At 40.3% G+C, this 144,179-nt stretch overlaps 3 protein-coding genes and 1 non-coding gene across 6 annotated transcripts; 2 read left to right on the forward strand and 2 right to left on the reverse strand.

Annotated features, from left to right (window-relative positions):
- The first annotated feature begins 620 nt into the window (after positions 1-620).
- Positions 621-36,272, forward strand: SGCE (sarcoglycan epsilon). Of its 2 annotated transcripts, XM_054191711.1 has the most exons (12): positions 621-786; positions 10,314-10,418; positions 14,864-14,986; positions 17,456-17,613; positions 20,820-20,892; positions 21,738-21,936; positions 23,259-23,421; positions 29,801-30,012; positions 30,771-30,797; positions 31,514-31,702; positions 33,291-33,334; positions 35,964-36,272. In XM_054191711.1, the coding sequence occupies exons 1-12, from the start codon at positions 672-674 to the stop codon at positions 35,978-35,980; spliced, it is 1,425 nt and encodes a 474-aa protein (XP_054047686.1). In that variant the 5' UTR covers positions 621-671; the 3' UTR covers positions 35,981-36,272. The 2 variants fall into 2 exon arrangements, with proteins under 2 accessions (XP_054047686.1, XP_054047685.1); XM_054191710.1 differs by lacking the exon at positions 14,864-14,986.
- Positions 36,273-39,546: 3,274 nt separating this feature from the next.
- Positions 39,547-73,488, reverse strand: CASD1 (CAS1 domain containing 1). Of its 2 annotated transcripts, XM_054191708.1 has the most exons (18): positions 73,167-73,488; positions 64,781-64,877; positions 63,954-64,074; positions 62,355-62,399; positions 60,326-60,388; positions 58,907-58,951; positions 55,599-55,722; positions 53,656-53,870; positions 52,182-52,607; positions 51,699-51,788; positions 51,004-51,123; positions 48,783-48,939; positions 47,235-47,314; positions 46,317-46,418; positions 44,650-44,790; positions 44,028-44,105; positions 42,956-43,048; positions 39,547-41,902 (listed from the first exon to the last, which is right to left on the reverse strand). In XM_054191708.1, exons 1-18 carry the CDS (start codon positions 73,297-73,299, stop codon positions 41,636-41,638), a joined length of 2,397 nt encoding a protein of 798 aa, XP_054047683.1. In that variant the 5' UTR covers positions 73,300-73,488; the 3' UTR covers positions 39,547-41,635. The 2 variants fall into 2 exon arrangements, with proteins under 2 accessions (XP_054047683.1, XP_054047684.1); XM_054191709.1 differs by lacking the exons at positions 53,656-53,870; positions 55,599-55,722; positions 58,907-58,951; ... (3 more) ...; positions 64,781-64,877; positions 73,167-73,488 and adding an exon at positions 53,336-53,412.
- Positions 73,489-81,640: 8,152 nt separating this feature from the next.
- Positions 81,641-81,714, forward strand: TRNAN-GUU (transfer RNA asparagine (anticodon GUU)). Its single transcript has one exon. It is a non-coding gene; the product is annotated as a tRNA-Asn (tRNA).
- An 11,665-nt stretch (positions 81,715-93,379) lies between these two features.
- On the reverse strand, positions 93,380-135,105 carry COL1A2 (collagen type I alpha 2 chain). Its single transcript, XM_054192794.1, has 52 exons — positions 134,881-135,105; positions 132,649-132,659; positions 132,013-132,030; positions 131,292-131,327; positions 129,543-129,626; positions 128,127-128,183; positions 125,806-125,850; positions 125,652-125,705; positions 125,288-125,341; positions 124,857-124,910; positions 124,299-124,352; positions 123,953-124,006; positions 122,281-122,325; positions 121,981-122,034; positions 121,825-121,869; positions 119,269-119,322; positions 117,670-117,768; positions 117,544-117,588; positions 117,339-117,437; positions 116,859-116,912; positions 116,649-116,756; positions 115,725-115,778; positions 115,518-115,616; positions 114,602-114,655; positions 114,127-114,225; positions 113,327-113,380; positions 112,612-112,665; positions 112,446-112,499; positions 112,293-112,346; positions 111,408-111,452; positions 109,134-109,232; positions 108,299-108,406; positions 106,883-106,936; positions 105,329-105,382; positions 104,689-104,742; positions 104,529-104,582; positions 104,319-104,426; positions 103,275-103,328; positions 103,129-103,182; positions 102,074-102,235; positions 100,599-100,706; positions 100,066-100,173; positions 98,907-98,960; positions 98,694-98,801; positions 98,450-98,503; positions 97,989-98,096; positions 97,252-97,305; positions 97,011-97,118; positions 96,332-96,578; positions 95,732-95,922; positions 94,373-94,615; positions 93,380-93,800 (listed from the first exon to the last, which is right to left on the reverse strand). The coding sequence occupies exons 1-52, from the start codon at positions 134,948-134,950 to the stop codon at positions 93,654-93,656; spliced, it is 4,092 nt and encodes a 1,363-aa protein (XP_054048769.1). The 5' UTR covers positions 134,951-135,105; the 3' UTR covers positions 93,380-93,653.
- Positions 135,106-144,179: the final 9,074 nt, after the last annotated feature.

Raw genomic sequence — 144,179 nt, forward strand, 5'->3', positions numbered from 1 at the left:
CAGCTTGTGCCCATTACCCTTCGTCCTGTTACTGGGAACCACTGAAGAGAGTCCGGCTCCATCCTCCTTAAACCCACCCTTTAGATACTTGTAAACATTAATAAGATCTCCTCTCAGCGTTCTCCAGGCTAAAGAGTCCCAGCTCTCTCAGCCTTTCCTCATTAAGAGATGCTCCAATCTCTCAATCATCTTTGTTGCCCTACACTGGACTCTCTCCAGTAGTTCCCTGTCTCTCTTGAACTGGGGATCCCAGAGCTCCCCAGTCACCTCACTTCACTGCGACTTCGTTCCCGCCACATCTGCCTCAGGGGAGTGTGGCCGGGCCCCGCCGCAGGCTGCGCCCGCCTCTCCACTGAGGCAACGCCGAGCCCCGGTAGGGCAGGGCAGGGCGGACACCCGGCTCGGCCAGGGACCCACAAGCCGTGTTCAGGGGAAACGAAGCCTCTGCACTCCGCTCCCCAAGAATCCCGCACCAGGCAGCTCGACCTCTCCAACCCCCCCCGCCCCCCCCCAACATGGCTGCCGCGGCCGGGGTGCGGCGAGTGGCTCCTCCCGGCATGCCCCGCGAGGCAGCCGCGCTGCCTGGAGACCGCTGCCGGGGCGGGGCGGGGAGGGGAGGATGCTGCGGCCGCCGCGGGGCGAGGCGGCGGCGGCTGGGCAGGGCGGGGAGGATGCGGCGGCGGTGGTGGAGGCAGCAGCCGGCGGAGGAGCGGGCAGCGATGCGGTGCTGCGCGGCGGGGCCCTGGCCGCACGGCGGGGGAGCCCTCACCACCCTCCTGCTGACAGGTCGGTCACGGCGGCGTTTCACTGCGGCAAGCGAGCGCGGGCCTCGCCTGTCGCCGCGGTGCCCCCCTCTCCCGCGGGATGCGTGTCCCCTCCCCGCGCCACCCCTCGTTGTGCCCTCCTTCTACGCGGCCCCCCTCTGTGCGGGGTCCGAGCTGCCCCGGCATCCCCCCCTGCTTCCCGGCGCGGCGGAGGACACTCCGATGGCGGTCCGTCCGCCCCTTGCCTCGCCCCCTGCGGAGAGGACCGCCGCAGCCCGCCCCCCCCCGGCGCGGCGACTCGGGGAGAGTGCCCCGGCTCTGGCCGGGACCCGAGATGAGGGAGCCCGGCTGTGGCGCGGCCGGGCCGGGGCGGGGGACGAGGCCTTGCTGTGTGGGAGAGAGTTTGCCGGCAGGGCTGGGGAGGTGAGGCCTGGCTGAGAGCCGCTGGATGGTGGGGGCGGCTCCGCTCCCGGGGACAGGGCCGGGCGGCAGCGCCCGCTGCTCCCCTCCCCTCCCTCGACCTGACAGGGCTGGTGCTTGTCCCTGAGGGGCCGGGCAGTTTTGAGTACAGGGGTGTCTTTCGTTCCCCGCCCCCCCCCCCCCCCCAATTATTTCTAGTTTGACCACTTAATCCAACCGTGTCAGAATTAAGACTGCAGAAAAAGTGTTAATCCTGTTCCCTAATGCATGTAAACAATAGCTGTCATGCAGTTGGCAGGTTTCACACCCGCAAGGTTCTTCATGGCGAAATACTTCAAATGGGTAACACTTTAAAAGCAGCCCAGCCACAGGATTGCCGTTGTGAGGCCGTTGCTGCGCCAAGAGCAAGTTAACAGCAAGAAATCTATTTCTTTAGGTTGTTTTGTGGTCTGAGAGGTCGGTGGTGTGTCACCTGAAAGCTGACAGTCTGCTCAATATCTTCTTGACTAATACCTAGTTACACTTCTTAAAGTATATGGCCATACTTGTCATGGGGTACCGACAGCAGAAGTGACATGAGGCATTGGATGTTTTAAAGATCCAGTTAGCACGTAAGTGTTAAGTTGTTCAGCGTGAGGATAAAACTTTGCATTTGTTAGATGCAAGATACTGCTTTCTCCATATGTGGAAATTCTTCGTGCCTCTTCTGCCTCTGCCTCCCGTGACCAGCTGCAGGATAGCAACGAACAAAGAACTAGGACAGTCTTTGGTTAAGCTTTCAGTATCAACTAAGATATTAAGTTTAAAAAAGTTCAACTGAAATGAGCTTCTAGAAGTTGAGTTGTGAGTTTAATCCACAAGTCTCTTCCACCCTTCATGGTAAGGGAAGAGGTCTTAAGGTTTTTTAGTGTTAACTTTTCCACTTCAAATTTGACCTTTTTAAGCTTGGTTCAGTTGGATTTCATTAGTTAAAACAGCAGAATACATGGTTTGAGACCAATGTAAAAAAGGAAGCATAAACTTGAGTTCAGTTAAGTTCTTTTAAGAGATATCTATATAAAATTTCTTCTTCATCAAGGTGGAGTTTCGTAGTATGTTCCTGGTCTGAATTCAGGTACAATTCAAGACAGCTTGTAGAAGTTGAATAATGCAAACTGTCCCAGGAGCTCACCTGAGCTCCCCCCTTCCCTCTTAAGCAAAAAAAAACCCCAAACCACCCCAAAACAAACCTTATTGTTTTCATGGTGGCATCTTCCCGCTTTCCCAGAGCTTGACATCTCAACTATGACCATGTGAAAGAACTTCCAACCTTGTCTGCTGGCTCTGAGATGAGCCACAGCCTTGCATGAAAGTCCTTTCTTTTGAATCCTGTTCTCAAGTAGACTACAGTACTGAAGCATTACTTAACCAGGCAAGAGACATCTTACAGACAAAATGGAAAAAGAGAAGTAGCACAAGATTTGTAAATAAATTTCTTTGAGTTCTTCTCTACTATTAGAGATTAGTTTTTCCCATTTCTGTTGTTGAACTTGACCTACAGGAGAAACTTGACTTACGCTTTTTGTACTTCTTAAAGATATATGAGACATATAGTTAGAGGCTTTTTGGAGGAGGCTGACTGGTGTCAAAAGCCCAGGTTGTCCCCCTCCCACTTCTCCCTACCCTCCCTGTGGCAAAACATGAACTCAAAATCCAGGGATTTCAAGAGATTTAAGAGTTTAAAGGGAGTAAGAGTGACTTTAGAAGCCCAACATTTGCTCCTAGGGGGCTAATATACTATTCAAATTGAAGGTACTGGCTCTCAACAATGAGCTGATGATAATTTTTTCCACTGCTAGAAAAAAATGGGACATTGCTGTGAGAAGTGACATTTAGGGTTAAGCATTTCTACTGCAAACTAGGTAGTTGTTCTTTGACTCTAGCTTCACAGTAACAGACTCGATAGAAGTTTACTAGATTAAACTAGTAAAGATGTTTGCCATATTAGTTTGGCAGAGCAATGAATTGCCCCATATTCTGCTCCTACAGAGAAAGCGGTCGTCAAAATGTTGTCTGAATGACTTTGGCCGTTTTATGGCCGTTGCCCTATATTTGTACATTTAAATGTAAAGAATTAGTTGTCAGTGCCCATGTTTTCCCTGCAGCCCCTGTTTTATCCCAGGAATAGGGAGTCATAGAGCAACGGAGTCACATTCCCCCTTCGCTACAAAGGGTCAAAATGGAGGAGGACCTCATTAGTTCTCACTTTGGAAGCCATGATTATGTGGTCACATTAATTTGTCATAAAACTGCATTGCTGCCAGAAAACATTCTCCTGCCCTTCCACAGCTAGGCATTTTTCACTGCTTCCCTTTTGCGTGCCAAGTAACTTGTACAGTGGTGCTGTGTATTGGGTCATCTTGCTGAAAACTACTCTGCCCACAAACAAAAATTGTTTGCTGAAATCAGTTTACTGACCAGGACTGGCACAGGATTATTTATGCTGGTGTGTGCTAGGTGGCCAAGAATGTTCTGGGAATCTTGCCTTTCAGCAGGGCTGCAAATATATCCTAGTTTAAAGCAACTGTGAAATAAATCACAGGCTAGGGTGGGTATTCGGGAGACTGAACTAGATCCCTGTGCTCGTCCCGCTGTTCACAGCAGAAGTGCCATTGGCAACACTCAGCTTCTCAGCCTCACCATGCAGAGAGAGGCAGAACGTTTCATGGATGATCTGCTCTTTCAGTGTCTTCAAATTAATTCTATAGCGTACTTACCATTTTTCCTTTTGTGGGTGCAACCATTAGGGTAAAGAAATAGTTTTTCTTCATACAGCGTGCTCAGTCTCTGCCTGTGAAGATGGTGCCTGTCAGGTTTTTGTACTAATCTCACTCAGATCAATAAATAAAATCTATTGTCAGTAAGTACTTGCTTGAATAAGTAATTGTCAAAGGGAAAAGCTAACCATTCCATTAGTATGCTTTTCATTACACAAGGACATTATTTATAAGTAGTATTTAACATGGAGACATTTTAGAGATCCTAAAGTCAGACAATAAGAAGTCAGCTTTACAGCAGGAATTTGCCTTCTAGATGTAACTTACAGTATGTAAAAAGAGGCTTATTTTTGCTCCTTAATTTTTTTTTTAGATTTGGTTAGAAGTTCCTTAAAGTACTTCAGGAGTTAAGGTTGCCAAAGTAAACCCCTTTCCTCTTAGTCTGATTGTAAACAATCTTTCTTCTAAAGAAAGAATTTCAAACCTAGACAAGAATATCTGTTTTGGTGCAGCTTTTGGGCTCTTCTTGAATAGATATTAATAAATTTACAGCAGACACAATCAGTGTACAGTGCCGCCTTTTGGCAGAGCTCTAGAGAAAAGGAGGGCGTTGCCAGTTTTGATTACTTCCTTAGGAATTTGAAAGAAAAAGAAGAGCCAAGAAACCAGAGGACACATATTAGTTTCCCTCCTAATCAGTTGAACTGCTTTTCAAGCAAGTAATAGCAAGTAGTAGTAGAAACAAGGGGTTCTCTGACCTGGGAAGAGTTTTTACATGACTGTCTTGCTGAAGTGTTCTCAATGCGAAACAGGGTGCTACAGATTGAGAGCTGAAGGTACGGATTTCAGTATTCGCTGATCAGTATTGCTGTGCTGGAATTAGCCATGAACATGTTACATAGGTCAAAACCACACATTGTTTTCATAACTGCATAGTTATGGTGCTCATTATGTAATACTAAAAAAAAAAAATGTTCACATAAACATAGACTGTGTCTAAATGTTGTTACAATTGCAACACAAACCCCCAAAATGCCTTTTAAATGTAGATTATTATTAGTGGCAGTCCAAGCCATGAAGATGAGAAGTTAGAAAGAGCAATCTACTGATCAGACAGAAATCTCAGCATTTTGAAATCTATGCCTTTTCTGAATTCCTTTAGTCTTTTAAACCAATTGCCACCTCAGAAATTTGGAATGTAATTGCAGGGATGGTTCATAGCAGTGTAGAGGGCATTCTAGAATAGCAGGTTTACAGGGTGACCTGGCCATACCTCTTGGTTACACCATGGGCTCGGGGCTGGACTGCAGGAGCAAGCAATGTTTTCCTCGCCTTTATGGAAAAACTTATCTAATTTGGTTCTCTTGTCAGGCCTGCAGTAGGAGGGTGAATGGTGGTGGGTAAATGTTACTATTAATAAAGCATGAAGTTTTTGTTCTCCTGGTACTTAATTTGCAGCATTCCCAATAAGGCAAATGACAAAGTTTCACAGTGAGACTGACAAAATGCCTTATTCGGTTACTTTTCCCAAATCATCTTGGAGAAATACTCGGATCTTAAAGTAATCAATGGGTGGCACAGAAACAGGTAGAAAACCATACAAAGATGAATAAGTGTATAGCTTAGAAACATTTCTGAGTTTGATTTGAACTTTTACACTGTTATCATAAATGGAGCACAGGGGGACCTGAGCAATCCACAATGGAGAACTAGTACAAATTAATTCTTATTTCTTATGTAGTAGCTGTGGTTGAAAAGGATCTTGTGTGTTAGAAAATATCTAATCTCGATGTGAATTTCTACTGAGAGAATCCACTTTAATTCATAGTAAATTTCTACAGCGATGGTGGCTTATGTGCTGCATATTAGGTAGGAGGAAGGGGTGTTGAGGTTGGAAGAGGAGGGAGAATAGGTGGTGGTGCAACTTCTGCCTCTGCTAGTGGACGATGTGACCCGTAGGGCAAATATCTCTGTGCAGATGTTAGTGGGTCCTCAGTGACTGACTGGGTACAAGCTCTGATTTGAGCTGTGGGCTAAGCACCTTGATGCAGATGGTTGCTTTGTTGTAACTCAGTGGTGTCAGTTCCTGCTTTGCTTGTTGTGCTCCGTGGTTCTCAGCGACCAGTTGGAAATCTGTGCCGTGCATGGACCTATTGGAACAGGTCCAGCGGAGGGCCACAAAGATGATCAGAGGGCTGCAGCGCCTATGCTATGGGGACAGGCTGAGAGAGTTGAGGTTGTTCAGCCTGGAGAAGAGAAGGCTCTGAGGAGACCTTATAGCAGCCTTCCAGTACCTACAGGGGGCTTACGAGGAGGGTGGGGAGGGACTTTTTATCAGTAAGTGTAGGGATAGGACGAGGGGTAACGGTTTCAAACTGAAAGAGGGAAGATTTAGATTAGATATTAGGAAGAAATGCTTTACTGTGAGGGTGGTGAGACAGTGGAACAGGTTGCCTAGAGAAGTTATGGATGCCCCATCCCTGGAAGTGTTCAAGGCCAGGCTGGACGGGGCTTTGAGCAGCCTGGTCTAGTGGGAGGTGTCCCTGCCCATGGCAGGGGGTTGGAACTAGATAATCATTAAGGTCCCTTCCAACCCGAACCATTCTATGATTCTGTGATTCTATGATTTTATGATCTCTGCTTCCAGCCCGGGATGCGGGAAGGGCTCTGAGCCAGGTGGGATATGCAGTGGAGGAGCATGAGGGTAGCTTTTTGGAGCCGGGTTGTGTAGTAAGAGAGTAAAGGGTAGTGAAAGCATGTCCCAAGGCCCTGGTCCGTGGCATGAAGGTAATGAGCACGTGCTTAGGTTGGGGTCCCAGGTGGAGGTGTGGGAAAGAGGGGGAAATGCTGGATTTTGAGAGAGGAAGCTGTGTGCTGCATTAGTAGTGGGAGAAATGGGCTTGTGCTCCTACTTCAAGAAGCAATAAGGAGGGTAGATAAGGGTGCAGGATGGCGTGTGGATGTTAGACTGCAGTAAAGGAATGGGGGAGGTGAAGTTGGTCCATGATGCTTAGGTCCTTTTTTGACTGGGAGGTGGGCAGAAATTGTTGTAGCTATCTTCTCTGTTAATTATCTTTGCTGTTAAAAGTTAGTACTTAAATATTATAAATACTTAATACTTAAAACCTTTATATAAAGCCTATGCAAATACAATTAAAGAAAGGGAAAAATAATATAAAAATAATAGAAATATAATCTATAAGATAATACAAATATAATTAAAAATAGTAAAGAAAAAAATACTAATTTGAGGAAAATAAAATTAAAATATTAATTAAAGAAAATATAATTAAAGAAAAGTAAAAAGAAAGCACTGTAGATGCTCGTTACCTGCCCACGTTCAAGTCCCAGGCACAGAGGTGGGAGTTGCTCCTGGTGTTACAAGCACTGGTGGGTGCTCCAGCAACTGTGGCAACGTGTGTAACAAACTGAAGAGCCTGACACTATTAAGGTTTTTTTCAGCGTCAGTACAAGGCTGATCAAATTAATTCTAAATTGTCTCTTTGATAAAATGCATAGTTTGAATCCCTGCATTCTGTAGTATAAGACTTCTTTTGTCATCCTTTAATCATATTCACAGATCTTCCCTGAGCTTTTTTCATGTTGTCACTATGCTTCTTGAAGGCTCTATGTAAGTACTAGGCACAGCATTTGAACAGTGATCATATCTGTGTCAAGTAACAAAACAAAATCTCCCTGCTCCTCCTTGATGTTGCTGTTTACATATCAGCCATAACCAGTCTTCTGCTGAAAGCTTCTGTTCAAACAGTTATTACCTGACATGTGTCCCTAGTTTTATATCGAAGTTCAGCATCCCTGAAGTGTGTGCTCTGTAGTGTGTGTATGGCATGCTGCCTTTGTTCCTGGGTATGCATTTACGTTTTATTCTATTGAAGTGCACATCACTGATCACCTTTTTACCAAACAACGCAGACTGTTTTGTGTTAGTAGCATGTCATCTCCATTATTTGTTAATCTGCTAGCCTTTGTTTTTACCTGCAAATTTTATCAGTATACAATAAAATTTATATGTTTATATAAATTTTATATATATATATAAAATTGAAACATATATATATAAAAGTCAAATTGCATAAGGCCAATACCAGAATCTTGTGAGGCCCACTAGAAAGCTCATATAACAAATTAACTGTCCAGTAGCCCTATTCCCTTGCTTGTGGTGAAAGCTGTTGAATGGGCAGTGTGCTCTTGAATCGTTTCATTTCACTCCTGTCGTTTGAAATCAAATAGATGGTAATATATGTTTGTATTAAAACATCACACTGTAAATTCTAGGATCTGAAAACAGGCACAGTGGTTGGTTTTCCAGTTCCCCTATGAAATGCACCGTAGGGTGGAGAGGTGGACAGGAAACCTCTTTAATCCCCACAGCTAAACCTAGCAAACTTGTGAACCCAAATCAAAGACACTTACTGATCATTTATATTAAAAAATACATCTCAGAACCTTTCTTTTTTTTTTTTTATTCCATTTAAATATGCTAGAATGATTTTGTATTTAGTTTCATTAGTCAAAGAACTAGGTGATATGCTTTATATCTATGGGTAACGTCATTATTTTTGTCTTTACCAGAAAAAACTTGTGGGCTCATCAAAAGTGTCTGAAAAGATGCATTAAATCCTTGTTGACTGGGATAAATATAATACTCTTCTCCATTTAATAATTCAGTAATCAAATCTTGTATTAATTGTTTTGCTTGGTGCTGGTTTGTAGCTGACAAGCCTCTGATTGCTCAGCTTATCCTGTTGAAATATTGGAACAACTTTATTTTACCTTTTCTTGAATGTTCCAAGAATTATAGAAAATTTACAGTAAAGGTCATATGTAGTACCGAGTTGGATAATCCCTAGGATGGTATTATAATAAGACTTTTAATATAAAAAGACTGTCTCAGCAGGGAGAAAGTTGTCCGTCTTGCAAGACAGATGTAATACAGTGGATGTGAATAATACCTTTTTGTTAAATGAGATCATTTGTTCATATTGAAAAATCTGAAGAAACCTAACAGAAATTCATAATTTAGAAATGTTATTGTGTTGGTATGGTAATTTGAACGCGTAATTTTTTTATTACACTTCATCCTTAATTCAATTTTAGGTGTTTTGTGTAAATTATCATTAATAGATGGCTCACTCACATGCATAGATTGAGTATTTGTGTGTCTTGACTACTGCATAAAACAGATCTGTTGGGCCTCCTAAATTGTGTCTGGAGAATGTGATACCAGTAATGGGATAGCTGACTGGTGTAACTATGTCAGCAGAAGCTTCCACAGATGTTTAAGCATCTAGTGTAAATAGTATTTGCATACTTTGAGTGTTTGCCAGTAAGTGTTTGTTTCTTCCTGCGAACTGGTGTATCTGAACACAAGTACTGCTACTTGTTTGTTTCTGATACTGCTATTTTTACAAGGCAGATAAGGTGCTAATCCAATAGCATCTTTTAACTGGGGTTTGACACGAGTTTTCACTTGCAAACTGTTTCAAAAGAAAGACTATTTGTTACGGCCACTTTCCCTTTCCTACCATCTGACTACAGTTCTTTCCCTCTACGCTTTCAGTTGGCAAGTAACTATACAAACAGCTGATATATCTATTATTCACCACAGAATAAAAGGAAGAAAAGAACAAAAAGTGGGAGGTGGGGAGGGAGCTTTCCCAGGCAGTTCTGCTACTGGTGAAATGGAGTCTTTCAGTCAGTTCCACAGCTGCTTTCTGTCTCCTGTAATCATTTGCTCCTCACCACCTTTAAATCTTTTTTTACCTTCAGCTGCACTGATCCAGCGGTTTTCAAGCTGTGTTCTGTCTGTGTGGGATGAAGACAACCGTTTTTACTGGTTCTTTTTCCAAAATTTGATTCTTGTTTATGCCCACAAGGCAAGGTGATCAGCCCCGTGTGTCATTATATAAAGCATCTTTATATAAGCAAAGCTGTGCTCTTGGTTATGTTACTTTCCCTACTTTGGCCAAAATATACTATGCCAGCGAATGTAACTTTAGATTTGTCTTTCCCTGTATATGGTGTTTTGCCAGTGCAAATATATTTACCAGAGAATGCTCTTCATTTTTATTATCAGTATAATTATGTCTGTAGAAATGTCTGTAGAGGTTTAAGCATTTAGTGTAAACTTAGCTTATTTGGGAAAATGAGTGTCAAAAAGGTGAATGTCAGAAAGATTATTATATGTTTACATATCCAAATCAAACACCACCATTTTTTTAACCTGAGGTTCCTAAACTCTGTCTAAAACCAAAACCTGATTTAGAAGGCATCTGATCCCTTCTGATACTTGGTTTATGGGAGTCTGTTGATATGACTAATTTTTTTTTTGCATTTGTTTTATTCTGAAAAGCTTTTTTGTTAAGCTCTGCTGATGGCAATAATGGAACAGTTAACTGGACGACTAAGCAAGCCCACAGTTATATTATCAGCAGAATAAAGGCTGTTGAGAAGAATGGTGAGTTTAGGTTGCAAATTTAAATCCCATGTTGGTTCAGTCAAATCTGCTTTTAATATTACTCTTGCTTTTTCAATCATGTACTTGTTTTAGGAAGTAGGTGCTATTTCAAGGTAAGTAATTTGGAAAATTTTACATTTCTTCAGTCTTTTAAATACTCACAGACTTGCGTGTCTTTGTGAGTCTTCCCCAGCTTTTCCTGTTCCTGTAGCTTTGCTTGAAATAATGGCTGTGTGTATACCTAATGTTGCACATTTTCTTATCACGGCTGGTTGCTTGGAGATACCTCTGCAATTTGCTTAATACAATAACTTGTCTGTAACATTTTAAAAAAATATTTTCATATACGTATGGAAAAAGACTATTTTACTGTCATTTATGCAAGTACCCATAGAGTATTTTAGCTAGCGTACACTAGCTGAGAAAAGGCTTTGCACTGATTGCCCATCCAAGCAGGCAATCTGGATTGGCCCCCAAATTAAGTTATTTCTGGGATTGTGCTTCATCTGCTAAAAATCCATGGGGAGAGAACCCATTGAAAGTCCCAGAAAAAATTTCCAGGTGGATTTTTTTCTGAAGATCATCAACGTACAGGCTTCAACCAACATGGTAAATCTTCTGAAATTTCTGGAGACAGGGTCATCTGTATCTGATAACAGGCTCTGGGCTGGAGGCTGATGCAGTCCTAGCAGGATTCCTGGCTTTGCCCGTGTTCAAGACCCCCGAGAAGAATCACTGCGACAGTTTCTGTACATGTTTCAAAAAGTGATGCGTGTTTTCCAACCTCCAGTTCCCAGTTAATCTACTTCTTTCCCAACCTCCAGAACTTCTAACCTTTGTGCACAGATGTATCTTGGGACCTACAGAAAGTCCTCCAAGGGATCTGGAAACAAAAAAGAAGAAAACAGTGCTGTTGAGGTAGCTGATAACTGTCTTTTTTTTCTAGTAGGTATCTGTTGAGATCCTGTGTAGTGAAGATTTTTAATTTCCCATGGTTAGTTTTACTGAAGTCTTTCACAGTCCCTGAGATTTTTATCTGCCTCAGGGAATTTGCCCAGGCAATTCACATCTGTCAGTCTGCTTTATTAGATTAGTATCTAGAAGTTGGTAAGTATATTCAGTTTCATCCCTAGATCACCTAAGATGATGTCACATTCATCTCCAGTCTCAGGCATCTTATGAAAGTAATTTTGGGTTTTAAAAGCTTTTGAAAAAAATAGCATTTCACTGGTTTCATTATTGAAAAGCAGTGATTGCTATAGTGAGCTGAAGGCTCATCATTTTCCTTCTTATTTTGAAGGATCTTCGTAGAGGAAAAAGAAAAGAGCTTCTCTGATAAGGAGGGCGATTACTTTCAGATTCTTAATCCCTATACTTGTGTCATTACTGTGTGTTTGTTGTTATAAAGATAAAAGGTAAGAGATAAAATAGATCTGTGGGTTTTTTACCTTCTGAGAGGCATTTTTAGACTTCCACCAAGATCACTGTTTTGTGTCTGCATGAAGTCCTTATTGCTATGCTTACTTCAGCAACAGAGAACATCTCATTACTAGGAATGGGCAGGCATTTAGTGGTAGCAATATGTCTCCTCTAACAGACAAAAAAAATATGTCATATGGGGTTTTTTTCAGTAACTGCTGATTCTATTCTCCTTCTTCCTTTCTAAAACTATTGCTTATGGAGAAAATATACATTACTTTTTCACTGTTCTTCCTGTTTGAAATGGACTCTTCATTGTAGAGTGCATCAGAAATGGAAAAATGGATTTTTTTTCTGGACAGTTCACACACATTTTCAGCCAGACACCATATTTTTGTCATCTTTTCTGCTCTGTTAATGTTGTAAATTACTTTTTCTACTTTTCTTGAAAATATGTTAAAGGAAATTAATTAGTTTCCTTGCTCTATTTATAACTCATTTACAGAAGTGAGTGCAAAAGTTTTTTGGGTCATCAATTTACAAATTTTAATTATACAAATCAAATAGCTATGTTACTGTACTTAAGTCTACGTAATTAAAATTATAGTAACTGTTTTATTAACCACACGAAATTGTAATGAACTATTTAAATTTCAGGATCCATTTTAATTTTGTCTTTAAGGTTAAATTATTAGGAAGATACTCTGTTCAGTACAGTTAAAAGCGGTTTAAAAAAAAAGGGGAAAAGCAACTGCTGTGGAACTTGATCAGTAGTGTATCCAGTGCTTGAGACTATTAATTCTGCAATATCAGGTTTGAAGGGCGGGAAACGTGTAACTAAATGCAGAGGTCTGTGTCTCCTCTCAGCTGCCTCTGCACTCAGTGGAGATCGAGTCAGTGCAGTCAGGAGTCTAGGACATGATTCATCTCATTTTACAGGAGAAATCAAATTAATCAACCCCTAGAAGAGTCTGTTTCTTCTCCACTGACTATAAAAGGAGCCTGACTAACTCAGTGGTGGATGTTGTTTCTGTAGGCATCTAAAATTAGGTGAGATAGATTCCACACTGAGTACGTGGTGGGAGGGATGGAATATCTGTGATTATTGCCTAATTAGCAGTGGCTTTTTAAGCGGATCTCAAGTAAGAAAGCTGGTATAGTGATAAAGCTGAAGAAATTATACCGGGATTAGAAAAGTACATGGTCTTGATCCACATTTGAAATGTATCTTTATTATTAATCCAAGTGCTGAAATGAGCCCTTTTATCTTCTAGGAGGTGTGAGTTTGTCCTTATGGGTTTTTTGCGATGACTCTGAAGTCTCTTTCGGAGTTGCGCTTTCCTATGGCAGCACCCCCATGCTGTAAAGTCTATAATCTTTCTTCTTATAAAGTTTCGTTCAGTTTAGCAAGCAAGGCAGGTAGCTGTGTGCCTCTGTATTTGTGACTTATCTTTATTTACCACTTGTGTAATCCTCATCTCAGTGACAAAAATTCTCAGCAGTGATTGATTCTTTCAGCGCATTGACTTAAATTGAATAGTAATATGGAATAGTAATATGACCTACAGTGTGTCCTGTTAAGGCACCATGATAAACACCTGTTAGATATGGACGTGCTGAAACGTGTCCAGAGAAGGGCCACAAGGATGACCAGAGGGCTGGAGCACCTCTTCTATGAGGACAGACTGAGAGAGTTGGGGTTGTTCAGTCTGGAGAAAAGAAGGCTCCGAGGAGACCTTATAGTGACCTACCAGTATCTTAAGGGGGCCTACAGGAAAGCTGGTGAGGGACTTTTTAGGATGTTGGGTAATAGTAGGACTAGAGGGAACGGATTAAAACTAGAGATGTGACAATTCAGATTGGACGTTAGGAAGAAGTTCTTCACCATGAGGGTGGTGAGACACTGGAACAGGATGCCCAGAGAGGTGGTGGAAGCCCCATCCCTGGAAGTTTTTAAGATCAGCAACCTGGTCTAGTGGGAGATGTCCCTGCCCAACTAGATGATCTTTAAGGTCCCTTCCAACCCTAACAATTCTACGATTCTATTAGATCAGTATTCTCCATTTATATCTAAATTTTTAAACTTGTTGATAAAGTGGTTTCTTACCCACTTAATGTATCATAATGATTTTTGTATACTTCTAATTCCTTACAGTGTATATAGTATTGTGTCAAATATGTTAGTCATAAATAAGATTTGCTTTTATTATCTAAATTTGTAATTACATAAAAAAATAGCATATTGCTTTTACATATGCTAGTTGTTCTGAATTAAGTTTCCTTTAGGTTTTTAATTCTGAGTCCTGTAAAATACGGCTTCATTTTTTTGTTGAAATCAGTAACACCTGACTGGGCTGTAGTTGCCCATGTCCTTCTGTTTTGTCTTTCAATACAAGCACAACATCTTCAATAATGATCTCTCTAACCAGATTTTTAGATGTGCATTATCTGAACTTGCTGGTGTAAGAAAGTCTAGCTTTAAGAATTCATAGACATCCTCAGCTGAAGTGAATTGCTTTGTCCTTTTCTGCACAAGAACTGAAAAATCTGCCACTTCCATTCAGTGAGGAATCAGTATCGTTGATTGGTAAGGTCCCTCCATAGTTCTCATGTTCCTTATTTTTATGTAAAATATCAAGAAAACACGATTATATCATTCATTTAATGTATTTTTATTCATGTAATATTACAAATAAACCAATTGTAAAATTACAATAGCCTCCCTCGTTTGCTTTTTTTTTTTTTATTGCAACAAAAATAAAGAGCTCGCGCAACTTCTGAAATCCTAACGTAGCCAGTTTTTATTGCAGTGTTGGAAGGGATCCTGTTGGGCAAAGAGAGGGTTTGCTCTGTGTTCTCTTCCTAAATCAATGCAACCTTTTAAAAAACTTATTAACATTTTCTAATATTCATTGCTTTCCTTCCCCTGGATTTCCCACGTTGCTGTTGAAATGCATGCTGTATTATCTAGAGCATGTCTCATTTTTGCTTTTTTTCTGTCTCTTTTCTTTCCTTCTGCTTTTCAGTGTACACGATTCTGTCTAAGGTGCACTCTGATCGGAATGTATACCCTTCTGCTGGAGTTCTTTTTGTTCATGTTTTGGAGAGAGAGTACTTTAAGGGGGAATTTCCTCCTTATCCAAAGCCTGGTATGGGATGCTAAGATCTTCCATTTTATATAAAAATATAGGGGAAAAAATGTTTAAAAAAATTCACATTTGTTTAGCATACTTTACAGTTCAGGATATAACATACAAAGGACAGGTTTTTTTTATTTCAATTGAAATATCTTGAAACGTTCTGGCTTGTGATCATCATTTGTGAAAAGATGCATATAATTGTGTAGTGTGAAAAATGCACTTAATAATTTGGGAAGGTGTAATAACACATATCTGATATTAGGAAGTATACCTTTACTTTACTTTCACATTAAATACAAAATTGTGGAAGTTTAATGATTATGTCTGTTAAAAGTGCTGTTTATCTGATCGCTGTTTCAGATGCAGTATCTATTAGGCTATATGAAGGAGTGCTTGGAAAGCATATAGTAAACTTGAAACAAAACAGAAGATTAAATCAAATATGAGACTACATAATGATGTTTTCTTTCATTTAAAACAAATACTCCTTTGGATTCAGCCTTCTTCCTATATTTAGTAAGAGTTTAATGTTAGTAAGCAGTTTGTTTAAAAACTTTCTCTATAAAGAGAAAGAGCTGTGATTTCCTAAGTGTGGTGTTTTGATGTACACCTAATGCAAACCTAAAGCGTTGATCACTGGCAGGTTAGAATATGTATAAGCAATCTAGGGAGGGAAGAGAAAGAGAACATTCTGCCCCACATGCTTATCAACAATGAAAAGGAATAATAAATATATAAATATATCCTATTTATATAACTATCCTATTTTCCTATAAAAATAGGAAAAACCTATAATAAATTTACAGTGCACACATAATCAAAACCTGTTTCCATTAATAAGCTTTTGAATTTATTTGAGAGTACAGTTTTCAAAACTCATTTTAAAGAAAAAATAAGCTTCTGTTAGCATTGGTTAAATTTTGTCATGAATAAAACCAAACGTTTTAAAAATTTCCTCTCCTTTAAAAATGCATGTTTTTCCTGACATGTATACCTGAGTCTTCTTTTCACGTAACAGTGACTGACAGAGTGAAGTTTGCCTCTGTCCCCGTTTTGGCACACAGATGGAAAGAACCTGGAAATGTTAATAAAGGTGGATTTTCTTTTGAATCCTTACACTTCCAGCCTGTCTGGTCATTCACATGAATCAAAGGCAGTATGAATCTGATTTCAAATACTGATGAAACTTGTACCCACACATGATTGTGATCATATCAGAAATTTACTGTAAGGCCAGCTGTTACCACGGTCCTTTTATTTTTGTTTGCTGTGCATTGCCTACCATGATGAAGGACAGATGAGAACGTATCACAGGTGACTTTGAGATTTTTTTTCCCTAAATCGTTTGTGATGCTGGGAATTTTATTATGAATGTAATAGATTAATGGCGTGTCCCGAGAGAATTGCGAGGAAAGTTGTGTTATACCCTGGTGCTGGTTTGGTGTGGTTTTGGTCCCTTTTACCCGCAGCCAGCTGTGTAAATGTGTACCTGAAAACTTGCTACCCTTTGGCAACAGGTCTCAATCTCTTTGTTCCTCTCTGGAGGAGTTGACAGCCGGTCTGTCTTCACTGGGCTCAGTTTCTGCCTTCTGTCATCTTCTCTTGTTTGTCCTACAATTGCTGCTGTTGCCAGTTCAAAGCCGAGTTGGAGGAGCGCAGTGCAGAGGTGTCTGTGCAGGCTTACTGTGGATTTGCCCAAGTTCTGTGCCTCACGCCTTAATGGTGAGGATCTGGTAGTGCTTACAAAAGCTAAAATAAACATAAGTCAAACCCAGCCATTTGTAAGAGGATCAAGAAGAACCACGAGAACTGTTGTACTCGTTTAACTTTAGGGTCTTTTAGAGATTGCATCTGGACTATTGTATTTAGTAGCCATCAGTGGATCCATTTTGCAGGAATGTCTGGTCCTTTTTTTGAATTAATTTGTTTTCTTAAAAAAAACAACTTACTGCCAGGCTGTTGGTGCTGAAGACCTGTGTGTTTATCCTGATGCTAACAGAAGCTTTCAGACACTGATGATTACACAGACACTCTTTACAGTAACCTGCCTAGGTACACTGGGTTTCCAGAGGTGTTATTAAAAACATAAATAAAAGGAGGGGTTTTTTGGGACTGAGACCTTTGGGCCTTCATCAGTAAGAAGGTTAAATGCTTCATTCAATCCTAGGTAGAACTGAGCTCTAAAAATCAGACCTACTAGTTAATGAGTGCAAGCACACAGAATTAGCCAGGACTCTAAGAAGAATAAGCACAATAACCTCTGCTGTTGGTTACACTTTTCAGATAATAATTTCTTAACACTTACAAGTGCTGAGTGGGAGTTCATATATTTCTGATATGGTGAAGGTTAGCAATGTTTTGCTGCTGTTTTTGGAAATTTTTAGAAGAGATAACTAATAAGATTTTCTAACGGAAACATCAAAATCAAAGTCTATAGTATTTTCTTGCAAATACTCTAATATGATTTTTCTTATCTAGGTGAAATAAGTAATGATCCTATCACATTTAATACCAACTTAATGGGTTACCCTGACAGACCTGGATGGCTACGCTATATACAAAGGACACCATACAGTGATGGAGTGCTATATGGCTCACCAACTGTAGAAAACGTGGGCAAACCAACCATCATTGAGGTATTTTCTTTTAAAGGTTCAAAAAGATTTGTTTTAGAGTATAAGATTCAGAATTGTCAACAAGCATTGCCTCTTTTTTTGAAGAGTTAATATTTCTTTTTTTAAATTGTAATTATAAGGCAGGGACAAGGACTTGTGACATTAACGTTTTCTCTTAGGTACCATTGTATCCTCTTTTGAGAGAAAGCCAAGTTGTGTGAGATTTCATATTTTACTTTTAAGGTATAACTAGTAAATAGCAATAATCATTTAAGCTTAATATTCCTAGTTGAAATACCTTTAGATTCTTGCCCTTCATCTTTCTGAGAGGCATTTCATTTCAGTAAATTATGAATATATTAAAGTTGTATTCAAAATATAGGGGGAAAAAAGCCCTTTATAAACAACTGTACTTGAAGAATATCTGAATTCTGAACTTTGTAACATTCTATCCTGAATATGAGCCAGACTTTTTTCCCTACTGGAAAATACAGCGTTCAGTCAACAAACAGGCTTTGGGTTTGTTTTTTTTTTTTAAATTAAATTCTTTTTCTTCAAATATTATCTGGTTCATTTTTCATGTTTATTGATAGATTTAATTTTAATTAGCACTTACATGTATTTAATTCTAGTCTTACAACAATGACAAAACCCACTAATTTATTTTTGACAATTAGCTATCCAAATGTTTAAAAGTGCCAATCACTGCTTGAGCAGCAATCGAAAGAGAAAACAAACTATGCTTTCTGCCGTGCTTATCATAGACAGCAGACTGAATCAGACACTGTGTGGTTCACAGTGTTAAGGAAAATCTCCTCATTAACTTGCTTCAGCCATTTTGCTGCTTCAGCAGTGTACTTAAACCCTTGACGAGTTTCTTTTTTATAAATAGTATTTGATATAGTTGTTCTTCCTCTAATGTCTCTAAATGTTAAGTTTACTGGGGATAATTTCATCCATGCATAATTCTATGTACATAGAATCATTGGATGGTTTAGGCTGGAAGGGACCTTAAAGATCATCTAGCTCCAACCCCCTGCCATGGGCAGAGACACCTCCCACTAGACCAGGCTGCTCAAAGCCCCATCCAGCCTGGCCTTGAACACTTCCAGGGATGGGGCATCCACAGCTTCTCTGGGCAACCTGTTCCAGTGTCTCGCCACCCTCATAGGGAAAAAATTACTTCCTGATATCTAATCTAAATCTACCCTCTTCCAGTTTGATTACTCCTCATCCTATCACTATGTGCCCTTGTAAAAAGTCCCTCTCCAGCTTTCCTGTAGGCCCCCTTCAGATACTGAAAGGCCACTATAAGGTCTCCCTGGGGCCTTCTCTTCTCCAGGCTGAACTACCCCAACTCTCTCAGCCTGTCATCACTGGAGAGGTGCTCCAGCCCTCTGATCATCTTCATGGCCCTCCTGTGGACCTGCTCCAATAGGTCCATGTCCTTCTTGTGCTGAGGACTCCAAAGCTGAACACAATACTCCAGGTGGGGTCTCACATGATTCAGTTTTGATTTCAACAGGACTAATCACATCTGTAAAATTAATCGTGTGCAGAAGTACTTGCGCTTAGCTTTCTGTAGAGGAAACTGTTATTTAAAATTGCCCTTTCATTAAATGGCGTGTGCTTTTAAGATTCTAGGTTCTATATCAAGACCTCCATTAGAAGCATGACCCCAAGCCTATATTTGAACTATATCTTGCCTAGCATACAAATTAATTCATTGCATTCCCTTCTCAAATGTGGCTTTTAAATTAATTCTGTAGTACGTGAGGAGGGCAGATTGCATCTGATCCACTTCGTAGTTCCATCTGAGGAGTGGTTGCACATTCCTGCCCTGAATAGAACTTTAATCAAGTCATAATTCCTGAGGTGATGTCATAGGTAGGTCAGTTAATGGGGGGAGACCTCATGATTAGATGAGCCTAACATTATACATAGCACTGCAATAGAGTGGGTAACATTCTTGAGCTTAAGCTCCTTTGAAAACTGTGCAAAGGCGATTTGTGTTTGGTTGATTATTCAGTACAAAGGCCGTCCCCGCCACTGTCACAAGGGGCATGGTCCACCCTGGCAGCTCTCACGGCTGGAGTGCAGGCTCAAAGTGGCTACTGTTGTGTTCCTGTATAGAGCTTGTACAACCAGAGACTTAGGTTTTCTAAGTATTAATGTTTAAAATGCTGTTGAAACAACCCTTTGGAAAATTAACAGAATTGAGGATTTGTAAAATCTCAGGAATTTATTTTCTATTAATTTTATGATGAAATTGTTACATTACATAAGACATAATTGTGTCAGGTAAGCTTTTGCCTCTACGCTTAAATGAACCTGCAGAAGATATTCCGGAGCCTTTTTCCTTCATTTAAATCCCTTAAAAGAAGTGCAACATCTATTACTTTTGTTTGTTTAATAATCAATGGCACAGTGCTTTGTAGCTCTGTTTGCTGGGAAGCAACATAGATCTGTCACTGTTGCCACTCGTTTGCCTCTCCGTTGTCGCTGAAATGAATGAACTGTGATTCAACCACTTCCCTGGGCAGCCTGTTCCAGTGCTTGACAACCCTGGCATAAGCTTCCAAAAATAAGAGTCATGAAAGTTGCATCTACCTACTAGTTTTCAGTTCCCCTACAGTTACAGGTTCCATGATTTTTTTAAAAAAAACTACTTGTGTTGGAGCAATTCTTGTGGATCCATTCATAGGGTATGACTTCAGTGGAGCTAGAGCTAAAACTAAATCACAGTCCCAAATATTAGAATTGCTGGGATCCCAACACCCTTTCCTTTAAGTATCTCCATCTAGTTTAGTTCACTTGGAGCTATCAATGAATGTAGATCTTAAGGTATTGGTGGAGGGCAGAAGGAGAAATGGAGAAACCAGTCTTTGCTTCTGGTTGGTTTTAAATCAAAGATAGCAGAAAGGAAAGAATACACATATATGGCAGAACACTTTTATCTGGACCAAAATATATTATGTTCACATACATCCTTTGGATAATTGTATTTGGCTATCAACTGGTTGAGAAAATTCCGGTGTCCTGACTTGAAGATAGTACTGTGTGAAATAAATTGATCTTACCTTTCAAATTTTAGGAGGCAAAGCATTTAAAAGGGTGATAAGTATTTCTAAGTTATCTATTTAATTTTCACTGATGTTTCATTTACCCGATTTTCATATGTACACTGTTCTTTTGCAGTCACATCTTTCTTTTTTTTTTAACCCTAGATCACCGCATATAACAGACGTACCTTTGAGACAGCAAGACATAATTTAATCATTAATATAATGTCAGCAGAAGGTATGTACAGAAAATAGCTTGTTGTGTTTTGAACCAAATAAGCAAAAACATCTTATGTGCTCCTATTCTTTTAAGATTAAAAAATTGATGTAAAATAGTTGGTGTTCAAGTTAAATGTGGTGACACAAATGGAAAGTAAGGGAGTTTTCTCTCTTTTGATTCAATTTGTTATTTTTATCCAAGTTATTTCTGTCAGGTAAGACTATTATTCCCCATTTATTAAAAAAAAAAAAAAGCATATTTGCTTTTTTATAATTAATTTCAAGGTTTTTTTCCCCTGTCTTTTCAAATGGACCTTACATGAAGGATTTTATTCTCTTTTTGCATGTTGTTTAGTTTGCTTAGTTCTGCATGCTCTTTATGCAGAGAACAACCGTATAGGCAGATCCAGAAAAAAACAAATCATGGTATATATGAACACTTCAATTAAAAAAAATTGAGTAGTTTGTGTCCTTAAAATTAGTTCTCTTCATCATATTTATATATTTATTGTCTGGAGTATTGCAGGTTGGAATCCATTGTCACTGCAGATCAGGTTTGATCCCAAAATTTGCATAAAAGTAATGTTATCTGTTTAATGAATATTTACTGAGACTCTTTTCCTCTAGTCTACTCCGTCATCTCCCAGCTCCCTTATAAATAGCCAGTGGTTTTCAGCTTAAGTAACAGTTAATAGTACTAACTATTTAATTAAACATAATCACATTAGGATGAAAAATGAGCTAGTTCAAATACAAGATTTTTGGAAAGGTGTATCAAAGTGGTATTATGTTAATAATTACTTGAAATTCTTTGTAATGGAGCCTTTGTTTAAGGCAAAACTCTTCCTTTTTCATCACAACTAGATTTTCCTTTACCATATCAAGCGGAGTTCTTCATAAGGAATATGAATGTAGAAGAAATGTTAGCAAGTGAAGTTCTTGGTGACTTTCTCGGAGCAGTGAAAAATGTGTGGCAGCCAGAACGCTTGAATGCTATAAACATTACTTCAGCCCTCGACAGGGGAGGGAGAGTTCCACTTCCTATTAATGACATGAAAGAGGGGTAAGCACATCTGTCAGTCTGATGCTTTTGCTTTACTCTTTTTTTTTTTTTTTCTTACTTAAAAGTTTAATATTTTTTCAGGTTTTCTAGAAACTTTGCAATTGCTGTTTTATATTTTGGAAATCCAGATTGGTATTAGATCTGAAAAGTTTACTGATGGTCCGAGCCCCTGTTATACCATGGTTAGATACCATTTCAACAGGTGACAGTTCCTATATTGATTTTACAATCCAAGGAATACTAATGAATTCCATTAATTATAAACCAGTTGGTAGTAAGTATGCTTATTTTGTAATTCCAGTCTTACTTCTGAGCAGTTGTTTGGCATACTTTTAGAGTATTCGGTAGTTCCCAATTCACAAGACTCAAAATTTTGAAACAAGCTGTGACAGAGCATAGCTTACAAAGGCACTTATATTTCCAAGAGCATTTAGCATGTAACAGTGTCGTTTGTAGCTGTACTCTTACTTAGTGAAATTTAGTTATGTGTTTCAGGAGCACTCTGGACTTTCATCTGAAAGTGATAAGCTGAGGTATCTGGGGAATTTCGGTTACTAAGTGTAAACTGCAGGAATGTACTATTTCCAGTTGTGATTTGTAACCATAAGTTCTGTTCTGAAATAGGATACTTCAATTAGAAAGGAATAAGGATTCAGCCTTTTCAAAATATGGTTGTGGTAGTGCTTTTCCCTGGCAAAAATAAAGGTGCCTAGTTACTTTTAGATATTTTGTGTCAAATAATATCTAAGACAGGTCTGAGGGTTCAAAATCCAAGATGTGTGCAGAAAGGATTGTTGTTTCAGAGCCCTTCTGTGCACCTGGAGTTTCTGAGCACATCTAAAGAAGGAAAGCGACTTCTGTACTAGCCAGAGTAATAGCAGAACCCCTTAAAACAAGCAGCTACATTTCAAACATTTAGTCAGATAATGCCTTGTATACCAAACAGCAACCATGACCTAATTTATGTTTCGGGATCCATTGATATATTATTACCTGTTGCAGCAGACTGTATATTCCATCAGTGTTCTACATATTTAAATATGAAAATGAATAATACAATTAGCACTGTAGCTCTTATCTTGTGTACTGTAATGCTAAATGAAGTATTAAGTTTACATTCAGCTTTCAGTATTCTGCAAATTTTGTTGGCAGTGCATAGCTACAGTATCAAGAAAAAGAATTAAAAAAAAAAAGTAGTTTTGGTCTTTAAAGCACAGCTGAATGCTACTGTGAACAATAATAATGTTTGGAAGAGTATGTCATTGTCCTTTGGGGGTTTGTGAGAGGTGTCCTGACAGTCCGTCACTTATCTCTTTCTGTAGTGTGTATGTTATGGTTGGGGCAGATGTTCCCTTCTCTTCGTGCTTACGAGAAGTGGAAAACCCACAAAATCAGCTGAGATGCAGTCAAGAAATGGAACCTGTAATAACCTGCGATAAAAAATTTCGTACTCAATTCCATATTGACTGGTGTAAAATCTCTCTGGTGAGTTATTTTATTTTTGCGTTAAAATGATGTTTGTAGAAGTACAATATTTTATGCCAGACATGATTTAGGTAAGAGTTTTGCCAGCCTGGCCAGACAGCTCTGCCAAATTCCTCTTTGTCATGACTGATGGACATTGTTTTCCATCTAGTAGACACTCTTAAGATTGTGAAAGGATTTTGCTTTGTGGGCTGAATTCTGTTAAAGAGTTAAGCGCCAGTGAAACCACCATGTTCGTTTTCAGTAGTGGTGATTTATATAAATGTCCAGAGAACTCTAGGGCTCACAGAATTAAAAGTAGGAGAGAATTATTTAGGTAGGTGTAGTTCATTAATTCAGCATGCTAATACTGCTAGTTAGACTTGCTTTCCTAAAATATGCATGTGTGTGTATATATGTTTTCCCAAATGTTGAGTCTACAGCACTGACCGGTTAAATAGTATTTCTATGCTGTTAAAAAAATCTTTCTGAAAATTGTCCAAAACATATTTCATGTTAAAAATGAAATAGAAAAAGAAAAGAAAATAGTGTTGACTAATGAAATCAAAATAAATGGGAACATTCTTCTCAGTCAAATACAAGAAAAGTGATGACCAAACACTAGATTATTTGCCGTGGAAGGAGTATAATTCCTAAAGAGGCTTTTTAAGGTTATTTTTGTTTAGTTCTGGTAAGGAGATTCAAGAAACGATACAGTATTGGAAGAGAACGTCACAGATAAGTTTGAACAAAGGTGGTTGAAGGTACATTAACTGAGATGATTGTTGAGCTACTTCAGACATTACCCAAGAGGAAACAAAAAGGGAGATATGAAAGGCTTTTGTACAATGTAAAAAATGTATTGAGTATGATAAAAGGTATTCATACACAAAATTGATCAGGTAACTTCTAACCCTTTCTTTCTATAAACTATAAATTAGGAAGGCTGTTAGAAAGCTGGAGAACCCTTGTTTTCAAAAGAATATCCAGTTTATTTACTGTTTATTGGCTTTCCTTTGAGAAATTGCAAAAGATACACGTGTACACAGCAATACTTACCCGCACCTGAAAAATAGTACAAGGCAGTCAGCCCTCATCAAGAACAAACTATTTCAAGTCTTCTAAAAGAAAGAGGTAAAATCGACGTATAGCAGCAGATGTCATTTCTTTTTGGTAAGGTTTTTTGATACTGTCTCATATGGAAGCTCAGGAACGTGGCCTAGATGAAGCTATGACCTGGTGAGGAGGATATGGCTGGCTAGCCATAATCATAGCGGAATTATTAATAATGCCTTGCTATTCTTCATTAGTAAGCTAGGTGATGGATGTGCTCAGCCTGTTGCTCTGAGATGTGCTGACTACACTGCAGCACACTTGAAGTCTTATGGAGATGAGCCAGGGGCTCCTGAGATAATAGGAGCCAACAGGGGAACACCAGTGAAATGCCTCAAAGGAATTAAGGGGTGATCTTCTAAGAAGGTGACATGGCCAGCAGCCCAGCTGAAGTGCCTCTACACCAATGCACACAGCACGGGCAACAAATAGGAAGAGCTGGAAGCCACCGTTCCGCTAGAAAGCTACAACCTAGTTGCCATTATTGAAACTTGGGATGAATCCTGTGACTGGAGTGCAGCTCTGAATGGCCAGAGGCTGTTCAGAAGGCACAGGTAAGGAAGGAGGGGTGGAGGCCTTGCCCCCTACATCAGGAAGTGGATTGAGTGTGAAGAGCCGTTTCTAAAGAATAGCCACAAGCAGGTTGAAAGCTTATGGGTAAGAATTAAGAGACTGAGGAGCAAAGGGAACCTTGTGGTTGGTAGCCACTACAGGCCGCCTGATCAAGGGAAGCCTATTGACAAAGCCTTCTTACTCCAGCTACAGGAGGCATCATGCTCACAGGCTCTCTTCCTGATGGGGGACTTCAGCCACCCTGACATCTACTGGAAAGGTAGCACAGTGAGATATAGGCAATCCAGGAGACTCCTGGAGTGCATTGAGGATAGATTCTTAAGCCAGGTAATAGACAGCCTTACCAGAAGAGATGCGATACTGGACCTGTTGGTCACCAGTGCAAGCTAATTGGTGGTGTCAAGACTGGAGGGAGCCTCAGCTGCAGTGATCATGCACTGATGGTCCAACACTTCACAGGCCTCAGGGTCAGGCAAGGAGTAAAGTCAGGACCCTGAATTTTAGGAAAGCAAACTTCAGCTGTTCAACGAGTTAGTCAGCAGAACCCACTAGGAAACTGCCCTCCCAGACAAGGGAGCAGAACAGAGCTGGCAGACTTTTAAGGATGCTTCCCATAGAGTGTAAGAGCTCTTGATCCCCAGGTGTAAAAAATCACAAAAGGAAGGCAAGAGACCGGCATGGCTGAGTCAATACCTGCTGGTCAAACTAAAGGGCAAGAAAAGGCACAGGCAGTGGAAGCAGGGACAGGTATCCTGGGAAGAGTATGAGGATGCTGCCTGGTTGTGTAGGGATGGGGTCAGGAAGGCCAAGGTGTGGATGGAGCTGAACTTGGTAAGGGATGCAAAGAATAATAAGAGCTTCTACAGGCATGTCAGCCAGAAAAGGAAGGTGAAAGAAAGTGTAATCCACCTGATAAGCAAGACTGTCAAACTGGTAGCACAGACGACAAGAAGGCTGAGGTACTCAACAACTTTTTCCCTCATTCTTCACTGGCAAGCTCTTTTCCCATGTCTGTCGAGTGGACGGACCACAAGGCAGGGACTGCGGGAGCAAAGTTCCTCCTACTGTAAGAGAAGATCAGGTTCATGACTACCTGAGGAGATGCATCCCAGAGTCCTGAGAGAATTGGCTGATGTAGTTGCCAAGCCACTCTCCATGATATTTGAAAAGTCACAGCAGTCAGGTGAAGTCCCCGGTGACTGGGAAAAGGGAAACATTGCACCCATTTTTAAAAAGGGTAGACAGGAGGAGCCTGGGAACTACCGACCTGTCAGCCTCACCTCTGTGCCTGGGCAGATCATGGAACAGATTCTCCTAGAAGCTGTGCTAAGGCATGTGGACCACAGGGAGGTGATTCGACATAGCCACCATGGCTTCACCAAAGGCGAGTCCTGCCTGGCCAACCCAGTGGCCTTCTATGATGGAGTGACTACATCAGTGGAGAAGGGAAGAGCTACGGATGTCGTTTATCTGGACTTCTGTAGGGCCTTTGACATGATCCCCCACAACATCCTTCTCTCTAAATTGAAGAGATAGGGATTTGATGGGTGGACTGTTTGGTGGTTGAGGAATTGGTTGGATGGTCGCATCCAGAGGGTAGTGGTCAATGGTTCGATATCCAGATGGAGATCAGTGACGAGTGGTGTCCCTCAGGGGTCTGTGTTGGAAGCAGTACTGTTTAATATATTCAATGACAGTGGGATCGAGTGCACCCTCAGCAAGTTTGTGGATGACACCAAGCTGAGTGGTGCAGTTGACATGCCTGAGGGACGGGATGCCATCCAGAGGGACCTGGGCAGGCTCAAGAAGTGGGCCCATGTGAACCTCAGGAGGTTCAATAAGGCCAAGCGGAGGGTCCTGCACCTGGGTTGGAGCAACCCCTGGTATCAGTACAGGCTGGGGGATGAAGGGATTGAGAGCAGCGCTGATGAGAAGGACTTGGGGGTACCGGTGGATGAAAAGCAGGACGTGAGCTGACAGTGTGCGCTCGCAGCCGAGGCGGCCAGCTGTATCCTGGGCTGCATGAAAAGCCGCGTGGCCAGCAGGTCGAGGGAGCTGATTCTGCTCTACTCTGCTCTGGTGAGACTTCACCTGGAGTACTGCATCCAGCTCTGGAGCCCTTAGCAAAGGACAGTCATGGACCTGTTGGAGCGGCTCCAGAGGAGGGCCACAAAAATGATCAGAGGATGGAACACCTCTCCTATGAAGACAGGCTGAGAGAGTTGGGGTTGTTCAGCCTGGAGAAGAGAAGGCTTCTTCTCTTCAGGGAGACCTTATTGTGGCCTTTCAGTACTTAAAGGGGGCTTATAAGAAAGATGGGGACAAACTTTTTAGCAGGGCCTGTTGTGATAGGACAAGGGGTAGTGGTTTTATGCTAAAAGAGGATACATTTAGGCTCTATATAAGGCATAAATTTTTTTACTGTGAGGGTGGTGAAACACTGGCCCAGGTTGCCCAGAGAGGTAGTAGATGCCTCATCCCTGGAAACATTCAAGGGGTGGTTGGACGAGGCTCTGAGCAACCTGATCTAGTTGTAGATGTTCCTGCTTATTGCTGGGGGGTTTGGACTAGATGACCCTTAAAGGTCCCTTCCAACCCAAACTGTTCTATGATTCTCTTAAATTAAATGTGCAGGCCCCATGAAACTGAAAGGATCTGCAGGTGCGTTGAAGGACAGGATAGAATTTAGAAAGCTCTTGAGAAATTGGAGAAACAGCCTTAGGAAACAGGGTGAATTTCAAAAGGAGCATCAAAGGAATAGCACGCTAATGCAAGAATAATCAACAGTAGTACCCATGCAGAATGAGGAGCAGCGGGTTAGGAATGCTTCTCCAGAAAAAAATGGCCAATAGTAACAGTGGCTCATGAACTAATCATGAAGCACAGTTGTCGTGCTGTTTAGAGAAAAGCAGAGATTGTGTAAAAGGAACAGGCTGTCAAAGAGAAGCATAATTTTCTACAGCAGCCTATAACCCAGCCTTCTTGAACTTGGCACTTGTTTTGGCAGCATGCCATGATAACTGAATTTAAACAGTCTTTGAGGGGGGGTTGCTGTTGCCAGCAACATTGCTACTGCATGCTGTAACCTGGTGGATCAAAGGGAGAACTGAGCCATGCTTCCCTCCATCTACTCACAGCCTGCTTTTCACAAGGCAAGCAGGGGGGCAGGAGATCCCTCCAGATCCACGGGCTGGGAGGGAGTTGAGCTCCATTTCCCATAACCGCAGCAGAGGCCAGTGAGTGAAAATACCACCACCACGTCCTCTTCTGCCCACTTTTTATGAGGTGAGGTTGGCGGTTAGCACCTAAATCAAAGAGTAGATTTAAGCTTGTGGGTCCCAAATACTGAAAAGACGGGTGACTTAATACAAGCTTCCTCTTAATGCTGCTTTCTGATAAAGTTTGTTCTCCCACTGTGCATGGGCTTCTCGGTCACATCAGTAGCTGCATACATCTTTTTTTTTGTGCGTTTGCTTAGGGCTTGAGATTCAACTAAGCAGCCAGGTAGAATTCATAACATAAAATATACCGCAGAATTTAATGAGTGAAGAATACATAAATTAATTTTTGCAAAACTGTACTTAAAAATATATATATACCTCTGTATGCATTTGAAGCTCAACATAATATTATTTCTGGAATTCCATGAAAAACCTGTTCATCCATTGCATAAGTTTTAATACAGCATTTTATGACTTAAAGTGTAAAGTATAAAGAAATGACCATCAATTGCAAGATTTCTCAATGAACAGCCAGGTCAAGCATGACCTGACTCTCAATGAACAGGTCAAGCATGGAGCAAACATAATTTATTTTCATCAATGATCTGGAGAGGGTTTTAAAACTGACACTGATAAAATTTAACAGTAATATCTAACTGAAGATAACGAGAAAGTGGAGGCAGAAAATTCAAAAGTTGTGCGGGAAAGGCAGTCAGTTAAATACAGTAGGGAATTCACTAGCAAAAAAAGGTTGTCTTTCTAGAAACATTAGATACAGACATAAAAAAATAAATAAAAAATTACTTGTGACCGGGAAAGTAGCCTTTTGGATGTTAGTTGAATTAGGAGGTAGAAAAGCCTTGGAACTCTGGCTCAGGTCAACTAACTGTCGTGGTGCTTCTTGCGTCGGGTGGGTGCGGGAGGCCATGGAGCTGCTCAGTTCTCAGCAGCTCGGTTCATGCTTCTTGCTTCTTTGGGCCCTGGATGCGAAGCTCAATAGGAAGGAGGAGGAAGAAAATGCAGAGGTACTCCACTCTTCATCTCTACCACCCTCATACAAGAGAGGGCAGTATTGTTATTTAGGAAGACTAATAGGAAATGGATTCATCCATCCAAAAGAAATCAGTATCGAATGATCAGTTTGCATAGAAATGTTTACAGCATTTTTACTCAAATACTATTTGTGTGAGATATACCTAAAATTAATCTGTAAAAAACGTAGTATTTCTGGTGGGCACAAAATAAAGAGATAATGTGATAAAGTAATGAAGTCGTATTAGTTACCACATTGATGAGAAGCTTTCAATGAAATGTAAAGTTTTATTGGTTAAAATAAAGTGATTGGATGAAATTGCACAGAATTTGTCAAATGTGTCATATGGATTCATTTATATGTTATGGCTGGATAAATACTGCCTGTTCTACACTCTGTTACTTTGTTATATAATTCTCTTTTTTTTTTTTTCCTTTTTTTTTTTTTTTCTGGACATCAGGTTGACAATACAAAACAAGTTTCCACCTTTCAGGAAGTGATTCGTGGAGAGGGGATATTACCTGATGGTGGAGAGTACAAGCCACCTTCCGATACGCTGAAAAGCAGAGACTATTACTCGGATTTCCTAATTACACTGGCCGTGCCCTCGGCAATAGCACTGGTGCTTTTTCTAATACTTGCCTATATCATGTGCTGCCGACGGGAAGGAGTGTGAGTACTTTAACACGCTAATAAGTAATTGTAAATTTTTCTAAGATTATAATGCACAGAAGACTATTTGTTAGAAGAATTCCATTCAGTTCATTAAAAACATTTAAAACAGGCCAAAAGATATCTGCTTGAAATACTGAACTATATCTCATCTAAGCACACACAGTAATTACCAAGAGAATTGATATAGGACCTGTAATTGCTCTAGTTGAAGGGGTTAAAAGTCTCCATGTACGCACAAAGCTTCACAAAATCTCCACATACGCACAACTCTCCAAAATGCCCCAAACAAATAAAATACTAATAAAGGATCATTGATTCAGGAAAATATTAAGTAATTTCTAAAATGCTAACTTAAAAATAAATCCAGTTGAGGATATGAACTGAATTTAGACATATTATAAAAGAGAAACACATAAAAGGAAAGCAGCAAGTAACGTAATTTCTGCCATTTCTTACACAAACTACAATTTCATTTTGTCACAGAATTTATTTTAGCCAGAAGCTTGTTCTCTAACTTGCCTTTTCATTTCTCTGTGTGTGTGTGTCTGTGTGTGCGTGTCCGTCATCAGTATCACATCTCTATACGTGCGTTCATCAAGGCCTCATCATAAACCCAGTTGCAAATGCTGCCAAGTTGCGTTTAGCAATAACCTTGTCAGCATTTCTCCATCATGTACTATTTTCATCATCAGATAGATTTAATGTTCCAACTATCAATGCTATTATTTAATTCATAAATTTTGTTTTGTTTTTAGGGAAAAGAGAAACATGCAAACACCAGAGTAAGTGTCTTCTTTCCTGTTATTTTTCTTTTACCATTTAATTTTCATTCTCAGTAGCTTGTCATGCTTCATACATGTGTGTCATAATCTTCTTTCATTCTCTCTAATCCATGGTTTAATTCATAAATGTGAAAGCTGCTTTTAAATCAGAGTCTTGGCAAGGATAGAAGACCAGAATAAAAAGGGTTTGAAATTAACCACTGTCAATTCAAAATAAAATAGTGCTGTTAGAGTAAATATGTTAATATGTAATTTATACTCCTGCTTATTGGACTTCCCAGCCTATATCTTAAAGGCAGTAGACAGGAGACCAAATTATCCCGGAAGGTATCCAGTGCCTGGACTATGGAGTGTTTTAAAATTAATCTATAAGTTTCTATGAATCTGCCGCAAGAATCAGGAGTTAACCAAAACTTTTATTTTAACTGCAGCAAATAAATGGAACATTAGTAGCAAATCGCACAGTCTTGGATCCTATGAAACATACTTATCCAGACAGCAAAATCTAATGGAATAATTACTGCCTTAAAAATTAAATAAATCCAATATTAATTAAATTAACTATCTAAAGGTTTACTGTAATTGCTGCACTGTAGAGTCTGTAGCATGCATCAAGGTCCTTTTATTTTTAAGAAAAATAATAATTGTAAAAGTCTATCAGTTTTGATAGAGCATTTAAAAATATGTATTTACTATTTTATTTCCTTTTGACATAGCATCCAGTTGGTTCACCACAGTGCTATACAGAAATCAACCAAAGAGCTCCGTGACATGTCTAAAAATAGAGAAATCGCATGGCCTCTTTCAACGCTTCCAGTGTTTCACCCGGTTACCGGTGAGATTGTACCGGCCCTTCACCCAGACAGCTACGATAATACCAGTATGCCGCTGATGCAAACACAGCAGTAAGTATTTAGATTTTTGTTTTATTTGTTAATAGTCATTATGTTGCACGATTCAACGACGGATTCCGGGGCTTGCCGTCTGAAATGTATTTATGATGGACGTATCAGTAATGACTCTGTAGTTGAAGATAGCTCCGACGCTGGCATTTCAAGCAGAAAGAAAGGCCTTCTGTTATAAAATTAAATGGCTGGGTTTCAGCGTGCAGACTTGGCAAGAAGCTTTGCGTGGAACAGTTACATTTCTGCATATTTTGGAGGAAAAACTGCTTTGGACGGAGGAATCGATTTGAGCTGTTCTATTTTAGACACCCTGCCTCTTAACCCATGTCTTTGGAGTTCTCATATAAAACTACCAGCAGCTTGGTAGTTTCATACCAGAAATTCCAGACTTTGTAAGCATTTCGCCATGTACCTGAAATGTTAACGTTGAACAGAAGAGCATAACCCTTTACGCAGACAATAAACACAGACTTGCCAATGAAGACATTCAGAGGTCTCAGCTGCTTCCATTGTTGCCAGCCTCCCTCCGAGACAGAAACCAGAAAATTCTTCATCTCTGTTCCTTAAAGTTCATTTATCAGTAACTTAATGAAACTATTGAGACGGACCCATCTCGTGCTTGCTTTGCACGTGTTCTAATTCGGACAAGTCGGTTGTGCTGTAGAAAAAAGGCATTTCTAGAAAGGTTTGGTTGAGGTGTCTGGGGTTGAGCAGGTCCGAGGCGCAGGGGTCTCCGAAGTGGCTGGCATCATTTTTCAGTGCCGTGCTATAACACAAGCTCCTCAGCTGGCAGCCTGCGTGGCCCCAGTGATACCGGTCCAGTGCCGGGACTAACTTGGCCCTAACTTACACGTGCTTGCCCTGAATTCCCTTCATAATGTAGATACATGCTAGAAGAGTGTTTTCTTCTTCCTGTCCCAAAGCTACGTTCTCCAGAAAGTACAGCTGTGTAAATTATCCCTTCTACAACAGCTGCAAAGTGCTCTGCCCTGGATTTTACAGTTTCTTCTCTATTTAGAATAGCAACTTTTTATGACTGGGGTGCCAAAGCTGGTACCAAAGGCTTTCTTACATTGTACGTAGGGTTTTTATCTGCTTCACCTGCATTCCATCCCCTAATTCCTTTCTATAAAAACAACCGTAATATCTGGTAGCTGTTAAAACAGACACTTAAGCAGGACACGAAAATGGAACTTTGCCTTGGTAAGTGAAGCGGTCTGATGTGTAAAACTAGCTGACCATTCCTTCATTCCACAGTCAATAATGAAGTTGCAAAGACTCACCTTCTCTCTGTCTATCACTTATGGAAACCAAACCTTGTATAACATCAGAAACCTGTGGCGAGTCTTGTTACCTCTGGCGTTTCACCAAGTCTGAGCCTTTGAACCTAATTGACAAGTGAAATAATAGCAACTACCCTGTAACGCTAATTTTCTTTCTTTCATTGACTTGGCTAAGATTTTGATAATAGTGAAAATGGATTATTGCTTCATAAGCAAAACAATGAAGTTCAAATGCTGAACTTTCATGCATAATATACTTCAGACTTTGCATGGAAGCATTAAAGATACTAAATTGTTTTTTGTAGGAACCTGCCACATCAGACTCGGATTCCACAGCAGCAGAGTGCAGGTCAGTACTGAGAAAATACTGTAGCTATTAAGTGACCGGTGCAGAGGAATCGTTAGTCAAACCGCATACAGTCTATGGACAGTGGAAACCATTTTCAAATAGAGCAAAGTATTACAGCGTTGTCATTCTAGATTGTTTTGATACATCAGTGAAAATTTTGGTACGGGATTGATTAAACAAGTAGGAGAAATGCTGCATTAGGACTCGGCATGAGACACTGGGAGCTGGTACAGCTGAGTTGGAAACCTCCTCGTATAAATAATTTTGTATTACAACATGAAGCTACAGCTAGATTCCCAAATCCGGTTACACTGTTCAAATTCCCTAGAACTTGATAGGAAACGAAAATTTCCAATTCCCACCAAATACTAGTTAAGCTCTGAAGAAAGAGCTCTTTATTGCTGTTACTAAACATAAAGAGTTGATATTGGGGCATCTGTGGTGAGGCATATACCCACGCTGCAGGTTTCCCCTGTCTTAGTCATCGCTTTTCCATCATTTCCACAAATCCTAATGTACCGACTGAGGTCGTGAATGATCCCATCAGAGCATCTACTAAGGCTGATTCTCCTCTCTAAGTTAGCATATCCGGTCTGAGAAAAAGCGACAGCCATAGCCATGTGAAAGGGGATAGGCATCATACAAGGAAAACGTAGAGGCCAACGTGTAATTTTTGAATATTCAAAGACGTTTTTAGGCAAAACTCTCTCTATACATACATATTGAACATAATACGGGAACTACAGCTCCAAGAGGAAGACTTGTTTTAACTTAGGAGTTACGTAAGCAACTCTTTTCATTCAAAATCCTTCTTCTTCATTACTGCTTTCGGGGATTAAAGGAGAATTTCGTATGACAACATTTCAAAGATTTGAGGCAAGTATATAATAGATGCTTCTGCCCATGTGTGTGGTTTTTTTTTTTGTTATTGGGAAATTAAAAACACATTTATAAAACAAACAAGCAAACAAACAAAAAAAAACAACCAAAAATCTGACTGCAGTTCTGCTGGCTTTGCTATTTGTGTGCTTTATTATACATATACGGGGAATGGCAGATGACCCTGGCGGTATCCCTCCAGAGCCACCAGCACTGGTTTGGGTTGACATTTAGCAGAGCTCTTCACGCTCGCCACTGCAGGCGCTTAGAAGGCGGAATAAAAATGTCACACAGTTCTGCTCTCCTGTTATGACTGTCTTGTTACAAGAATTCCAGTCTGTCTCGCAGTAAAAAAGATGCAAAATCACCTGGCAGTCCTGCATGTTGACAGCAGTGAGACATTTAAAAAAGGTATGAAATACAAGCTAGCGTGGGTTTGTCGCCTGCAAGCCGCACCAAAGAACTGCCATAAAAATAGATTTCAAAATCCTCCAGTGTCTGTATTTTCTGTGGTACGTTATTTTGGTAGAGTACACCTGTTCTTTCCTATTCATCACAGACGCTGCCTGTGACAAGCTCTCAGAAATCAGGGGTGAAGAAAATGTATTTGGGACAGACAGTGTTTCCTCCCCTTCTCTTAGTTTTCAATGGCACCTGCCTTTGTAACTCAGATGTGCAGGGGACACTGCAAGCACGTCCATGACGTGATGGCATGTGCCTCTCGCGGTTTATCTTCTAAAGGATATCCATGACTCCTGTTGTCAGAAGGTTAGATTTTTAGAATGTTACGAATTTTAGAATGTTATGAAAACAGAATTCAGGCACTCCTAAGATTTTTAGTAGCATCAGTAGAAACTTAGCAATCAATGTATTGATCTGTTGAACTAAGAAATTTACAGAACTAAAACACTGAAGGCCAAAAAACCTACAGAACTAGACATTCATTGTTGAATTTTCTTCCTTTCCTACAGAAAATTCCCAATAATATACTCAGGGTTATTAACATACTATCAGTCACCACCATGAAAGAAGGTTTTTCTATTTTAAAGCTTCAGTAGACCATCATTAGTAATTTGAAGAGCAGACCATGTCTAATAACCACTGTCCTCTTCAGGAACTACCTGAATCCCCAGTAAGAAGCAAATTTGTTTTTAACCTTATATAAAAATGCAGATTTAATAGCTGACAGTAATGCTCGACTCTTCCACGAAGTTGAAACATAACTGGGAAAGAATTGTATGAAAGGTGACAACTCGCATCGAAGGTTTATATTATACTGCTGAAACTTGCTAGTGGTCTCCAATATGAAAAGGCATGTTAAGTTTTATAATTGTCTCTCTGTTGATTGGCAAAATTTGTGAGGACTATTTTAAGGTGCTTAGATTGAAAAGTTTATAGGATATTCCTAGAATGCAAGAGACTAAATAGTATATGGACACCATATACTGCATTTTTCCGTTTTGAGCGTCACAGTCTCCCCATGAAGCCTGTTAGATCCCAAACAGAAAGATAAATTCCCAGTTAAATGACCTTTTCCTCGATCTCTCCCTTCCCAGAAGCAAGCGAGCAAAGCTTTTCCATGTAAAATGTCGTCTTTTGGTCCAGGTTGTACTTGTCGTGTTTCTCCGGTGTGGTTGTTGATAAAAGCCTCATAAATACTATTTATGTGCTGTGTTACCCATTGACAGTTCAATATCGTTGAAGCATCACCTGCCACTGCTGGATTACATACACTCTCATCTACTTGCAGGTAAATGGTATTCCTGAGGAAAGAAAACTAACAGAAGCAATGAATTTGTAATCGGAGAAGGCAGAAAATTGTCTCGTTTCCTTCTTTGTTCTGATTGATGCATGAGTTTTTCTGGTGTATATTGTGCATGCCCGTAGTATTAAGATGATCTCAGTGCCAGAGCCTACGATCACTCCCATATAACTAACGTACTGTATCCTTTTGTACTTCGGACATTTTTGACAATTTGTAAACACTGATAACTTTTTATATTTGTTACATTCAGAAAATAATCTTTCAAATATATGTATTAATAAATATCAAACTTTATTCTGTCTTGTGATCTCTCCTGAAAGTTGTCACAGGGAAGTCAAAACTACAAAATGAGCACCAGGTTGAAGGGATTTCAGACTGTGCTCAGCGGGATGACGGAATTGCCTTACGTTTGCACACGACAAGCAGTACTCTATAAGCATGACAACTTGTGCAATACGATGAGGCTCAGAAATAGTATTCTGGATTTAGTAGGCATTAATTTTGTAGAGATTATTAAAATGTCATGAGCAAAGTTATTTTTGGAAAAAAAACCACAACAAAACCACCGAACAAAAGCCTAAAACTATTCCTGTTGAAAATTGGATTTCTGTTTCTTTATTTGACAGCTTGTGAGCAATAAAACATTTAAAATCTGTCCATTCATTCATCTGGTTATTTTAGAAGAAACTGTTACAAACTACTGTAGGCGGAAATTAATGTCTGCAAATAAGCAAGAGTAAATTTTGTTACAGTATACATGGACTAACTTTTAACTCTTCAAAAATACTCTTAAACTTTTCTTGGTGATATTCCTCATGCCCCCACGTGTTTTATTTTTTATATCCTCCACATTCTTTGTTCTTTTTGGAGCAAAAAAAGTTGTGGAAGAACTAGCTAACCAATAATCCAAGGGTGATTCTTGGAATCTTGGAAAGGAGTTGATTAAATAGGTGCTTTCCTGGGAGGTGGCTGCTTGGAGAGAGGCATTTGTGCAGCGGAAAGTTTAATAATACAAACTTTGTTAAAAGGATCTGAACTGAGGTTTCCTAATTTTTTCAATAGATGGTGGTAATTTATCTCCCGACACTGTTTGTGTATTTCAACTGAATTTTTTCTGATGCTTCTTTAAATCCTCCAATACAGCGTAACACAGGATTTAGGGGCTCTGGCTGTAAGAGCTCACACCAACACTTCTTGGGGTTTTACCTGAAAGCATCGTATTGCTTTAAGCTGACTTATGCTTTGTCTTTTTTCTGTAATATTTTCTCTTTCAGAAGCTGTATGTTCATCAGGACATTGCACTGTAAGCAGAAAGCCGCGTCTGCTTTAAAATTGCTAAACGGTGCCCGCATTGCCTTAGCTGAGGTTTCTGAGGTCTCCACTAAGACAAACTGAGTAATGCAGGAATTTAAGACTGAGGCTAAAAAGAAACTGTAAAATAAGGTTATTAGGTTTGTAGAAGGACCAAAGTAGTCACTGGCTTTTTTTTTTTTTTTTGCTTGTTTTTCTTTTTCTTTTTACAGTTACAGCCCTGTTCCTTTAAAACACAAAACCTTATTTTCTTTGCTTAAAAATGAACATAATGTGTTCATAGGCTTGGACCTGAATGCCGCACCTCGGCAGATGGATAGTTAAAAGAAGCCCTGAGCTGCTTTTCAGGCAGTGAGGTAACTATTGCAGCAAAGCGTATCATCAGCACTCAGTACCTTGTACACGCTTGGATACTGTCAAGCGTTAAACATCAGAGTGTGCAGGGCTGCCCTAAATGCTGAGCACAACCCCCAGAATACGTTAAGAAATGCATCTCGCCATGGGAATAGTGCCGGTGGGTGTCACACTAGGAGAGAGGTAGCTCAGGCTACAGGCGTGTAAGTTGAAAAACTAAGCTGGTTTCTGAAACAGCTGGAAGAGCCAGCCATTCCTACTTTTACTTTCTAAGTGGGGCACGTTGCCCCTGCCTCACCCAAAAGGTACCGGGGAGACATTTCGGCAGTCAGCCTCCTGCGAGAGCCCTCCTCTTTTCCAGCAGCTTGGACGGTTAGCCGTGAAAAGTGAATTAGAAAACTGCCCACTGAGGTTTATAGTAAATTAACAATTTATGTCTTTTATCCAAGCTGTGAAAAATTTGAGTACAATCAGCGTTTGGTTTCTACGACCATTTTCAAATGTATGAGCTGCCAGTGCTTTGGAACAGAAATGAATGGAATGGATTTTAAATAATGATTTTTTTTTAATGCAACGTAAGACTAAACTTTGTAAATAGTATTGGTTTTGGATCATAACGATTTCTGATAACTTGAGGATGACATGACAATCAATTAGCTACCGGTTGAGCTGCTCCCACCTTATTTGTATTAATACGTAACAGTGCAAATATATTTAAGGGAATTTCTCAGCCTGTTATGTACGCGCATAAAGCATCAGTTTGTACCAGCAGGTGCTCCACCTGTTCTGAAAAGAATCTAATGATGTTGGTGTCTTGGGTGTCAAGGACACCTGAACTATTTTATGATTGAAAGCTTCGTTTATTTGAGGTAAGTTTAATAACAAATTATTTATTTTGATTTATTAAAACAATACCAATGGAAGCATAGATTTATAAAGCTGGCTAAAGACACTTAATGGTTAAAGAACTAGTTAAAAGTGCTGATAGTTAAAACAGGAAATTCACAGCCTCTTTTAACGATAACGATGTATGATGACAGTATGAACCGATATTGTATTGATTAAGTGACACTTGGAGCCAAATTAAATAGCACTACTGCTGTCTTTGTAAATATATGAAATGTAAAATCTAATAAATAGGAAGACATTAAGTAGCGATGCTGTTGCCTGGTTATTTTACATAATGCCTGAACAACTTTGTGTTACAGTTGTTAACGTTACGGACGGTGATAGTGGATGGTGTCTAAGAACTGAAGTGGAGCCGACTGTGCAGGGTTTCAGTTAAACTGGGGGAGATGCCTGAATATGTGCAGTAACAGGAAAGGACGGCGGGTATTTGCACCACTTAATTCAGGCACCCACACTAGGTATTACCTCCCCATTTATACAAGGAGCTTTGAGGATAGGGACTACCCCTGAATCCTTCGATGAAGGAGCCCCTTCTTCTCTTCAGTGTGGGACTTAAGTACCTAAATTAAAAGCTAAATTTCTTAACCCAAACAAATACGGTTTTCTTGATGTTGCTGGACTGCAGAAAAGCCAAGTCAGTTCTAAGCTCTGCCGCAGAGTTTCTAGCTTGTAACTCAGTGGGGAAAAAGTATTCGCCCCCTCCGCTGTGGAGTTCTGCTGAAGCCCACTGGGCTCCTGGGGGGCATTGGTTGCAATTGCATCAGCCCTGGGACAGTGCGATTTACTGCAGAAGCACCTTTCTTCCTGCCTCGCGTCCGAAATCGTTGGTGATACAAGTGAGTATCTGCCCTTAATTTGAAGTAACAGTATCCAGACTATCACTTTGGAGAAGCTCCACAATACTAATCTGTGATTTAAGGTAGGCATAATAGTGAACTGTAGCCCAGCTAGAGTCAAGCAATAAGAAGTTTTTACTTAATTGATGCTGCTCCCGTTACAAAAATAAGCATCCACAGCACATTTATTTAACGTTTAAATTACGTCATATTTTTACATAACCTGAAAAGAAAATATATTTATCCCACATACAGTGATAGTAAACAAGTGCATTATTTCAAACATTAAAAATAAATCTTTTAACCAAGTCTGTACAACAGATAAATAAAATTATATCTACAATACTTAAGTTGCGAAGAACAAAACAAAAATTAGCCCTCAAACTCACAGTTCCCCATTGCTCCTAATACTGGCATAGATGAAGGTTATGCAGCCTGTCGCCCACCACCGTGTTCACCTGTACCATTTCTTTCAGCCGTTCAAAATGTCCTGACCAAGAAGGTTAACTTTCCAAAACACTGGAAATAATGCACAAAAAAAGAACAAATAGCTGAGTATCTTTCCAAGAGCTTCAAAATAGCTGGCAGACTTAGTAAAACTGCTGAATCTGGGGGGAGCGAGTGATTTTCTTTTCTTTTTTATGATGAACAACTGGTCATTCTTTAAAAGAAACTGTTCTCCACCAAAAAAAAAAATAATTGAAGCCATTCTTTTAATAATTTTTTTTTGCACTCATTGGTGGCTGCAAGTTTGAATTCAGTTTTTTAACTGGGATAAGATGAAACACATGTGCGTGACAGTACATATGGTACGAATTAGGATTCCTATTATTTATAATCACACATAATTGCACATATGCATGGAAAACAATATTGTGCTCATGTTTTTGACTGCTAACAAGTAATCAGTAGAAGAATGAAATGAAAAAACAACTAGAGGTTAAACTATCACTTAAACCAAAACCACAAACCGAGAGATGACCGTAACTTCAAATAAAAGGAACGTAAATTATAGCTTGTCACTGTCACACTGAAGGGCTATGTCTTTCAATTTTACTTTCTTATGGTAAAGGAAAAAATTATTAAGAAAGATGGGCACTGCTAAAAAGGATAGGGAAAAGAGGTACCCCCAAAGAGCTCCAATCTCATTTCATTTGCAATTCTGAGACTCCACCATCTGCATGAAACAAGACTGACCGCTCAATCCCTCCTCCTCGTCATGCAAGATTGACGCGCATCCTTTTACGTGAAAATATTATTACAGGATAGAATATGGCACCAGTTCCCTAATGACACCTAGGTTCGAGATCACCTACAAACTCAGGAGGAGGTTCAAAGATCACCGTTCCCCCGTTCTCCCATTTCCGTAAGATCTGATGGAGTGGGTATGACAGGACTTCATCTGACTGGAAAAGGTTGGAGGCCTTCCAAAAATTCTCCATCTTGAACTGAGCCTCTGAAAATTATTCATCGTTGTTCACTGGGATTTTACAGAGATTTGTACATAGTTAAATGAATTAGTGAAAATTTATGAAAAAGCAAACAATTGTAGGGAAAAAAAAACTTTATAAAAAAAATTTCACCTCAGAATTCATCGTATTTGCTGAAAACATCTTAAATTTCTAAAAAAACCCCATAAAATGTTATGTAAATTTATATATAATCTTAAATCACTGAATTGGTGATGATTTTTTATTACCATGTATAAAGGGCTTCATGTAACATATACTATGCCCATCCAAAATACTAATTTCTAAACAAAAAAATTACCCTTTTGTTCAGAAAAATGCCCTGGTTTACCAGTAATTTCATGATTCACATCAGCTAAAGGTGACCATTAATGGAGGATCACAAGTTTGCTCTCTTTTGTTCCTTGATGAGAATGATCACAGCCCGTGTTCTGTAGAGGCACTACTCAAGTAACATCCACTCGTCATTCGGCTGACCCACGGTAAAGTGACTTCCGTGATATGCACATGGTATCGCTAAACCATTTAACTTCACTTCTTCGTGTCACGCTTCAACAGATATGTAAACAGAAACATATATCCAGTAGAAAAGACTCATTTTTTCACATGCGATTCTGTACAGTGCATTCTTGTTTCTCAGATTATTTGAGAAGGCTATTTGCACTATATACATTTTCCACACACTTAATTTAAATGTCTTCTTGTACCTCCAGTTGAGAATTTTTGTTCAGGCAGACCCAAAGTAAACCTGAAGAAAGTTTCCGAGCATCTTTTCAAGTTAATGCCTCGACTGATCTTGCATTGCTGAGAAGAAGAGTAGTCCAGAAAAAAATCCAGCTATGCATAGCAACCTTTTCAGCAGAGTTGAGTTATCCTTAGGAACCACAATCTGTGCCAGATCATTCGTGATCTGAGAAATTTCATGTGCCACACACACGAATATAAAAGTGCTGACAAGGACATTGAACATCGGATATCCAGGAATGAGCACCAAGATGCCCTTTGTGTCTGCTGCCAGCCAAATATGGTATTGGCAAATGAAAAGCTGAAAGAAAAAAAGAGTGTGTTTAATAATACATATCTATAAATATTTTTTACTTATACAAAAACATATAACTATTACTATTGCATCAACTGACACACTGTACTTCTGCTGAAGTCAGACATTTATGACTAAATAACATACTTTGAGAAGCCGTTTTCCATGTGTCTTTGCTGTAAGACAAAACGATGAGTCTGTTAGAGTTAACCATAAAACGGATTTGCTCAGCCCTTAACCAAATACGGCACAGGGGAGCATCGTTTACGTCGTGTCAGAAGAGATGAGGAATACACCTCCGCTCAGTTACTGTATCTCTGGTGAGGGACCGAACTAACGTGCCTGCAAATAAAAGATAGCGCTTCAACTGCTGATGAATGCAAAGGTCCCAGGAGTAGATCAGCACCTTAAAGGTCACCGGGAATCAGAACAGTGAAAATGAGATCCTTTAAAAAAAATTCAAAATCATGCATTACGTATACATTGTATTACAGTGAGTTTCTCCTGTAAGTTCCTTTCCCTTTTTAAAATCTATTTTAGTAATACAATAAAATTAAACATTTAATATTACTAAACAGCGAATAAAATGGAACGCAAGATAATTCCTACTGTTTCAAAATATACGCTCAATGGAACAAGGTAACATTTGCACTAAGAAGGGTTTTGTTTGTAAAGTTACATTTGTTTATTAATGCAGGAAAGCTTGCTAGGGGAAAGACATTTATAAGCGTACTTATACCAGTCAGGATAATTCATGCTGGTTCTTCAACTGGCTTGAATTTTTATCTTCCAACTGCATTCACACCACAGCTCACCCTCACGACCCTAAGCTCCCCCCCAAAAACCAGCATAAGAGAGAAGTTCAGTCCTGAAACTACTATTTCAGCTATGATTTTTAAGTGTAGACAGAAGCTACGATGCTGAAAGAGGTCAAACAGCATAGTATTAAATAAGCCAATAAATGTTTTCACTATTTATGTGTTATACTACAATTTAGATAATAAAGCCACCTTACATTTCAAAGTTTTAATTCACTGTACTTCTGATCATTCTACTTACCTCTAGAGAAATTTTGCCAAACCAGGCAAAGAACGAGCTATACACAGATCGGACATATCCAGGAATGTTCCTGATGAGGATGAAAGCTAAAATCTTTTTTAAAAAAAAGTAAAAAAACAAAACAGTGACTGTGGATGACAAGCAGGTTACACACACACACAGACACAAGAGGTTTATTCATTTTCACTGTCTAAACTGTCGTGCATTAGATTTTCTTTAAAATCCAATAAATATATAAACCAAACAAAAATCCATGCGGTTTATACTTAAAGTAGGTCTTGAAATTGCAAATCTCTTACACACATTTTTACAGCACAGCAAGTCACATTTACATCTTCAGTAGAATCGTGGCCTTGATGTTGATAGATACAACTATACGCTTCCTAGGCATGGTCACAAAACATGTTATACCACGCCAGCCTAAAATGAAGGTGGCCACAAATCGGAGTTAACCCTAAATTTTTAAAGAGAGCATGTCAAGATGGACAAATTAGTATTAAAAAATTAAGACACACGTGCTACCCCTCAAGAGAGCAGGACAAACTTTTTTTAAAAAAAAAAAAAAAAAAAAGAAACAGAGGGGGAACAGAATTAGACAGGTGGCGGTATACTGGGGCAGAGGACACTAAAAGGAAAATCCAAATTTAAAAAAACACGTGCATGTCCCTGTGGGCCACTTCTCTGCTTAAAAGTGACTACAAGGTCCCATAGGTTGCTTCCTACACTAACACCTCCCAAACACTCATGCATCTCTACAGCTCTCTGTTTTTCCCCTGCTGTGCTATTAGTCAAAAGTTGGGTTTGGACTTAAACAGTGCAGATGAAACCTACGCTAAGGACATCAAGGTTAATCAAAAGTATAATCACAGCATGCCATTTCAGTGCTTAAAGGCAACGAAAAACAGCGAGCAACATAGTTAAACCCTTTTTCACTTTCAGACATGAGAATGAAGCTCAGTATCTGACATTCCACACTAAAACAAAAATATCTTTAAAAAGAATTTTTTAAAAAGTCCAAATAAGAACAGACTAGATTCTATCATGTAAGGAAAAGGACTATAATTATAATTACCTGTACCACAGAAACAGAAGGATGTAGTTCATTGCACTCTGTCTTGTTTTTACAGCTACTAGCCCAAATAGAGTAGGTCTAAAAGATATAAAGATCAGTCTGTGTAGCAATTATATGTAACATTTAAAAATGAAACAAGAGTTAAGCTAGTCTGAAGCGCTTCAGCAGAATTTGGTTCACTAAGATGTGGGGCAGTAAAAGAAAAAACTACATTGTGCTTAGTTTTGTGTTTCTCCCAAACTGTTCTTCGCAGCTAATGAACACCGTGCTTATTCATACCCTAGGATACGGCCATACCACTGACAATTTTTTCATCACAAATAGACAAGCAATCAAGAGGGGAGATAAGAGCTGCGTTATCTACCATATTATTTTTATCATCCAATTTTCTTGCAACCTTTGCAAGGAACTGAAAGAGTGATGATGTTTTCACCTACAGTTGACTGAAAGGAAAAACATTTTAGTGAGTAGATAGGTAGGGCTGCGACAAAAACGCAGCTGAAATATCTCCATATCAAGACTTCCTTTTTTAAAATCAATATATTTTCTAAAAAAGAACTTCATAAAACTTATTCTTTAGAGATTTACAAACCTGATTATACTAGTTATACTAGGTACGTACCAAAAAGGATACAATTGAAATAAATAATAAAACATTTGAAACTCTGTTGGAGAAAAGAGGATCTCCTTTTCCTTCTGATATCATCTGACGTTTCTGCAATGCCAGATAAATAAAAGCAAACAGCATCCCATGAAAAACCACCTGTAAAAGACCAACAGAATGCAATGAATATTTCATGCCTTTTACAAGTACTTCAGGTGCAAACTGTTAACAGAATTGCTGCAGGATAAACTATTTCTAATACCAAAGCTTAGGTGTCAAAAGGTCCTTTCCCAGGTTTACCAAAGCAAATCAACCCAGGCTTTCTACACTAGGTTGTCATAAGCTGCATTTGTAACTCAACTCAGAAACTACAAATAAAGTACTCTTACTAATGCTTCATGGAGTACGAAAGACACGACAACGAAATTTCAAGAAGCTTTCAAGTACCTACTATCCCCTCTGCAATCTACGCCAGCACTGAAAAGGGCTTTCTCTGGGGAAAAACCATGACTCTCTGGCCTTCTCCCAAGTTGGCAGGTGAAAGCATTCAAGAAGCACTACAAGTGCTTCCCTCTCTCACAGACACAATTCTTCAACAGAGAGTGTTTTACCATCTTATGCCAAGTTCTCACAAGCTAGCAAGATGATGCTGTCTCGGGCCTGTGTGGTGCTTGTCTTCTGTATTTATTTTGGGAGTTCCTCTTTAGCGACACCACAGAACACACGCTGTTCACAAGCGACAAAGCTCCAAGTCTGAAATGTCGCAGCGCAGCATGCACTGCTGATGGGAGCAGCCCAGGACGGGACAACCGTGTGCTCCGCAAATCTCAGTCACCAAAGACTGCCAGAGGGAGAAGTGTGCAAGTGATCCCGTTAAGGATAAGGTTAACAAATAAATGCTCCCATCTTAGAAACTTCACTTATCTTACCAAGAAGGCAAAAAAAAAACAACCCAACCCAGTGTCTCCCTGTTTTATTACCACACACTGTAGGGTCAGTAACTGGAAAGAAAGCGCTTTCCCACTGGAAAACCATTTGAAAATATGTGCAAGAATAATCTGGTTTTGGCATCAAGACCCTGATTTTAACAGTGCTTTAAAGGTTACCTTAAAATAAATATATTTTTAATTGATAAGACTTCCCTGGAAGCGTTCAAGGACATGCTGGATGGAGCTTTGAGCAACGTATTCTAGTGGGAGGTGTCCCTGCCCACGGCAGGAGGTTGGAACAAGATGATCTGTAAGGTCCCTTCCAACCCAAACCATTCGACGATTCTATGACTTTCAAAAACACCACTAAGAAAGGCACTACAATAATTCGCCTTGTATTTCAATAGCCTGAAGTGCTTACAGGTGTTAAATTTTCACAGTAAATTTTTTTAGAAGAGACAAATCTAGGTCACTTTATGACTTTATTTTTTTAAAAGCAAACTAAGAAGGATCCAGCAGCAAATAAATCAACCCCCGTCTTTTAATCAAGGCTTTGACAGACATTTGCAGAAGTAAGGGGGATGCAGCTTAGTCTTCTATTAAACAATCCACCAGGACAAACTCCTGCTTTCTTTGGATTTCCTCCAAAAGAAATTTGGAAAACAGCCCTCCCTCCCCCCAGATTGAAAAATACACTTAAAAGCGTATTTAAATTTATTAAATAATTATATAAAAATTTATGAAAATGTTACATACATAGCGATCCAGCTTCCACCTAAACCACCACTCATAGACATTCCCATTCAGTTCAAAACACTTCGACAGCGGCCAAAAAGAAAATATTTTCTCAAATGCGCCCTGTAAAAAATAAACATGGCAAAAGCATTAACACTGATGTTAACCTTATTTACTAAGTTTAAATCAATATGCTGTCTTTTAATCTTCTCACATCCCTATTTCATGAACTACGTGGCATTACCAAAACAAGAGGCTTCCTTAGAAGGCACTCCCCCTCCAAAATAAAAAAAAATTAAAAAAAAATACTTTTTCAGATGAAAGAGTGTTTCAGTTTTGCTTCCCATAAAGGGATCTGCTGACGTGTTGGGATAACGAATGCATACTCTACAAAGGCTACAGCTCAACAGGCTTAAAACCAACGAGGGATTAAAACCACACAACCCCTCCCTGTAAAATCCTAGAGTGACAAACTCTGTCCTTATTTCTGTCAGCTATCCTTACAGCATGCAGTAAGTCCCTAATTTAGCATTAGAACCAGTCTTTTTATAAGGTATCAAAGCCGAGACCAGGTCTCTTAAGAGACACAGATCTTCATATCATCATATGTATCGCCATATGCTGGCAAAACCCAGTAACTTTAAGTACATCAAAAAACCTCCACCCCGAAACCATGCATAGACCTTTATATTTATTACATTTGTAGTAGTATACTGAGAACATGTCAAGCATTTACAAACAAATGAGTAAGATACAGAACTGTGCTTTTTCCAGCATCCACACCAATTCAAACATGAAAAGAAACAGAAAGGTTCCATTCTTTTTTCTTTTGTATTTATGATGCAGGAGCAAATATACAAGTTATGCGCACATTAAAAAGTAGAGATGGGTAATATACTCTCAGGTAGTTAAGGATAAAAATAGTCAAAATTTACAAACCTGAGAATATGACAGAAAATATATACATGTCAGTAAGCAAATCAGTTTCAGCAGCAAACCAAAGTGCCATAAGCAGTTCCCTGAGGAAGAAATAAATTCATCAGCATACAGTCATCAATTTTTCATTAGCAAAACCCAGGACACATTAAATAATAATTGCCAATTATTTAGTGTGGCTATGCTTAGTAATAGATATATTCACAAATAAATGTTCAAATATTACTAGCAATATTTTATCACTATCTACGTTTACATATTAAATTTTACTTTAAGCAATTAAAATAAGCACTCACAGTAATGAACAACCTATTAATCCTAAATTAAGCCTCTGCCTAAAACAGAAACACTGTTTGAAAGCCTCTGTTTTCCCAGTCACTGCACAAGCAGTCCTTATTGTAGGTGACTGTAAATAAATGAAACAAAATGCCCAACAGCGTGAAATAAGTACAGCACACATTATTAAACTTTGAGGTACCATTTGTACTCCAAAGCTCAACTGCAGGTCATTACGGACAAGTATCTCGTGAAGACAAGCCCGAGAAACCGCTCCTCAAAGCTGTTGACTGATATTAAGCTCTACCCAAGCCTCAACATTGCAAGAGAGATCATCTCCCTCTCTCACCATATAAATTAGCAGCTGTAAACAGCGACATAAACAAGTGAAAGTTCTCATTGAAAGATTTTCTAGTTTCACAGTACACTATTGCTCCGAAATACACAATAGTCATTTCTCTGTATCTGGAACAGATGTGCCTTAGTAGAAAAAAACCTAAAAATAAAAAAAAACAGTGGAGCTATTTGCCTTCAAGATATCTTGTAAACTACTCTCTAATTATATTTTTGCAGCATCTATTCCTAGCAGGCATTTGATATATTTCACTGTCATATCTGCAGACTATAAAATTTGGATATTACTCCATCGATAGGGAAGGAGGATTTAAGACTCTTAAGGTTTTAGTTCTAATTTAGGTGAATTAAATAATACACATTTACCACATGATGACAGCTCTTCAATGAACTGCAATACATAAAATAACTGCAATTTCACTTTAATTTCTCTTTAAAATATCTGTATCACAAGACACACTTCTAATAGCTCACTTAATACAAGATACTAAGATAACAAACGCCAAGTTCTTATTTGGCAGGATATGGCAGAATTAGTGCTCAAGATGGATGAGACACATTGGATGAGATGGATGAACGTTCACTGCTCATGCCGTACCCATAGATAGCGCAACCTGTATTTTCAGTTTGCATTCAGTAATATTACAACTCTTGATAAAACACATTTCTGATGGTCAAAACCTATTAAAAAGTATTGTAATATTACTGTAACCAGAGATAAACCTTAGTTAACAGCCGTTACATTTTTCAACTGACATCTAATTTGTCTATGATAAACCTTAGTTCTGTGAACAGCCGTTTAACATATTTTGACTATGTTAAAGAGACTGAGATGTACTAACAATACTGTTTTCTGTATGATTATTATTTGTAGTAACATGCAAATTTTTTATAGCAGAAGGGGGGAAAAAAAAATCTTACCATTTGCTTTCTTCTGGACTATCTGAGGCCATATAGCTAAGGTGGCATAAATGATCATAAACCAGACAGTGACTAATGGCACAAAGTAGTAGAACTGGTACGGTCGGTCCATCACTATGCACAGTACCACGACCAAGAAATTGAGGCGAAATAAAACCTGGAAGGAGTCAGAGAAGAGAAGGCAGAGGATATATAAAACGGGAGGCAAAGCTAAGAGAGATGGGGGGCATGTTTCTTTCTATATTTTACACCTCAAATGCTGATTATATTTCAGTTGAAACATGGCAAAAGTATCTCGGGGAACATCAATAATGCAATACAAGACTGCAGGAGGATTATGTAGTACTGGATCTGTCCTACGCTGGACTATTTGGGTAGAGATAGCAATGAAAACAGGGTAAAACAGAACTGATTCCACGCTGGGGACTGAGTATTCCAGTTGCTGGATGCTGTTAGTGCCTCCCTGCTTTCACTCCCACAGCACCTGGCCTCGCTCAGTTAAAGCCAGGGTAATGTCATCACCAGTGCGGCACCTCGGCTGCAGTCATACATTTAATAAGCACAATGACCCGAGTTACATGAGAATATAACAATAGCACCGCGAAACCTGGCAGGGGAAGCCACAAAAATATGTATGTTCTCCAGTACTGCCATGGTGGGAAAATTTATTTTCTTTATTAACTAACGTAGGCTCCAATACACTGTCTTTGGAAAAGAAAACAACCCATAGAATCCATATAGCTGACTGAAAAGTAATTGCTTCCTTGCTATTTTGCATTTTGAGTGGAAAACTCAAACCCATAACTGAAAGAGCTTTTTGACCAAGAAAAATACCAGTTTTTAAATGACAAAAAAAAACCCACCAAGAAAACCCCTGCATATTTGTTTTTCAAAGGAAGCAGATACATCTGATACATTTGTGAAATTTCATCTGTTTCTAAAGAAAGGGGTGTGGTATTTCTGACCGTATTCTATATATCAAAGGGTTAGCCATAGTTACACAGAACTAACTGTCCCAACAAAAAACCCCAACCCAACAAATTCTCAGTTGAGAATGAAAGAAAAAGTAACGTACAACATTTGGCAAATACTACAGTGATGCCTCTTGTTCATGTATTAGTAATCTACTTTAATGCATAACAGCTGGATACTTAATAAAATAGCAATATGAAGAGTTTCTTTAATGGATCCAAAAGATCACTCATCTGAAGGAAAGAAAGATACGACAAGTGCTTTGGGACACTATTAATGGCCCCAAGTAACCAGTCAAAACGTTTTTTATTTCACCAACAAGTGAGGAAAAAATCCAAAGTGCATACAAAAATTAAAAGTGGAAATTACTTCCATTTAAATTGGATACAAGACAACATTTGTTCCACCTACATAAAGACTTGCCATGCTGGGAGCAAGCAAACCAATCTGCTGAATAACTTGCTGAGTAATTACCTTTATTCACAGAAGAAGACAAAACCAGAAATTCTGTACACACCTGTCTCTTGGATTCACCAAACATTTATCTACTTGTATAAAGAAAACTCTAATAGAAACATACTAATAATTAAAAAAAACCCAAACACAGAGGAAAATATCAACATGGAGCAGACTGATATTTTAAGAACAAAGTAAGAGAAGCAAAATGAAGTATTTCCAATGACTAATTTAAGAAAACCATCATTTTTTTTGCCAACGGGGAAGAGCAGATGAGAACATTCACACCACCTATCTAATCTCAACAGTAACTGGAGAAAGGCTGTTCCAGAGGGCGATGCAGAACAGCACAGCTATTCATATAAACCTCTTACTCACCAGTGACTATAGAATAAATCTAAGAAGATTTCATAAATAAATTTGTTGTCAATGATATCCCTCTTCACTGCCAGCGAGCCTGCCTGGATCATTACTTATATATTGCTATATATTGCAAATTGCTACTGCAATGAAGACTCCATGGCTATGTACTGAAAAATGTTTGTCTTGATATTTTAAAGTCTACATACTTACATTTTTACATTGCAAGTATCATTTATATGCTATATGTTTGTATTGGACAAACACTACCAATTAAACAGGTCAGATTACATAGAAACAACAGTCATTTTTAACGTGCAAAACTTGGTTAAGTAATCTCATATCACATTATTTAGGGAGTATGGATATATTATGGATATTTTGTTACCCGAACAAATTTCTTTATAAAAAAACAGTAAGTAGACAGTCTTACCTGACACACTCTGTATACACCAAAGTCCCCTTTTATCCAAAAATATGAAAAGTGTCCATAACCTGTTTGGAACAGATATGCAGCAACCAGAACTCGAATGTGCATGTACACAGGCAAAAACTGTGGAGAAAAATAAAGCACCTTTTATAAATATCCACGTCAATGCTTTTGATTTTCCTTTCTTCCGCCCCATTTTATGCTTTTTCTGCATTGCAGTAAATCAGATTTAACTAAGAAAAGAAACATTATGCTGCATTTCCCTGTTTCTTACTAAGCTCTTTTGTTGCCCTAACCTCCCTGATGTTAAAAGGAGTTTCTGCTATTTATTGCTCTACACTTTCCGTATTCTGTAACCAGTTAACAGAGTTTAAAAAGGATCTTTGAAAGCTTACCTTCAGCAGTTTCAAGTTCTGAATATAAAAATGAAACTAGCAGTTAAAAATATACTAATGTAATGTTCTAGAAGTATATTTTTTCATTGGCTAATTAACACATAAAATGCTCTTATCAAAGAAATCTACACTTCAATAGAGAGAAAAACTAATTCCACTAATACCGTTTTTAAAACTACAGGCACAACAGGATGAGTTATTAATTCTGTTCAGATATAATATGCATTTGTACTATCTTCTTTTTGAAGTAACATAGACAAATTGTGCTCCCACTTCAAAAAAAATGAAATTAAAATCACTTACAGTGCTTGCTCCAGAGATATGATAAATCAAAATAACAAGTTGCATCCAGCCCTTCCATTCATCAGTCTGTTCTCTATTTAACACTTTAGTCTAATGCAAAACAAAACAAGAGTGTTGCTATTCCAAAAAGTACAACGAACATCTACAAAATGAGGAGAAAAAGTTCAAAACAATAAACCACTTTATGGGTAAATAGGTCTCAATTGTAAAACACTTCTGTCTAGCGGACACCAGATCTTAACGTGCCCTACACTCTCTTGTATCTGAGCTAAGCCTGAGTGACAATGGTTAAAAGCGCTCATACCCATATGCTTTCAAAAAGTTTTTGCATCTAATTCCACACAAACATTATATTGATTCTGAGTGCATTTTTTTGCAGATGAGTTATAAATTTGAAAATTTGAATTTCAATATTTAGCAATTAGTTATTTACACTTAAACTGGGAAACAACATTACAAATAGGATGTCAACATGATCATTACCTCTTTGGTATTTTCGGTATAAAATACCCCCAAAACCAAGATATAGACGATTGGTATGAAGAAAGACGAATGTGTGTAAAATTTATTTTCCTTCATGAAAAGATTTGCTCTGTCACATAGATAAAAATAGGTCATGATCAGACCAAGTTTGCAGAAGGAGTGTAAGAGCATCTCTAAAGTAGAAACATTAGGAGTGCTGATGGCAGGTTTCTTCTCCTCTCCACTTTCCAAATCGGTGCATGATTTGTTCTTCCGAAAATTATTCCGATGAATTAAATTGATAATTAAATATCCAATAATAGACAAAGTAAAGAAACAGAAAGCTAACTTCTGTATCAGAGTGAGAGGAGGCTCAGGCTGGCAGCAGGAGCCATCAATGGGCTTCATTATCTTATTGCAGTAGACATTCATAAGAATCATCGCATTCTGTCAAAGAAATAGGCAGTCAATTAATCTCTAATAAAAAAGCTAACATTTTCATAAGAAATCAATTAATCTCTAATAAAAAAGTTAACATTTTCATCACAAGACATTTTCTTCTAGATCATCCACTGACATAAAACATGTGCAATTCTCCCTTATCATTACAGCGATAAAATTTCACAGTACCCCCATATACCTAGTTGCATTCAACAATACAGCCAAAACATCTCTTCCAAACAGGAAATCCTCAAGCTTCTTGAGGTAAGCAAAAAGAGCTAATCCTTACAACACAAGGCTTCTTTCTACTGGCTATAAAAGGAGCTATAAAGAGCTAAATGGACTATAAATGAAAAACAGCTCACAAACTCAGGTCCTAAAGGGGAACGGTAATGAAAGTCTCCAAAACACGACAATTAGACTGAAACCTGTGGTGAGACGATATTTAGTTCATCCAGGACTTGAAAGCAACTGAAACCTGCAAAGGAGCGGAACTAAAGGTGACACGGCGGGAGAGCTAAGTGACAAGAAGGGCAGACTGACAAAGCTCAGAGGGGCTCACTGCATGCATATATATAGAGAGAGGTAGGTAGGTAGGTTAAAGATAAAATCAGAAATACAGTCAGTGGCAGTCCATGCAACCACTAAGGTGTATATTGTGCGTTTTCTTACCCTTTTCATACCCCTTACTAAACAAAATTATATGGGCACATAGGGGAAAATTTAAGACTTACTTCTTAGCACTGCTTTACAAATCATTATCACTCTAACTCATTCATGCAGATGAAGGCACGAAGTTTGCACTCAGGGTCTAAAAGATGTAGCAGATTAACAGCTATTTTAAAATAGCTCACGCTAACGTGTTCGCTATTATGTTCTTTAACATTCTATATAACTGACCGCCCTCCCACCTATTAAGATCTGAACAAAACTTCCTAAAGAACGTGCAGGTCCTCATTACAGTCATATTGTCTGCCATTTCAGAATATTCACTTAAAAATCTTGTTTTACTATTATTACTTTTTAATGTTGACCAGCAATAAAAAACACTTACTGTATCTCTGCTTGATTCAGGGAGATGCAGGCCATCTGCAGACTTCATGATGGTTTCTTGTGCTATCAATTTTGATACACTGAACACTTTAACTTTAGCTTTGGAATTTCGGGAGCTGCTGTTCAGAATACGAACAGCCGCTTCATTATACGCATCTATTTTCTCATTAGTGATCATTTTCCGACTATCACTCAGCATATCTTCATAAACAGGGTCTGAATTTGAAAGGACAAAGAATGGGCACGTTAATCTTCTATTTGACAAATACTTAGCTCAAGTTGCACAAGTTACTTTAATTTAGGCAGTCACTATTGTTTAATGGTACAGAAAAAAATGTACAGTGAGAAATGAGTGACTGTTACAGTAACTAGCATAGTAACGAGAGTTGTTTACGATGAAATGTTCTTACTGCCATTCCCTAGTCATGCATATGTACTTATAGATTAGAAAGCTTTAGCCAGACATGAATGCCTGTTCAGTTTCCCCAAACGCATGAAGAGAGCACAATGCCGGAGTGCAGAGCTGCTTATGCCTTCTCTCAGTAATGGAATTCCCCACGGAAAGACTCCAAAGCCAAGAGGACAGAAGACAGGCAGCAGAATAGGCACGTGGAAAAAAAATAATCTCCCAAACCCTCTAGTTACTGCAGAAGAAACCAGCTTCTCTTTTCTCTAAGTCATAGTCCACAAGCATATTCCACTTGCTCCTGTTGATTCCAGTTTAACTGATGGCAGAATTTCAGTTTTTCAGAAGAATGGAACACCACTTAATTGCCTGCAAGCTTCAGAAATTATGCAGAGCTTAACACAAAGCTATACGGGCTTCTAGATCACAAGGTCAGCTGGAGATCAGTAAGCTGCTATGAAAAGCTACTGATGTTCATAACTCTGGTGATACACCTCTACAAGCTGTAAGCTGATTTACTTTAGCTACCTCAATGTATGCTTTTGAACAATCAATGTCTAGACAACTCTATGCATACAGACTGCTTCTCCTCTCTTCCATTAAAGAGCTCAGAGATGACTTAAATGGACTGGATCTTTATCAACAAAACATTGGGACACGTCTGGCAGCTAACTGCTTCTATTATAGATAAACATGGTTTTGAAAGGAACGTGAGATTAATCTGTTGATTCAGGTTAACGTCTAGAGCCATCTGTGATAGGAACTTGGATGTGACTGGAAGGGTACAGCTGGGTGTATTCCTATCTGGGCGCAAAATCTGCCTATGTTTCTAACCAAGGTGATGATAATCTAAAATGCTATATTTTATGGCAGATAAACCAGGAGCACGTTCTGTCTATGAGCTCATTGTTCAGTGTCAGAGACATACCTTACATTTACTGAAGAAAAGCAAATGCATGCAAGCTTGGTACCATAATAAAAATATCACAGACTCATTTTGAACCATAATTTCTGGCTCCAAATCTTAGCTCATCAGTGCCTACGTACAGAGGCAGGTTTCATTGTAGAGACTTAAATTCTCTGTATTCTCTAGAGTATGTCTATTCATTCTAGACACACAAAGAGGATGCACTTGTTGAACCTCTCCTATTATTTATGCAATCTTAAAATTTAATTGAACACAAACACAGGAATGCAGCTGTTTTATGCACTTGTGTTCTTGACTCCCAGGAGGCACGTATGGAGGGACAGGCACAGGGAAAACAGACCTGGCATACTGAGTCTGACAGTAAGCTAACAAAGAATTACGACTTCAGAAGGCAAAAGATTTTCTTGGGAAAGCTTTAAAATCTCCATCACTAGTAAGAGCTAGTTAGGTACTAGCTAGTTAAGGCTCCACAAAAGGCCAGACTGGAAGTCAACCAACACCCTTTTTACTCTGTAAGAAAGCAGAATGGACTAAGTTTTCCATATTGTACAAGAGAATGATTCAACAGGCAGTGGCAGTACAAGTTGTTACCTACTGTTCATTACTTTACCTTGTAAGACCCAGTAAACATCACTACTTTTTGCTAATTTTTCCAGAAGAGGTGCAATTGAAGTGATATTGATTTTATATTGTGTGAGGGCTTCGTTGCTGCCATTGTGAATCTTGATAGACCACTGGAGAAATAAAAGAAAGAGATTCAGAACCTTTATGCCTGATGACCCTTAATTAACTGATTCCATGGCTGTTAGTAGCTATTTTTCATTATTTCTATAAAGCTAGATTATTTCTTTAGTCTTTGCTTTTGAAGTGCTAAAAAATTTATTTTGGATCAAGCAGCTGTCTAGACATGTAATTACATTCAAACAGACCATTTAAATGTGGAGTATATAATATTCGCCTCAACATACATTTGATTTTTCATAAATTAAACGATGCAAGGTGTTTTAATTAAAAGCCCCTTGACTTTGAACAATGGTGAAGCAGCAAAGCCAGTCACATTCTACAAAAATCATGGCCAGTTCTGCCGATTTTACTCTAGGAAAACTGACCACAGAAAGCGATGCATGCAAGCAAAACTTGACGGTGGTATAAAGTCGAATATTTCCACCTGTTTTGCAGCTATCCACAAAGAAAAAAAAAAGGAAAAGAAAAAGAGCCATTTTAATTTCTGATTTAATCTTCTATGTGGTATGATTGGGGGAATGTAATAGCCACCCAAGAATTTCTACTAACTTCTGAAAAGAATCTCCCACACTACAAGAAAAACAGATACAGTATTTTTTTAAACATTACTTTATCTATACTGATTTAGTCAAAATCTGTGAAAAAAAAAGAAAAAAATTTAGCCTGAATGTAGTGAGCTCTCTAGTTATTTCTATGTATCTACATAAAAAATTTGCTGTAAGCCAAGTACACTGATTAATCCACTTCCTGAGAATATTATCGAATATAAACAAATACTTCATGAAACCAAATAATACGCAGCTGCTCTGAGAACTCACGCTCCCAGTTTCTCCCAGAAGCTAAATCTTTACTCATGAAATACCTACAGCATTTAAACACACATTTTAAGAAGCACATTCTATTCAACAGGAAGTCGGGAACTACGAAGCAGAGCAGTGCAGTAACATTCTCAGAGCATCTCCTTCTCCCAGAATAAGCAAGCAACCAAGTCTTGTATTAGCTGGAGTTTCTCCAGCTTATAAGACTTTGCTTCTATTTATAAACTGTTATGCAGTTGACATCTTAAGACAGACATGTCCAGACCAAAGCAGCATGAGCAAACCGAGAGCTAACTTAAAGATACAGGTCACTTTCAAAATGCTGACAAGTCCAAGGGCGTGCATCAGTTTAATCTAGTAGCAGGTTAGCATGTTAGTGCTAGCCATGGTAATGTTTCTCATGCATCAGATTTTTGAAGCACCTCATTTTTCTGCAAGTCCCTTAAAATAGGAGATGTTTATCTTTGTCCAACTCTAGCTATCACTATTAATTTTTTGTGTAAATATATTGCTGTTACTAAGAGCTGAGCATCACATCACATATTTGTGGTTGATATCTCCTGCTGTCCACAAAGGACAACAAGCTATGGCTAATGTTTTTTGGGTTTTTTTTATATATATATATGAGTAAAAGGAATTATTTAGCTAAAAGTCCTGTAGTTTTGCCACCCGACCTTCTGCATGCCATGACACTATCCATATATATTGGCATTTTCTGTGTGAAATACAATGACTCATGCTGGTAAGACATGCTAGATCCTCAGACTGAGCAGAGATATTCTAGGTTTACTAAGATTCCTAAAGCTCAATATTTACATGGATCCTATAGAGGAAGAGAATTTGGGTGGTTCACCTGTAAGGAAACAGAGAATTTCTGATCCCTCAGGAAATGTGTGGAGGTCTGCATGCACCTATGACCCTTCCCTAAAATTAGGGAAATTCACCCTAGATTGGCATATCTAGGAGCTTCCAGATTGGCAGAATGCCTGAACTGTCTCTAAACGAAACTGCTTTCAAAGGATTTTGTTTAAAATGGAACACGTTTTTTCCCCTCTACATTTGAGCCTGTATGAACGTGTAATAGCTAATTCCTTTCAAATTCCAGTTACAAAATATTTGGAAGTAAGGGACATTAAATGTGGAATTAATGAAATGAGCGGTTGTTTGACTCTTGACTCCCAGTACCAGCCAACTACTGGAACAGACTACTTAGAGGGGGCTGTTGAAGTCCATCCCTGGAAGTTTTAAAGAACTGGTTGACTCTTGTCAAGCATGACACAGGTCTAACTGATCCTGCTTTGTGACAAACTGATGGGTTAGGAGACCTCTTCAGGTCCTTGACAGCCCTGTTTTCTGTGATGCTGCAGCTCATAGCAGTGGTGGAAACTCCCAGTGGAACAAGACTGAGGAAGTGCAATCTCTTTGGTTGTTGAATTATTCTTGTAGAATTCAGGGGGTTGCCCATATAAGAAATACGTGTGCTCAAAAAAGAGCGTTCCAGATTGGGCCATTACCCTGGTTTCAGCTGGGAAACAGTTGATTTTCTTTCTAGTGGTTGCTGAGAAATGAATGTCAGTAATGTCTATTGGTTTTAGTTGTTGCTAAGTGATGTTTACAATATTCAAGGACTTTTTCAGCTTCCCATAGAAGCAGAGACAGAACAATGGAATGGCCGATGAAATAAATGGGGGCTAGCTGGGGGGCGGGAATCCGCAATCACTGCTCCCAATGATGACAATTCACAGGGTAGTGAGAGTGACTTGTGCCATTATTGTTGTTATTATTATTATTTTTCCTTTTCTGTTATTGTTTCCATTAAACTGTCTTTATCTCATCCCACCAGGTATTTTTTCTCCCTTTCCCCTCTTCCCCTCCACCCGTCCTGGGGGGGAGTACCAGGGGGGTTGGTAAGCGAGCGGCTGCATGGTTCTAGTTGCCAGCTGGGGTTAAACCACGACAGCCATCCTCAAAAGCAGTATTTTGTGGCTGAAAAGAGTTTATTAAAAATGCATCTCAGTTACTATGCAAGTACTTTTATTTAACGTTTTAATGAATAATCTGCTTTTAACAAAGAAGCTACTTTATTTATTAGCTAGCTTCAAGCTAATCAATGCTTATCAACGAATATTGCTGCCAAAAAGCAAGTACTGTACATCGCACATAAATATATAATAAGCTGTAACAAAATATATCTGATATTTTAGAACTACTCGTTATAACAGAAAAATCACTGAGAGTGTATTTTTTATTATAGATTGGGTTTAATGACTTCATCACGTAACCAACTTGAGAGCATAAAAGTTATCCTACTAGAACTTTCTTCTTTACTAAAATACCCCATATATGTATAACTTACCGTGGCAGCTCCTACTACAATTATATGAGGTTTTGCCACAGAACCCTAAGACACAAAGTAAAAAGAAATTAGTTTAAAATACTCACAAAGTATACTTATTATTATATCAAGCAGGTTAATTAAGACTCATATCTTAATTAACTATGACTCAACTTGTCCATCAGTTAATGGTTACAAACGAATAGATTGCAGATATATTACAGAGAACACCAATTTGTGATACACCAAAATTTTCACATAACAGAATCTGCAAAAGTGCAAAGCATCAATAACAATCATTATCAAACAATCAGCATTAAGTTCTCTTTAAAAGCTATCTAAACATCTCCTCCTAAGGTCAAGTAACCTGTAGATCATACTGTTGAAGTACTTTCTCTTCTCAGTGCCTCTCAGCATTCTCAAGCATCCGATTGAAATGACCATAAACCCATTGCAAAACCAGAACTAGTACAATTGAGAGTTGTTGCCCTTGTTGCCCTGGTCTGAAAATTATGTCTAGGACAAGGACCAGAATATGCACTCTAACAGAAGAGTACAGGGAAACAAACAGTGCTGATCAGCTCAGAATGAATTTTGCCTTGGCATAGCAAGGGTTTAGCAGCTCTCAATTTTTTGTAGTAATCACGGAAAAAGAAAAATTAATGATAACTTGATGGGAGGTATTGTGCAAGACTGACAAATAGGGTAGCAAAAGAATCACCGGTGGCCATTAATAAATAACTCCAGGCTTTTTAAAGGTCAACAAAGGAAGAAACGAAAAAAAATTTAGTTTCCAATCTATAAACATATTACTTGTTATCAGAATTGATATCATACATAGTTTTATGCCGAATAACATGTCAACCTATATCATAACTGAAACATGTAAAATAATTAGTATGTAATTTGAGGGAAATATTGAAAAAAAATAATTAAGGCATTCTTGACTTTACAAATTGCCTTTGTCCTTCAGTTTGGAACACTCAAATTAACACAAATATAAAATCAATATCTCAAGTTGGAAGAGATCCATAAGGATCAAAAATGTTTGGTCACATAAAAAAGGAGCCACCGCAAACACGGAGGAAGAGAAACATCAAATCAGAGTAAAATCCTTTCAGCTCTTAATATGATGTATCAACCTGCTCCTAGGAAGTAGAGTTTTTCTGGTTTGGTTTGGGGTTTTTTTGGCCCCAGTGAAGGCATCTTTGTGAGACCAAGAAATTCCCAGAAACATATAAATCAGGAAACATTCCTCTTTCACTATTTTGATGTCAAATTTCAGATCTCTGGTACATAACTGACTGAATATATGTGATATGCTACAGCTGCCAGACTCCTAGAAATTATAGTTGTGGGTACTAAAAAAAAAAAAAGAAAGGTAGTAGTCCTCAGTCAGTTGCTGTATTTTCCTAAAATAAACAGTTCTTTAAGACCAACCTCAGTCCAAGATTTGATACGTTGCCTCATAGAGCCATTAACTTCTGGGTACCACAGGAAATCCTGTAAAATAAATGCAGAATTACATCTCAGTCTAGCATGGAAAACAGAAAGAAAAAAAAAACAACACAAAAACAAATGAAAAAAAACCCTTTGCCCCCATGAAAAAAGAAGAAATTTTCATTTGTAGTTCAGGACTTAGTATTTCACCAGAAAGCAATTTTTTACCTTCTTCCAAATGGGATGTCCTTGACCTTCTAAAGCAATCAGGGCTAAAACCGAGCTCACATCTATAACTTATTTATTACAACTTGCTTTTTGCTCAATTTCCCAAAGCTTTTACCAACAAGTGTTTTTTTTCCTTCCAGAAATTTACTTAATGCGATTGATAGCTTGAAAACACAATTTTCAAACAAAAATAAATCCTGAAGTTTTACACTACCATTTCATAAATTATTAGCCATTTAAATCTAGTAGTGCTATATACATTAAATGCATTACCTACTGACATTTTTTTAGATGGCAGGAGTAGAGCCCAACCTTCATCTAGAAGGATAGTCTAGACTTTGGCTAGTGCTATTATGTCTCCCAGGTAAAGCTGAGACTACCTAGCATCTAGTTACTTCACAAGTGCAGAATTATCGAAAGGACTAAAAATACACATTAAAGTGAAATAACCGGGACTACATATGCAGACATTATTACGAGGAAACTTTATACTGCAGAATGCAGAAACACTACCAGTAGAGAGGAAATCTCTATCTTCCACCTGCACAGAACTACCAAGATTTTTGGTAGTTCACTTGAGTACTGTCAATTCAGTACGTGGCAGGAATCTGTGAGTGATCAGGCAGCCATCTGCAGTGGCTGAAGGATGGAAGGATCAGTATGATGACTAGAAAGGGCAAAATTAACTCTCCACTCGTTCTCAGTGATTTTCTCTTTTGTTGGTCAAGTATTTTCCACATTTAGATTACTGGGTCACAGCCATTCTGAATGTGAAAATTCAGCTGCCATGCCAACGATGTCAACAGCAATATGGCATCAAAACAAGGAAGCAGGAGACTAGGAATATATTCTTAGCTGCCCAGACATCTCCCAAAAGCCCAAACTGGCCATCTCAAATCTTGGTCGTTAGACACCTACCAAGGCTCAAGGAGTTTTAAAGTTCTGTGTCAGGCTACACCAACACGAATCACATTGCTTTGTCCCCTCTGTCCTGCCTTGTGTTCTGCCCCCTCTTTTCCAGCATCCACATAACCATATGATAAGCCACATCACGCCTGACCAAAAATGAACCCTACAAGGTAAGTTTTTGGCTGAATCAACTCTTAAACCAGCCCATGCCACAGCGGTACCAGGGCTAATTACAGCACAAACACAGAAACATACCGTGAAGGGCAACAGAGTAGGACACCATAGGCTTAAATTGCCTTGGGCTCACACCTTAAAATGTTATTCTGTACCCTAAATCTTAACCATGTACACAAACAAGTACTGAAAACTCACTTGCAGACAGCTCAGCAAAAACACTGCTGCTTTCGTTTTCATGAACAGAGAATGAGTTGTCTCCAGGGAATAAACAAATACATGACTAGCAGAATCCCAGCACTGCTGACAGCTGTCATGGGAAGCAAAGAAAGCTATTGAGGACACCATTCCAATTGCCAGGGCAGAGGAGAACAGAGTCCTTCATAAAACCTAACCTCGAGTACTTTGTTTGTTTTCTTTTTTAAATATCCACATTATAATCAACATCGTGGTTATTTCTCCATGCAAAAACAGTGGAAGGAATACTTGCTGGGACAGCATAAAGTGCTCGATGGCAATTATGACAATTATGACTCCAAGATACATATTCTTACAGCAGCAGAAGAGCAAACTTCCTGGCAAAAACTATTTTTGGGAAGGCCAAATTATAAGATCTGACAAAAAGAAAAATCCAGCTCTGACTGCAGTTTGGATTACATTGCATGAGTAATAATATGCATTATTATGGCTTGGAATTTAATGCTAGATAAAAACTTACCACTTTAATTGAAGCAGATTTATCTTCAAAAGGAATATTTCCATGCTGTCAAAAAACCCAAAACAATAAAACCAAAGTAAGACAAACTTTCAGAAGGAAAAAAAATAATTTACATTCATATGTTAATTTGCTCTCACCCAAACGTTTATCTTCAGTAGATTTTTCTTGTATAAACTTGTCAGTATACTTATGCAAAGTGTTTATGTTACCTTCTTGATATAACAAGCTACTTGTATAAAGGGTTATTTTTCCTGGAAGAAATATACCCAACAAAATCTGAAATGCTTTCCGTTCACCCTGTTACAAAGGTATACATTTTTTTTCCTAAATTTAGCCTCACAAAACGAGAAAAAAAAAATTTTCTTTCTTTTCTTACGCTTCCTTTCCCCTAGCTTTCCTTTTCATCTGCCCATCTCCTTTGCACAAAACAACTGAAAAACTTTTAATTAAAGAATTAAAAAAAAATAAAATAGGCAGAAATCAAGTTTGGAATGCATTATTAGAGTTGCTGAGTGACACTGTAATAAGTCAGAAAGGAAGTAGTCAGATACTGCATGCACAATCCTCCTTTAAAACACTACTAAATACGATATTAGTTCCAATCCTGGTCCAAAAGAACAAGTGTATTTCTCTTCCACAATCTGAGATCTTGATTTTATAAGTACTTGACAAAAGATACCTCTCAACTTAAAAATCAATTATAGCACTCTATCCTCTCACCATCACTGTTGGGCAGCAACTGTGACCTAACCAACAGACCAGGAAAAACAGAGTTATTCGATCAATCAGACATCTTGTTTTCTTGTTTTGACAAGTGAAAATGACTGCACACTGCCTGCTGAAAACGCTGCCAGCTTGCACTTCTAAACAACAGAAGTACTAAATAATTGACAAATCTGATCTACAGTTGAAAGTGAAACACCTTTTCCCTCACATGTGTACATACACCCATAAAGGGATACGCCTAAGCAGCACAATATAGCAAAAGAAACGAATATTCTGTTCAATAAGTGACGCAGCTAAATCCTTTCTTACTGCTTCCACCCAGCAAGCTGCAGCTTACATTCTTCACCTTATAAAATTCAAACAGCTCTTCGGCAGCAATCAAAAGGTAGGTAAGACCAGAAGCTATTTTTAGTTTCAGCCTCAAGTTAGACCTGGAAATCTGTTATTGCCCCAAGGATTTTTATGAACAGATTAGATCAGCAATTTAACTGACATTTAAAATGACAAATTATAAGGCATGAATTACTACTATTTAAAAACACACAAAGGAGCAATCATTTTCTCATCAAGAAGCCAAATATGAAGTGTAAGTTGCTATGGGACAAGTCAAATTCATTAATTTATTCCCAGACTGCCGCGAGCTTTCTCTCGAGCTTTCTAGTTCACTTCTAAGATTCCCAGTCATCTCATTAGTACCCAAACAATTATCTTTGTCTAATCTTGTTCTTCTCCAAAACACCTTTCTATGATTCTTCTTTGTGAGGGGTAGGCCAGCAAATGGTATAATTTCTTTCTTTTTTGAAGTTCAAAGAAGAGTTATGAGGTAAATTAGGAAGAAAGAAACAAAAACATCATCAAAATAACCTCTCTCACCTTATTTCCTTCTTCTTTGACTTGAGGATTTATGAGTTTTATAAATGAATAGAACAGCTGGCGAATTCTAGAATCTCCTATAAACACAATATATTTGTCTACAAGGCAATTTTTTGCTTCACTGTAAAACAAAACAACAACATTCATGTTACAGGAAATTTATGTTTTAGGAAAAAGTCTTTAGAAAGTCTACAGAGCAATATAGATAATCCTGAGATTCTAACCAGCTCTAAGGAATGGTGAATCTTTTTTTAAACATGCTGAATTAATAAGAAGTTTCATGTAATTTGCATAGAAATGAAAAAGAACTCTCCTGCTATTGTGTGATCATGCAAACAACTAAGCAGGCTTTCCTATTCTGTGGTGCTACAAACACAGTAGTTTCAAAATGGTAATGCACAGCATAACTCTAAAAAACAAAATTCTCTTACTAGTAGGTGAAAAAAAGTGCTTGGTAATTTTATTTGGGATTTTTTTCACTTGCAAGTCTACACATAAGGTCAGCATTTTCCCTTTCATCAGTCTGAGAGTGACATGAGGCTGAGCAGTGCCTTGCACTATCTTGTGGTTCTCCATAACACGTGTCAGTACTATTACCACCACTGTTTATTTGTATTTTTATATATAAGTACAACTATAGTAAACCCTGTAGAAACACAGATAATATACAAGGAAAAGACTTCCTTCTGATACATGTTGCAAATTTTTGAAAGCCTAGAGAATCAGCTATAAAGCGAAAAACAGACGACTGCAATTCCTACAGCTGCAGTCAAACAACAATTACTCATCTTTCCAGGCAGATGAACACAAGACATAAGTTTCCTTACCTGTTTTTATACTTATGCATCATACAGCTGTGCGGCTGCCATACTTTTTCTCCAAGAAATCTTCCACTGGACAGAAGATACTCACATGTGTCACCACCTTTAAAATGTTAAATTAAGATTAGAATTCAGACACATGCAAGTTAAAACATAGCCTCATTTGCTGACAAAGAAAATAATTTGACCATATTTGAAACACAGGAATTGATGCAATCAAGAGCAGTAAACAAATTTAACTTTTGGTAAAAACATCTTGAACAAGTTTCTGCAAATTGCCTTCTCACTTATTATACCACACTTCTCTGTATATCACTCCTCTATCCGCAAAATGTTAGCAATCCCATTTCTGCTGCCAGAAAGATGTTGTGACCTAGAATGGCATTTCCACCAAAACATGCCGATCCACAGTGCTACTATCCAGAATACAGCAGTATCAAATTAAAGAATTTCACACCAGGTCAATATAATAATCTTCTACGCAGAATCACCCTACACAGCATCTTGTCTACAACATGAATCTCTACATGAGATCTGCAAGAAAGTCTATTACATCTCTCTGCTTAAGACACAGCAGTCATCTTCGAACAGGTGAAATTACATGCTGGGTTAGTATGAAAAACATAGAACACTTACACCAGAATTTGCTGATCATTCTGAACTGCAGCTATCTTTTTCCAGTCAAGAAGTTTTACACCAATTAAGATTAAACGCTTTACAGGTGGTCACATTCTAGGTCACTTTAAGTTCATGTAAATAAAATACCTCAGTTATGAAATCAGTGAGATTAATCTTCCAGCAAACTCCATGTCAAATTCTGCTGCCTTATAACTGAACAAAACTAAACACTGTTCACTGCAAGAGAAGTTCCCCTCCAACATTTTTGTCATACTTGGCATTTCAGAGCACTGACAAACAGGGAAAATGGTGGTGAATGAAATGGCAAGTACCTGTACTAGCTTGTGCACAAATAATGTACTACAACCCATACTTAACATTTCTGTGAAAGCTTGTCTTCATTACACTCAACGAGAACGGTTCTTTTACTCCACTGAAACTTGCACTAATCCTAAAGAATAGGGTGTTTTCTACCTACTTTTTAGGGCTGCTGGATGCCACATGCTATGAGACAGACTTTCTGCTTCAATTACTATGAGAAAATCTGGAGCTTTATCTAGAACTGCAAATGAGACGAGGTGAACAGAAAGAGATGAAAGTAGTGCAAGGTCTGAGGTCTGTAAGGATACGAATTTACAAGGCACTGCTGGTTCTATCAAGACCAAGCTCACAGTCCTCAAACATTTGCACTACAGCAAAGCTTTTAGCAACAAGAGACAGAGACACGGTATCACTTCCCTTGTGCTTGAACAAAAGCTTCCACGTGACCACAGTCCAATCACTAAAAAAAAAAAAAGTAAAAAAAAAAGCCCTAAAAAAAGTTTAGAAAAAGTATATTGGATAAAGAAAGGCTTTCTGTGTAACATTCTGATACGAAAACATACCCTAAGTTACAGTCCTAAGATCACAGTGAAAGCTAACTAATTTTCACATGCACTGAATCAACTTCATTGTTGTTGTTTTGGGGGTTTTTGAGTTGGACGGAGGATAAATGGGAACACTACTTATTTCCATAATTTCCTAACAGTGGGAAGAAAGACAATAGTATCGATATTAATTTTTCTACAAACATTTTAAACCTATGGGTAATAAACTTCAGAAAACATTAATAATTACATGGCTAATGGTAATGGACATGGACCTGTTGGAGCAAGTCCAGTCAGAGGGCTGGAGCACCTATGCTATGAGGACAGGCTGAGAGAGTTGGGGTTGTTCAGCCTGGAGAAGAGAAGGCTCTGGGGGGACCTTATAGCAGCCTTCCAGCACCTAAAAGAGACCTACAAAAGAGATGGGGAGGGACTCTTTATCAGGAAGTGTAGGGATAGGACAAGGGGTAACAGTTTTAAACTAAAAGAGGGAAGATTTAGATTAGATATTAGGAAGAAATTCTTTACTGTGAGGGTGGTGAGGCACTAGAACAGGTTGCCCAGAAACGCTGTGGATGCCCCATCCCTGGAAGTGTTCAAGGCCAGGTTGGATGGGGCTTTGTGCAACCTGGTCTAGTGGGAGGTGTCCCTGCCCATGGCAGGGGGGGTGGAACTAGGTGATCTTTAAGGTCCCTTCCAACTGTAACCATTCTATGGTTTTATGGTATTCCAACTGTTACTCCTTGACTCATTTATCCAATCAAACCCAGCAATAGTAACATAATCAAGTAGTATTATTTACCATCACCTAAGGCTCCTCAATCCCTCATTTCAAAATGCAACTCTAACAACCAGAGTTATTTTCCCTCCTGAACTTCAATGACTTACTACTGCTATTGCATCCTGACTCCTAAAAAAGTTGGAATACCACGAGGAATTATTACAGTCTTGAAAAAGGTCTGGATAAACATCTGAGTCATAGCTCTGGGTTTGGATTGTTTCTCTGTGAGAAACCCACACATGGCATACTCCTAACATGCACGATAAACTGGCTTTACTGTAATTGCCATTCTTTATGCCCTATCTCTCAGTCTTGGTCAGGTAGATTTTGACATATAGAAGAAAAATGTTTAAAATTTAAATATATGCATATGGTGATAAATTCCTATTTTTATCATCAATAACAGTCTATTAATCACCCCAGGGCAGGTCAGGAATTGTCCCAAATTGACTAGTAACCTCTCAAGCAAATCCTTGAGATACCACAAATCAAATCGACACTTCCTTCCTAATCGCAATGCACATGCACTATCCCTGTCAAACTGATTAATTACTGCACAGCAGCAATGGGATGTGGCAAACAGCCAGATGCAGACGGCCACATGCTTCTGAACATTTAAAGGAGCCCTCACGAAAGTACGCTGAGACCACAGTTGTAGGCTGAACTCAAGAGGTTTCCAGAAAGGTAATCTCTGTAACTCTCCTATCTTTCAAGCAGTACAGGTCACTCCAGGTCAGCAATATCATCTTTTTTTCCAGTCAGTGCCTATTTCATTATTCAGTACAGTGCCATTTCTGAACAGATTAAAGAAAAAAAAAATCTTCCAGAAGCAGTGTATCAAGGCCTTTCTGCTCCTCTTTCAACCACTGCTATTTATGTGACAGCTGCTGATCCTGCTGCCAGAACTTCTGCAGAAGTAGCTCAGAACACAGCAAATGACACGAAAAGCTGAACGTTTACCTGTTTTTTAAATATGATGGCATGCTCACATTTGCTGGACAGACATCTTTCTAGTAGAAATCATACATTCAAAATGACCATAGTTTCAGTTTTTCTTAATCATTTCAAATAAAATCCTTATTCTATACTTTGGCTTTTGAGCAACATAATTTCCTTGATTCTCAAACATGTAAACTATTATTTCTAGTAAGTTGCATAAAAATGAAACTGCCAGAAATAATTAAAAAGTTATCAAACTCATGTTGCTTGTGATTAGATTATGAGAATAGGAGACTTACACTAGTCACCTACTACTACAAACCCCTACTACAAGAGATAGTACTGTAGCTACTGCTACAAACCCCTCCATTTTGCAGATGATGAAAATTAGGAGATTTATCAGAGTGGCATAAAAGCAAACTACGTAAAAGAAAAACCACCACTAATTACACTCCTTCTGAAATCCATTAACTTGCTGAGGAAGATGCATAAGAAAATAAGGACAGTTATTCACAGTCAGGCCAACAGTCAGTCTAGCCTGGTATTCTGCCTTCAACAAGGGGCCACTAGCCAACACTCAGGGATGAAGAAGAGGGCAAGTAAACATTAAGTTCTTATCTAATATTCTTCCAACTATGTTCAGTCCAGGGACTCCCTGAGCTGCACGTGGGTTTTACATAAATTGTAGAACCTTCCACAGATTTATTTCCAACAAAGTCATGTAGTCTTCTCTTCCATTTTTAGCATCCACAGCATCCTTCTGTAAGAGTTTTCCGTATGCACTGACGCTGCTTGAAGAATCACCTGTCTTTATTTTAAATATGGTTTCTACTGGGTTTACTTGGCACTCCCTAGTTCTTGCACAGGAAGAGACAGTTCACACTCATGTCTATCATGAATCGTAGACCACTATCAATCCTTCCTCAATCAAGTTTTCAAGACTGAAAAATCTTAGTTTACTAATTCTTCATAGGAGAACATGTTCCATATCTTGAGTTCATGACTGAAGCTTGGTAGCTCTGTGCTCCATGGGACTCCCATCATAATTCCTACAAATAAAACAATCCTCCATCCTACAGTATATTTACTGAATAACATTCCAAACATCACACACTGTATACATTTTAAACTTAAAGATAATATTTTAGACCAAGGAGTTATGCCTTCTTTCCCAACTCCACATACCAAATATCCTACTATTTCCCCCAGGTTACAGACAAGACAGCTCCTCTGGGAATGACCAAGTCTTACTTAGGAGATGAAATACACAGCAGCCAAAACAAAACAAAAAACTACCACAAAACCTCATAAAAAGAAATCTAAGTGCTATTCTATACACAGAACACAGACCATTCTTTTTAAGCCCTTCCTTTGTGCTTTGCTTAAATCATCCTTCCAACATACTACCTTTTATTTTCATCAAATGTTGCACTAAGATACACTACGGTATAGTTATACAAAGAGTATAATTTCTCTGAATTTTATTATGCCCATTATTCTAATTTATCATTCCTCAAAATCATGTTTTTTCCATTGAAATTGTGAAATCGTAAAGTCTTTGTTCAGTGCCAGAACATACTACGTTTCACACCACTTTCTTTAAAAGGCACACTCTCTGTTTCAAAGAAATGGAAATTCAATTGTTCTCTATTATTCAAAATAAAAATGTAGCTTTAAACAGTATCTATCAGTGCTGATTTTAAGAATGCAACATTTAAAATAAAAACTTGCTTCCAACAAGGTTTAGGACAGTACCTTTGAAATATGATAATAACTGAAAAATACACAGCACTAACTTCACTGTATGGTATATAAACATTTAGTCCAATTAACCCTTCACTAACTCTTCACAGAAGCTGTATGCAAATTAAAGACAGTCCTTAACTGCTCTTAATTGACTTTAAGTTTTGCAAAAAATGCAGGTGACCCCTAGATATGACAGTCTCCCCAAACATAAATTTGACCTTCTACAACTCCAGTCCAGCATTTCCTCAAACAAGTAACTTTTATACAGGCAAGTTTTACTGGGAAGTGCAGTGGGCTGCTCCTATCTATAATGTGTATTTGACTGAGGCCAAAGTTTGCCGAAACCTTTACCTGTAAAGACAATCAGACAAAACAAAGGAGTTCTAAATAAAGGTCCAAATCACCAAAAGCTTCCAAAGGAAGCCAAGACAAAACCAACCACTTTATAAAACATATGCACATTCTCATAATTTATGCCCTGTGAACTTTTCAATATTGCAATGGGAGAAGAAAAATAGATGTCAATCTGCGCAACATGGGTTTCTAAATGGAGCGAGATAAACTAGGCCAACTATCAAAAAGTTAAAGCATCCAAAGTACAGACCCACTGCAAACATAGAATAAATATTCATACTTTCACTCATACCTACGGATAGTAATAAAAAGGAAAAGGTATGAAAAAAGCAGCCTTTATGTGCCTTTATCATTTTTAGAATGTCTTCCTCCAAAAGAAAAAAAAAAAGTTTTTTGACTTAACACCTAATTTTTCTTCAAAGTCAACTGTGGTCTTTGCCACCCTTTATATACTCTCCAGGAAACCTATAAACCGGGATCTTGTTTGTATCATCAGGCATGTGTAAATCCATGAATTACATGTCAAATATCAATCTCATTTGCTCCATTATTCAGGCAGTTGCTGTTTTGACTAATGCAAACTTTCGGTTATCAGTTTCTTCAGATATGAAAGGTTCAGTTTTGGGGGGGAGAAGAAAAACCTCCCACCTCTCACAAAACAGATTTCACCACTTCTTGTTCATATGCAGCTCTCTCTCATTTCCTCCATATTCCTGGACAGCTATGAAAGAGAGACAGTATTCACATTGGGTGGTTAATCCATTGTTAAATTTCTTGTTTGCGCCACTGTAGCAGAACATATGTGAAAGAGCTGGTCTTGCCTGCTCTCCTCTTCCTCACAACAGCTAATGACAGATGCTCAGACAAGGTATAAAAGCACGACAAACACAGAGCAATCCCTTCCCTGGCACCACCCAGCTATCGTAGCCCAGTGACTTTGAGACAGAGCGTCTAAGGAGCGCAGCTCGTTTGCAGCCCCACCTCATCCACCCTCTGCCAATCAGAATAACCCTTTTGGGGTATTTTTGGTATAAAATCTTGGCACCATATTTCAAAATGTCTTGTGTGGAAAAAAAAAGCTGCTTTATTCTGATCATTTTAAATGTACCACCTGCTAATTTAATTTTTCACTTGATACAATCACAATGAATTTACCTTCCCCCACTAATTCATAATATTTGAGACCATTACAAGGTTACTAATTTTCTCTCCAGGCTACAGAATTTTAATCTATTTCACTATTTCTTGTACAGAAGCTGTTTTATTCTTGTGCCGTTTGTGTTGCTCTTCTGTACACATTTTCCAAGCTCTATACCTCTACTAAGAGGGGGTGACCAGCACCAGTGACAATAAGTAAGGTATCTGTTAGCTTTAGTTGTGCAGTATCACAGTGAACTCTTCTGTTTTGTTTTTCATTAACTGCTAAAAATGTTTGCTAAATTTCAGGTGTTTGAGATCACTGAAGGGTTATAGAATGATCTTGCAACCACCCTTGCTTTTATCTACCCTGAAAACTTGTATGTGCTCCACCCTCCTTTTCTAAACTATTTGTTTATGACTTTTGGATGTTATTTGTTCAAAGGAGCCCAAACTGTGTATTCATTCTCACTCTATGTCCTACCTTTTCAACATTTATTGGAAAGCTTCTCTCTTACCCTAAAATAGATAAAAGAAACTAAAAGCCTTAAGAGAAGAAACTTGTTAAAAGCTTGTGAAAATCCATACAGACCATATCAACTTACATAAAAGCCTGCAGAGACTCACCGTTTTGTGATTTGGGACTCAACACCCTCATTAACCCTCCCATGATATATCGTATTTATGCACAGTCCAGTTTCCTTGTAACCTGCTTGATATGGCAGTCTCTATTTCCTTAGGCCAGTCTCACAATCCCTCTTTAAAAAAGCATCACATTTGCCACCCTCCTTCCATCTAGTTTTGCGACTGATCTGGGGCCTTAAGGAACGCAGTGCAACAGGCAAGTTCAATTACTTCATGCTTGAGCTCCTCTTGAGTTCAGTAAATGCTTCCATGTCTTGCAACTTAGTACTATTCAGTTTATCAGCCGTACTCGCATGCCAGCCAGAGGGTGCATCTAGGGAACTGTATCCGTGTTAAACGCTCCCTACCCCCTTTCCCATTTCCACAACAAACTGCCTCAGCCTTGTCTTCCACAGAGGCTGCAGACAAGTGTTAGAATACGAGGACACTAGTTGTCCTACAATAAACAGCTGCGGTGATCTCTCTTTGGATCAACTTTTTGATTTGCCCACAAAAACATACTACGTTTTTTAGCGTGAACCGGAAACAAGAAAATATTTCCTTTAGCAGTTCCATTAGCATTTATGGATCGTGCCAAGATTCACAGCTTCGGGGCCAAAACAACCCGAAGGAAGAGGCATCAGGGAAGGTGCCCCGTAACCACCAAGCACAGCCCCGTCACGGTCACCAGCAACGGCATCTGGGTCTCAGTTACGGGCTTGTCCGCTGCCACCAACAACACGTGGAACCAAATTTATTTCGCTTCACCCACCAGAGAGGCTGGGGTTTATTACCTTTGAGGTTCAAACGGTAAAAGACCATACGCCAAGTCTTACACCCATTAAGATATTAATCACTAATTGCCAGGTAAATGTCGTTAATCACCCTGTACGGGAACAAGTGACAGGGAAGTCACCCTCTACCCCTGCATTTCACCTGCGGTCGTGCGGCTGTTACACACACCACAAACAGGGCCCTAAGGGCTGTGTAAAAACATCCCACCGCCACACTCACACGCCCGAGCCGTGGGCCCTCGCCCGGCCGGCGCGAAGCCTGTGGCGACCCCGGGACCGGGCCCCGCGGGCCGGGCCCCGCCGCCGCTGTCCCCCTGCTCGTCTCCCGCAGCAGCCAGAGACCTGCCCCAGCCCGCCGGGGCAGGGGGACACCTGCCGCCCCCGCCTCCCCCCGGCCCAGAGCAGCCGCGGCGGGGCCGGGGGGACCCGCCGCTCTTCCTCCGCGGCCGCGGTCCCCGGGCTTCGGCGGGGCTCCGCCTCCCGGTGCCCGCCAGCCGCGGCCCCCCGCAGAGCGCCCGCGGCCGCCCCCTCACCTCGGTAGCGGCGGGAGGCGGCGTGGCAGGCGGTGAGGAGCAGGACGGCGCCCAGCGCCAGCGCCTTGGCGCTCCTCACGCTGAAGTAGTAGTTGATCTCTCGCTTGCCCAGGGTGTAGGCCAGGGCCGCCATCTTGGCTCCTCCATGACAACAGCGTGCGATGGAGCGGGCGGGCGCAGCGGGGCAGCACTGGGTCCCCGCTGGCGGCGAAAGGCAGACCCCGCCGCCGCTGCCGGCTGTCACCGTCCCCGCTGCCGCGGCGGAGAGCAGCCCGTCACCCCGCTGCCGGGGCGGAGCCGACGCCCTCCGCCTGCCGACGCAGCTTCCCCTGGGCCGCCAGCGGGCGGCCCCAGCGCTCGCCTCCCCGCCCCGCGGCGGGACAGGGATGCGGTGGATCCCCCCGGGCGGGGCCGGCGGATGAGGGGTCGAGGCGGCGACCCTGGCGGCCCCTCGCTCCTCGCCGGGGGGTTGTTGGGACGATGCTCCATGAAGGAGTAGCTGGGCGAGTTTCTGTGGCTGAGCCGACAGCTGGCAGCGGGCAGCGCCGGCTGGTTTTTTTCCCCCAAGTAATGCGATTTTTAAAACACTTGTCGCTTTTTAGTTGGGAGCGGTCAGCCCGGGCTGGGAGACGTTGACTCCCTCTGAAGGCAGATAACACTGTACAGGGAAGCTGAAGCACGTTCAAAGGTTTACCTGGGCTTACAAGGAAAACAAACACACAAAAAAAGGTGTGTGTTGCGAGTGAAACCCTGAAATGTTACCAAAGGGAAGTCCTGTTCCTCCACAGAAAGGTGCTGGGCCCCAGCAGGCCGAGGTCTGGCCCTCAACTGAGGGGAGAAGCTGCAGACTGAGGCGAGCAGGGCAGGCCGACACGGGAAACAACTTTCCACAAAATAAAGTGACCATATATAAACCATAGGTAAACAAACATAAGGCTCAGGAAAAGCGTTCAGTGTGTATTCGCATAAATATGGGACATAAACAGCAAGCAGACAAGCCTGGGGTTCATGATGAAGTGCTTCCTGTGCTTGACAGACTTTGGAAATACTTCTCCCTCAAATCCAGCAGAACTCTTTTCATTAGGACTGGCCAAAAAACATGAATGGAACATGGTTGGTTTTTTTTTTTTAACTGAGAGCATAAATAATAATAATGAATTATCTGTATTTTGAACACACAAAAAAAGTCTGGTTTTCATTTCACCATCCTTCTATTTCCCTGTCATGCAAACAACACTATCCTAGAAGTTCTGCAGATCATTGAATTTCATTATTCATTTAATAATATGTGGAAAAAATAATTGGGAGGGGAAAAAAAGAAGTGAAACATTTGAAACAAAACCAGGGAGTCTACACACTGCAAGCAAAATTTTAATTTCAAATCTTATCTGAAAAAAACAGAAGAATTTAAAGCACTATGGAAACTTAATGTCTGTACAAGATCTGAGTTTTAAGTATTCTTCTGATGTGCACTGTTCAATGTATATGCCATTTCCACCCAACCAATTCTTTATTATCAGCCAACTTATAATCTATATTTTTTCTATTCAGTTGAGTTTGTTAATTCATTCAGTTTCTGAGCAATTTTTTTAAAATCATAAAAACACTATTGTAAAGTGCTCAGGTTTTTTCTCTCAGGGAGAGAGGAAAAAAAGGTATCAGGTAAACTCCCAACTATACAGATTGTAATTACTGCGTTACTTTTGTCTTTGAAAAACATAACAGAAACCCCCAAAACCTGGTCATAGTTTGGATTCTTTTACTCCCCGAATGAAAAATTTCCATTCATGTATTATTTTTTGATCATGCAACATTAAAAAAGCCAAGAATTTTCAAAGCCTTCTTACTGTGCACAAACCTTATTATGTGTTAAAATATTCCTGTTAGTGTTTAGCTTTCTTTGTACTCATTTCACATATGTTCAAGTAACAGCTTTAGGAAGCAACTTAAACATTTTTTTAACAGCTTCTGTAACTGAAAGTATTCACTAGAATATTTTTTGTAGCTTTTTGCATTGTTGCTCATTAATGATTCTTAACAGTCTTATGAGAGGTGTCTTCCCTGCAGTCATTGAGGATCATGGATACTCTTCTTCATCTATTTTTATAACATTTATTGATGAACAAGTAAGATTTTTCATCCAACCAAAACACGTTTACTTCAGCCTGTCTCATTCTGCAATATAACGGTGTTAAGTTTTCTGGCTGTGCTGCAAGTCTGCAAGGTGCATTTATGGTTTTGAGCGTAGCTCCTCAAAACTTGCCCGAGCTCACGCTGCTACTCTGTGTGATGCAGGTGCAGAAAGCACAGAGTGTTGACTTGGCTTCTGAGTTAGGATGGCTGCAGCGCTTGAGCTGCAAAATATAAAATTTTCTCCCCCAATTAAAAAAGAATTCAGCTGTCTACTGAGGTGGTCTCTCTGGAGAATTTCACTGATCTTCAATTAAATCAGCTTCTTCCTATGAAAGAACAGCAGAAATTAAAAAGATATCAAAACAACCATACTTTTGTTTATAGATACCTCTGAGAATTACAGCCTGCGGAAAGAGTAAATCTGTCCCACGGCCTCTGGAGGGCTGTTTCAGATCTGCTGCTTGCCGCTAGAAGTCCGTGGGCCTTCCTTGTTTGCCCTGAAGCACTAACACTGGCCTTCACTAATGCCCGAAAACTCCACATGTGTATTACATCTCTGGTACTTTAGGACTGTACAAATGCATACTGTTGCAGGTTAAATATCTTAATTAAGACAATCCACCTCTGTACATTAAATATGCACGTGGATGTAAGCAAGACATCTGCTTTTGCTTCATCATTCCTTTGGAGGCGTTACTTAGGTGTTCAACAAGAGAGATCTCCCTCATTTCAGTCAGAAGCTTTTGGCTGAAGTGCCATGAGTTAGGAAGTGGTTTGCATGTGCACGGTGTTGCTTCTTACAGGTTTTTCACAAACTATTTGAATTTTGCATCATTACATATACCTAAGTAATTCACACCAAAACCACAGTATATAAAAGATGTGATATAAAGGGCTCATTAGGGATTGCCAAGTACCCCATGAAAACTGACGCCAGACGTGAACTATTATTAGCTAGAAGCAGCTTTGTAATTTCCATTGTACGCTTACTTTATTTTCCTGTCTGCTGATAAACTTAGCGTGCTGGAAGTAAATCAGAAGTCTGTTAGCTCTTCTGATCAGTCAGACCTCAGCTTTTGGTGTGAAAACACTAAAGCTTCGTGTTGGCGTCCTGCTTGTTCTGCTGGAAGCACCAAAAGCTGTCGGTGGGAGGGGAACAGCTGGAGCAACCACAGAGAGAAGACCCAGCAGACGGAGAAGCAGTTAGTTCCTTTGAGAGGCAGAGGAAACACAACACTGCTGCATGGGGTAATGGCTATGAATATTAAGAGTGAAAAGCCGCAGGCGGGATTTCACATTTGTGTTTTCTATGGATGTACCCTTCGCTTATGTGAATTCATTATTTTGGTAAGAGACTGTAGTGTCATGTGTGGCCACTAATGACAGAAGCTAAAAATATTACCATGGGTTTTGGCTGCACTGTTTCCCCTATGTGTCAATATAATAAAGCGATAAGGAAAGATGGGGTTCATCTCACCTAACTCCACTGACTTTTAGTGAACCATTCTGTTTTAAACTAATCTGTAGAACTGGTGGAAATAAGGTGCCAGAGTTTACTCATAAGTTAGAATAAGGTGGATGATTTACCATTAGGAATGGTGACTGTTGAATTTAGGTAAATTTAAATTTAGACAGATGTCATTTACACAGGTATAATTTAGGTGAGATAATTCTTTTTTTAGTGATTCTTGACTTTGCTTGGCAGGCTCAGTGTAAACGGAAGGAGAACTGTGTGCCATGGGTCAAACGTGGCATGCACATACGAGTTTGCTGGTATACTTAGTTCCCAGTAGATCTCCTTATCTTGCTTTTCCTGTTTTCAGCATTACAGCCAGGTGTAGCTTCTGGAGTTAGATCTGCTGTCCTCGGTCAAAGGCACAAGGCAATCCCAGGGACTGTAAGCATGTGAGAACAGATAAAGTGACTACTGTAGTATAAAGTCAGCTATTACAGAGAGCTAATATTTAAACATTCTTGGTCAGTGGATTATTAGGGCATTCTCATGTGATATTTTCACTTTAGAGTTTTTATGTGTTTATAGGAGTGGAATTAATTTTTCACAAGTATATAGTAAGGAATATTGGCACCTGAGCTGGAGGGAAAATTATGATTTACCTCTAATTTATAAGTTTCATAAGGAAACTCTTCATATGTTCATAAGAAACAGACTGCTTGTTATATACTAACTTTAATATTCCCTACATTACCTTACAGGTTCAGTGTTGAATAATTAATCAGTAGGATCTGCCATTCCCCAAACCATATGACGTCTTAATTTAATTTGTGCAGCATTGTTGGATTGCTCTGGTCATATCATAAGTCCAGAAATAAATCTGTATCTCCAGCAGATTCCTGGGCAGAGTACTATTTTCAGTAGTGCAGCTTTTGCTTCAGCAGCTTTTGTGTACTTGCCAAATGACGGCATCAGACATTTTCATTGCTGAGTTCTCAGCCTCATCATGGCAAACAATCTTTCCATAAGCGTCAAGTTTCCATGTGGTGTGTGCATGCATAGTAGCCATCTATTGCAAATATTTGATTACAGTAATGAAGAGGGAGTAGAGAGAGCAGGAAGTTTTTTTCTTAGTGGACTTGTTCAATCAAGCAGTGTACCCTGAGTACTGACTGTCTCAGACTAATACTGAAACAAATATGCCACCAAACCCGTAAGATGTTGGAAATTCTGTCACAAATTACCACTTTTACAGATTTCTAGTTTTGTAACAGTTATCAAAATAGTTCCTCAATAGTCTGTACTAAAAGCTGATATTAAGTGAAGTAGTTTTGAAATCACATGTACAGAGGCTATATTTAGCTTTATCGTTAAGAGATAAATACATCTGTGGTTCTATAACGTGAGGTTTAATAGTGTTTTCGTTTCAGATTTCTGTGGATCTGAATTAGAGGTGGATTGGAGGGGTAGAGACAGGGAAGGGAAATAGGCAGATTGCAAATGTTTAAGTGATCCGTCCTCTTCCATTGAGGTGAGCCAAGAGGCTGCACCTTCCTGCGGGGCTTCCTGGTGGGCTGTGTTCATCACTGTGGCGCTGGGCAGTCTCGAGTTCGGACTGGCACTCTGCATGGCTCATTCATGCAAATCTGTTTTTCTTTCAGCTGCATGATTCTTATCCTCCAAGCTTTATATTCATCAATGTAATGGGTTAAGAATTTTCAATTTAAATGAGTTTCTTGCTATGCAGGTACTATTTTTTTTCTCTTTTCTCCCTCTCTTTTCTTGACTCTTGTTTGAGGGAAAATGGCAGTTGCTGTTAGTTCCTTGTCAAACTGAGTTATTCCTTTTTCATTAACACTTTGTTTTCAAGTTTTTTCTCTTCCTGATTCGCCCTTATGCTCACAGATGCTCTTTAAAATTCAGAATTCTTTATATTTATAGGGCAATCTTTGGAAGCCTACACAGCCACTGTCCAAGCTGTGTCACGTTTGTAGAGCATTAGAAGCCTTCTCTTCTGGCTGCCAGCAATACAGATGCCATCTTGTAATTACCACTTTCTCTTTAAAACAGAAAGAAAGCATAATTTCCACTTCTATCAGTGCAATCTCTAGTGAAAATCATTAACACTAAACATCGTTAATGTTCTGTGCAGTACATTACTAGTTTTATCTGATACTGGTCCATTAAAAAGTACTTAGCCTTGCGTTCAAAAAGTCCTACATCAAAGTCTCAGGCAGCTTATATGTGTACCCCCTGCCGCAACGGTCACCTTTGTCACAGATGTTAGGTAGGCATACTCTGATAAAAAGGTTAGGTACCTGTGTGAGTGAGACTTGATTTTCATTTATTGATTAGCCTGACATGAAGCTGAGAGGCAAGGAAGCTCCAGAACTTTACAGAAGATACTAATTAGGGAACATAGCAAATGAACTAAAACAACGTAATAAAAGATTGCATGAAAGAAATACGTAGGCAGAATAGTTTTTATAAATTTAACGGAAGGGAAAACAACTTAGTACTGGTAACTTCTACATTTTAAAATATTAAAGAACATTAGCTAAAGAAATGTTAAAAAAATACTAGTAGGTAGCCCAACTGTTAAGGATAAGTCTTGCCAAAGATTCAGATGATGAGCTGCAGGAGATTAAAAAATCAGTGCATCTTGAAGTGCAAACATCTGAACGAGCATGGGATTCATCCCAGAGGAGCAATGCCTGAGTGCACATCCCTTCTGGGGGTTAATATCTAATCACTAATATAAAGCTGCATTACTACAAATCTAACAGGAAAATATAACTGACTTTTCATCCTGTCTCTAGGCCAACTAGATACAGTCTTTAGCCTAATTTTTATATTTTGTGCAGACTGAACCAATCTGGTCTTGTTTTGTGCTCAAATTCCTGCTTCTTTGTTTCTCCTCTCTATATCATCTTGAAATGCTTTAGGCCTAAAGATGTAATTTCTTAAATATAATTTATAAGATCTTAGAAGTCCTATTAAAAGTTCTTTAAAAGTCAGTTGACATGGCTACCTGTCCTCTAGCACTCCTTGGATAGGCTTTAGTCTTTCTGCTCTAGGAGGAATGTTTTTGCTCTGTGCTTGCACAGCACCTACTCTTACAGCTTTGCTCATGGCTTGTGCCTATTGATACTGCTAAAAAAGGTTTGCATGTTACAGGACCATTGGATGCATAGATAGCATACAGCCTTCCAGAAGCTGAGGAAACGGCACAGGTTGAGGAAAAAAATATTTGATAAGAGAGAGATCAGGCTGTACTTGATATGAATGTTGGTTGAAGGTAAGACGTCTCTGTAAAGCGGTTCTCTTCATTCCCTTAGTTCTTAAAGAATCAGCTCAATTTGCAAAGCCTGGAGTCTGTAATGGGGTCAGCAATCAATATAGAGCAAAACACAGCAAGGAAAACAGTGTGATTGACAGGAAAACAAGTCAAAACCTAGAAAATGATCAAAAGAACATCATGAAGAGGCTTAGATGAAGAGGCAAGCTGTATTTCCTGGCAAAACAATGTTGACAAGCATAAAAGCAGTATAAGGAAGGAGTGAGATTGTGAGAGTTGAAGGTAGGTAAAAAGCTGGAATGAGAAGGTGAAGCTTTTCTGTTAGAAAAGAAAGCAAGAAGTGAAGCAGCTGTTATTGACTGCAATAGTGCCTTGAACACTGGAGTAGGAAAATACCCCAGTGGATAAGAAAACATTGGGATAGGAAACTCAATCCTTTGATCCTTGAGCTTGGACAGAGGTAAACGTCAATGTCACAAAGGCCATTTGGCTGGAGAAAAATTAAGGACAGTGTAAGTATTAATGATGAATGAAGTGGCATCTGAAGTGGAAGAATGTTCCACCAGTTTCAGACCCCAAACCTAACCGACAAGTTTTCACTCCTGTCTGATTGACACTGTTTTTGTGCAATTTGGTGTTTCAGAACCTCTCCAATATAGTAAAATATAGCAAAATATTAAATATACCTATGTCGATCGGCAAATACTTGACTAGGTTGTTTAATGCTGCTGGAGGGAGGCTGCACAGCATCCTTCGGCCGGCCACTGAAAATACCTCAGCTCCACAGAGCAACTTGGAGTTTAGAATTTAAAAGCAAATATAAAAATGGGAAGGTCTGACTAGTCTATGGGACAAAAGCTAAAATGGAAAAGTCAAAGTATGAGGAGCTTTATTTGTGAATGAAAAATCGTATTTGACTGTTATGGACACCAGCGCAAAAATGCACTTTTTTGAAATTCTGAAATTACTACACGTCTTGTCACCTCTGATTTTTCCAAGCAACTAATACTTATACACTTGATTCTGTAATATTCTTTTAGGAGTGAAAACCAAGCTGTATTAGAAATGGAAGAAGTCAGTTTTTAATAAAGCTATCTCCAGAATATAACTCTGGATCTTTAGAGTTATGCTAATTTCCCAAGTTTCTTTACATGAGTTTGAAAGTTGGTGGAGCGGGGAATGCTTGACTGAGGTCAGAGAGGAAAATATCCCTATCTGTTGATTTTGATAGTGAGAGATCAAGCCTTTGGAGGAGGTCTCTTTTCTCACTACTAATAGGGAAAACCTGCCAGCTAATATCATTTCTCCAATAAGAACAGTCTTATTTATTTTCAATTGTCATTTCTTCCTGGATTTTGCAGGGTACTGTGGAGTAGTTTTTGCATTTAAACACAGAATTAATTAGATCCTATATGAAAAAATCTACTACAGTGAAACGTTGTATTGGAAGGTTTTTTTCAGCTTGAAAGAAACAAATAGTAAGATTTAATGCAGAGTATCTCTTCTACTAGGAATCAATGTTTTTGGGAAGGTGATTTTATTTTAGGAAGGAAAAATATTTTTTATTACAGGGTTATCTGCAATAAGGGAGTCTCTGTGGCGCAATTGGTTAGCGCGTTCGGCTGTTAACCGAAAGGTTGGTGGTTCAAGCCCACCCAGGGACGGATTAGTCCATTCCTTCCTTCTGCCCGTGGCAGAGAGGTTGGAAGTAGGTGACCTTTAAGGTCCCTTTCAACCCAAACCATTGTATGAAACTTTGCAAAACAAATTCTCTGTTAGCCTTGGCTCATTAAAACATTAGTTCACTGAAGTATCATCAACAAATTAACAGACTAAACCACTTCCATGGGTCATTATTTAGTGGCGAAATGGCATAGAAATAGCTTAATTTAAGCAGAATATTACAGAGTGTTCCCTAGGGTTCACGTTGTTTTGTAAAATCTGTTTGTCTATATGGTGCTCTGTTGGGTTGCTGTGAGCTCTAATGGGTCTATGTAATTTTACCATGTTGAAATGTAAACATATATATACGAAATATCAACATGGGCTACTGTGCACCCCAGGCTTAGCAAAGATTTGTCATTTAGGAATTAACAGCTGAGTAGCTGTGCCATTTCCAGAAATTTTGTGTGAAAGCCTGGTGAGTTGGAGTCTGCAGGACAGCTGTTATTGTTTGCTTCTAGCTTCAAATCTCCTCTCTATTAAAGTGTGCATGGCACACTTTAATAATTGCTCTAATGGCAGGCATATGGATCTAATTCTTTGATGTGACGTTTTTGCTTATGCTTTAAAAACACATGTACTGAGAGGCTTAACTGACAGCATATGACTTTCTCTAAAGCTTAAAACCAAAACAAATCCACATACAGTGAAACCAGTGAAGTCTATATCCTTCAGCCCTCTCTCTTATCATTTTATGAGCTAGCCCTTCTCTCACAGGGAAAACTGATAGGGCTCTCTCTCCACTGCGCATCTGCCTGCTTTCATGGTACGTGCAAGAATTTAATCTTTGTGAGGTGTCTTCCTTTCTATAGTGCTGGAGCATGAGGATCTAAATACTAGGAAAGGGGCAAACAAAATGCCGTTTTCAAAGCTGAAAGCAAAAGCTCTAGCACACTATTGGCTTGGGAGCAGGAAGTGGATGATTAGCTGTTAAAGAGGTGACCCAGTAGACAAAAAAAAATGCTGGCGTTGATCTAGATGCAGAAGAGGAGCTAATAAAACCATGAGAAGTCTTTGGTCTTGTCTGTTGGCTTTGACAGAGTGCCTCCACTCTACAAATAAGGCACCAGTCTTAAAAACACCTCCTGGTTTTCAGCAGATGGTTCTATGCCCTCAAGGTGGCAGAAGAGTGCAAAGCAACTTGAAAATGGAAAAGAAATCCCAGTTGTTTTCAACAGCCTAGATCCAGATAACTGGTATAAAATTATTATTTTTCAGAAGATCATGCTATCATAGATTTCAGAGCTTCAGACAGTAAAAGGCTATGAGTTTAACTGAAATATCTATTAAACTTTGTAATCATGTTAAGAAATAGATGAAGGTGTCAATAGTAATCGATGCAATTATGCTTCATGTTGTGTTTGAACAGTGCACTGTCAAGTTTGTGGAAAAGAGGTAAAGGCTTTGTTTAGACAAAGCCCACAGAAAACAGCTAGTTAGTTGTTGCATATGAAATTTCCATTGTATTTATGTAGAATTAACATAGGGAACATGTTTATAGACTTAACTTCTGGAGCAGAAGACAAGGAGAAGATAAGAACATTGTTATCAACCAGGAAAGAAGGCGAGAGGTAAAGTCAGGTAATCCAAAGGTCAGTCCTTGGCCCGTAATTTTATTAACAGTGTTCACACCTGGAACGGATACCCAAGTCTTATCACAAAGAAGTGATCTATGAGATCCTGGTATATAGAAAACAGTAAAGGCTATGGAGATGGTAGTATCATTGTGTACAGGGCCAGAGAAACACGGGCTTAAATATGAGCAAGGTCTTAGAAACAGTATTGTTTACTATTGGGCATGCTTGTCAAAATGCATATTTAATGGTTAACCTGCAGCAGGGGATGGTGGTGGGGGGGGTAGGAATGTAATTCCTGAAGCTCCAGGAGAGACAAAGAGCTCATACTCCCAAAGGAGCTGAGGGCATCCCAGCTCAGGAGGAGAGAGCTGAAATGTTAGTTCCTCTCACTGGGCAAAGAGAGCAGGCACAGGGAATGGAGCCAGCCAAGGACACTCTCATCTGTAGGCACAAGCCACCAGCTTGTCTTGCACAGAGAAGGAATTCTGAACCCTAACTCTTAAGATATTCAACAAATTGGAGACTACTAACTAAAACAAGAGTTTCAAAAGTTACAGGAACTATATGAAATAAAGTATTTGAAGTCTGTACTCCAGAACCTGGAGTACAGGAGGAACTGAAAAAGTTCAAAGGACCTCTTGTATCTTATTTGCAAATAATAGTAGCTGAGAGAGATGATGATGATGCACACTTTAATTCTCCTCTTTGTGTACTGTGAGGCAGGTGCTTTGCATGGGTGTGGTTTGCCCTCTTTGCTCTTCTTCAGAAGAATAAGCAGAGGTCCTTTGGATCTCATTGCAGAGTCTGGGGAAGCAGTCATTTTGGGTATGTGCAGCTTCTGTAGGAACTGAAATTTTAGATGACTGTGGTAAACCAAACACGGTGTAGAGATAGATATGGCAATCAGAGCCATGGATGTCCTTTTGAATTGAGGAATTTGAGTTAGTCTTATTCCCTGTTAAATGCCAAAAGATAAAAATTAAGGAGAAGGTAAAAAAGGCTATCAACCAGAAACAATTGTATACATGAAAGCGTTTTTCATAAATTAAGGAAGGGTCTGTGTGAGTGACTTTTTCTTGACGCTTTTTTAGGCACTGTGTAGAGAATTTACTGGGAATCAGGAGCAGAGACTAACACCTTGAGATGCAAAATACCTTAACCAAAAGGTAGTGGTAAACCCCTTTGGACAAAATTCCCCAGAAAAACCTATAATCATTATGGAGGGAGGATTTCATGACGACAAAACCCTGTCCTTTAGACTAAGTAGAGAAGGTCATTTCAGCAGTTAGGCTATCGCATGATGTTTTCCCAGGCCTGAGAAGCTGGCCTTATGTACTGCCTCAGGGAAGAGTACAAAAAGGGTATGGGTACATTTGCATATGGCGGTGGGGATACACTTAAAAAATAAATCTAAGTGTAGAGCTAGAGCTGGCAGGGTGAGATAGTTTGCCATACTGGTGTTAAGGATGAAAGAAAGTGTGAAAAGAAGAAAGAGACAGGTATTCCTCCAACGGTCATGAACATGGTAGAACAACTTGAACAGAAAACCAAAAGCAAATTCTGTTTTTAATGGGAAATTTCTAATTATCACATCATGTAATTATTTAATTATTGCTATTTAGTAGTATAATATTAGCATTAATCAACATTTTCCTAATTAAATGCAGTTAAATGGTTAATTAATATCATTAATATTTACTATAATTATAACATCTAGTTATTACTACTGCATCATTTAGTTACTCAGACATCTTATTGATCCTGTCAGTTTTTAGATAATATAGATTTTTTTTTTTTCCCTGGAAAGAGCATGAGTAGGCTGGGAAATGCTGCTCTGCTGGATAGTTTGAGTTTTAACAAAATAGTTAAACCTCAAGACACAGGATGAAAGATCCTTTTCTTGCTTTCTGAAGTGAGAACTACCTTCTGTTTGAAAAAAAGATGCATGGTGATAGAAATATGAGGTCTGTGCCATCACCTGCCTTTGCAAACAGTAAGTCAGCACTCGACTCTGCCGTGCTCTGACTCTGTAATATGGAGGAAAGACATTCTGCACTCCTACTGTGGAGTTAATGCCTCCGGAACTTGAGGCAGAGTTTGTTCATATCAAGCACCCAATAAATGCTACAGCTGGTGCGTTCCCATGGTAAGAATCTTGGAATAGTGGCATTTCTGAAATAACCCTGTCGGTTGACTTCTGCTGTGGCAATTTGTGGAGGAAATTTGTGCCCTCCGTCAGTGATGAGAGGGCATCCAAACCCATTCGCATCTCAAACTGGTTTCATAATGTTTTTTCCCCTATTATGAATCATAGAATCATAGAATTGCTGAGGTTGGAAGGGACCTTTAAGATCATTGAGTCCAACCTTTAACCTACCCTGACAAGAGCCACTTCTAAACCATGTCCCTAAGTGCCCCATCTACCCTTTTTTTAAACACCTCCAGGGATGGTGAATCCACCACCTCCCTGGGCAGCCTATTCCAATGTTTAATAACCCTTTCAGTGAAAAAATATTTCCTAATATCCAATCTAAACCTCCCCTGACGTAACTTGAACCCGTTTCCTCTCGTCCTATCACTTGTCACCAGGGAGAAGAGGTCAGCCCCCATCTCTCTATAACCTCCTTTCAGGTAGTTGTAGAGGGTGATAAGGTCTCCCCACAGCCTCCTCTTCTCCAGGCTAAACAACCCCAGCTCCCTCAGTCGTTCTTCATAAGGTTTGTCCTCCTGACCCCTCACCAGCTTTGTAGCCCTTCTCTGGACACGCTCCAACACCTCAATGTCCCTCTTGTAGCGAGGGGCCCAAAACTGAACGCAGTACTCGAGGTGCGGCCTTGTTGCGTGAAACGGGGCCAAGCGGTTTTGGCAGAAGATAACCCCCCTTGCGTTCTAACACTCCTCACCGAGGTGGGAGGCTAGGTGCGGCTAGGTTTACATTCTGAGTGATGCCCAATTCAGCACTATCAGTCCAATCGCGTTTAATATGTGTTAAACTATTACAATTTGGATACACTAATAGTGGACTGCACCTTCAGTCTAGTCGTGCTCCTGAACTAGCACGGCCTCTCTCAAGTTTTGGTCGCGTTCAGTGAGAAAGCGAAACGACTAGCTACTGAAACAGTGCAGTTTATTTAAACAACAGATATACAGGTTCTTAGGATTGCCGGTGATAAATACACTGTCTGCAAAGCACGTGCAAATAAAGATATTGTTAAGTATACAAACGCGCGACAAAATTATAAACGATACAGCCTGGCTATAAATGTAGGGTAGAGATTCTCTAGAGAAATTTCTAAGTCCCCGAGAAAGCGCTCGGTGTAATCGAAGTCTTACCCAAAGGCGTCCCTATGCGGGGGAAGAAAGGCTCAGCCCGTCGACTGATCCCGGAAATCAGCGGTGGAATTCTTCGCGATGGTGTCTTCCCTGACATCCCCTCTCTCTTGGGCTATTTTTATACTATTTTTTTATCTTCAAAGTGGAGTTTGAGTGACTTCAGTCATACGTACTTTTATTATGATTAATGTATTCAAGGAGGAGTGTTCACACCTCGGGGGCGGATAGCCTCCGGGATGGAGGTGTGTTTTGGTACATTGTGGTGAGCAAAGTTCGCACAAAGGACAGCATTTCATCAACATTTGACGAAATGTTGGCTCGGGTAGTGTGTAGGCCGCTTATCAGTTCCGTAGTACCATCTCGTCCACATATCTGCTATTCGTCACAAGGGAAGGCCATGGAACAAGCGTGTTCCGTTCCATCCCTCGTGTAGTTTCGCAAACAACCTTGTACAGGGAATCACAGATGTTGCATTCTTCGTGTGCCAGCTGCGGCTGTATTCTACCTCAGAAGCCTCTTGATTTTATGACTTTCCTTAATGTGTGAACAATGCTGTACTTTTGTATTCTTTGGCCAATTTAGTAATTATTCCACAGGCCTCACCAGTGCCGAGTACAGGGGGATGATCACTTCCCTAGTCCGGCTCACCACACTGTTCCTGATACAGGCCAGGATGCTGTTGGCCCTCTTGGCCACCTGGGCACACTGCTGGCTCATATTCAGCCGGCTGTCAACCAACACTCCCAAGTCCTTTTCTGTCGGGCTGCTTTCGAGCCACTCTGCCCCAATCCTGTAGCGCTGCATGGGGTTGTTGTGACCCAAGTGCAGGACCCGGCATTTGGCCTTGTTGAACCTCATACCATTGGTCTCAGCCCATCGGTCCAGCCTGTCCAGATCCCTCTGCAGAGCCAGCCTACCCTCAAGCAGGTCAACACGCCCGCCCAGTTTAGTGTCATCTGCGAACTTACTGAGGGTGCATTCGATCCCTTCATCCAGATCATTGATAAAGATATTAAAGAGAACCGGCCCCAGCACCGAGCCCTGGGGGACACCACTTGTGACCGGACACCAACTGGATTTAACTCCATTTACCACCACTCTCTGGGCACGGCCATCCAGCCAGTTTTTTACCCAGAGAAGAGTACACCCGTCCAGGCCATGAGCAGCCAGTTTCTCCAGGAGAATGCTGTGGGAAACAGTGTCAAACAGTTTTGCAAAAATCCAAGCAGATAACATCCACAGCTTTTCCCTCATCCACTAAGTGGGTCACCTTATCATAGAAGGATATTAGGTTTGATAGGCATGGCCTGCCCTTCACAAACCCATGCTGACTGGGCCTGATCACCCTGTTCTCCTGCATGTGCCGTGTAATGGCACTGAGGAGGATCTGTTCCATGACCTTCCCAGGCACCGAGGTCAGACTGACTGGCCTGTAGTTCCCAGGATCCTCCTTCTGGCCCTTCTTGTGGATGGGTGTCACATTTGCTAACCTCCAGTCAGCTGGGACCTCCCCGGTTGTCCAGGACTGCTCATAAATGATGCAAAGCGGCCTGGTGAGCACTTCCGCCAGCTCTTTCAATACCCTTGGGTGGATCCCATCCAGCCCCATAGATTTGTGCACCTCCAGGTGCTGAAGAAGGTCCCTCACCGTTTCCCTTTGGATTACAGGGGCTTCATTCTGCTCCCCATCCCTGTCTTCTAGCTCATGAACCACATGTTAACCTTGCATATGTATTTGTGTAAAGCATAATTGTTGATGCCCAAGTCCCACCATGAGGTCTAGAGGATAATTTAGTGAGTTGTCAATAGTTTACTCAAGCATGGGTGCAGTTGTTAATAGCTTCCACTTGTGCCTCGGGACAGGTCTGTCTGCCTTGCAAAAATGACTTTTAACCTTACTAGAAGTGCAGGCAGATGACAGGAGGAAAAAACTGAAACCTTGCCCTGGATTAAGGTAAAATTAAATAGTCCAGAGTGATTCTAGTGTAAATGTATTGCTTAGAAAGCGAGGATTTTCTGGTCTGAAAACACAGGGTACGTTCAAAGGCTAAGGCCCTGAACATGGGAGCATCTAGCAGTTTGTTAGGAAGACAGAGAGGAAGACGGAGATGCCTGTGAGATGCCATCCTGAATGTCCTTTCTGCCACCTGTGGGCTTATAAATCTCACAGCAGTATTGTGGAACAGAAGGAACCCGGGTTCTGCAGCTCCTCTGTGAGTTAAATTCTTTTTGTTCTGACCTGTTTGAGACATACTGCATACCCCAAATGACAGAAGTCCATTTAACAGCAGTACCTTTGCACAGAGGTGGTTGCAGAAGGCTGATAGGTGAGTTACGGGCGGCATGTTAACAAGAATTTGCTTCATTGGGGAGCTATTAATCATTGGATTCATAGAACCTAACAACTAAAAGACTAAATTGTTATTGTCTTGAGTCTTTTCTACTCCAAGTGAGACTGCGGTTTGCTGCCAGGAGCTTTCCTGGTTTGGATGCGTGTCCTTCTGATAAGCTGATATATGTTTAGGATAAGTTGTGTTGCTGTTATTTTGCAGAAATAGCCCTTGGGATATTCTTGGCCACAGGCAGATTTGGATAGTAACCATGGCAGTGAATTCAGGAAAAAAACCTGGAAAAACACTCTTCAGGGACCGGTAGTTAGTGTGTAAGTCAATAGGTGGTGCACTAAGTGTGTGGAAATGGTAGAGAACTGCTCTTGCTGTTTTACTAAAGGTCTTAACAATTGGCATTTGGGATAACTCGCTTCATGTCACCCAAAGAACCAATTTTGGTAGCTTGAAAGCAGGAAGAGAAAATAAAATATATATGTGTTTTTAAGATGGTGTTGACAGCAATTGTTGGAATGAATTACATATATTTGAAATGCTTGTGTTCAAAATGGCATTCAAATGTTGTTTTGATGCTTGTATTTGGCTTAATAAGAACCATCGTTTCATGAGTAGTTGGAGAGTATACTTATGCATGGAATCATGTTTAGGAAATTTTGCTCATGTAACACTTGTATTCAACCACCTATTTTCCAGGAAGGGACAAATTTACTCCAGCCAAAGAATATGGAAATACAGTCATTTCTGTGTCAGATCTACATTTATGCACCATAGATTGCATTCATCTTGCATCTGAGATTTATGGGGGAGCAATACAGAAAATCAGTGGTATTTTAATGAGCTCAGAATGAAGCCTGAATAAAACTAGATGAATTAGAGATTACTTCCGGTAGCATGTCTTAAAATTTCATTATTTGAACTTGCTATTATCTCATTGTTTAAAATTGGTATACATTATTCTAATACTGTAAAACACTGCATCAAGTGGGTGGTAGAAAAACAGCTTCCAGGAGATCCTGTCTGAAACCACTAAGCACAACTGGAAAACTAACCAAAAGTCACATCAAAAGCTGCAGTTTAAAGCTGTGCGGTGGAAATGTAGATCTGTTAATCTGTTAATGTTGTTTTGTCCCTTACTTGTATTAAAGGAAATTTGTCTATTTGTAGTCTTTGGCACTTTATTCATATTTTAAACTGATAAACAGAGATCTTTAAGGTAGTTGTCAGTGGCTCATGATCGATTCTCTTCCCAGTGAAGCAGCCTGCACAGTTACAACCGTCCCTTCTACATCAGCTTTCCAGGTTTTGAAGCTTCTTTTCGCTCTGCCTTGGTTGAATTTACTGTGTTCTCATCACCTCCATTTTTTACTTACTTTACACCATGTTCATGCAAAAGCAAATGCTAGAGGGAGGCCAACGTGCTGCCAGCTGAGCCTGCTGAAACGGGAAACAGCATCTACCAGCCTGACACTGGGCCCAGGAGAGCAAGGTAGGTGCAGGAGGAGCAAGGAAAGGGGAGACTGAATTCATCACCCCCGGCAACCTCCGTTTTGTTTGATTCCCATTTATCCGAATGATTCCCCTGCACGCTGGGATCACAGACTCCTGAGAGGGAGTTGTGCTCATGGAAATACATTCTTATAAAAGCGCAAACCAGCCCCAACAGCTGTTGCCCATCACAACTAGTAAAATTCAGGTGTCAAGAGGACTACGTAGCAAGCCCAGTTCATACACAGAGATGCACTTTAAACACTTCTGAAGACTTTTTCGTAAGATTTATGGATACAGTAAAGAATATTTCTACAGGACACTTCAGGCTTCAGTTTAGATGCAATTCAAAGCACCTACTGACAGGAGCCTTTTAATCTCTGTTCATCTCTGGGGAGATGGCTTAAGGGACACATTTACTGATCACCCAAGTGGCCGATCAGTCCCACAGAGCCCAGGGAGGAAAACAGTCTGAATGCTGTAATATTTGAATTTACCCATGCGTGTCAGCACCCCTCAGCCTCCCTGCCCAGCCTTACCCAGCTTCTCCAGCAATTCTGGTCCTGTGCTTCACCGGAAGTTTACTCAACATTTTATATTCCTGAAATCAGACAATATGAAGGCTTCCTGCGCTCTCTACAGTTCATCTCACTTATTTTCAGATACGGTCCTTGAGAGGAAAGACAGTTTCTTCAATATTGTGCATAGCATAAGCAAAATGCTTGATTGGGCAGTAAGTTCTGATGAGCTCAAAACCTGCAGGCCAAACTGAGTGTCTTCTCGGTGCTAATCAGGCTAGAAATTTTGGGGGAGGTGCTACGTATTTTTTCTGGTTTAATTTCCAAGTGAGTCCACTTTAGTGGCGAAATTTTTAAAACAGAAGAATTTGGGTGTTACCTATGGGCTGGTAGAAAGGCAGCGTTCTCTGCCCAGCAGGATGTGCTGTGGAATAGGTCACAGAGAGCAAAGGAGAAATCAGAAGATGACAAAAGAGACAGGATTTGCCCTCTGTAGTTTCCTTTCTAAACCTTCAGTGTTGCTTTAACCACAGGTTTTTTCCTTCCCAGGCAGCAATAGTCCACCTCCCAGCCCTAGCAATAACCTTTGCATACTTCCAAGTGGATTACACAGACTGAGGGATGTAATTTTATCTTTTCGGTCCTTGTAGGAACTTCCTGCCAAGTAGATAACCTATGTGAGAAAAGAAACTCTTACCATTTTAAAGCATTTAATTGTTTTCTTTTTACATCAACAAAAATTGTATTTTGAAATACTAAGACAGTGATTGCAATATTAACACTGTAAGAATCATCATGGTCCAATGAATGAATTCAGGTGTTCACCTGCAGCGCGTTTTACTCACTTAGGAAAGAATGGGCTGTATTTTATCACGGCAATTCCCCTTCTATTAATTCAGCACACAGCTGTGGGCACAGAGCAGTTGCACTTAGGGCCATGTTTTGATATTTGCCCTTTTTTCCTTAGTACTTTGCAAGCAAGAATGAAAAAGCTTTCTTCAGAAACAGTTTTTAGTGCTTGTTCCTTTCTTGCGCTGTTTGGAGCTGCCTTCAGATTCTCAGCCACTAACCTTCAGGTTACAGAGACCTTCTGGGTATTTCTTCGTGCTTCCCTGGGGGGGTTCCTGCTGACTCCGCCTGGCTCACCTCTCCCCTTACCTGCTTTTGCTGTTGTCCTCGCCGTCCTTTGTGTGTTCTCCCAAGCACCTTCCCAATTCCAAAAACATGGCTGTTGGAAGTGAAGTTCGTTTAGGGTTTTCAGAAAAGCACTGTTATGATAGCAGTCTCTTAAAAGGCCTCAGATAAGTCTTTACTTCTTCTGGTGGTTTTTGTGATAGTAAACTATGAAGGTTAGCAACAGTAGGTAGTTCCACGTCTTATACAGAACTGAATGAACTATGAGGACCTAACAAACCCTAATCTTCCTGACGAGACAACTAAATTCAGAGATTCCTTGCACGGTCTTCTGCACATCATTTCCAAAACACACAGCACCAAGGAGCTTTCTGTCTTCAGGCGCAAGACAGAAGCCTCATTTTTCTTCTCTCAGCCATTAATCCTGCTTAGCATTTGGAAAAAAGGAAGGAATTATTTCTGCTTTTGAACTTCTCATACTATGAGGCACGGAGTTACTGAGTTTCTTGTGGACTTTCCAAAAGGTGGTGTTGAAACGAATTGTGGAACAGACAGTCACACCCGTAAGACAGTTGAAGGCAGACTCTGAATGCCGTAAGCAAATGTTTTACAGCAATGGGCTAAGAGAATTGCAGTCATGCGAATGTATTGTAAATTCTGGGTATGAATATCTGCCAATGCATCCAAGTAAGTAACTTAACTCATTAAGTAGTTTCTTTTGGAACACTGGACATGCTTTATTTTATTTTTTCACAATTTATTTAAACATCTCACATATACAAAATACATTTTACTTCTTTTTTTGAGAAATGATGATTTTTTTTTTAACCCATTGTAGAAGATGGAAATGAGATTTGAAAGCAGGAGCACCTGATTTTGGAGGAAGAGGACAAAGATGAGGAAAAATGATCCACATGCTTAAGCTGTGGGTGAGACAGGACATTCTGAGTTTTGAGACAGACTTCAAAGAAACAGAGAAGTGATATTTTAAATGCTACTAGCACCATCAAAGTTCAAGTATTGGAAAGATACTCTGTAATAATGCAATTAGCACCACTGTTATTTTGAGTGGAACTGAAAGTACCTCAGATCATATAGAGAAGAACCTACAAAAGATGTGGATCACACTCGATTTAGTGTATGAGGTAGTTTAAACCTTTGGAAGTCGTGGTTTTAAACTTCCTCTGTGGAAGATATTCAAAGGCCACAAGTGGTGCGAACTTTCATGATTTTTTATTTTGTTTTTTTTTTCTTTACAAAGGTTGACATTTCCCAAGGCAACGTGTTGAAACTTGAAAGATTTCCAAGTCCTTTTGGGGCTGTATTAAATTTCATTGCACAATGCTCCAATCAATTCTTCTCCTTCTCTTTCGCCCAGAGTTTAAGCAAGTAGATGAACAGAAGAAATGGAAGGAGTCAGTTTTCATTATAAAAAGAAATGACAAAAGAATAATTTGGGAGAGGCTTTAAGTTAATTTTAGTTCATTCATTTGAAACAGACTGGGCCAATGTCCAAACCGAATTCTTGGTCAGCGCCGCCAATATCCAAAGGTGCAATGTCGAGGATGGGCAAGCGAGATGGCTTATTTGTTCTGTATTCAATGATTGTTTTGCCCCATTCATTGTTCTTTCTCTGCAAGAGAAGATTCATTACAATTGATATTGCATTGTTCATAGTATTGAGAATTGTTTCACCTGAATGGATAATTTCTGGAATAATTTTGTATTAATTTTGCTGCCGTTGTTTGCAAATCAGGTATCCATATCCAACTGTTTAGATCTCTGATACAGAGAAAATATTTGCTTTAATCTTCTGAAGTCTTATGTGTGATGCTCTACAGAAACTACCATATTATTCACACTGATATTAAATCCTCAGTGCCTGAGTTTTGAAGATCCTGTCCCTCTTAGGGCCTGTGCACTATTTTCTAATCAATCTTCAGCTTACACAGAATTTAGGTCTGGTCACTCTGAAAAGCTTCTTTTTTGCCACACTGCACAGTACAAGGTGGGATTTGTTTGTACCCCAGTACTTCCCACTTGTTAAAGATCTGGCATACTTGGTTTTGTAGGCTATTTATCTTCACTGCATAAAATTTTGCTGGTCTGAATGACAACCCAATTCTGAATCAAAGCGCAACTCTTTCCCTAATCACGTGCTTACGCACGGGCAATCATAGTGCCCGTGGTTTCTGTGTTACTTACAGAGCAGCCATCCTCAAGAACACTGAAAGTGAATCTGCTGTTGCCTTCAGCTCGTAGTTCAACATCGTTGGATCCCTGCAGTACAACAGCCTTTTTAAGGTTGCCAGTTTCCGCATCCATGTAGGCAATGCTGTTCTTGCAGTGGTAGGTGATATTCTGAGAGGCATGGTTGGCCAGCAGACGCATGAAGGCAAGTTGGGTGGCCATATCCTTTGAGGTCACTCCTTCATTATTGTATTCAAACTGAAAGCCAGAAAGAAACCCAGTCAGTTGTATTGCTGAGGAAAGGTGGACGTTTGTAATGGAAGTACGTGATATTTGACCTAGGAATATTAAAAAAACCCAACATTTAAGTCTGCAATCACTTGTCTGTTGCAACTCCAGAGCTAAAGAGCATCACATAAAACTAGCAGGAGGCAGGCTGAAAACCAGACATGAGTGGATGAATTGTAGAACTCTGTTCCAAGATGGAGAGTTAACAGTTTGTGGGGATTCAAAGACAAGATCAGACAAGTTCAAGGAAAAGAAATCCATTCCTGCCATAGATACACAGAAACAATGCCTGTCTCAAGAAAACCCTGATTATTTTTTTTTTTGGTATAATAAAATAGTCTAATAAAATATTACAAATGTTTACTTCATTCTTATATTCTTTTACAGCATCTACTTTTAGCCACTGTAAGAAACAGGACCCCATACTGCCCTGGACCCTTGTTCTGACCCTGTGTGATCAATCTTATGATCTTATATTAAAGACCTTGGACACTGAAATTTCGTCGTAAGATCAACTCAATTTCATTTAAGAATTATGTAATTAGGTCTCCTTAGCTGTACAAAAGTGATTTATTTACAATTGGCTGGTACAGTGTCTAATGTGTAAGTAAACATATTTCTTGTTTTTACTTACACTGGCAATTCTGGCTGTTATGGTGGCATACACTCAGGATCTGTGATGTGTAATATAAATATTTTTCCAGGAACAGTGTAATTTGTAAAAAATCTCAATTAAAAGAATAAAAAAATAATCATTTTCTTACTTTTTCAGACACTTTCTGGACTGTCTTTATACTAACGCACCCTATTCCAGTCCAAGCTGCCCTTAGTAACAGCCACTAGTCATGCTGAATTGATCATTTGCAGACACCAAGTAAAATTAGAACAATACTGAGAAATCCTTTTTGCAAATTGTGATCCAAACCAGAACTGAAGCCCTGTTCCCTTGAGACAAAGGTTAGTTCCCTTTTTCATACTTCTTCTCTATGAGAGTTTAATTTATGTATTTGCCTGCTGAGAGTCAGTGATTTGGGATTTTTTCAGACAGCACTGTAGGAAACAATCATCCTCCCATACGTCACTTACCTGGCTGCCACCATTGATAGTTTCACCAAACCATACATGCTTCTTGTCCTTGGGATTCTTGTTGATATACCAGTTCTTAGCGGGAATATTGTCAGGGTTGGCATGGATGCAGGTCTCACCAGTGGCAAAGTCACAGTATGCTCTAATGGCATCCGCAGAGCAGCCTTGGTTAGGATCAATCCAGTAGAAGCCTGCCGTTGAGGAAAGAAATGCAAACAATAGATCACTCAGCCCAACATTTGCATTGTTTGATATAGGAACACAGAGAGAGGTCATAAATATCAAACTAGTTACAGTGCTAAGGTGACAACTGGGATAAATACATATTTCAGATTGTTAATGAATAAGAAACTGTATTTGAAAGCTAGGGTTAAATCTTTTTATATTATTTTGGAAAAAATATTGCAATAATTGCAGAACAATAGCTATAAAGGGCTTTTCAGAATGTCCTTGTATCTATTTTCAGTGGAGGCAGAGAGAACTTCTTCGTTGGTCGTTTAGTATTTTCACAGGATGGCCAAAGATACCATTTATCAAAGGAAGCTAACGAGCTGGAGTACTCCCTGAGCCAGAAAGGGCAAATATCTGGCACTAACATACCGCTGCTCCATTCTGGGTGGCTAAGTCTTAGGTCACGGCAGGTGCGAGCTGGGTTCTTTCTGGAGCCTTCTGGGGTCAGCAGGGTCTCAATTTGGTTGTTCAATGTTTTCAGAGTGGCATCAACTTCATAATCCTTGGGTCTGAGAGAAGGCTGATCAGCCCGGTAGTATTCTGCATCATAGCCAACTTCGTATCCACCACCATTGGGACCAGGGGGACCAGGGGGACCGGGAGGACCAGGAGGACCCTGAAGTTTTTCAAAAGCAAAAGACAAGCAGCATTCTGTTACACATATGGTTCTCTCAATTAAATACTTCCACCCATGCATAGTCCTACTTAATTCCTAGCACCCTTAGCTCTGATCTGAGGCAGCACATAGGGACCTGCCCTGTGGCAACTACTATGGGCTCAAGCAGTAGAAGATGCACAGATGAACTACCACATCTTCTCTGTGTATGTGCTGTCTCGCAATAAGGACAGAACACGCTCTTCAGGTTTAGGCCTATTAGTGAAACATTTAGTGTTAAATAACAACAGACATTCGGAAGTCTTTTTTTTTAAAAAAAAAACAAATAAATAATTAAATCACATCTTTTCCTAAACTGCTAAGCTTTTGAAGTGATTTTCTTGTAACAGTGACATAAATGTGTTAAATCAACAAAAAATAAGTTATACTCACAGCAGGGCCTTGGCTACCATGAGAGCCACGCACACCAGCAGGGCCAATAGGTCCAGGGAGACCATTACGACCATCTTTACCAGGAGGACCAGAAGGACCAGGTGGACCCTAAAAGGAACCTCGAACAGTTTAATGACAGTAGAAAACACTACAAATAGAGATTCGTATAAATGGGAGTGTACATATAAATTGCACAAAAGGAATGGGAGAATCATTTGAATATGCTTTTAAATTCACCTACCCTTGGGCCAGCAGGGCCGTTGTTACCAGGAGGACCTTGATCACCATGTTGGCCCTAGTTGGAAAGATATATCCATAGTCATAAAAAAAAAATAATGCAGTGTCACACATTTGTTATTAGCATGATTCAGAAGGGAGCTATAGTCAGCATGTGTATTTGGGCTCAGTGAATGGGAATCTAGGGCTAATAGCATTTTTTAGTGGAGTTGTGGTATGAAGTGCCTGTTTTGGGGAGGGAGGACAGAGAGCATGAAGAGATATTTAAGGGGATAACCTATAAAAGTTTCTATATAATTTTTTCAGATTTTCAGAGAAGGCTTTCAAATAAAAGCCAGAATTCCTAAAGAGGATACCAGAATTTAAAGGGAAGAAAATCTACAAATTACTTCTGCTTCTCTGTGATACAAAGGCTTTACAATTTCTGGCCAAAACCAGAAATAATATTAAAACAAAGGCAGAGCATTTTGAATTCTGTGCTAGTCAAATGCAGTCAAGTTTCAGGGCAACTAATGGTATTGACAGTTCTAAAGTCAACTATCAATGGCAGTATCAAAATTTGCCATTTTATGTGAAGAGTGTTGAGTATTAAAAGAGAATCTTATGACTTTTGAAATATGATGCCGAGTGGAATTAAGCGGTATCAACCTGCTGGGTTGTGCATATCTAATTCCACACTAGGGTGACCTTATTTCCTTCTTTTGCTCTTTATATTCAAAATACTGAAAATCATTTACTTACAGCAAGACCAGGAAGACCCTGCAATCCATTGTGTCCCTTCAAGCCAGGCAGACCTCGAGGCCCCTTATCACCAGGCAGGCCCTTCTCACCACGTGGACCTTGTGGGCCCTAGGAAGGGATACAGGTGTCAGAGGAATAAAATAGAAGGCTTCAGGTATATACTACTGTCAAAGCAAGAATAAAGCATGAACATTCAGTCTTATGCCATAGGTTGCCCCAAATATATGTGTATATATATGTACATCCTGTTAACACACCCAGGAAGAGTGTGAATCCCAAAAGCTTCAGGATTGGTCCCAAAAGAGAGGATGCTGATTGAGATTCTAGGTCTACAAATATTTACAGCTTCTTAAGCACTACTTTTTGGGCCCATATCTTCAGCACAGTCATGAGTCCTCGCTAATAAAGCACGCTTTCTCTTCTTGCATCAATGTGGTAATGTATTTAGAAATCAGACTTACAGCAAGACCTCTTGGACCAAAAGCACCAGCAGGTCCGACAGCGCCAGCAGGACCCTGAAACAGGAATAGAAGATGCATGTCACTGCTGTATATTATACCTAATAAAGGTCCCATGCTCAACACATCTCTGCAGAAAAGAAAGTAATTACCAACATATTGTAGAGGTTTGATGTATAATGTATATGTATGATGGAAAAATGTTAGTCCTGTGTCAATCAAAAAAATTAAGGTCTCATCAACTTACAGGATCACCACGGTTTCCAGGCTTTCCAGAAGGACCAACTTGTCCATGAGGACCAGGAGCACCCAGAGCACCACTGGGACCAGCGTTACCAGGAGCACCACGCTCACCCTAGAGACAAAGGAATGCAAAGGGAGAGACAGTGAGTTGCTACTGTCTTACACATATTGTAATATTTCTTCCATGATTATGAAATGAAGGAAAAGAACAAGTTACCTTGAAACCAGGAGCACCATCACGGCCTGGAGCACCATCGTGTCCAGGACTGCCCTGTTAAAATACCATGAAAAAGCATTAAATGCCATCAGCCTTCATCTCACGTGGAACTGTGTGTCAGTCTAACTGCTCCCAATATGACTAAGAAGACGTTGAGATGGAATAGCATAAATCTTGAAGATAACAAACTCTTCCTTACAGATGCCACTTTCAAATCCCTTAATTATATTAATATTCTCAGAAAAATAAGATGGTCTTCAAGTATTTCGGGTTTTGCAAGTTCAGTGTAGAAGAAAGTTACTGTGTTTTGCTATTTTTCTCTAAACGAAAATGTCCAGACAATAGTGGTCTTCATCTAGCTTGCACTCTTGTAAAACAGAGACTTACTTTTAAGGTGAAAAATGCCAGTGTCTGAAAAGGACTTCAGCAGTAGTCACAGCTAAATTACTTTGTTGTGGTACTTCACAAGCTTAAATGGCTTCCTTTGTGAATTTCACTTCAACTGTTTCACTATGTACACTAGCAAACCTTTTCCTTCAGAAAATTCCCACAGAATAGAAAGTTCGTTTCTTTTTAATACTTATAACATAAAATTACTGCTCTCTGATGTCTTTGAACTTTTGAGTCTCAGGACTTCATAATGCTTCAGGTTATCAAAAAGGCTTCCCTGACAAGGCCCAGAGAAAGCTTTATATAGTTATGCTTGCAGGAGACAAGATAACTTTTAATACTTTAACTGTTCTTTTAGTGTAAGTCATGTTTAGCCACTGTACGGATAGCTTTCTTCAAGGTGAACTACTAACTTGGATGGTTAAATTGGATAGATAAGTTTATTTGCTGCTCTATGAAGAACTGGGAGCATGGCCCTGTCCTCCAAGTAATCACTCATAAGGCAGGGCATTAGAAGGAGCAATTTGTTCCATTCCAGATTCACTCCAGTGACTCCAGGATGTATTTCAGACACAACTTGTGCCTTGAACAATCTGTAACCTAGTTGGGGTTGGGAATCCATGTCTATTAGAATCCTGCCCTGAAGACACCAGAAGGTACAAATTTGCTAGCAGAACAACCTCCAGTTGCATCCATCTTTTCTGTGTATTTGTCTTTGGCTCAGCAAAATAGAAAAGCAATCCTGAAGAGGAAATAAGACATAGCTTACATCACGACCAGCTTCACCAGGAGCACCATTTGGACCAGGAGAACCCACAGGACCAGAGGGACCACGGGCACCAGGAGGACCAGAAACACCCAGGGGACCAGGTTCACCCTAATACAGGAACAGTGATAACAAAATGTGACATTATAATACAACACAAACCAGTCTTACAGAACTTTTGGCCTATATCTAAGAGAAACATTTCTCTGTGATCAATTCTGGAAGTGAAACAGATCCAGGACACAAGAAACATATCCAACTATACGAAATACTATCTTCATTCTAAATTTTCTACCTGTTCTATCAGAAATCTCTGATACCATTCAAAAATACGCTCACCTGCAGACACAAGTCTAGTGTGTCTGCAGCAAGCAATAATTTCTTCCACTGCTCTGTTAGGTCCCTAACCTCTGTTTGCAGCAGCAATGGAAATAGCAGGATCTACATCTCCTTTTTCCTGGTTTCCCTTAAGAGGAGACCTCTACTTTTTTCTTTACACCTATCTGCTTAAAGGAGTTAACTGGTCATATACTCACTGTTGCTCCAGAGATGCCTGGAAGACCACGTTCTCCCCGAGAGCCAGGCAGACCAAGGATACCAGGAGCACCAAGAATACCCTGAGGACCTGGGGTACCAGGAGGACCCTATGACACAAAGAGAATATTAGTTATATTAACAGAGAAAAATCAGTTTTTATGGCCCTTGAGGTTTCTCATTTGTTTCACTCTAGAACAGCACCAACTGCGTTCTGAGGATCTCAATGTAGTGTCAGTGCTAGTTCCTGCATGGAAGTAGTTGTAACCAAGACATAAGACTTTAAACTCCAAAGCTAAAGGTCTATAAGTACATAATGCTGGTTATACTCCCCTCACAACTGCTTTCCAGTGAAAATGCTGTTTCGGAACACCACTATACACATGCTTTTTCCCCTCCCACTCAGTAACAGTGGGTGATGCAAGAAAATTGGGGCATTCAGTACAGAGAAGATGACTATGTGAGGGGATTCCATAGCGAAGAGATTGATCATCTGAGACTGATCCTGAGATCGCCTTGGAAGGTCTGGCATCTCCAAACAACCCTTAGAGCTCTATACTGACCATCTGAAGGTAAAGGCTGTTTAATTAAGTGACTTTTAAATTTCCTTGAAATTGAGCATATGTGGCACTGAACTTGGCGTAAGTAATCATCCTGACAGATTACCTAAATTATTATCCTAACTTGCAGTGAGCTATACTAGTTCAATTATGTTTTTCATAACTGAAATTAAATTAGAATATAAAAATTAGAAAATGTATTGCTTTATTTTGGACATTAAATGGCAAATTTTCAATTGTCACTTTCAAAATTTTAATATACATATCTGACAGTGACACTGAAAATTTCATTCTTAGCTGCAACTTCTGCAGATCAAGGAAAAAAATTCTATAAATTTTTGAGAAACAGACTGGTAATTCACACAAGTCCATAGCTCCGTAAGACAGAAATGTGTCTGACTTTAAAAATGCCAGTAATTCTGGATGTGCAAGCTTCAAGACACTCAAAATTAATTTATTTATTGGCATGATTCTAAGCCACCCTAGGGTCAGACAACTTTAACCTTATGATCCCCACAGATTAGTGGGTCTGATGCAGAAATGAACTGAGATTGTTCTAAATGGATGTTCACGTGTTCCTCCATTTCCACCCATGATGCTCAGTTTCAGAGCAGGAGACTCTGCTTCCCTTTCTCAGACTAAGTAGCAATTTCTGCAGTTAGCCTTGTTGCTCTCATTTGGACTACTTGCAGAGAAAGATGCAACTTGCCATGAGAAAAAGACAGAAAAAACCTGACCCATGTGAAACACGTCTTTTGAACAATTTCTTGAGACTCAGTGGAGCGTCTACTTAAAAGCTTTGGTAAATTTATGTATGAAACAGAAAAGCCCTACACAAATGCCCAAAGTATCTTAGAAGCCATAGCATTTACATGAAGAGAAACATTTTTAATGAGATGTGATACTCAGTAACTTACAGCAGCACCAGCCTCTCCGGATGGACCCTTCTCACCAGCAAAACCAGGTGGGCCAGCAATACCTTGTTCACCAGTACGGCCAACTGGACCAACATCACCACGTAGACCTCTAGCACCATCTTTGCCAGCTGGGCCAGGAGGACCAGGGGGACCAGTGATGCCCTAGGATTGAGTATGAATATGATATCACTACAATATAGACCCATTAGCTGGGGAGAACAGAGATAAGTTTCATTTTGTGTCCACATACAAAAATTGTGCTTTGCAATAAACAGGTTATCAGCTGTTCTGAAGCAGCAACTCTATTACTTTTGTTAGCAGCGGACAACTGGAATCAGTCTGAGAGATTTTTTTTTTTTACTCAGTGTAGGTGAAAGTGGCAAAATTTGGCAGGAAAATATTGATTTGGCTCTGGAGACATTAATTGCAACTATAAAATCTATGAAAAAAACTCTTCAAGGAGGATTATGTGCTTTGGATACTGGAATTTACAATATATTTAAATGCAGGGTATCTAAGGAAAGAAGTGCTTTTTGGTAAAGGTTGGAAATACCTTTGAAAAGAAAACCACAAATGTCAAATTGAAATGAGAATTTTTGGCTGAAGCAGGGATTCACATTCTTAAACACAGTAAGAGGTTGCCCTACTGGAGACAGGGGCTGGAACTGCAGACAATTTAAAAAGCACGGACACATCCTATTTCAAATAGGATACGACCTTCTTATTCCACTCAAAATCAACGGCTATGCAGTTACTCATGGTGAACAAAAGCAAAAGAAAAACAGATTTTTCCAAATGGTTAGGCACCTCAAGATGCAGATGGATGCTCGATGTATTGTAAAAAAACCACCAAACAACAAACTAAATGCATAACTCCCACGATGAGAGTTTAAACAGTTAGGATACTTTTTTCTTATCTCATCCAGTCCTATAAGGATCTGAGGCGATTCCAGTGCAGTTAGAATTTGTGTCCACGTAACAAAAAATGAGGATTATCCCTAACCAATGCAACTTCTGGCTTATCTCCCATTAGAACTTTTTCATTAGTTACTTACAGCAGGGCCAGGAGGACCAACTCTTCCAGCAGCACCAGGGAAACCAGTCATACCCTAAAAATAAAAGTGAAAGGAAGATTTAGTTTAAAGGAAACAATGACTTCATGAAAAGCAACAATATCAGTGCCAAAAGCCTGAATACTTACAGGAGGACCAGCATCACCACGAGGGCCAGCAGGACCAGCAGCACCAGCGGGACCCTATGCATGAAGGATTGAAAAAGGCAGATGAATCAAAGACTGTTAATGTTCCCTGTCTACAGTACGGGTTCAGTCTCACTCTCATAAAAGCTAAGGGCGATTTTGCTTTTTACTTTAACAGGAGAACTAGGCCCAAAACCACAATTCCTCTCCTGATACTGGAGTAGTAAATCCTCACAGATATTTTAAATCAGTATTGTATGGACTGAGAAGAGTTGCATAAGGCATTTATGTTTCAAATGAATTCACCTTGCAAATGTTACGTGCATCTAAGCAAATCTAGAAGTCAAACTATGAAAAGACATAGTAAGGTGAAGAACAGCAAATCCTCTGCTTGCACTGTATGACTGATAGAGCTACGTAGTGCAAGGGCCTGGTATTGCTCTATTAGAAGCAAGAGAAGTAAGAACCCCAAGCCACATTATCTTGCAACACTTTACAGCATTTGAAATTCCAGGGCCTGACTTTCTGCATCATTTCAACCAGTTCCCTAATAATGGGCTGCATGCACGTGAAGCAGTGTATACCTTCAGGCTAGAAAGGTGTTAGCACATGAAATGCCTGTATGCAAGTAGGTGTGCAGACAAATTTGCACAAATGCTTCTGGATGACTGGGTCTGAAAGTCAGACTTGCAACAGCACATCCTGTCTTTGAGAGGAAGACACTATCATCCTCAGCTCAGAACTTACCCACAATCACCCCCTGAATGGTCCAAGACAGATTGATTTTGCTGATCTTCAGGGCAAGTTGAAAATTTATTATTTTTTCTCTTCATTTCATTTCCAGACTCACGATCTGAGCCCACATAAATAGACTGACAAAGTTTACATAATGTGCGAAAATCAGTATGGTGACTTTCCTCAGAGCCTAGTTTGAAGTTTTGTTTCTTTTTTTAATTACCTTTTCAAAATTCAAGGCCTTCAGACTAGTGTTTTGCTTGCATAGCACAGTTAAGAACTATGCATTTTACGAAGACACAGGTCACTTACTGGTGGTCCAGAAGCACCCATTGGGCCGATAGCACCTGTTGGTCCACTTTCACCCTTAGGTCCTTTAGGCCCACGCTCGCCTTTAGCGCCAGGCTGACCAGCTGCACCCTGTGGAGAGAAAAACACACAGAATAAAGAGTTGGGAAAGCATGCAAAGGAAATAGAGAAATGGCGTAGCATCAATAAGAGGAAAGCAAAAACAATACTCACAGGAGGTCCAGCAAATCCACTAGGACCTACGGGACCAGGCTCACCACGTTCACCCTAAAGAGGACAAAGAAGAGAAGAGCGGTTGGAATGGGCTTTAAAAAGACATTTTTTTGAACATCATGTCTTTGACACAGGACAAGTTGTAGGAATTGCTACTTACAGGGATACCACGGGCACCAGCAGGACCAGCGGCACCAGCGGGACCTCCTTCACCCTACAACAGATGGCAGAAATCATTATGACAATGTGGAGGAAAGGCCTCACTGCAGTCAGAACAGGGGTGATCTTGTGGTACACGTGCATGTTGTTCAGGCCCAAACCACGACACATACAGCGAGTCTCCCCGTGTCTCCACTGGAGAGGGTGTTACTGAAAATGCTTCTGTTTTGACCCACCCTGTACTAATAATTTCTAACGATACTGGGACAGGATAAACAATCATTCTGAGATAATGTGTTTATCACCGTATCAAAACCTCTTCTCACAGTGTGAGGAGGATTGTGGAGATTAGCCTCAACTACAAAGAAATCAGAATCTTCTCCCCATATATAACCCACTGCCATGTGGATGGGCATCCCTTCCCTGCCCTTTTAGGAAAAAGTTTGGTGTGCTATAGCAAATTTCACTGAATAGTTCTGCAGTCCCAATAACACTTGCCTCCCAAATCTGAAAAACTTGCAGAACTTGTGCACACTAGAAAGATGGAATTGTTTCCTATGGAACTCCACATCTTGGATATTCATGCGTGGGTAAACTGTATAAACAAAAAAGACACTTTTTCATTCAAAGAGTAGACTTACCCGATCACCAGCACCACCAGCCGGGCCAGGAGCACCAATAGCACCAGGGAGACCCTATAGGACAAGAGAAAGGAAAATGTAAGCAGGAGTGACTACTTTTAATATTTTTTTCCTCTTTCCTCCTGGAAACAGGTGTGTGACTTTCTTCCAGCTGTTTTTTTTTTATATAATCATAGAATGGTTTAGGCTGGAAGGGACCTTAAAGATCACCTAGCTCCAACCCCCTGCCATGGGCAGGGACACCTCCCACTAGACCAGGCTGCTCAAGGACCCATCCAGCCTGGCCTTGAACACTTCCAGGGATGGGGCATCCACAGCTTCTCTGGGCAACCTGTTCCAGTGCCTCACCACTCTCTTAGTGAAGAATTTCTTCCTTATATCTAGTCTAAATCTACGCTCTTCCAGTTTGAAGCCATTATCCCTCGTCCTATCACTACATGCCTTTGTAAAAAGTCCCTCTCCATCTTTCCTGTATGCTCCCTTCAGACATTGGAAGGCTGCTATAATGTCCCCCCGGAGCCTTCTCTTCTCCAGGCTGAACACCCCCACCTCTCTCAGCCTGTCTTCGTAGGAGAGGTGCTCCAGCCCTCTGATCATCTTTATTGCTCTTCTCTGGACTCGCTCCAACAGGTCCTTGTCTTTGGGGGCTCCAGAGCTGGATGCAGTACTCCAGGTGGGGTCTCACCAGAGCAGAGTAGAGGGGCAGAATCACCTCCCTTGACCTGCTGGCCACACTTTTGATGCAGCCCAGGATGTAGTTGGCTTTCTGGGCTGTGAGCACACATTGCTGGCTCATGTTGAGCTTCTCATCAACCATCACTCCCAAGTCCTTCTCCTCAGGGCTGCTTTCAAACCATTCCCCACCCAGCCTGTATTTATGCTTGGGATTACCCTGACCCATGTGCGGGACCTTGCACTTGGCCTTGTAAACCTCATGAGGTTCGCGCAGGCCCACTTCTCAAGCCTTTCAAGGTCCCTCTGGATGGTACCCCTTCCCTCCAGCGTGTCGACCGCTCCACACAGCTTGGTATCGGCAGCAAACTTGCCAAGGGTGCACCCAATCCCAACATTCATGTCGCCAACAAAGATGTTAAATAGTACCAGTCCCAGTAAAGGATACATGATTTTATAAAACAAAATCTATTCTGTTATTTTCCTTCAAAACTACGAGTACTAGGACAGGCAGCCAAATTCTCAAATTAATGATAATTTTGTGTGGCTTTGCAGGCTGCCTGTAGAATTAGCTGTCTGGGCTGAGCCCATGACGTAAAGAGGATAACATCACACTGAACAATTGTCTATGAAATACAAGGTTCTCTGCTGATTTAATTTCTCTTCTTGCGTGCATGAGAAGTGATTGCTTTTCTCTATCTCCCCCTAAATTGAAGCATCCCTGGACAAGGTGCAACAAAATCATACTGATTTGGATCAAAACCGAGCAGAAATAAGAGGAAATGCAATAAAGTGGGCAATGTAAGTCCTGAACATCCTTTTTAGTCACTTATGTTCTCAGGCGTAGCAAGGTAAACTCAGGCAGAATCAAAAGATACTTACACGAGCACCATCTCTTCCTGTTGCACCAGCATCACCTCTCAGACCTGGGGCACCCTAGAATACACAGAGGGGAAAAAAGCATTTTATTGGTAATGAGCACAATAGTTTGCATGAAAGAAGTCTTGAACTGCTTGCTGAGTATCCATGTATTACTTGCATATCATATGAGATGCTTATCATGCTAGTTTTTTTGGGTAACGGACTTTGATTATTATTTCATTGTTATTGCTGAGTATGTACTAACTTGTAAAGTGAGAATTTCCAGGCAAAGGGGACTAACATGCTTTTCAGAATTATGAGCTCACCTCCTTCACAGGAAACCTATTTAGTTTCCCCTCGGCGGCAAGAATTTTGAATGGAATTAGAAATTCAAACCCAAGTTGATGTATATTCCAAATGATGAAGGTAAATCCCCCTCAAAATCCCTTTTCTTTTGATCAAATAATAACCATACATGAAATTCTTTTGGGTATTCATGTTATAGTTTCTAGTTGAAGCAGGAAAATAACTGTTAAAAACAATGATGTCATATGAGTGGTTACATAAAATGCCATATGTTTCGTATAATGAAAAGTTATATCCAGGCCATCACTAGTATCAAGAAATCGGACCAACACTCTGTTCTTTTTTTTTTTTTAATACATTCTACTCTTTTGTGTTTATCTGCATGTCAGTACATAGTGTTTTATAAAACATTGCAGCAATTTTCATCTTCATTTCCTTACAACTGCGTTTATCCTAAATGACTATGGATTTTTTTAGTTAAAACAAATAAAGCAGTTCTAGAAATCTCAGTTTTGAGTTTAAATAATGTAAAGAAGAGAATATGGAATGAGATGTACGTAGCAAGATAAAAATCAATTTCATAGATAATTATATGGATAAAGCAGAGGTAGCAACAGGACTTGCAACCAGACTTCACAACTTTATATAAGGGCTTACACTGGCTAAAATGCATTCTGATTTTATAGCCAACTGATATAATCATAAAATTTTTGTAACTGATTTACTTGTATCATGATCACCACACCTAGAGTAGTTAAGGATTTGATCAGAGACTCGGTCCTTTATGATCAGTAGACCCATTCCTACTATAAAGCCTGTACTCAAAAGACAGCTTTAGTATTATCTCGGTAAAGATAAGCTCATAGTTAACCAATCCTGTGAAGCACTAACTGCCACTTAAACTAATTCCAAATGCTGAGCAAAGATCAAAATACAACCTTAGAAAAGACTGTCAGTCTGTTAAACCAACAAAACCTCTACTTATTCACTACTAGTGAGTCATCATGTAATACAGTTTCACAGTAAATAAAAAAAGTTGCATTGGGGTAACCAGCAGGTTTTTTAAGTTAGTGAAATTCAAGCACATCACAAACCCGATCATGCAGTAACAAAGCAGGTTGTCCACCTTACCTTTTCACCCTTGCCTCCTGGAACACCAGCAACACCTCTCTCTCCTGGGATTCCACCAGGGCCAGCAGGACCAGGAGGACCAGCAGCACCAACGTTGCCAGGCTCACCCTAGCAGCAAGAGCATGTCATGTACGACAGGGTCAAATCAGACACACAATTTGGAACAAAATTCTGTCATTACTACTTTGCCCATCATTCTGCCTACTTGTAAACAGTGTGAGTAGTAGTATTTCATCTTAAGCTATTGTCCTTATTTTACTTTTTCAGCTAGTAAAGATGCCAGATGTCTCTCTGATTCTGTGGGCTCCTGAGATTCTATTCTCCCATATTCTAAACTAAACTTCTGTGGAAAAACTACCCATGGAAATCTTGAGAATTAAGACCCGTATTCAGTTAGCATCAAGTCAATGTTATTTTGGTAGACGACTGCGCATTGTTGTGCTAACATTTTAGGGAAAACATGGCTTACTAGACACAAGAGCTTCCTGTGTCTAAGTAGAGGTGGGTATAAATAGAAGTTAGCATGAATTTTGGCCAAAATCTTGGACCCTATCTCAGAACAGAATAATAGTACCCCCAGCTGACAAACTGTATTCAAACTGAATACAAACTGGAGTTCCCCCTCCCATCATCCATAATGCTAAACATAAAAATCTTCAATATTGGTGTGGACTAGCTGGGATGGAGCTTTACCATTCCAAGAAATGACCCAGGGGCTATGGTGTATAGGTAACTACATATTACCAGTAATCACTTTTGCTCTTAGGAAAGAAGGTTTTGAATTGCCTTCATCAGGAATTCAACAGTAAGGCAATGGCAGCTGGAAAAGGCATACCTTGTTACCCTCAGGGCCTGGTGGGCCAGATGGACCACGGCTTCCAATGGCACCAGCAGGACCAACAGCACCACTTTCACCAGGAGGACCACGTTCACCCTGAAGGAGACAGTCTGATTTGAGTTCTTCCTTGAATTGTTCTGTAGCTTAGAGGTTTAAAAGCACTGACTAGTAGCAATTACAACGTGATGCATTTTTGTCTGAACAAACCATTAAGAACTGTACTAAAATTGTGCAGATATTAACTAAACTGGTCCTAAGAATTGACTCTAGCTTTCGATACAAATATAGCAAAGCGAATTACTAAAGTCTTGCACCATGATAACAGCTGACAAAGTACAAGTATTGCTTGAACATGTATTTTGGCTACTGTGTCTTTTGTAGTAACAGTGTCTTGTATCCTATTGTCAAATGGAGCTTCTGATACCAATTTGAGGGCAGGTAATGGATTCTAGTGAAATTGGAGCCATAATAATTGGCAAACAATTATTTTTACAGTGGCATATGCTGGTGAATATTGGAGAATAAGGGTGACAGCTAAAGCCTACAGTTGTGACCTGTACATTATAACAGGATAAATTCTGAAACAGAGGTCATCTGGAGATGTGGAAGTAGCCAGAAACTGGTCTTAAACGCACAACAGATTTATCAAGGATAGAAATATCAATTTTACTAAAGACATGTCAAATTATCCCGCTGTGATCAAGCTGGACATCAGTGAATAATCTGATAAGGCATAATGCAGATTTTTAGTTATGCTGGAGAATCTGGGAATTTGTATGAGAACTGTAACATGGTCAAGGAACTGACTCAAGGAGAGACAGCACACTGGTAAAAAGCACCCAAGATGCAGAAAGCTAAGTTACGTTGCAGGGATGTTTCCCAATTAATGTATCTTTTCATTATTTTTACATACATTTTGGCAACAACAAAGAGGCAGAAAAGGAAGAAAGATATTTAAGGAATATGCAGATATCACAAAGATGGAAGGTCTTGTCAAGAGGAAGAAGGGTTGGCATATTACACAGGAAGAAGTGAATAACCTGCTGGATGGCTGTCACAGTAGAAGTGGAACAAAATTCAAGCATGCAAAGTACCAGGCCATTTATTCAGGCACCAAAAATGAGGAGTTTCACCTGGTAAAAATGACAGAAAGGGAAAGGTGATAGCCAATAGCCAACAATATGATGCAGACATGAAAAAGGCAAGTGTGATCTGGCACAAGCAGTGAGGTATTTTTCAGAAGTGTTAATTTTGTTGTACAAAGCATCAGTAAGACCTAATTTGAAATACTGAATGAAATACACTCTGGCTGGGTACGAGATGCTGAAGGCAAGGTAGAGCTGAGACAGATAACTGCTACTACCACGATAAAGGGAACTTGGCTTGGATAGATTAGTAAAATGAAAGTTTAAAGAGGGCATGGCTATCTATACAGCCTCAGGGCACTAAATATAGGGAGGAAAAGTGCTATTTAAACTGATTGACATGACTGACAAGAGTGAATGGGAATATTTGTCATGAATATATTTAGTCTGGGAGTCAGAAGAAAAGAGGAAGCAACAGAAGTAGTTTAAATATCAACCTCTCCATAGGTGGATTTGGAAAGCAAGTAATTAATTGAGCATTTTATAAACTACTCATTGCTCTGCATAAATAGGACCTTCCTGCTATGCAGAAAGGCCTCCACACAACGGTCTTAGAGATGTTTAGTCACAGTGCAGGAATAAAGGGAAGTGGGAGGCAATATCTCCTATTGCCTATTCCAAGCTTTGGATTCAGCCCACCATTTGTTCATGAAGACCTTACATGGGAGGTAGGAGCTGGCTAGCAAGGGACAGTATGACTGAAACAGTCAAGCTAAGAAGGTCTGCACACAGGCACTGGAGATGAAAATTCTCATATGCACCAGACCTCAGTGTAACACTGTAGGATCAGTCTTTTGTCATCCACATTCCCATTGTGAGGTTCATTAATGAAAAATAAAATAAAATAGATCAGCTCATCAGGATCTCATTATTTGTCTAATATTCATATTGCCTATCTAGAATTTTACTAACACTGGCAACTATTGTGTTACATAATTAATATACCCTGACACATGCAAAATGCAGAGAAAATCCTCCCTCATTGCTGGGAGTCTGCTGCAATACACTGCATTCTGTAACTGAGAAGAGCTATTTGTCTTGAGAAACTGGGAAATGTATATAGCTACTATTATTACTGAACGCATTATTAAGACAGTCTGTACTAGATTTCAAATGAGTGACTCACTCTTGGGCCAGCAGGACCGGGGACACCAAATTCACCATGAAGACCCTAGAAAAGAGTAATGTATTGGTAAAGCTTATTTCTAAAGCAAACTTATTAGCTTAAATTGTGCTTTGTTTTTTAGCAGTAAATAGAAATGCTTCTCAAATTGCAGCAGTATATTGAAAATCTTCAGACTAAACCCAGTCTTTTAGACACATAGAAATTAACCCTTTTCATATAGCTGCACAATATCCCAAAGCACACATAATAATTTTTCAACTGAAGAAGAGAGTTGTCAATTCAATTCCAAGCTCATTTTTCAGGTGCACGCAATGTAAACTTTTTTTTACAGGGACACAGAGCGATGTAACTATAAACGTAAAGGTGGTTATAATGCATAGGATGCACAAATTGCAGATCACATAACATACTGACCAAGCAGAACCTAGAGCCTGAATCACCACTGAGCTACCTCAGTTGTATGCCATTATAAATTCACTGAAATCAATTGAGTTGCAAAAGCATACAATTGGAGTAAACCACGCTAGATTCAATCTCGAAGATTTCAAAAGAAATACAAAGTAAAATATTTTTCATGTACTCTCTTGTCTTTTGGGGGAGGGGGTATATTTTATTGCTGCTTAAGGACCGAAAAGCAAAGGATTGGCTTTGCTCAGTTTCATACCAAAACTTTGGAAAAAAAAAAAGTATGTTGCAAATTCCAACAGATCTTTTTCGTTTGTGGCTAGCTTTGACAAAAGGGGCTATTAAACTTTGCATATAACACTGATTGATTGCATTCTTTTGGCAAATGGATCCAACAGACTCTTGTTTTACCACACGTGCAATTGTAAACATAACACTTATGCAATGCCTGCCCCTGCTTGTGGGGTACTGCACACTCACCCTTTCGCCTGGTTTACCAGCTTCACCAGCCGGACCCGAGGGACCTGGCAGACCCTAAGCGTAAAGAAACAAGAATACAAATAAAGTTAAGGCAGAAGCCCTTTGTGCTTTGTAAACCATAGATAAAGCTGAGCAGAGCATATAGTTACTTACCTGGAAGCCAGGAGGGCCAGCGGGACCTGTTTCACCCTTTGCACCTTGGTTGCCCTGGATGGAACAAACAAGTGATTAACTTGGAAGGAAAAAACCAGCAAAATCGGTTTTAAACTGGAAAGTCCCATTAATGAAAAATAAATCACAAATTGGATCTACAACTTACAGTGACTCCAGGAGGACCTTGAGCACCGTTGTTTCCCTCTGGGCCAGGAGCACCCTAAATGTGTTCAAGTAGAAAGCTGTTACCAAAGTTTGAATTTGTTGTGAATAATATATCTCTAAAGTGATTCTGTGCCAAGAAAAAAAGGTCCCTGGATGCATATTTTGAACTTAACCATTTACTTGTAAGAGCTTCACTATCAAAGGGTAGTAAAGATGCTTAAAATTTTAAATTCTGATGACTGTTTTAGTTATTGCACCACATTCATCTTTAAGGAAATGTCTTTTGGAATTACAGATTATAGGAACCGTGCTGATAGTTTTTTTCCCACAACAAACCAATTATTTGGTCCCTTACATGGAAGAAGTAGTTAAGTTCCAACTATCGGTAAGAAGTTGGAAATTTACAGGATAAATAAGAAACCATACACAGTCCTCAAAAATTTGCACAGGAAACGCTATTTTTTCCAATTAATAGGAAGCTAATACCCCATAATTAACCACCCAATTAATACCCCAGAAGGGTAGTTTTCATTTATCCTTTAATTAATAGTCCCTAATAGTCCCCACTGATATGAGATTAGCTGAATGCGTTCCCAAGTGCTTTTCTATTTCATCATCTATTCATGCTCGCACAAGATAATGCTATCTTATTACAGAGGTTTTGAAAATCTACTTTTTTCTGTCTGGAGATTGATAAAGAAAACATATCCACATACCCGTGGGCCAGCAAGACCAACATTGCCTTTTTCACCAGGTTTGCCAGGTTCACCCTGAAGTTGAAAGAAAAAGATACAAAGTTAACTAAGACTTCATAATACATGTAGTTTAAACTACTAAACAGCAACTGATACTCTCCTTCTTTAACCTGAATTTAAAACACCCACAAGCTCCCATCTGCCTTGTTGAACCACTTAGAAAGAATAGCTCAAAAATAAACATCCTTCCTTTTCACAACTCCATTCCTTTATTTTTTGAGATCATAAGTCATGACACACTGCATGGCATCCTATGCAATACACTATATTATGTCTGCATGTATATATGTATGTATAGCAACACCACGAATCCAGGAGATGATTATTGTTATCTATGGCCTCTGTGTGACATGTCAAGAGCCCCACTGAAATCACTGGTAGCTTTTCTTCTAAAGTGAGTGAGCTTTGGATTGTGCTCCATAAATAACAATACTCTGGAACTGAAACTTAGGCTTGGTGGCCAACCCTTCCAGAATGTTTACAGAAGTGTATATACAGAAATTATAAAATGGGCATGCAGAAATTATAACATAGACATATTTTTCTAATCACCTCAATGTCCAAATATTCCTCAACTAATTAAATTGTTTTTAATTTCTTTAATAAATAACTGGAAAATAATTTAAAACAGAACTCCTCAATGTAAGCAGATGCCATCCAATAAGGAGTAAGGGAGATGTGTTTGATTGTTAGAGTTGTGGACCTACAGATTAGTCTGGAAATACTTTCATAGTAATAGAAAATTTCTGTACTGTACTTACAGTGGGACCTTTTGGTCCAGGGAATCCAATGTTGCCAGGCTCACCTCTATTACCAGCTGGACCAATTGGCCCAACCCTACCATCTGCTCCAGGGAAACCCTAGAAAAAAGAATCATACTATTAAATGGCTGGGGTAATTAGAGTTCAGTTTTAGGAGAAATGTGTACTGACAGGAAGGAAATGCCATTTAACTTTTAAACACTATTTATACATTGCATGCTCATGTATTCCTCTATTCTTCTCCTTTTTGTACAACCATGTATGTCTTCTTCCCCTCCCAAGACATAGGCCTGACCTGAGACCCGTAGAAATGAATGGGAATTTTCTCACCGAATAATATGGTAGTAAAATATCTTGCTGATTTTACATGAAGTTGTGTTAGAGCTCAGAGCTGAGATCTCTGCTTTTTAAAATCTCAGGTTTTGTCCATGTTTCACGTGCAATGGGGAAACAGAATGAAAAGCAAGGTACTTACAACAGGACCTTCCTTGCCAGCAGGGCCTGGGCTTCCAGGCTGACCCGGGAGACCCTGAAAAAGGAAAGGTTTCATGTTTTTCAGAAGGAAACCAACGCATCCAACTGTTAACCGAAGTTGGGTTTTTTTTCCCCTCTATGTGTTTGCACACACATACAGACACCAAGTTATCAATATATACTGTGGAAAAAGGACTATACGTCCTACCAAATTTACATCTAAAACACACTGAAGTTTCATTTGGTGGTGTGTGCCCCCATGCCAGTTCAAAATCAGTATAGGTAAGTACCGGTTTCACTTACATAAACTCATTTAGGCTCTACTTGAGGAAAGAATGTGCTTAAACGTTTGCAGATGCCCAACAGTTCATATGTGCATTGAACACTCACTTCATGGAGGAGGGTAGGAAAAGAAATAGTAGTATAAAAAGGATAAAAGACAACGACATGAACATAAACCAGCTGCAGCCAGCACCAGTGAAAGTGGATGACTGTTTTCAGTGAAATAATTTGCAAAATAAAATTGAAATAATTGAGATCAGCCATCTCACACGATTTTAGTACGGTTTGCTTTTCTTTTAGTTAGTTAAAGAGGACGCACACTTTAGCTGTGCTCTTAATGATCACGTTCTGTAAATAACCTCAGAAGGTAATGCAGTATCCAGTATGAGGGGCACTGCTCCATGACAAGGCAATCAAATGCTACCACATACAAAAGAAACTAATTTCAATAAACATTTTGATGCTTCTTAATCATTTCCTCATAGATGCTTTTTCAACAAAGTGGTGGAAGTGCCCTAATTGTGGTTAGCACAGGCTGAATTTTTGCAGTTGGATTTCTGAATAATTTTGTCCCTAAATTGTACATAATTTTCTTTTTGCATAGTTCAAACTTACACCACAGAGTTCAAACTTACTCTTGGACCCATAAGACCAGGCTCACCAGGACGGCCACTATCACCACTAGGACCCTTAGCACCAACAGGACCACTAGCACCACGGTTACCAGCAGGTCCCTACCAAAATAAAAACATAAAATTAGGTGGACGTAGCAAAAAGCATTACACATAAAGATGTGTAAATAAAAGATCATTTAGAGACAGTGACGCAGACAAAAGTCTTACTATGACACCAGCTCTGCCATCAGCTCCAGGGAGACCACGAGATCCAGGCACACCCTGCAAGTGAACACAAAACAAATCAAGAAAAGGAAAGAAATAAATATATTCTTGTAAAGCATATAGTGCTTGCTAAGTTTCAGCCTTCCAAGCAGGTCTGCTAAATTTGAGGTAGGTGCAGCTCTAAGCACACACACCTCAGTGTAAAAGTAGACTGTGAAAGAAATCTCTCACTTCCTTTACGTTTCTTTAAATTCTAACCTGCTTGTATCAGAGCATTTTCACTGTTCATTGTAATCTATTAGTGCCTAGCCAGCAGCTAGGATCCCACAACGTGGCCCACACTGTTTCACTGTTGCTTCTCTGCAGGAAGTTAACGGCTTCTCTATGACTCTGTACAGCCTACCCAAGGTGCAGTACTGAATCCTTATCGCTACCAAAAAAACCTGGTGGAAAACACTGCCATTTTTCCTGTTCTTTTCCAGTTCCCACTCCTGTGTGAAGCCATGTGCCTCCTGAAATTCACCGAGTGGTTTCCTCAACCAGTGAAAAGGATACTAGGCATCCTTGAAGACACTGAATTGAAACCCTTTGCCTCACATTATGTGTGAGCCCATTACCTGATTTAGGCAGTTAAATGCCATCACAAAGCTTTAAGAGTAATCAAAGATAATTCACTAAATATTACACAATGGATAAATCAAAACAACCTCTGATTACTTCAGGGATAATACAGTAAGCAGCATTAATACAAAGCAAAAATAGGTTTGGTCACAACTAATCAAAAGGCTCAGAATGGCAAATGATCTTTGCTTAGCAGCATTAATGTAAATTTAATTACTCATAATTACTTAATTTGCCTTTATCAGTCTAGCTTTATTTCCTCTTTCCTTCTTGCTTCTACTTCTGGAACATGAAAAGAAAACGTACTCTTAGACCAGCAGGGCCCGGGGGACCAGCAGAGCCAGGTTCACCATTGCTGCCTCTCTTGCCTTCCTCACCACTAGGACCAGGAGGGCCAGCGGGTCCAGCAGCACCCTATTGCAGGCAAAAAAGAAAAAAAGAAGAAATCAGATGCTGTGCTGCAGATACTATCAGGCTTTACTCATTGAAACAACCTTCACATGTTGCCATACTTACAGGTTCACCCTTGTTACCGCTTTCTCCCTTGGCACCAGCAGGACCTGGTTCACCCTAGAGTCCAAAACAAAAAGAGATCATAAAATTAAGCATCATTCCAAAAATCTCACTTCTACCTGGACAACTTTTTAATTAATCAAAATGCTCTTTAATCATCCAATGCCATGCCTGCCTCTATTTTGATAAATAGTCAGTGAACTTAATTGTATTTTTGGCTTAACAGGCACAAAAAGAAACACACTAAAGACACTTAGAAATGGCAGTAACTCTCCAAAGGGAGAGCAAAGTGTACATCTTCAGTCTCAGCATCTGGAGCAAGCAGTGAGACACAGAAATGAACTACAATGTTTAATTATACTGAAGCAAGAAAAAAATGTCTCTATGATGAAGTACAAAAATATATCCAGAGGAAATCTTTTACAACTGTGGACACTGTGTCCAATTATCAAATGAAGACATGCAATACACAAGGTCACTTACAACAAGTCCTCTAGCACCACCAGGACCAGCGGGGCCAGGAGGACCAGGAATACCACGGGGACCGGGCAGCCCAGGAGCACCAGCAACACCAGGAAGACCCTGTCCAATGGAGAGGAAAAAAGGCATTATGAGACCATTACCTTTTCTCTTGCATTAACTGAATTATTTTTTTAAAGCAGACAAGTGTGAGTAAGGCTGTACTTACAGCTGCACCTTTAGCCCCTGGAAGACCATTAGCACCAGGGTTGCCCTGTTAAGAAAGATAAAAATACTGGTTATTTCAGAGTCTCAAGTGCACCTGTCTGACAATAAAGTCTGGCAAGTTACTCACTGGAGGGCCAACAGGACCACTAGAACCGGGAAGTCCAATCTCTCCTCTTGGACCAGCAGGACCAGTAGGACCAACATTACCAGCAGGTCCAATTTCACCCTGTTTGAGAGAAGGATAGAGCCCTCTATCAGCGAACACAGTGTTAGGGCAATAGGGAGCAATCCTATATTACCCTGACATGAAGAAAAATATCCAATATATATTTTCCCACTTCAGAGGCCAGGAAATCAAGGATCTGAGAGATTTTAAAGGCACTGAAGCTAGGAAGCCTATATAGGCCCCATCAAAGCTGATGACTAACGTGGGAACAACAGATGCTCAGCATATCTAAGAAACTACACTATCACTAAGGGTTACACAGAAGTTTGACCTAGAAGATCAGAATTACAATTACAGTCTTATCTGCAGACATGTACCTCCAGCATTGGCCTGAGATGCCTCATGGTGTATGAGACCTAATTGACCATTATCTTACATCTAAAGATGCCATTTGCACTGATGCAAAATGAAAACGATGCCTGATCAGAGTGCTGTAGGATAGCATTCACAGTGGAGTAAATGACAGGAAAAAGGTTCTTGGTTTCACTCTCAGAAGCTTGTGTTCAGTAAGTCTACTACAAAAAACTGAATATAACGACAACTTCTCTTCAGCAGTTCTCTAAGTAGTCAGAGTTCATCCTGGACATGTAGGCAGTCTCCTCTTGAAATTGCATGCTGTAACCACAGTCACTTCTGCATCAGACAAGACTTCATCACTTCCAAAAGTCTTGCCTTTTGACAAAAATAACCTTAATGTGATCTCAATTTTTCCTCAATATTAACTGCAGTTAATATTAAGAAGTCTAGCAAACAATACCTTATTTTCTTCTAAAGGTAGATTAATATAAGAGTTCTGTCCATTGTGACATGGAGTTTGTGTATTTGTGTTAAAGATGAAAAACTATATCACACTACATGTAAGCGTATGCAGCTCTAAGCTTCTTGACAAATGGTGAGTGAAATTTTTAAGTGCACTATATGGGACACTCTTGCCCAAAATCCTCTGCCCTCCCTTGGACAAAGTAAAATTCAAAATAATGAGAGTCTTACCCAGGTAAAAATGCTAAGATCTGAGCAATGAACTGAATCATCTAAGTTACAGTCTGCAACAGCAAAATGGTATTGCCCTAAACCTGAAAAGTTTCTCCATTGTCATTTCAAGAACTTAGGCTGGATGGGGCCTGATACTCACAGGCAGCTTCTTGGCCCTCCACTACTTCTGTAAAGTGATGTAAACTGCTACTTTGGTAATTTATCACAACTCACGTCACATTCATAAGGTGTATACAACTGCACCACATAGGAAGTAGTACAAAAAAACAGAACGAGGTTATGTGTCTTCCTGAACCCACCTAACTTCTCCAGCTGGGAAATAACTGCGGTACTTTAAATAAGGATTCATGTATGATTTCTCCAAATACTACAGGGAATAATTCTCATCCTAATCTTGATAAGAAAGCATTCCTATTTCAGGGGGGCTGTTTTTTTGGTGCCTAGCAATACCAGTTACTATATTTCACCTTCACGATCAAATGGACCAGTAGAAGCAGATACTCTTACCTTAGCACCAGGAGCACCTGGGAAGCCTGGAGGACCAGCAGCACCAATAGGGCCCTAGGAAATGAAAGGAAAGCAGTTGTGCAGAAGTATTCAATGATGACAGAACTATCTTGCTTGCTGAAGTAAACAGATTTAAAAAATGCATATTTACTTAGACACTACTGCCCATTACACCTCAGAACATCAGCTGCCTTTTGCAACTCCAAACTGACAGATTTGGTTCACTACAAGCAGTTAAGAGCGAGGTCAATGCTGAAAAACATTTGCAGTGCAGCTAAGAAAGTCTGAATTAAGCAACAACTGGTAAAACCTTGCCTTGAGGCCAAACACCTGAGCAAGAATAAACAGAGGATGGGCAGAGGCAGGCATCTATCTGCAAGGCAAGATGTCTTGCTGTACAGTTCCGCAATGAATGAAGGGAGCACTGCATCCTGCAACTGCGAGTCTTAGGTGCTCTTTCCAATACATTTACTGTGCAGGGCTAACTGTAACTGTGTACTTTCACACCAGTGGTCCTTCTGGACTACTGGTCACACACAAGAAAACAGCATTTGTCCTTCACACATGGGAAGAGGGTTGGTAAGATCTCTGCACCACTTTACAAGACAGTGCCTGACACAACTTGTATTGAAGTCAGTAAGAATGTACTACAAATTGGATGAGGCTTAATAGCAGCTGAGGGCAGGAGTTGATTCTTACACACGAATAGATTAAAAATCTTGATTCATACCTGCAGTACATGTTTTGAGGCACTGAACATGCGCAGCCCCAGCGCCCTTTCATTGGACTGGTTTTTTTTGCAGCAAAGGCAATGGCATGTCAGCTTGAAAAGGGCTTTCTACTGATTCTACTGTGTCTAGCTATTGCTGCAAGATTTGTAAGTGGGATGGGACAAGCTTCCTAGCCTACAATACCCAGGTACCACAAAAGAAGATACGCTGATGGATTCACAGCCTTTGTTACTCTTTAATGCATAGAAAGACATAGGCTTTTTTTCAATTATTAATGAAATACCCAACCTATTCATAGCTACTGAGGATTGATATCTACCTTTTTTTTGAGCTAACATCTTTCAATTATAAATATTTATTGCAAAACTGCCTCACAAATCCAAGGGAATAAAATAGGCCTGCTGGGGTAGTAAATAGGAACTGGACTCTGACATTCTATAACCTACTGTGGTTGTTATAAACTGGGTACCTGAAATTCTCACTGGTTTTGCAAAGGAAAAAAGACTAAATGGCCTGTAACATATGTATGAAAATATAAACTTTCTGAATTTCCATTACAGTGACTCTTTTGTTTTAAATTCCCAGTGGCCAGGAGAATATAACAATATTTCTAGTTTAGTTTTTAAAAAAAAGAGTGTTAATAAATGCTATATAGAATGTTTATAGCATCATAACCTAAGCATGTGTAAAGTAACTTTAGCCTGGCATAGATGCTGGGACCCAATGCAACTCTCTGCTGCTGCCCATTCAGAGTAACACCTCTGCAGTCAGCAGCTCCGCAATATTTTTCCTATGGTAACTCATTTGCCTTCAAGATAGCTAAAATGTTTTGGTTCTACTACAAAGTATAGCATCAGCTCTTGGCTGTAATGTCCCTGTTTGCCTGCAATTCAAATGCCCTATCACATATTTTTCAGATGCTCCATATGGGAGAACTGAAGTGAAATTCATGCCTCTGCTAACATTCCACTCTGTTAACGCATGACAGGTATTTGCAGTGACAACGTGTATTAAAACCAACTTCAGCAAGACTGAAAGAACCAAGTACATCTTCATCATTGATCCAAATTTTGAAGGCAGGAAGGAAAAGCTATTCTGAGCTATTCCTGATTTTTTTTTTACAGCTTTGAAACTACACCCTTGTACACACATTTATTTCACTGAAATAAATGAGGTTTACTGAAGTCAGTGGTACACTATGACAACACTAACTCCTTTTAAAGGGACAATCTGCACTGAATTAGCACTTACTAAAATAGTTATTGTTTACCAGTCAGATCAGGACAGTTGGATCTTTCTGGCCTTTTACACTAGCTCACATAACTCAGGTATCAGTGGTGAATGAAAAACCTTAACTCCAGTCAGTCAGACAGGACAAGACTGCAGGTGCAAAGTGGTGTCCTGGAGTGCATATTAATAGTTTCAAGATGGATACGAATGTAGTCATCTGCAACACGTGCATGGTATATACCTGTTAAAAGGTATAAAGCCTTTTTATTTTCAGGATGAGAACCGTTCTGTTAGACTGTTGGAAATGAGGATTCTGTTCATCAGGTGTTTTCCTATGAACTCACCAGTGCAAGTGAGAGAATATTTGGTTCCTTTGATACAGATGTGTTTAATATAAATCCTCAGGCTCTCAGGATATTGTCTGCAAAGGGCTTATGGTTTATTAAGTCTTTTTGTGATGGTCTGATAAGCAAAGAACTGTGTAAAAAATGTCCACACCGCAACTTCTTAAAAGCCCAAGAAATCCTCTATGAAGAGAAAGAGGGACACAAGGCCTAATGGAACCAGATTGTCAAAGATCAAGACCGGAACTTACAGCAGGTCCGGTGGGTCCAGTGCTGCCATCACTTCCACGAGCACCCTGTGAGGAGAGAACATGATAAACAGGGTTTGAAAAGAGACTCAAAGATTAGAGAAAGCCACAGTAAGTGACTGGTCATGATGACAAACAAGCAGACAGGAAGCCACTTACAGCTGGTCCAGGGGCACCTACTCTTCCTCTCTCACCAGGGAGACCACGAGCACCCTGAAAGAAAAATTAAATTAACTCATTTATACCTATTCACTGAACAAAGATACAGATATTTTTTCTTCTGCTAAGTCTCTATATGAAGTGTGTTGCAGCCAGGCAATTCTGTTATAAATATTCACATACCATTACATTAGAGTATCTAGCTAGCTGGAGTGTCACTGATGACAAAAATTGACCAAAATTCTGGCTGAACCATATCTATCAGATTATCATTTTACACAGCATGGAGTAGATACTTACAGGTTGTCCTGGGGTACCATTTTCGCCAGGGGCACCAGGTTCTCCCTATGAAAAAGAAAGTTTGCAGGCTTGAATTACTTAAAGGCTGCTTTGGACAGACAGCACACCACCATCTACAGAGATATTCAACTGCTAGATCCTACTGTCCTGTAGCACTGTCTTCTATAGCACGTACACCACAGTATACAATAACAGCACATCAGATCCTGAGGGTGACTGTCCCTGCATCTACTGAACATGGCCAACTGGAATCCCCTTGGAAGAGGAGGTCCACAGCAAGTTGAATCACTTACCTGTCTCAGCTTGCTTTACCCCTTTTTCTTTATTCTGATATTTACTCTGTAGCACACACCTAAGAGATAGGGCCTGGATAGTCAACTACCAATTCAGATCGATCAGCAGTTGGTTTTTCGCTAGAGCAGAAGCAGAATGCTTAGGTTAAGGTGACAAAGTTCCTGTCAAATGGCTGGAAATAAGGATCTGCCTCAGGTATTTTTAACTTCAGACCAATAAAACTGACAGCCATCAAAACATGACTCCTCTCCCTTTAGTATTAAGTGTTCTCAGTGAGCCTGCAGTTGGTCTAGGCTGGTCTGTGGTAACAAGATTTGTCCTAGAGCACTGGTATCCTGAATATATCTGAATGCTGCAAACAGCGCAAGTTTTTGCCTTCATCACTGCCTTCAGCACAATTATACCATAAGTGACCTTGATTTATTATGCTTGTGTTTTCCAGTCAGATTAGCACTCTTACTAATAGCTGTTCTCTCCTTTACTTAATTGCTTCATCTGCTTTTCATCTCCGAAGACTGGACAGACTGTTTGCTCTCTTATTACCAAACTTGTTCTGGTGATTAACAGCTTGCAGTGATATTGGGGAATGCTATGTTACAATTAATAACTCTATAAGCAAGTTGTGCTAAGCTCTTAGAAACAAGCAATAGGGAGAATTAGCATTTCAGCTTTTCATTGTTATATTAAAAGCTCAAGTGAACACCTCCTGTAATAAGCCAGCAACATTAAATCTTTCTACAACTCAACACTGCAGTAGTGTTTTTTAAGGACACTGCTATTTGGTAATGAGGTGGAATGAGAGAAGAAACTAAGAGAGGGAGAGGTTGCTAAATATGTTTCTAGACCATGTTTCAAAACATTTTTTTAAGGATACTGTTCAAATGGGCACTAATCTGAGGAAGGTAAAAAGCAAAAAGACTGTGAAGATCAAATAGCCTTAACTCAGAAAAGCACTGCACCTATCCAAAGTTTTAGAAGAAAGATTTACACTAGAGCATGAATTCAGTGGAAAAATGAGATCTTTTCATTTTAGTGTGTTTTAAAAAACCCACCAAAACTCCAAGTACCATCCACGGAAAAGCAGACATAGCAAAAATCAGTCTTAAGTGCTGCTGGATAACCAATCACTAGCAGCCAAATTCTGCAGCTCTTACTCAATGAAAGCATCAACTTGACTGAGGGCTCCAGAGTAAGGCCCCAGGAATAATTTCTCATGGTAAGGTGCATGTATTTCTCCTACATGGATCCACTGACTGCTACATTATTGCAGCTGTGAAATGTCTGATGACAACATGGAAGATTAATTGCAGGGGATTTCATATATCTTTTGCTAGAAAGAGCTACAAATTCATCCTACATTTTCAGATTTCATCTTTACCTTGGTGCCAGGAGTACCAGGTTGTCCCTTTTGACCGTCCAGACCATTGTGTCCCTATATTGAGTAGAAAAATAGTATTAAGTATATATTTTCTCACTAATGGCTATACACAAACTCTTAGTCTTGTAAGGAAATCCTTCTTTCCATAGAAAATTATTTCTTAATATAATCTTATGATTTTTTTTTTAAGAAATCACTCTTTCATATCGGGAGATATTAAAAACTTCAAAGAGGTTCATGCACTTAGAATATATATTATTAACTTTGAGAGGATTTCCAGGGATTTTCAGTATGCCGAACTGTTGTCAGTCTTAATTATTCAGGGAAACAGTATGTATAGACTCACCCTAATTCCCTTAAAGCCAGGCAGACCAGGAGTTCCAGGGAAACCACGAGCACCCTAAAAACACATAGCGCATGAATGATTGTCTCTCATATTATATACCGCAGTTAAAGAGAAAGAAAATGCCTAAGTCTTTCAATAAAATTAATGAGTAAATTTGGGTCGTGATCATTGAAGTGAGGAACACAGTCCATTCCGTAACCTCACAGGACCAGACTTGTTCCAAGACTAAGGGTAATCACCTGATTTTACAGTTCTGAATCTCAGAAATTTCATGCATTAACATGTGATAGCACAACTGTTTTAGCTTTATATGCCCAGGTGCCTGCTCACCTGCTCTTGTGTAACTTCTCACTATGTCACTTCCGTTACTAATTACACTAGCTTTACTGGAGGGAGGGAACACAAAAAACCCCAATAGAAAAAAAACCCCAAGAACTGAAATTGGATTAATGCATAAAAGGAATATTACTAGACTGTTAGTGTGGTGCAATTCAGAAACTTCATCAGGTTTCATTGATAAGAACTGTTTTGTATTGTATACAGTAGATTGCTACATACCTGAGGGCCAGCAACACCTCTCTCACCAGGTCTTCCAGGTTTGCCAGGGTGACCCTAAAAAATGCAGTAAAAATGCACTAAGAAGGAAAACTCATTTTATAAAACAACAACATAAAACACCAAAAAAGAGAAAAGACACTGAAAAAGAGAAAATTTGCCAATAAATACAGAGAGCTTGTTAGCTTTCAAGTTTCTCTCTTCCTGTATTCAGGAAGCTAAATTATGTATTTGGAGAGGTTTTGAAGTTATAGTTTTTTCTGTACATTTCCAACATACAGCATCTCCTGTATTATAAAATAATTATTTCAGGGTTTATTTATTCTATCCAGTATCATAGAACAATGTAAAAATTATAGCAAATAGAATGCTTAGTTTAATGATAACCTAATGTAAGACCCAAAAGAGATGAGAAACATTTAATAACCACTTACGTCTTCACCAGCCTTTCCTGGAGGACCAGGGGGACCACGAGGACCCTGGGGACCCTGTTAAAAATAGATCAAGGATTACTTAAAGCATCATTCTTCACATAAGTCTTCACTGGTTTCTGACTTGAGTTGGGGCATAGCTGGAGCCTGAACTGAAGCAAGGTCCTTCCATCCTACTTGACTTTACGCTTCATGATTCCAATCTGAGTGTTCAGCTCTGTTTGTGCAACAGGACCAAGCAGGAATATCCAATTCCAACACTCAAGCACGTGCATATGGATAGGAGAAATGGGCCTAAGCTTTATAAGCCTACTTCGGTCTCCTATTTCTAATGTTAACAGGGTCTGTATGTGAAACCTGTACTTACTGTTTGACCAGGTTCACCAGGCTCACCAGGAACACCTTGAAAACCAGGAGGACCCTAGAAGAGGAGGGAAGTTTTGTTAGTGTTTGAACAAGCTATTTTGTGATTTTACAGGTATGTTAATGTTAGTCAGTAGGAGAGATGAGACCGTACTTACAGGGGGTCCAGATGCTCCGGGTGGGCCTCTAGGTCCCATTAAACCCTAGGGGAGAAAAATTACAAAATCTTTTTAAAAAATCACCTTTAACTAAACTCATCTGTAACACCAGTTCCTGGTATTCCTAATATATTGGTAAGCATTAGTTTTCAGTGTGCAATGTCCAAATCAAGTTAGAGGAAGTTAAGAGATCTGCATGAATTTGCGCAGGCAGCCCAAGTGCAAACAGATCTTCTAATGGCAACAAACCAGCGCAGAATCCAGTGAGGTGATTAGAAATGTACCATTATGGCTGGGAACCTTGTGACTAAGCTTCTTAATCTATTCTGGCTTGTTAGCCAGTTCACCAGTTCATTCTTCTACGTACCCTCTCCCTTCCCGTGCATCAACTTCCAGAGTTTAAAAACAGGATCATCACAACATGTTAAGAAAGGTTGCACTTTTGTGCCTGTTAATTTTATCGTGATTTTCAAGAAGCGATATTGGAGAAAGAGATCATTAAAATGGTAGAGAGGTAAAAGGGAAAATTAAGGTATATAAATGGCAGTATTACCATCAACTGGGAGGTTCACACATAATTTTGGGAAGAAATCAAACCACTCATACATATTGTGTATACATCTATTTCAAATAATGATCAAGTTCAATTTAAATTTTTCATTGCTTTCTGGTTTTGATTCTGGTCATACCACCTCCAGAGTAAGTCACTAACGTATTCTCCTTGACTGAATTTAGAATTTACATACAACTTGAAAAAAACAGTCAAAAATAACTTTTAAAAAGGAAATTTCCATAGATTACTGCACCTTCTTAGCAGTTGTCTTAAGCTTTACTAAGCAAGCAAACAACTTTGAATTAAAATTTAATTTAGGCTTCTATTGTCCAAATGGAAGTTTTTTGAGATCTTGGAATAGAAATTATTATGTTTTTAATTGGTTTTAAAACTTCTTGGCAGCTTTTTTAGATTTTCTCATTACAAGATTAAAATAATGATGAACTTTTCAGTGGCTTGTGTAGCTTTCCCGTAAGACTGAATACTTTTTATTGAGGGGAATAAATGCATATTAAATACAGGCATTGAATTATGGAAGCTAAAGAAATCTTGTGGCTATAACAATATACAGTAATTCTGGGAAAAATAACTGTTTCTGGACAGTTGGAATCATATATGCTGCATAAGCTCTGTGAATCTCTTCACAAATTATATTCCATAATTGTTTTTCCCTCCTTTTCTATCTTCCCAGTCTCTCACATTTTCTTTATAAAAATTAAAAATTCCTCACAGTAGGTAGATTCTACTGCTGTTGCTGTCAGACAAACCCTAACTGACTCAAAAACTGGAAATCAGAAATTGTGACCCCCCAAACAGATCCTCATCTACATTTTCTGATTTATTGTCTGACACTGAGGGCAGAACTTGGTTAAAGATGCTCCTGTTTTCCTATATTTAGTATCTAAATGGATGCCAAATTATTTTCAAAAGTTCATTTAATGTTACACTATTTTCAGGAACAGAAACAGGCACTTGACCCAGAATAATCCTGGACAGCCTTCATCCTGCTGCTCACCATCAGATGCATTGCCTCTGATGTCAGTGTGTGTTGCAAATTTAACCCATATTCTGCTATCTATGTGCACTGAACATTTCTGCTAACACCAGGAAGGATTACAAATTCACGTCAACAGGCAGTAGACTCATTAAATGTCCATTTGGACACAGTATAGAGTAACCAATAAAGATTCCTCCACAGAATAGCCTTGTAGTACCAAATACTAACATTCAACAGTTGAGAACCAAATGTGGTGGCCAATTTCCTACAAAACCTGTGCAACCCAGGGACATGAAAAGGGTTGTATAGCCATGGGAGAAAAACGGTCACCAACTGGAGCTGAGATACTGAGTTACTTTCTAGACCTGCTTTAGATAGCAGCTTCAAAATCGATCTCATTCCTAAAACACTTTCTGTCTCAATATGGGTAAAGTAATGCTATGTCAAAGTACATGTATTATCTGACAGCAGACTATGAGATTCACTGATTCATAGAAGTGTGGTCAACAGACAGAATTAAAGCACAAGACCAAGTAGTGCTATATTCAAGTTAAATATACAGTCCCAAGACCGTATTTCAAGTCCTAAGACTGTATTTCAAACACCTCCCACTGTCCTACAACAAAGCATCAGTTTACAGTCTGAATCAATATATGATCAATACAGTAATTTTAAAACTATGCTTTGAATTAATACAGATGGATTAGACTCAAAGGACAATGCTAACAACGCTATCTACACAAGTTATCAAGTGCTAAGTCATATACCTACCATAGGTCCTGGGCCAAAATCAGCTGCTTTAGATGGATCATATTGAGCAGCGAAGTTCTGTAGGTGACAAAAAGTTTGAAATTAAAATACTAAAAATTTTACTTTAAGAAGTATTGATAATTATCTTTATACATCAAATTAATGTGACTTGCTATACGGTATGTTAAAGCAGCATATCTAAAACTCAGTAAACATGGTCCTATTATAAATACATTACTATTCACTTGTTTCCAGAAAGACTTGATTTTACCAGGAAGGCCTTTTCACACAGTGGCCTCAAATATCTAGGCAACAGGGATAGAGAGGCATTGCAATAATGTGAACTGAAAATTAAGAATGTAAACTCAGTGTTCATTCAAAATTGAAAACTTTCTTGAAACCCTCAAATCGTTCTGCCTAATTTCCAATGAGGGGACTTATGCCTGTTTTTTCACTGCATTGCGTAAGTAAAATTCACGTACCAGCCCTGACTATCAGATCAAGGGGCCCTTCAGCTTCAAAAAGATCTGAGGAGCATGCAGACTCAGAAACAATGCACTAGATTTGTGGTCTTTTATCTATATAAGTTTTGTAGGCAAATATACATCTAGTTTTTTATAGTACATTTTCCTTCTTCACTAAAATGGAAAGGAGTTCTATACAATACAATTGAAAATCCTTTTCTTGCTTGTTTTATTAAGCATAATAGAAATAATAGAAATTAATGAAAACAGTTTGGGGTTTGCTAATAGGAAAGTAAATTATTGCTCTTTATATTGAAGGCAAAAGAGCATTCTTCCATGCAGGAGGATTTACTAAACTTGATCAATATGACATTGACTATGTCTTCATGCTCCCTGTGCAAGCTGATGTCAAGCAAAGAGTTAACGCCGGCGTTCTGCAGAGAATGCATGATGGACACTTCTGCAGAAAGTGTGTATGCGACACTACACTTAGTTCTGCAGCATGGATACAGATAGAAATGAAAATTATGAAGGAAGATATTCTAAAGGACTTTTAAGTACGGACTTCCAGCTGAAGGGCAGTCTTCTTCACCTTATTCTAATACAGTGGTTGTCTCTGGAACCCAACTGCAAAGTGACGTTTCTTTTCCCCATCTGCTTAACAGCATAAGTTTAATTTAGTTGATTCCTAATCCAAACATGTTATGGCTGTATAAATTTAATGCTAATTAACAGGGCTGATCTTCTCCTGCGCATAAGTCCTTGTTGAATACGGAATCCAAGTTTGCCAAGGAAAATATACATCTCAAGGAGAGTTTCATTAGAACCGGGACCATCAATTTCTTGATGATTGCAAGAGAATTTTTCCTCTACTCTCCAATGCAACATCAGTGTTTTCCAGTAGATATGCATTTAGTCTTAGCCACAAAGCACAGACTATCAGTTTCAGTAACAGAAAGTTTGGATGCCTTACTCCGCCAAGACCTGGAGGACCAGGGGGGCCTGGAGGACCTGGTAGACCATTTTCACCATCTCTGCCTGGTGGACCTGGTGGACCCTAGAGTCAAAAAGAGGATTATAAAGTGAACATTAGAAGTGGCTAAAGAAATCTCTGAAGTGATAAATTCACTAACAACCAGGCACCTGCAGCACACCTTACAGCAGTACTATATATGCTGTTCCAATAAACAGCTAACTAGAAAATATGCATAGCATGAATTTACCTTGCCTTGCGACACCTTGTATCAAGTATTTACTGTAGTCTCACGTTTGAGGAGACTTATAAGGGCAATACTGCATCTCTGCTACCAAAGTATAGTCTCCAAATAGGGAAGTTTCATTTTAAGCGCCCAAATTCTGGACCCATGGACCTCAAGTGACCCATGTGGTCCCACACAGCCTGTCAGGCTCTGTTAGGGAGAGCCTAAAATTTGACCAACTGAGGATTGGCAAACGTCAGCTCTACTGGTACAAACTAACATAGATCCAGAGTAAGTCAAAGCCCAGTTTTTAATCAGTCTAGACTACCTGGTGATATGTTTGCAAATTCAGTGATAATAAAACAGTGCTTTTCTACAGATTTTTGATACTGTCACTCTGTAACACTGTCACAACTTTTTACAACAGCTTGAAATTACATGTGTTTAGCCCAGCAACATTTGCCCTTATATTCTTTCATCCTCAATGCATAAAGCTGGTCAAGTTTTGCCAGCGTGGCAACTGAGGTGTGGTATTTCACTTGGTCTGTATTTTGGATTCAGTTCAGTGCTAGATTAAATCCATAATAAAAGTCTTACGGATTTCTAAAGGAGCAGGATTAGGCTTACTGCCTTCAGGACAAAGCACGTATCTCAGTTCATAAAACAAATTTAGTCAGTGGTAGCCTAAAAGTAAATACACAGTTGACCATACATATATACTCTTCCTAATAGCTTCCATTATGTTTGTCAGCATATTAAGATCTAAAATCTTCAAGAGCTACCTTATCAGTACTATGGCATCTACATTTTCAGGAGATACAAAAACCACACACAATAACTACACGCTGCCCAGATAAGAATGTAAGAATTTCAAAATTCCACTTTACAAAAAGCAGCAACAATGCAGAAGCAAATCAGAAAAGCAGGTATCAGCAATATGAATATTGTAATTAAATTATTCAACTTTCCTTATCTATGGCTACTTCTCCAGTAGCCTTTAACAGTAAAATATCTACCTTGACTAATAGCAGGTAGATGACAAATGCCTAGCTGCCAAGAAGAGCGCTTCTTCAAGCCGTCTTCGGAGGCACAGATAATGAACAATCCTCAAAGCTAGCTTTGTCTATTTGGGTTTGATGTAGAGAGCTTATCCATATACCATATTGTTCAAAGACTACATCTTTACATGTCAACTTTCCCTTCTGCATTTTCATGCACTAATTCCACTCTGGGCAGTTAGAAAAAAAGTTTTTCAAACCATCACTTGGAGGGCTAGGCTGCTGTCTGAACTCAACCACATCTGCTCAGGCACAATGACCATAATTAGGTTGGTGAGGTATTGCCGGGGCAGAATGTGGTACATAGATAACTTGGTTTCTTTTTAATGAAATTGTACATGCAAGCTTCTACAAATACATTCATTTAATCTCACATCAGTGCCTAAACTTATTTTTTTCCCGCTGGTCTCCCAACAACTGTTGTTCAAAGATCACAAACAAAAGAACGTCAATCTAATCCCTTACCCTTTCTCCCTGTGGCCCTTTGTCTCCTCTAGGGCCCTGTTGGAAGAAAATAAAACTTAATGAGTTACCGTGGAAATTTTCCAGGACAATACAGGGAAACAGACACATTACATGTAATTAGTGTACATGAAAAAGGGAAAGAAGGCTGCACATACAGGTCCGATAGCTACTTTCCAGAGACAGCATATTCTTTTTCCACAATAAGCTACTGGAAATAGATTAGTCACTGTCATTATCACGTCAGTTAGAAGTACCACTGCACAGTCCACAGAAGTACTTACAAAGTTGGTTTTAGTCTCTAATAAGTAACTGGATCTGATTTAACAGTAGTGACTTTTAGAAATAAAACAGAATCCATTTATCCTTTTAGACCTGTATGGATATTGCTGTACTGTTCAATTCACATAAATCTTTCCAAAGGAACTCCAGTTGAACGAGAATGCTACTTTGATGCACTTTAGTTCTTGGTGGGCTTAGTTCTGCTCTTGGGTAAAGCAGCTTAAATCCAGTATTTTAATTCACCCTGCTGTTAAGATGATGCACCCATTGCTCCCTCCTTTTTACTTCCTACTCATCTCATTGCTACTGCTATTCTCAGGGAACACTGGAAATAATTAATGCAGTCAGTTTTCCTTTCATCCAATATTCAACAAAATACTAATTTGCCTAAGAATATCTGACATCATCTCTACTTCCACATAAGAAAAATAAAAATGCTTACCTTCCGCCCTGCAGGTGCCTGGAAAAAATGAAGACGATAATTAAGAAAAAGATACAATTTCTCCCAATGTTTTAAACTAAAATAGTGGACAAACTTAGACTCATCTTACATATCTATAATTTTTCTCATTACAGTATAATTAAATATGCCCTATGATTTTAAATTACTATGAAGGCTAGGAGTTCATTATATAGCAAAGATACATGTAACTATAATAGATTATTCTGTTGAAGACTGACAATTTTATACCTACTACAGGCTACAAAACTGGCATACAAAAAGTCACACCTGCGTTCCTTCATAATCCTTCAGTGCAATGAAATTTAGACTGGAAGACTGGCTATAAAGTGCAGTCAGCTCCAACCCAGACTGACAGGTATAATGTCCAAACACCACTGCTCCGTTACTTTCTCCTCATGGTCTTTACACCTATGAAGGCAGTCTCTTAAAAGGGCCGTCCCACTTGAGAAATTGGGGTGGGTACATTTCCAGGCAGTCCCTTCAGGATTTAATTGGTATCTTTCCATGGCCATCTTGGGAATTACCATTAGTAAGTAATACTGCCATGAAAAAGAAGTCTAGCCCATTAATTGAACTTGAGTGTTACATATTAGATAAAAAATTAGTTATACTGACCTCACTTACATCTGGAAAAAGAAGGGAAAGAAAAAAAAGGAGATAATTAGAGTGTGGAATCAGTTATTTTACAAGTTTTACATTTCAATACTTTTAAATCAAAATGCAATTTTGCTAATTTTTCTTAATGTAATTTCTTACTTCTAAGGTGATTATCTTAAACTGTAAAGACTCACAGGTAGATTGCTATGTAATTCAAATTCAAAACAGACTTGCTAAAGAAATTAAAACAAGTAATATGGTAAAACAGCAGGTATCTTCTATAAGCCTGCTCTAACTATGCTTAAACATATCTCCATGGAAGAAATGCACATACGTATTTTGACATACATGTGCACGCAACAGATGAATAAACCCAGACAGGCTGATGCAAGTGAAGATACTAAATTGTAGCAATAATCTTAAATTTTAATATAAACGGCCCCATCTCACTTTTTATGGGGACCAGTCCTAACCACACATACCTATTCCCACAATTTCCTGTAAAATGTCACCATGTCCAAAAGAGAACAGTTTGAAGCTATTAAACACCAAATAGTAAATACCTGCTTTCCGTATGTTATTTACTACTAAGTATGCTCTTGTTAATTGGTTGGAGATGCTAACTTTCAAAAATCCATTTTCTGAATTTCAAGCAATTACAGATCTATTTTGGCTGAAACTTACCACAGTAAAAACGTCTTTGACCACACTTTACCACCAGCCATTTGACATTATTACTAACTAGCAGCTTGTGGGGTGGTTTTCCACAAAGTGACACTTTGGCGACATTTTGCGATCATGCTAAATTCAGGTGATGCATACAGCCCGGCAAAAAGGTAACAATACTGCAGTGCGAAGCACTACAAAGCATGGAAATACCACGGCAGAACACCCATTGCCCACACTAATGCAATGTAAAATTAAAAAATAAAGTACTGTCCCCGGGTGATGGTGACACTGGCGACTACACTGCCTAATCTCGGGAATGGCAGGGCGGTGGGTACAGCGGGGTCCCCACACCAACCCCTCCGTCTCCTCAGCCTTTCCCATCGCTGCCTGTCACCGGGGGGGTGAGGGATGTCCCCGGGTGAGGCTGCCGTGGTGCGGCGGGACAGGCCTCAGCCGGGCCGCCCCAACCGAACGACCCCGCCGCGGGCCCTCGGGCCTCCTCCAGGCCGCGGCCGCCCCGCCGCCCTCCGCCTCGCTGCCCGCAGGGGCGCGGCGGGCACTTCCCCGGGGGGGCTCCGAGCGCCCGGAGCCGGCAGCGCCCGCCCTCCTCCGCCGAGGACAGGCGGCCAAACGCCGCGTCCCGCAGAGGAGCGGCGGCGAGGGGCTGAGGGGGGCCTCATGGGATGGTGCCCAGCAGGGAGGCAGGGGGCAGGCTCCGCTTCCCCCCCGCCACGCAAGTGCGTGGGGCGCGTTTCTCTCCCACCCGCAGCGTGTGTGTGTGAGGGGGGAGCTGCGCTTCTCCCTCAGCGACGGGGGGAGAGACTAAATCCTCTTCCCGGCGAGAGCCGCACCGCACCCTCGGGGAGCCCTGTTCTCTTTTCGCACTGGAGCTCAGTGATATTCCTCCCTCGCCGCCCTCCCCCTGCCTCTTTCGGCCTTTGCCTCTTCGGAGATCCCCCTCCAGAAGGGCGGTCTCGGTGTGCGGGGAGCGGCGAACACCGTTTCGCCCCCAGGATGGGTCGCAGGGCGCCCAGTGACAGCGCTCCGCCTCCAGGGGGCACCGCGGCGGCGGAGGAACGGGGTGGGGGGGCACCGCCGCTGCCGCACTGAGCTGCCCGCCGCCCGCCCGTCGAGGGAAGGGGCGAGCCGCCGCTCCCCCCGGTCCCGCCCCGGGCGGAAAGCGCGCCTGGAGCCTCACGGAGCGCATCCCGCATCCCTCCGCTCGCCTGCAAGCATCTTGCGCTTGAGTTAGGGCTTTGCATTCTCCTTCGGGTACGAGCCCGTCTTTCTCTTTTTTTTTCCTTGTTTTTTTTTTTTTTTTTTTTTTTTTAAGGGGGGATCTCTTTGGCCTTTTGCCATCCTTTCTCTGCGTAAGGAAAAATTAAAAAAAAAAAAAAAAAGCTAGATCCTGGTCTGGGACGGAGGTGGCAGTTTTACGAGATGGGTCTCCACGGGCGTGGGAAGGCGCAGCTTCCCCGCAGGCTGCCACCCGCGGGGGGGGGGGGGGGGGGGGGGAACCGGGGCAGCCACCCCCCTGCCTCTGCCACCGCCCGGCGCCGCGAACGAGCTGAAAGCACTTACGTTGGCCTGTCGCTAGGTATGAAGTTACTGCGAGCAGCAACACAATCCGCGTATCCACAAAGCTGAGCATGTCTAGTTGCCAGACATGCAGACTCCTTGTGGCGCAGCGTCCCCCCGGTCCGGTGGCTACCTTATTACCTACGGGGCGCAGGCATACAGTCCCGAGGAGTCACTCCAAACCTAGCACAGACCCTGCTGCCCGGGGACGCTAAATTAATCCGGCCCCCGTCCGCCGTATTTATACCGCAGGAGGGTCCCGGGGGCCGCGAGCCGCCGCCGGCGGGGCAGCCAATGGGCGCGCGGCGGCGGCGGGGCCCCGCGCGGCTCCCAGGCCGTCACGTGCCCCGTGTCTCCGGCCCGCCGCGGCAAACTTGGCACGCGGCGGCGGGGTCGGCGAGGTGGGGGGGGGGGGGGGGATGGATAGAGGGAGGGAGGGATGGAGGGAGGGAGGCGGCGACGTTAAATTGGTTCCATGCTTTGAGGACGTGGACACTTTGAGGCTTTCGGAGGGAAAATCTGACTCGTCGTCTGATTTTTTTTTTTCTTTTTTTCCCTTTTTTTTTTTTTTTTTCCTTTCCAGACGTCCCCCGCCCCTCGCCCCGCTTTCCCGGGCTGCGCCGGGCGGCCGGCGGGCAGCGGCCAGGAGGGCTTTCAAAGCAGGAGCTGTCCAGGGCCTGCGGAGCCTCGCGCCCCGCTCGCACCGCCGCGGGGAAGCGGCGACGGGGCAGCCGGCAGCACCCTCTGCCCGAGCCCTCCCCGCCGCCCCACCGCCACCGAGGGACAGAGGCGACGCTCCCCCTCACCAGAGGTCCCGCGGCGCCCGGGGGTGCGGGCAGCCTGGCACCCCACACCCTCTCCCCCCGCACTCCCCCGCGGCGAGCAGGGGGCAGCCCCATTAGCCCCGCTGGCCCAGCCGCTTCGCGTCCCGGCGGTTTGCTGGCCCCATGGAGGTCTGTGTCTCCGGCCGGGGCGCGGGCACAGAGCCGCGACTTTCTTCTCCCGGCTTCCCGGCCGCCCGGGCAGTGTGCCTGTGTGAGGGGGCACCGCGGGGTGTCCCGGCGGCCGCCCGTCACCAGCGCTCCCCGCCTCCCGCCCCGTTAAACGGAGCCCCAGGGCAGCTGGAGGAGGGTGGGCGCTCGCGGCAGCTCCTCTTCCCGCCGGCCACCCCAGCTGAGGGGAAAGCTGGCGGGCTTGCTTGCCACGTCTGCCCGCCGGCCGGCTTCGCCCTTCTCGGGGGAGGGAGGCGGGGGGGCGCCGACCGCCCCACGGCGCTCGGGGAGGCCGAGGCGGGGTGAGAGGGGCCGGTTGGGACTGGCCGCCCCTCACGGGGGGCAGCGGGGTCCCGCCATCCCTCCGCGGGCGCCTCTGCCCCGGGGCCTGGGGTCGGGGCGGGGGGGGGGCGGTGTGTGGCTGCAGTCACTTGGGGTCGGCCATCGCGGCCCCCGCCGGCCTCTGAGGCTGAGGGGAGCTGACGTGGTCCCGCCGGCCGGGCCAAGCGGCGGCGGCGGCGGCCAGCGCCCGCCTCCCGGCCCTGGGGCCGGCCCCCTCCCGGGCCCCCGCTGCTCGCCGAAGGGAGTCCCGGGCAGAGGTAACGGCGAAGGCAAAGGGGAGCCCCGCCTCAGAGCGGGCCCCCTGCTCCGGGGCGGAAGGTGCTGGCTCCCCTTGCCTCCCCCAGCGCCTGGTCGCCAAGCCGGCGAGCCGGGATACACCAGCGGCGGGGGGAGCGGGAGGGCTCCCGGCAGCGGAGCCCAGCCCTGGGCGAAGCGGGTGGTCCGTCCCGCAGCCTGGCTTTGGGGGGACGCAGGGGGTGCGTGCAGCACCTTATTTATAAGCTGCTTCCCGGGGGGACACGGACGGGAAGCATGGGAAAGATGGGACACGGGTGTCCATCTGAGGGAGGGCAGAAGTTGTGTGTCAGGGGCACGGCCAGCACCGGGCACCGGTGAAAGCAGCAGCCCTGTGCCACGCTTCCGCGCGTGTCGGGGAGAGGCAGCCGTAGCCAGGCCGAACAGCCTGCCTGCAGCCGCCTCCACGCAGGGGACCTTCCCTCGCCATCAGGAGTGACGATGGAACGGATAAGGTGCATGGCAACGCACGGAATTAAACAGCACGTGGGATTAAACCTGCAGTTCGGATTAAAGAAAACCCCAGCATTAATAAAAGGTGGTCCAACAAAATACATCTGACCACAAAATAGGAGCCCAACAGATGATGACAGATAGATACACTGTCATAAAAGTATATGGCATAAACAGTACATAAGTATTCTTTCAGGTTATCTTTCATGCGAATGACGTGAATTTAAATCAAGTAGGATTTAAAATTAATCTAGGTGGCAAAGTTAACCACATTAAAGTTTATACTGACATAAACCTAAAATAGCTCAGTAGGCTTCAAACAAGTTGAAATAATAATTGAAATTAGACCCAAAGCACTGAGGCTCAAGTCCGAGTATTTCCTGACACCTCCACTTCCAGTGAATATATATATATCTATATATATATTTGAACTTGTCACTTGAAGTCTTTTGAGTATCTTAGCCAGAGCTTTTCTTAATTTTGTCAAATGAATTTTGACTCTGCTGCATTAGCAGAACATTTATTGACTGATTATAATAGTAATTAGACTCTTTTGAGACAAAATCTGTTCCAATTGCATATATATGATGTCAAGCAACCACTGCCTGCCTACTTTTATGCACGTTTCCAAGAAATGATAGCTGTTTTCTGCTAATGGGGTACTCTGATGGTGCCAGAATGCTGACACACGTATCCTGACCAAAGCAAACTAAACCACCATTCCCCTCCATCCTGCCCATGAAGTTTCACACAGGAAAGACGAGCCCACAGCCCAAAGGAGGAAAACCCTCCCTCAAAGACGTGGATTTTCAACTACCACGTCTACCATAAAGCAAATGGCTGAGGGAGACACATAGCCAGAAGCTCAGCAACCCACAAAAGCTGCTGAGATGATATGGAACTACAGCTCCCAGGCTTCAAGAGAGATACATTCTTGGTATGCAAGAGCCATTTCAGGATTGATGCATGTGGGTATAAAAAAAGAGAAAGAGATATAGAATAATGATTCATTGGTATGGCTCTTCTCCCATGTCTACAGATCTCTTTTCAACAAACCACCATGCTGGAAAACCTGTCAGTGAAGTTCTCTAGGATCAGCGGCTTTGACATAACAGTCTCAGATGTATACCTGACCTCTGGAACCTATGGAGCCCGTGGCCATTTTTTATGCTAACACTCATCCCTAGTCTTCATATTTCGAGGAAAGATGAGGGAAGAAAAAAAGGAATCTCTTTTCCCTCTAGCATTAGCACTAATTCAAGCAACACCAAGTGATTTTAGGGTAAATGACAAAGGCCTATTAAGTTGAACTTCCTGCAAGGTATCTTGATCATACAGATCCTGTCACAGCCTCTGTTGTGAAGGCAGGCTACGTTGCTCATCTACGCTATCTACGCATGCAAAAGTAATCTTAGAAACTTGGGGGAAAAATAAAAGGATTTCCAAAAAAAGGGAGTGCTCAGTGAATTTGGTTCTATAGTGTAAGCCTGGAAAATATTTTTTCCTTTAAATACAATTATTGCAAATTGTTGCTAGTATGCAAGTATCTTTACTAGTACAGGGAGTCCTAAATTAACAGAGGTAAGATGACAGATTTTGGAGCCATTAGCATACCAGAAGTGATTTGATCAGCTAGCTTTAACAAGGAAACATCTAAGAACTTGTTTTCCCTTTGGATCACGTCTATTTAAAGGAACTATTTCACACTGAAGCCAGTAATGCCTATGGCACAATTTAAACTGAAACTGATGATAACAAAAAATAACCTCTGGAAAATTTTCTGTTAGGGCAAGCTTTGAAACAGATGAGTTTCCAGGTGATGCCAAAACAAATTTATTTCTCGTTGTTCTGAAAAATTAATTAGAATGCAGACGTAAAATTCTGAAAACTATAACTGTTTTTAATACATACATTGGGAAGCATTTGCTCTGCCTGCTCCTTCAAAACTTATCAGCCATTGGGTCATTATCCAGCCAAACAATTGAATACTATCTGGCCAGTATCATATTACAAAAAAACACAGACCAATGCCAGAGCTTGGAGAAAGATCTGAATCTTTTAAGGCTGTCCCCAAACCTCATATCCTACGGTGGATAACCGGGTTTGGTGTGCTCCCAGATCCTAGTTCTCCTCAGGCTGATGTGAATGGGAGAGTCACGGTACTTGTGGCTGGTGCAACTAGTTATTGAACTCTTTACATCTATTCCAACACAAAGCTTCACGCATTTGTTTGGATAATCAATGTGTGCCCAACCATATAGCACTAAAGGATGAGCAACGAAGCTGCATAAGGGAAGTAGTTTCCCAGTGGGACTCCTTTGAGTAGCGGGGCTGGTTAAGTGACACGATCTGGCTTTAGTCTTTGGTAGGATACATAGATATATGAGGATCTATACCATTTAGTGCAGCACTAAGCTGAACCCTGGGTAGATTTTACTTGGTGTCTGCAGTGTAGACATATCAGCTTGATTAGAGCCAGCTTTAATACAACTGTTTATGATTCTGCACTTCACATCTTAGCTTGGTTGTAGTTGGTATCTTGCTCTGAATAACAAGGAGACTAGTACTTTGTCTGGAGAAAATACAGAAACAGTATGGCATATCCCCCCCCCTGCAATTCATTGTTTCATGTTTGCTGTTTTCTTCCCGACTGCTTAGTTAAAAAAAACTAACAAAAAAGTTATGCTATACTCTTACAGGAAAATCCTGAGGAGAGACGAGACAGTGCAAGGAACTTCCACCAGTCCCCTGCACCCTGCGTTGAAGGGCCAGGTATGCTCAGCTCCTGTGGTCAGGACACTGTTCTCGTGTAGGACTAAAGGTATACAGAGACCTGAGAGCATGGCACAGGTACACGAAGAGAATCATGACTTGGCTGGTCCATGGATCATCACTGAGGGGGAGTCTGTAGAGTGCCAGTAAATGCTATGGAAGCAGGAACATTGTTCTTTCTGCAAACAGCTCATAGCCATTGACTTCTAATACTTTTTTGATATTTTAAGACATTTCTTTCAGAATCATTTGAAGTGGCTTTTAAGAAGTAGTCCAGCAAATTGTCATTTAATGAGAAACAAACAGGTTCTATGTGAACAGCTATGGCAGCTGCTTCCTTTAGTTTCTGCTCCCCAGTGGTTGTGTACGCTTGAAATAAATCATCATTCGATATTCTCAGTAGGAGTAATGGTCATGGATTCTCAAAAAGGAACAGCTGATAGGCACAGAGCAGCTCAGAAGCCCATGGGGAGTGCTGTTGAAGGGATCAGTAGACAAATTTAATATAAAACTTTCCTCTATTATATTTAAGTAAAGACAAAAAAGAGGATGGCTTGAGGCTGCTTCACTGAAACTGAGATGTCTAGTTACCCTTCTCAAAAGTGGTAAACTTCTGCAGTGGCAGTCAGTGAGCTTTCTGCGGGATGTTTACTTATATAAACTACATACCGTTTTTCCTCTTTTTTTTTTTCTTTTTCTTTTTTGTTCCTGAAGGGTTGCATATTTAGGAACTGAGGAGGTCAAAACAAAGGCTTAATCCATGTATTGATAGAAGGCTCAGTTGGTTGTTACTGGAGCCAAACTAATTTATCAAGCTTACGTAAATTCAGGACGCACAGACTACTTTTCAGATCATTATCAACACAATCTATTGCTCTATGACACTGAAATTGTCACATATATAATATAATAATATATATATTATATATATATATATATAAGAATGCAATTTTTAGTATGCTAGCTTACTTTACATCCAAAAGCTAATTTTAAAACTAATTTTTTAAGACCATTTGGACTTCACATCCATTCCATTTAATAAAGCTATAAGCCTTCACAGCTGTTATAAACAGCCCGCTGCACTGGCTCTGATTCTGTTCTCATTCAGATAATAGAATGGAAACTCACATTGACTCCAGTAACAGGCCACTATTCGCTATAGTTGTATATCTGACAAGTATTTAAGCCATATCACAGAACTTTTTACTTTTTTTTCAGCTTTAACCATCAAATAAGGTTTTTTTTCCTGTTCTATGTGCCAGCCTTAGAATTTTGACTTAAGGCATACAAGATTCTCAACAAAAATAGAAGACAAGATAAAATTAAAGCAGGTGGTCCTTTTAAAATCATCATCAGTAAATTCCAGTAAAAGCAAGTTAAAGTAATGCTGGTGAGAATACTTTCTCTATATGAACACACATATTAATGGATGTGTGTAGACAGACTCTTAAGAAGTTGGTAAGTCTGTGATGGGGCAGTGAATTCTGATATACTTCTACCACGGTTGATCAGCATATTGCTGAAATGGAGATCAAGCAACAATGTTAAAAAGGTTCCCTTGCATCTTTATGGCATAGCACTGTGAAGTGACAGCTACAGAGCCTCAGCTTCTGGGGATTTTCAGGATTTTCTTTATAAGAAAAGAAAAACTGAGAATGCAATGAACATCCCTTGTAGTGGATCCACATAGATCCATTCCTTCACATTCTCACCAGGCTTGGGAGTGATAAGGTCAAGGATTCAGAAGAAGATGAGTCAAATAAGCACTGGGAAAGCTAAGAGGCAGAGATCAGTGGAGTAACTGAAAATAAGCAAGCATGAACATGGGTTGATTTGGGTTTTGTGAAAATGTATTTGGACAGAAGGTTGTGGAGGGTATCATATAAAGCTCTAGTTATTACCTGATACAGCTGTTACAGCAATAAAAATCAGATAGGCAATATTAGAGGACACTACCAAATCGTTGATACCTTGCCTTGAAATTAAGCACTGAAAAAGTTTGCTGCCCAGTTAGAGTAAAAAAACCCCAAACCAAACCAACAAAAGAACCCACAACCAGACCTGTTTATAGCAGGTGGGAAAATACTCAATCCTTTTGTTATCTTCAGGTCCTGAGTTTCAAAGAGCGTAATAATAAATGGTAGTTTTCCATATCAAGCGATAATTTCCAGCTACAACAAAGAGTACGTAACTGGAAAGAAATCAGTCTCAATGAAGGAAGCACCTTCAACCTGATCCTTCATTATATGGACACCACTTGGTATGCACACTGACAGTCGAAAATAAGCAGCAGTGCAAGTAAAGGCTTGTTTCAGACAGTGCACATCACTGAAGTTAGCTTCTGAAGCAGCTAAATTCCCACAGGGAGTGGGTGTAGTTTTCAAATGCATTTGAATCCTACTTTGAAAAATGAGGCAGCTTGCAGATATAAGTAAGATTCAGAAAACAACATTGCCATGTCAGTCCAGGCTTTTCCATGACTTTAAAACTTTTCACCCCTTGTCATCCCACAGAGAAAAAACCCCTTCTGCACAGGCCTGAAATGCTTTCATCTCCTACGGCAGCTACGGACGGACGTCTGTTCTGCTTGTGTATTTAGAACCCCTCATTCTGGAGGGAGGATGCAGAGGAAATCATCTACCCACTGATTACTTTCGGATGTCCTTCCCACAACTTTCTACTCCCCATTCACTGAAAAGACAAACAAGATCTCCTGCTGCAGACTAGGAAAAAAATCCTAGAGCATCTGAGTACAAGGACTCATGGCATATGCTCATGTCACACAGAGGCAAATGTGAAATCTCCGCAGGTGCAATCACGCATGTAAGACTTGGCTGAGTGCAGCATCTTGCTGTGTCCCAGAATTACTTGTACACCACAGTGTTCCCATTTTTAAGGGGTAGAATCAGTGAGTGGCACTTCAAAAGATGGCTGTGCTTTGCTAAAAGCATTTAATACAGTTTAATAGGTCATTGTTCATTGTAATAGCATGTAGTTTTGTAAAAAAACCCAGGTGATTCCATGAGTGGTGTAACCAATAGACCTTAAAGATAGATGTGGCATACATCCTAAAAACCTCAGCTCCTTCCTTCTCCCAGATTACCCTCTCACATCCTCTAGACCTGCTCCCTCTCATTAAGCCCAGCTCCCTCCTGTGCAGCTATCAGCTGGGCAAACAGCAGCCCACGCTGGGGCCAGCCCCAAGCAGGCCAGCGTATTTGTTCTGATTAGCCAGCTGGTAAGCCAAACCAGGAAGGCTCTGCCTCACGCTGCAGCCTTTCCTTCTTGGACTTGCTGATTTTAGTCTTTTCCCTCTACCTGCCTGCCATTTTCATGAAACTTGCCAAATCTTAGTATCTTTGTGGGTTCTTCCATGCATTCCACTTAAGTGGGCTACAAGGTTAGGAATTGTGGGGGGATGCAATGGGCAGGCAAATAGACAGAATGCAGGTGTCCCTTCCTGAGGTCTGTTGTGCCTTCAGACCAAAATATGTTATGCTGAATGTTGTCAACACTCTTCAGCACAAAAATACCTTCTTAGGTAACTTTCTTTGTTAGTAAATACCGCTAATGGATAAAGCGTGGTAGCTTTCCATTCTCTCTGCTACAATGTTTTCCACTTTTTGAAAATGGTTGCTAATCCTTGACTTGGAATATTCCTACATAGTCCTGTGAGATGATAAGTACCCTTGTTGGAACGGTGTGCTCCACCTTTTTCACAGGACAATATTTTCACATATCGAATTTTCGTAAGATATTTGAACTATTAAGCCATAAATCAGTAGGCTCCTTGAAACTCTGCAAAGGGAAAATTGGCAGGTGAGAATTGAGGCTTGTAGTTGCTGCACTGTAAGAAGCTAAAGGCAGTGAGAATATTTTAATAAAATATCACCTCATTTTTTCCGCCCTAAATGTCTGCTATTGGTCAATGTCAGAACCTGTCAGAGACAAAACACTGCATTAGATATACTTTGATCTCACCTGATAAGGCAACTCTTAGGGTCCAAAATACTTAAAGAAAAAAACACAATATTGGAAGAAAGCTAGGTTCTTTAAACAGATAGGTCAATCGTATCTATTTATTTTCTATCATTGGTATCAGTACTGAGCCTGTGTATTTAAAATAATTGTTATTTCCTATATAGTAAGTACTTTGGTTGCAGTGAAATGTGCCTCCCTCTGTATCCCTGTCATGAAACTGAAAGACGTTCAAATGAAGGCAGCTTCCAGCTTTTCTGAGGGCTGCTGTGTACTTCTGGTGGTACAGTCTAACTGCTTGTGTGTCCTCCAGAATTGATTTGTAAACTTCATCTCAGTTTAAATGCTCTTAGGAATTATTGCTTGAAGCTATTTGCATTCAAATACAGAATGGGAGAGAGTTACATGAGCCTTAGTTCATTATTTTCTGTAGTAAATACTCATGCTTTTATTTCTTGATTTAAAACTTTG

This window comes from Rissa tridactyla, chromosome 2 (assembly GCF_028500815.1).
Source record: "Rissa tridactyla isolate bRisTri1 chromosome 2, bRisTri1.patW.cur.20221130, whole genome shotgun sequence".
NCBI lineage: Eukaryota > Metazoa > Chordata > Aves > Charadriiformes > Laridae > Rissa > Rissa tridactyla.

Excerpts from the sequence above, each read along its gene's own strand:
- CASD1 (XM_054191708.1), bottom strand. The coding sequence starts at position 73,299 with ATGGCGGCCCTGGCCTACACCCTGGGCAAGCGAGAGATCAACTACTAC. Across the intron at positions 58,952-60,325 it reads GTATCAAATCTTGGACTGAG|GGTTCTGTGGCAAAACCTCA; the intron begins GTTGGTCTTAAA and ends TTTGTGTCTTAG. Across the intron at positions 44,106-44,649 it reads TTTCAATTGTATCCTTTTTG|ACCTACTCTATTTGGGCTAG; the intron begins GTACGTACCTAG and ends TATATCTTTTAG.
- COL1A2 (XM_054192794.1), bottom strand. The coding sequence starts at position 134,950 with ATGCTCAGCTTTGTGGATACGCGGATTGTGTTGCTGCTCGCAGTAACT. Across the intron at positions 98,961-100,065 it reads CTGGTGAAGCTGGTCGTGAT|GGCAGTCCTGGACACGATGG; the intron begins GTAAGCTATGTC and ends GTATTTTAACAG. Across the intron at positions 98,504-98,693 it reads CTGGAAACCGTGGTGATCCT|GGTCCTGCTGGCGCTGTCGG; the intron begins GTAAGTTGATGA and ends TTCCTGTTTCAG.
- SGCE (XM_054191711.1), top strand. The coding sequence starts at position 672 with ATGCGGCGGCGGTGGTGGAGGCAGCAGCCGGCGGAGGAGCGGGCAGCG. Across the intron at positions 23,422-29,800 it reads ACTGGTGTAAAATCTCTCTG|GTTGACAATACAAAACAAGT; the intron begins GTGAGTTATTTT and ends TCTGGACATCAG. Across the intron at positions 31,703-33,290 it reads CCGCTGATGCAAACACAGCA|GAACCTGCCACATCAGACTC; the intron begins GTAAGTATTTAG and ends TGTTTTTTGTAG.